General features: G+C 43.2%; 7 protein-coding genes across 10 annotated transcripts; 4 read left to right on the top strand and 3 right to left on the bottom strand.

The window, feature by feature from the left end:
- Positions 1 to 7,036: 7,036 nt before the first annotated feature.
- Positions 7,037 to 10,293, bottom strand: atf4b (activating transcription factor 4b). 2 transcript variants are annotated; one of them, XM_083650203.1, is made up of 4 exons: positions 10,146 to 10,293; positions 8,785 to 9,252; positions 7,804 to 8,639; positions 7,037 to 7,693 (listed from the first exon to the last, which is right to left on the bottom strand). In XM_083650203.1, exons 2-4 carry the CDS (start codon positions 9,146 to 9,148, stop codon positions 7,481 to 7,483), a joined length of 1,413 nt encoding a protein of 470 aa, XP_083506329.1. In that variant the 5' UTR covers positions 9,149 to 9,252; positions 10,146 to 10,293; the 3' UTR covers positions 7,037 to 7,480. The 2 variants fall into 2 exon arrangements, with proteins under 2 accessions (XP_083506329.1, XP_083506330.1); XM_083650204.1 differs by having other exon boundaries at positions 8,869 to 9,252.
- Positions 10,294 to 34,955: 24,662 nt separating this feature from the next.
- LOC310788531 (uncharacterized protein) lies at positions 34,956 to 47,470 on the bottom strand (the record flags this gene model as incomplete). The annotated part of the gene is made up of 13 exons (XM_083650069.1): positions 47,377 to 47,470; positions 45,141 to 45,251; positions 44,235 to 44,375; positions 43,886 to 44,050; positions 43,509 to 43,613; positions 43,172 to 43,285; positions 42,539 to 42,637; positions 41,754 to 41,888; positions 40,922 to 41,080; positions 40,650 to 40,763; positions 40,291 to 40,330; positions 39,770 to 39,824; positions 34,956 to 35,706 (listed from the first exon to the last, which is right to left on the bottom strand). The coding sequence occupies exons 1-13, from the start codon at positions 47,380 to 47,382 to the stop codon at positions 34,956 to 34,958; spliced, it is 1,995 nt and encodes a 664-aa protein (XP_083506195.1). The 5' UTR covers positions 47,383 to 47,470.
- A 6,944-nt stretch (positions 47,471 to 54,414) lies between these two features.
- On the top strand, positions 54,415 to 64,487 carry napsa (napsin A aspartic peptidase). Its single transcript, XM_083650207.1, has 9 exons — positions 54,415 to 54,596; positions 55,383 to 55,548; positions 56,460 to 56,583; positions 57,283 to 57,401; positions 58,527 to 58,726; positions 59,443 to 59,565; positions 61,067 to 61,211; positions 61,554 to 61,652; positions 62,777 to 64,487. Exons 1-9 carry the CDS (start codon positions 54,529 to 54,531, stop codon positions 62,936 to 62,938), a joined length of 1,206 nt encoding a protein of 401 aa, XP_083506333.1. The 5' UTR covers positions 54,415 to 54,528; the 3' UTR covers positions 62,939 to 64,487.
- Positions 64,488 to 64,650: 163 nt separating this feature from the next.
- On the bottom strand, positions 64,651 to 72,677 carry mief1 (mitochondrial elongation factor 1). The gene is made up of 5 exons (XM_083648565.1): positions 72,549 to 72,677; positions 71,701 to 71,854; positions 71,229 to 71,409; positions 69,806 to 70,068; positions 64,651 to 69,627 (listed from the first exon to the last, which is right to left on the bottom strand). Exons 2-5 carry the CDS (start codon positions 71,845 to 71,847, stop codon positions 68,788 to 68,790), a joined length of 1,431 nt encoding a protein of 476 aa, XP_083504691.1. The 5' UTR covers positions 71,848 to 71,854; positions 72,549 to 72,677; the 3' UTR covers positions 64,651 to 68,787.
- An 18,578-nt stretch (positions 72,678 to 91,255) lies between these two features.
- On the top strand, positions 91,256 to 93,050 carry LOC310787617 (3-mercaptopyruvate sulfurtransferase-like; the record flags this gene model as incomplete). The annotated part of the gene is made up of 2 exons (XM_083649095.1): positions 91,256 to 91,844; positions 92,755 to 93,050. The coding sequence occupies 2 exons, from the start codon at positions 91,256 to 91,258 to the stop codon at positions 93,048 to 93,050; spliced, it is 885 nt and encodes a 294-aa protein (XP_083505221.1).
- Positions 93,051 to 94,473: 1,423 nt separating this feature from the next.
- On the top strand, positions 94,474 to 98,757 carry mpst (mercaptopyruvate sulfurtransferase). The gene is made up of 2 exons (XM_083649094.1): positions 94,474 to 95,082; positions 97,382 to 98,757. The coding sequence occupies exons 1-2, from the start codon at positions 94,494 to 94,496 to the stop codon at positions 97,678 to 97,680; spliced, it is 888 nt and encodes a 295-aa protein (XP_083505220.1). The 5' UTR covers positions 94,474 to 94,493; the 3' UTR covers positions 97,681 to 98,757.
- A 1,753-nt stretch (positions 98,758 to 100,510) lies between these two features.
- On the top strand, positions 100,511 to 112,840 carry LOC310787162 (SUMO-conjugating enzyme UBC9-like). Of its 3 annotated transcripts, none has more exons than XM_083648523.1 (7): positions 100,511 to 100,560; positions 101,141 to 101,226; positions 101,430 to 101,513; positions 103,779 to 103,851; positions 106,951 to 107,060; positions 108,416 to 108,495; positions 111,105 to 112,840. In XM_083648523.1, the coding sequence occupies exons 2-7, from the start codon at positions 101,161 to 101,163 to the stop codon at positions 111,166 to 111,168; spliced, it is 477 nt and encodes a 158-aa protein (XP_083504649.1). In that variant the 5' UTR covers positions 100,511 to 100,560; positions 101,141 to 101,160; the 3' UTR covers positions 111,169 to 112,840. The 3 variants fall into 3 exon arrangements, with proteins under 3 accessions (XP_083504649.1, XP_083504648.1, XP_083504647.1); XM_083648522.1 differs by having other exon boundaries at positions 100,525 to 100,822; XM_083648521.1 differs by having other exon boundaries at positions 100,525 to 100,826.
- Positions 112,841 to 116,049: the final 3,209 nt, after the last annotated feature.

Here is a 116,049-nt window from a genome sequence, read left to right as displayed (position 1 = left end):
AGACAAGAGGACAATGTTATTACGATCGGTCAGATTTGCCAACATGACTCGTGTCATGCAGGTTTGGGACGTCGGCTGTGTGAAAGACTGGACAAGTCAGGGAGGAACGTCACTCACTGTGTATTTGTTGTGCCATGGATTTTGTCTGGATTTAAAGAGCATGGTGCAGGTTAGACACCACTTTGCATTAGTGGGACTTTTATGTCGCAATTAGGATTCTCTTTTGTTTTTTGTTTTTCCTATCCATCAACCATCTAGACTGGTTTTTGTGAAGCATCTGGCACGGCGCACATAAAAACCCGCAAATCTAGCAATATCACCTGTGGTGATTTTAATACACAATAATCAATAAATGTTCCCTCGGATCATTACGTCCGTCTGTCGAGAGGCGGCTCGCTGCAGTGCATCTCCTCCACTCTGCAGCTAAAACTCCTCCCCTCAGTCTGGAGCTAAAATCTCCTCTCCTACCGAGCTTCAGCGAATGCCACTTGTGTCCGTCTCCGACGATAAAGTTATCTGCCTGATAACTACCGTATTCTATAATACTATTCTGCAGCCGGGTTACATTAGCTGAGATGGTCGGTCCGCTGTGCGGTCTGATGGACCTCCAAAATTATATTTGCAAATAGCCGATTGCATATTGGGGGTCAACTAGTTACAGTACGTTTGACTACTGAAACTATTAAAAACTTCATCAAGTATTAACCATAGATAGAGAGCCCAAACTAAACAGAAAGTACAAGAAAACTCTGCTCCGCAATTTCCCCACTAAATGCAACAGAGTTTTCTTTTCTCCACCGAAATGCATTCTGGGTCTGGGCAGTGTTGAATTATTGTACCAGAGGGTCAAAATCCTATTGGTTTTGGTGGTAATTTATCATACAAATACGATAATTGTCGTACCGCTGATTCTGCATGCTGTAGCCTATTGACTGTATATTATTATTATTACAGTAAGTACAGTAGCCCGAGTGACATCACAGGTGTTATCGGCCCAGATGGCTGGGGGCATGTTTAAATTTTGTGTTTTTTTTTTAGGTATTTTCATAAGAATCTTGTGTCCTAACTGTAAATTCAGTAATTGTTTTGACCTGCACCACGCTCTTTAACAAGGTTGTCTTCTCCTTGTGGGTCACATCTCCTCCCGATTTTTATTGTCTAGCTCGCGTTCAGTTTGAATCAATGGGAGACAAACAGACATGGCTTGAGTGAAAGCGACGCATTGAAAAAGAACAGCCGACATGCTGTACGTACACCCAACCCACACATGTACAATGTAACAGATGATGATGATGCACACTGGAATGCTTACACGCTACAAGGTAGGACAACCTTCAGTTTGTCATAAAAATACACCATCAGATGCCAAACTAAAATTATGATCTTCTACTATGGTTGCTCGATTATGGCAAAAATCATAACCATGATTATTTTTGACTGATATTGAGATCACGATTATTTAACGTGATTACACATTGACTTTGGCAACATCGTGCATTTATTGAACTTGGAAAAACTTCTTCAAACTTCAAATATAATTGAACTGGAAAAACAAAGAAATAAATGAAAATTAAAGTAAAACTCAATAAAATAGATAGATAAATAAATAAATAGGCTAACTAAAATAAATAATGCACAAAAAAATACTTGTTTTATCTCGATTATCTTGTTTTCATAAATTATGGGAAGCCAAAATTGGAATTGCAATTAAAATTTGAATAACTAATTGCACAGCCCTATCTTCTACATGAGTGATATTGAGTTGTCTTGTCATTAGCATTCCCTTAGCCCCAGCTCACTGACTTCACAGTGAAGTCGGGCCCTTCGGGGCTAATTCAGACACATTTACAGAAACGCTGATCAGTGCGAAACTGCAGACGTGAGTCACATACGAATTGAAATTGAACATACTGTGAGATGTTGCTTCTTGAGCCAATGACGATCAGTGTTTGCACTTTCCGTGTGAACCAATGGGTTCCATTGTGCAGGATATAATCAATCTAGCCAATAAAATTAATTGAATCCATTTGAAGGGGTAATTATAGTAATTCAACCTGCGTCTGGCACGCCATCCATGTCCAAGAAGTGCTTTAAAATCAGTATGGAAAACCTGTGTGGATTCCACATCCCTCAAACCGCACTGTCTATCACGGCTTGGGCTGGCTCTGCTGCTTTCTTTTCTGTTGTCAACTTGTCATGCATCCAGTGTAGGAATGCACCATATTGGATTTTTTTCCCCCGATATGCCGATATTTTCCAACTCTTTTGATTGATTGCCGATACCGGCATATGCGCGCATTTTCTTTCACACCTAATTTCAGAGAACTTTCAAGTCTCTCTTGTAGTGGAATGAACACATGATTATGCCCACTGGAGACGCAGGCATAAATACAATACTTTTCAAAATGTACACATTCACTGAGCGAAATAAGAAAAATACTTCACCTTAGCTTATGTAAAACGTGGCTTTTTTTTTTTTTTTTATGTAACATTTTCTTTCAAACAAAACTGTAAGTATTGGTAAAGTAGTTAGCATTTAGTCAAGCATCGAGCATTTGGGCATAATTAAAGTCATTTTATCAGCCTGTATATCGGCAGAAATGTTTGTTTCGGGCCGATGCCGATATTTCACTTTAAAGCTTGCCAACGGCGTGCCGATATCATGGTACATCTCTGATCCAACGCGGTTATCATCAATACGGTCGATTCAGCAATGTGCCTCTGCAGCGAGTGGAACTGGGGGTACGGCCCCGCGGCGGGGGGGGGCAGCATCCCGTAGCTGTCGCATGCTCCTGAAACAAGACGTATCCTCACGACTCGCCCGAGCTCCAAGAGGGCTTTTACTACTTACTACTTACTACCTGTTCACCTTTTCTATCTACACCATTGTGAGATCAGCTCCTGTCCTCCTCAATCAATCATGATGTTTTGACAAAGAGAAATATATATATCTATATCTTCAACTACTCCCAGAGGCATGCTGAGAGAGAGCGCATGCACCTAAGATAAACGAGTGCCTATACAGTTGGCAAGCTCACTTCTGGAATTTCTGGTGTGACATCATCACATCCCCCACCTTACCATACTATACCTTACTAACTGCGAAGGAGGAAAAAAAATGAAAATTCATGCCTAGTACTGTTCAGATTGGCACAATAGTATAGCACCTTATACTATATGTGACCAATAGCACTGCCATGCGCTAATAGGAAAGTAAAAGACACATTTTATACAATAGATGTAGCCAGTAGAAGGAACTGCGTCCACTGCTTCTCTCCGGACTCTGTGCTCCATATTAGTGACGTAGGCGACAGTTACCGCAGCAGCACTTACTATAACAAGCATGACTTCACAACTCGCTATGAGGAGGTTTCCAGCCTTCATCCAGAGTCTTGAGTTCCACTTTCAAGTTCCGCTCCACCTGTGAATACATTGTATAAGCCGTGTATATTTACAGTGTCAAAAATTGTTACATTGTATTGTGGGAGCATTTTGCACTGTGTAAGTTTCGCCAGTTTACTGTAGCCAAAGTGACTTCCTGTGTGTGTGTGTGTGTGTGTGTGTGTGTGTGTGTGTGTGTGTGTGTGTGTGTGTGTGTGTGTGTGTGTGTGTGTGTGTGTGTGGTCCTAAATGGTGATTGCATCATTCGTGAAAACAACTTTGCTCATCCTTGGACAGTTACAATAAAAGATATGGATATATTGTTGTCTATTCTTGGCTTTCATACTAATGGCATCTCTGTGTCACTGTGTGTGTGTGTGTGTGTGTGTGTGTGTGTGTGTGTGTGTGTGTGTGTGTATTTGCGTGTGTGTGAGTGACAGACTGCAGTAGGCTATGACCCTGGGTGATGTACATAAGTAGGCTGACAAAGACGTTCTGTACCCCAAGTTGTGCCAGCCTTTTTTGTTTTCACTTTTAGGGAACCATGTTTCAGATGACATGTTAACTAACATTATTGTGTTTATATTTTATTTTATTTTTATATTTAACACAAGATAGACAGGAGAGTATGCCAAGAAGTCATAAGAGAGTACTGTCTAATCTTACAGTTTTAGTAAAGAATCATACTTTGTTTTGTTTTTCACCCTGATGTAGCAGCGAGAATGATGGGCAATTAGTCAGATGTTATTGTACATTCATTAATACATTAATGGATTTATTCAGTGAAATAAAGAAATAGTTTGATGATTGAAATGTTATGTTGATACAATGTTCATTAAAAAAGTAGCTTGAGATTGCAAGATACTACAGATGCTTTACTAACTACATGTGAATGCCAGAGAGGGCTGTGATTCAGGGCTGCAGGCATAAGCTGTAAAAAAGAGGTCACCCTTGCAGGCCCAGGTGCAGCTGCACCCCCCTGGCCTGCACCCCTGGGACTTCCACCTGCGCCTATGGAAGAAGAAATGTTGCAGCATCATCACTAGGTGGCACTGCACCATTACGTACAGCTTTTAGTTTGTAACCCTGGAGATGTTTTCTGCCTTCATAACCAAATGGCAGGAACTGTGTGGGCAAATTGAGACAAAATGATAATAGTTAAAGTCCCTGCTAGTCATGACCTTTGACCTTTAAAACCCCTTTTCACGGGGGCCATTTTGTGTCGAAAAGGCAGGTTAAACAGGTGCAAGCAAAACACAAACGAGGGTTTCAAATTTTCCATCATTGGAAGTCGGAAAAGCTCATTAGTGTTTTGCTTGCACCTGCCTTTTCGCCACAACATGGACCCCCGTGAAAACAGCCTATTTAGGGACACGTGACGCTGCCTCGCTTCACAGAGAATACTATCATATAAACGGTGGCATTAGTTGCACTTTGTAATACGTTTTGGTTGTGCGGAATATGATGTTCTAATCTCGGCCATCTGACATCATTGTTTTCAGGAGGCCATGTTTCACCCCAATTAAATGCATCTCTGCACCATCCTGGTTTGGCACACCTCCAACTACAGTATCGATTTTTCCTGAGCTATCTGGCACCAAAGCCTGGGCCAATTACCGTGTGCTGTGCACCTATGGGGCCAATTGTAGGTTCAATGAGTTGCTGTTGACATTGTTAGCATTCAAGCCATGCCTGGGTCAGCACTATTCTCACACACAGACACACACACACACACACACACACTCACACACACTCAAATACACACACACTTCTTTCTTACAGCTTCAGTTCGCCAACCGTCAGGATGATATGAACAGCTGAGAAAATCTTTTTCTCATCCCAAAATGGATCCACACTTGAGCGGGGGAAATGGCGTCTGTGATTTCACATGAGGGTCACTTGATGTAATACTGGTGTGTGCGCAGCAGCACGCCGTTGGTTATCTTCTTCAGCTCGTTTGCAGTGTGAAAGAGGCTCCACACACACCAACATGAGGCTCCACTGGCTCATTGTGCTACAGGACAGGGCTGGGGACAAAGGCCTATTCTCTCTGTGGGACGGGTGGCATTCTGAACAGGCTGAAAACACTGTGACTTGTCACTCATCCGAGTAGACCAGCAACATCCTGATTTGGACATCACACACACATACATAGGAACATAGATGGCAATTATCTGTAGTGCAGTATACCAGTGGTTCACCAACTGGAGTACTGGAGGTACTACAGGGGGTACTTGAGAGAAAGAAGGGGGGGGGGGGGGGGGATCTATGAATAACTCATGAAAACAAATGCAACATTAAAATAAATCTGCTCGGGAGGCACTCATTAAAACTCTTTCACTCACTTTCTTATTTTGTAACGTTATATTTTTGAAAAGGTGGGTTATCATTAATTTATTGCATTATTATGTCATAGTAAATTTTATCTTGCTGTTTTCTAAACATAATGTTGTAGTCAGGTAAAGGGGGTACAGTTGTGCAGTATAATACAATTGACCTTAATTCAAATGTTCTGTTCATTTGGTCTCAACTCAAATTTGACCCTAGTCTATAATTACTGTAAGGAGGAAGACTCGGGGAGGGAAAGGGGGGGTGTAATTCCCCTCTAGTCAAAATGTTGACTCCCACAACCATTTAGTGAGGTAAATAAAACATGCTTAAGGACTTACACAGATAAGACTAATCTTTAGAGTTCCTCCTGGTCACAAATGGCACCGCATCAACTCTTTCCTGTATAGCATGATAGCGCCGCAATTACTTTTAGTCATACTGATATTGTATGATGTGTCCATGTGGTATAACTGCTACTTGTGTCATGTATTAACCCATTGATACCTGATGCAGCATTTGCGTGTATATCCCTCATTTGTGTGCGTATCCCTTTAAGACCGCAAACCGTGTTAAAGGGATACACAACTGTACATAACTGTACATAACCATGCCTTTGGAAGAGTGACTTTATTGCCGATGTGGTCTCTGTTGAAAATGGCAAGTGTTGAGACGAAGTGCCATCGATCTGTGGCTCGTCTAGTAGCCACTTTCATTCTCTATATATCATGCAGTGTATTTGTTAGTAGGCATAATGACCTCACATGCCAGCTCTGTGTATAGAGAGCCAAAGTGAAACATCACTTCCTGCTTCTGCACTGTACCAGAGATTTTCATCCGCCATTTATTTCCCCACAGACATTTCGTAAAAGGCTTATGAAAATAGTTGCACTTGTTCAAACCAAACGGTTCAGATATATTTAGAAAACGGGAGAAAACGCATAACATTATTTTCACTAGGACCAAAACGTTGCGGGTTTAAAGAAAATATTTTTTCAATGTTTATTTTAGTTTTGGTCCGAGTGAAATGTTCTATGGTCTCTGCCGATTCTAAATATAGCTGAACCGTTTGGTTTGACCTAAAACTTACTATTTTTATAAGCATTTTACGAAATGTCTATGGGAAAATAAATTGCGAAAGAAAATCTCTGGTACAGTGCTGAAGCAGGAAGTGTCGTTCACTTTGCCTCTCTATGCAATGCCAATACATTTGAGCCTCTATTTTGAACAGTTATTTATGACCAGACATAAGTGATTTGACCCAGCAAGTAGAATCCATGTCCAGAGCAAAAGACTTGTGAGCTTGACTTGCACAAACACCGGGTGAAGTTGAAGCCTCTTTATTAAGATAGTTCTGAGGAGAATGCTCAGATTTATTTACAGATGACACTAAATACATAAAAAACACAATGTCAAAATCTAACAAAGTCACTGAGGTCCAAGATCTTAGGTATTGACAGCAACATAGTTAATGGAATAACACACAAGTTAACATACTGAATGGAAAATACTTTAGCTTATCATGTCGTATAAGTACACTAAACAAGTAGACACAATATTAAATATTTCATACCCATAACTACTCGTGGGTAACTAGAACTATTTAAAAAAAAAAAAAGGAGAGAGATACTTTAGGTAAAGTCAAACATGAGTTTCACTGGATTTTGGGCATCTCTAGGACATGCATTGTGGTATTACATTACACACTCAATCCAATAGTTATTTGGGTGAACTAAACACTGAGCCCACTTTCGCGAAACCACACTAACCACTAGAGGTCAGCGCCGAGGCCTTTCTTCAACCTGCCCACGCGGACCTCCTCCATGAGCTCTTTGAGGTACTGGATCTCCCTGGCCATGGACTCCGCCTTCTCGTTCAGCTCCATGTTCTTCCTCTCCAGGTCGCCGTACTCCGTGCCCAGCGCCTCCTGCTCCGCCCTCTTCTTCTGCCGGTAACGCGTGGCTGCCGTCTTGTTCTGCTCCATCTGAAGAAGAAGAAGAAGAAGAAGATTTAATTGATATAGCGCCTTTCTAGATATACTCAAAGTGCTTCACATATCAGGGGAGGGGGGAGCTCAACTCAATCGCCACCCACCTTCTTTTGCTTCTTATCCCTTGGAGCCTTGGCAGTCGCCCTTCCGTTCCCCCCTCCCCCTGCACCCCTGGAGGACTTGACTTTGACACCGGAGGTACTGGGAAACTCGGAGGACGGGCCGGCTCTGGACGCAGGGTCGGGGTAGGGTCTGCTTCGTGACGGAGCGCAGGCGGGAGGAGGGGCGGAGTGGACAATCTTTTGCGTGGTGGTGGTGGTGGTTACGGTGGTGGTGGTGACCCCGACTTCGTCTTTGGGGGCCAGGAGGAGGACGATGCGGGTGGGGGAAAGGGAGAGGACGATCCTGGGACCCGGCGGCGCCACAGTAGCTACCACCGGCTTCACCTCGCGCTCGGGCACACACTCGGAGACGTCCACCTCGCTGCCCAGGTCTAGGGTGTAGGCGGGAGAGGGGGGAGAGTAGACCGAGGGGGAGGAAGGGGCGGGGGACACGGGCTCAGACTTGATCTCCAGCTCCTCTTGAGGCTCCGGGACACACGGGGGAGGGGAGGGGACTTGTGGGGGGACCGTGAGAGGACTGTCTATGTGGGACACTGGCTCAACAGCTGGGACGGGGGAAAGCTCCGTGGAGAGTGTGGAACGGGAAGGAGTGGAGACAGCTGGAAGAGGAGGAGCAGGGAGACTCGAGAGTGCGGGAGTGGGGACAGCGGGGAGGGGGAGGCAGTCGAGCTCCATGGGGCAGTCTAAGGAGGCGAGGAGGTCTTCTGGAGCGCTGGGAGACTCCTCGTCCGGACTGCAGGAGCCGATCAGAGAGTCCAGGTCAAACTCGCTCAGGTCCACCCTCTCAGTCATCCAGTCCATGTCGCCAAACGCAACCTCTGTAGGAGTAAATGAGGTATGATATTTGAATGAAGGGATGGTGATTGATTTGACTGCTGTGTAAATAAGCAATACATATTTAAATATGGCAGTGACAGGGAACTGAATTACTGAGTGTCAAGTTTGCTTAGTGCGGCACATCACCTTTGCCAACATCTGCAAGTGTTTGGGTGCGTCCCAGCTGGTCAGGGGGGCCCAACCAGGGGAAGGAGAGCATGGCCGACTCACTTCCTGCTTTGTCCCCTTGGAGCAGCAGGGTCGGCGGGGAGGGAGGAGGGGAGTAGAAGGGTGGAGGAGAAGACGAAGAAGACGGCGGTGAGGAGGAGAAGGACGATGAAGGAGACACGCCCCCCTCCGAGTCGGAGGCTCCTCCTCTGCCGTGTAGTTCTTCTTGGTCAGCGTGGAAAAGCGCGGAGCCCATGGTGTCAGCCATGGGAGAGGAAGGCCCCCAAAGAAGGGCCTCCATGTCTTCCAGGCCAAACTGTGAGCTTGTCATCATCATGGTCATAGTGGCTGTTGTTGGTCACAAACAAGGTGCGCGACGATACTAGGAAGGCGTCGGATTCTTTTATGCTGTCGACTGCAGCAGAGGTGAGGTTTTCCACGAAGGACCTGAAGGAGGAAAAAGACAAGAACACATCAGATTATTATTATTTTAACCACACTGTTGAAAAAATATTACATTCACAAATATTAATATCAAACGGATTTTGGATGGCGACTTCTGCAACTGTTGACATAACTGGGAGTCATTTAGGCTATTTTTTTTATTGATTGATATTGAAGTGTTATGTGGAATAAAAGCCTTTTGGAAAAAGCTTATAGGGGAGAATAATTCTCATCTGGAAAGCAGACGTTTTAGCACAACACTGCCCCCATCACTGCAATGCACCTGCACCACACCACGTGTTCTAGCCCCGCTTCAGTCTCATGACTCTGACGTCAATGTCTGTTACCAAAGCAACCGGGATGAGGAAGTCAGACGCCCCCCCCCTCCCCTCCCCTCCCCTCCCCTCCCCTCCCCTCCCCTCTCCTCTCTCTCTCTCTCCTCTACAAAACACACACTTTTGTTCCTAATAATCCCCTCCTCCACAAAGCCGCCATTTTGACACAAAGGAGACTAACCATTTTCTGACTGCCACGTTGGCACTTTAAGTCATTCGTGAAAAACATGAACGTTACAATTCGATACAAATGTAGGAAATTCCGTCTATTACGAGGATATTACACCACGTAACGAAGCATACGGTGCTAAACGCAACATGTAGGTTAACATGTGCATGCTGTCACGTGATCTAACGTTAAAATGTTAATCATGTAGTTGATGTTTTTAATCTAGCCATTCTATTCGACTATAATGATTCGGTTAATACAAAGGTCCACACAAGTAACGTTAACGTTACAGAAATGTCAAGTAAAGCTCGGGGTAGGCTGGTAGAGGCCTGCGGCTTTCATAAGCCCAGCAGCTGTCAATGACATTTGTATCAAAGAATATGTCTACTTACGTCATTTTTCTGAATAAGAAGTGGCTCAGTGCACTGGCTGGATGCACTGTTTGGTTGGCGGCTGCTGATCGCGGCACACTTTACACGGCCATGTCGCCCAAAGAGCGCTGTTGTAATATTATGCTGCTGATGAGTTTACTTTGGTGATCCTTGGGAAGGAAAATGGCGCAGGCAAGGGCGCGGTGCTAATATAGAGCTCAGGCGAGGGCCTAGCGTATCCTTCCGCGTCACCCATGTACATATCACTCCGCCAGTGTTTGCGTTCCAGTTCCAGCCAGCCCATGGCCCCAAAATGTCACGACTATTGTGTTTTGATGGTTTTGCTACATTATCGTGACACAATGAGGTTATGTAGTATTTTCTCCCGCTTGAAGAAGGTATATTATAATAGTGATTGCTTTTCACTCATTTGGCTTAGTGGGCAATGTTTGTCTGTCTGTTTAAATTTCTGTCCCACTGAACATGTCATAGGCATTGTGACATCACTGATGATGTAATAGGCATTGTGACATCAGTGATGTCATCAGTGACGTCATTACTGACAAAAATCATTGTATGACATCACTAATGATGTCATAGTCACTGACGATGTCATAGACATTGTGACATCATCAGTGATGTCATAAATAGGCATTGCGACAACATCAGTGATGTCATTTATAATCTTATATAAGCCAGTCCACTGATGATGTCACAATGTCTATGACTAGCCACTGATGTCATAGCCATTGTGACATCATCAGTGATGTCATAGGCATTGCGACATCTTTAGTGACAGTGATGTCATCAGTGATGCGAAGTTGCGCAATTGTACACTGCTCATGCCAATGGAACAGCCGAGCTGCGGGCGAGCCTAGGGTTTTGGCCCCAAAGGGGCCGATACCCTAGTAAAGTTATAATATTACTGAGTCAGTAATCGGTCCAAACATTTTCAAATTGTAAAAAAGTTTATTACACAAATCTTTATTAAACGTTCAAGTATATACGGTACATGATAATATATAATTTATAATACAACATTGACTTTCTTTTCTCTCTCCTCTCTCTCTCTCACACACACACACACACACACACACAAGACACACACGAGACACACACACACACACACACACACACACACACACACACAAGACACACACGAGACACACACACACACACACACACACACACACACACACAAGACACACACGAGACACACACACACACACACACACACACACACACACACACACGCCTACCTATACACAGGTCTTAAAATCGACGGAACATTTCCCACTTTTGATTCAGTTGATCGAGCTCCTCCTGCAGACTTTCAGCCAGCAGGCGAACTCTGCTCGAGAACTCGCTCGCCTTCTTCAGCTTCTGACCGTCTCTGTCTGAAAAGTACTGATCCATTTCCCTAGAGAAGGCCTGCAGCAGTCTCTCGGATGACATGCCACCCGTGGTGGGTGCTCTAGATTTGCCCACTGTGTTGTAGGTGTCATCCCTGAACACGGCCTGTGACAGCTGGGCCGTCCTGAGCGCCTCCGGCCGGGCTTCGCCTGCCCTCTGTAAGCGGGCCAGATCGTGCCTCCTCAGCTCATCCATCCCGGCCTGGATGAACGCCAGACAGAGCTCCACGTCGACGACACTCACCGTGTAGTCCTGTACTATCTTCTCCACTCTCTTCCTGTCCACGGTCTTCTTGTTGGCGATGGCCACTTGTGCGCCCTTACCCACAGCGGAAGCCACCATACCGGCGCCGACGGCCGTGGCGATTAGCGAGGCCCCCATGGTCACGGGGGCCAAGGCGATGCCCGCCACCACAGCCGCGATGCCAATGGTCTTCTTCTTCCTCTGCAGCTTGTCCAGGCTGTGGGAGATGGCGGTGAGCTCGGAGATGTGGCCCCGCAGTGCGTCGTTGCGTTTGATCAGGAGGAGGGTGAAGAGACGCAGGGCCTTCTCCACACGCATGGCTCTCTGGTTGAACTCTCTGCGTGGAGAAAAGTGACAGATCAGCTCGAGCAAAAGTCTTTTTTTCTCCATAATATTCACCAGCCACGACAATGGGTGGCTGGTATAGAGCTTGCAGAGTTGTCGTCACGCATTGTTCTCAGCATAGAGGTTGTCAGCCATGTATGTGGATAACGAGAAGTCCACTAATGTCTCCGCTTACATGGCGCTCCTCCTTTCCCAACATGCAACACTGCGTGACGCAACTCCGCAAGCTCTATGTGTCTGTGTGTTTGTGTGTGTGTGTGTGTGCGTGCATGCGTGCGTGCGTGCGTGTGCGTGTGTGTGTGTGTGTGTGTGTGTACGCGCATGTGTGTGTCTCATCACAAATGAGATGCTTGACATGACCATCACAATTTCACAATCTCTCCATCCAAAATGTATTTGCACTTCACAATGCCATTTCTACATTGTGGTTACTTGTGTATACAGAACACCAGGGTCTAATATAGAAACATTCAATGATAGTTTAGAACGTTTAATGGATGGTATAAATGAAAGTAAAACATTGATAATGTGTGGAGATTTTAATATTGACCTTTTGAATGTATCTAAACACAAAACGACATCAGACTTTCTGGATGCTTTGTATAGAAGAGGGCTTTACCCATTAATCACCAAGCCCAGCAGAATTACCTCGAGCTGTGCAACTTTAATTGATAACATCTTTATAAATGTAATGGACAATAATGTTAAATGTGGGCTAGTAATAAATTATATAAGTGACCATCTACCTGTATTTGTAACATATGAATATCATAGAAAGAAAAAGAATGAGGAGATTGTTCATAAATATCCTCGTGTAAGAACTGATGCAGCAATAAACAAGTTCAAGGATGAACTTTTAAAGGAGCAGTGGAGAGGGGTTTATGCAAATGCTCATGATGTTAACTCAGCATATGAGTCTTTCTTAAAGGAATACATAGCCTTGTATGATAAACATTGCCCATTAAAATTAAGCAAACAGCATAAAGGCAATTTCAGTAAAAAGCTATGGATTACAAAGGGCTTACAAAATGCATGTAAAAAGAAAAACAAACTATACAGAGATTTCATTAAATTCAGAACAAAGTCTGCTGAAAAGCAATATAAGGTTTATAAAAATAAGTTAATTATTATAATGAGACAAGCAAAGAAAGATTATTATAATAAAATGCTGGAAGATAATAAAAACAATATCAAAGGTACCTGGAAAATTTTAAATAAGGTCATAGGTAACAAGGCAGTGTCAACGGATTTGCCCAGTCATTTCATTAATGACAATCAGATAGTTATAAAAGATATGAAGGAAGTGGCAAATTAATTTATCTCTTTTTTTGTAAATGTTGGACCCAACCTTGCAAATTCCATTGAAAAACATGATGGGCAAACAGGAAGTGTCTGGAATGGGGAAAGTACAGTCTTACAGTCCATGTTTCTGGGTGATGTCATCTGATGTGTGTGAAAATGATGTTAGAGCTGTGGTAACGAAGTGTAAAAATAAGACATCCACTGACAGCGATGGGATTGATATGACTATTGTGAAAAAAACTATTGATGGTGTAATCAAACCCTTATGCTTTATTTTCAACCTTTATTTTCAAACAGGTGTTTTTCCAGATAACATGAAAGTAGCTAAAGTTATTCCACTTTTCAAAGCAGGAGAAAAACACAGTCTCACAAACTACAGACCAGTGTCCTTGCTTTCCCAATTTTCCAAACTGCTTGAAAAACTCTTTGTACTGAAACTTGATGCTTTTCTAGAAAAGAACAACTTGCTGAGTGAGAGTCAGTATGGTTTTACGAATCATTCCACAGCTCTAGCATTAATGAATATAATAGAAGAAATCACAACAGCAACAGAGAACAAAAAATACACAATAGGGGTTTTTATTGATTTGAAGAAAGCATTTGACAGCATAGACCACACTATTTTAATTTCTAAGTTACACACGTATGGGGTAAGAGGGGTAGTTATAGATTGGTTAAGCAGTTATTTGGACAACAGACAACAATATGTAAAGTTTGCTGGCAATACATCTGAAAGTTTGAAGATTGTATGTGGAGTCCCACAGGGCTCGGTCTTGGGGCCAATACTTTTTATTTTATATATCAATGATATTTGTAATGTATCCAAATTGTTGCAATTTGTCTTATTTGCAGACGATACACATTTTTTTTGTACAGGAGATGACCTGCCGTCGTTGGCAGAGAATATTGAAAATGAAATAGTCAAGCTCAAAAAATGGTTTGACATAAACAAATTATCCTTCAATCTGAAAAAAACTAAGTTTATGGTTTTTGCCAATAAAAAAAAGATGAAAATGTTGTATTGTCCATAAATGGAGTACAAATTGAAAAAGTATCTGAATTTAGGTTTTTGGGTGTTATAATGGATGATAAATTAAGTTGGAAATCTCATAGCATATGTAAAAACAAAATTGTCCAGAAATATTGCTGTTTTGAACAAGGCAAAGTATGTGTTAAACTATAAGGCAATGCGGATTTTGTATTTTTCAATTATTTTGCCTTATTTTGTTTATGGTGTGGAGGTGTGGCGCAACACATATATGAGTAATATAAATCCACTATTTATTTTACACAAAAGAGCAGTAAGAATCATTCATAATGTGGACTCAAGAGAACATACCAACAGACTGTTTATCAAATCCGGAATAATCAAACTTAGAGATTTAGTTGAATCACAAACATTATTGGTTTTGTTTAGAGGAAAGAATCGAGCTTTGCCAGTTAACTTGCAGAAATTGTTTGTTTTTGTTTCTCTAGAGGAGGACCACAGAAGGAAATATAATTTTAGACATCAACTTGCACGGACCACCTTAAAACAGATGTGTATTTCAGTTACAGGTATTAAACTTTGGACGAATGATTTAAAGAGTTGTAGGGGTATTCTCCAGTTTAAAAAGATTTATAGGAAAAGAATAATTAACCAATATGAAGTATCTGGATGATTTTCTTATTTTGTTTGTTCTCATGTGACATGATTGTGTCAGTCACAAGATTGCTTTATTCATTAGAATTTTGTTTCTCCGAGGCCATGATGTAGCATCTATTTCAAATGACTGCTTATCAAAATAGGCAGACCATCTATGTTTTGTTTTTTTTACAAATGTTTTGAGAAAGGGGCAGGTATAATAAGTTTTTCTTCATCCTGCTCCTTTCTGGCCAAACCTGTAACCTGTTAACAAGATGTATTGTATGTTTCTTGTAATGTGTTTGGTCAGAACAAATAAAAAGTAAAGTAAATGAAACATTGTTGCTTCCATTCTAGCTGCAAGCCACTTCAATTGCTAGAGTCATGACTCAAAGACATAGTTCTGTATTTTCATTGAACTTGTATTTATTACATTGTAACATGGTTTGTATTTTCATTGAACTTGTAACATGGTTTGTAAGTCTGATGCCACTGAGATGATGCCACTGCAGAGACCAACTACTACCAATTGCATGCTGGTTCATCTGTATGTTAACTGGGTGCCAGTTCTTACCTGGTTTCATCCTCTATCCTCAGGGCAAACAGCGATGGAGTCATGTCATCAGAGTCTGCAGCAACGCCAACAGAGAGATGGGTTAGTAAGATAGTGTCAGGCTGGTCATGTTCTTTCACACTGATTTGTGGTTTGTAGTAGTATGAGGAAGTTTGCAGACGACATAGCAATCAGTAGTGAGAGCAGGGAGCAGGTGGAAGAAAATCTAGAGAAGTGGAGACATGCGCTGGAGAGAAGAGGGATGAAAATAAGTAGAAGTAAGACAGAGTATATGTGTGTGAACGGGAGGGAAGATGGAGGGGGGGTGAAGATGCAGGGAGTAGAGGTACCAAAAGTGGAGGAGTTTAGATACTTGGGGTCAACCGTGCAGAGTAGTGGGGTCTGTGGCAAGGAGGTAAAGAAGAGAGTGCAGGCGGGGTGGTGTGGGTGGAGAAGGATGACTGGGGTGATCTGTGACAGAAGGGTACCAGCGAGAGTGAAGGGAAAGGTCTACAGCAGGGTAGTGAGACCAGCCATGCTGTACGGTCTAGAGACGGTGGCACTGACAAACAGGCAGGTGGCAGAGCTGGAGGTGGCAGAGATGAAGATGTTACGCTTCTCTCTGGGAGTGACAAGGCTGGACAAGATAAAGAACGATTACATCCGAGGAACCGCCCATGTCACGCAGTTTGGACAGAAAGTGAGAGAGGCAAGACTGAGATGGTATGGACATGTGCGGAGGAGGGAGGTGGGGTACATCGGGAGGATGCTGGAGATGGAGCCGCCAGGAAAGAGGAGGAGGGGAAGGCCCAAGAGGAGGTTCATGGACGCAGTGAAAGAGGACATGCAGGCAGCGGGCGTGACGGAGGACGATGCAGAGGACAGAAACCGATGGAAACAGATGATCCGCTGTGGCGACCCCTGACGGGAACAGCCGAAAGAAGAAGAAGAAGAAGTAGTATGAGGAAGTCTATGAGACTAAATAATGGTACTTCTCTCATTGTTTAGCTTGCTAGCTTTTCAGTCTGTTTTCCTTTCCAATTTCTTCCCTCTGTTTTCACATGTAGTTATGGAAGGGTGATCGTTTATTTGTCTTTCAAACCCCATTATGTGCTCCAGATTGCATTAGGGGATGCACAATATTGGATTTTCTTTTCGGCCAATATCCAATATTACCGATATTTTCAAACTCTTTTGGCAGATTGCCAATACCGATATATGCATGGATTTCCCCAGATCCCCCCACCCCCCCATCCCCACCACCACCACCTAATGTCAGAGAACATCAAGTCTCTCCTGTAGTGGAATAAACACATTATTATGTCTACTCTTATGGTGATGTCCCACTGACAGATGTCAGATATAAATACAATTATTTTCAACATGTACACATTCACTGAGCAAAATAAGAAAACTACTTCAACTTATGGAAAACATGCCATGTCAGCATTCAGCCAAGCATCAAGCATTTGAGCATAATTAAAATGTCATTTTATCGGCCTGACCAAATTCAATGTGTAAAAAATAATAATTAGACAAATACTTTTTAACAGCATTGTATTTCAGTGCCACAGACAACACAAAACAACACAAGTACAAATCTCAAAGACATGGAATACTATACAATACATTTTCATACTCACATCTCACTGTGTTCAGCCATCTCAGCAGGCTATCGATGTCCTGGGGGGGGGGGGGGGGGGGGCACATATTATTTTGTTATTGAAAAGAGGGGAAAAATACTGTTTTAAATGATATTGACTCAATACCACATTCTACCTTTTATTTAGCTGTGGGCAGAGTCTTAAAAATTGGTTTACTGTTTGTCTCAAAATGTGCAATAATAAATAACTAGTTCAGAGAGGGAGATGGAAAAAATATATAATCTCCAAAACAAATATTTGTATTTCATTTTGCTTTCAGCTAGGTGGTGCTGTATCAATTATGGAGAAAAGTGAAACCAATCAATCCAATATACTCCAATCCCTTTGACAGGCTAAAGTCAGGCTTTACCTCTGCATCATCTGTGCTAGACTGGTGTGGAGGGAAGCGTGGTCCAACAGGAGGCCTCCCTCGCATCTCATGTCTGCAGCCAGATCTGTCTATTGGCCTGAACTGAAACAAGACAACATCAAAAGCTCATTTTAAATGACATAATTGTAACTAATAGTCCTGTGGTTCTCAACGTGGGGTCGGGGACCATCAGGGGTCACTGAGGGGGTCGCAGCGGGTCCCCAGCAAGTCAACATGTTATGTGTGTGCTCCACTCTTACCGTCCTGTCATCACTCTGTGGCAGAACCTCCAGATAGATGTGATCCTCTATCTCCATGTAGGGCGGGTCTGTGTGGGGGGGTCTCGTCGCTGAGGGCGGAGGTGGGTCTGTGTGGGGGGGTCTCGTCGCTGAGGGCGGGGGTGGGGGGGTGAACGAGGGCGGGGGCGGGTGTTGCCGTCGCGCTGGTGCACCGAAGGGCTGTTATAGATGAAGAAAAGCAATTTGTTAGAGATGCAATAGCTATTCCTCAGAGGTTGCTCCTGTAATCAAAATATCTAATATCTGATTCCATAAGGTATACTACTCACTGAATTAAAAAAAAAAAAAAAAAAAAAATGGACACATTGGAAACATTGGACACATGGACACATACTGCATCATCATTTCAAAAACCTCCCAGCATGTGTTCATCAAAAGATTAGAAAATGACGATAGGCTACTCTACTGTTTGGATCAGAATGAGTTTTTGTTTGGCAGCATGCATTGATAGACCATGTTATTTTAAACAGCAGCAATGCTCAACAAGGAACAAATACAATGTGCAAGGATACAACTTTTGCAAGAGCCCCAAAGTAGGAGTATAGAATTTTGCATTAGGACTTTTGCAATTTGAAACTCTGCTATGAAAAGGAGTCAAAGCAAACGTAAAACTAAAAACAAAATCTTAGATCAGGCAAAATTATAGTAATGTTAAGGGATTAGAAAGGGAACACATATTCCCTCGAATCCATTAACATTACTATAATTTTGCCTGATCTAAGATTTTGTTTTTAGTTGAGTTGAGTTGAGTTGATTTGAGTTGAGTTGAGTTGAGTTGAGTTGAGTTTAGCACCTTGCTGCTCAGACCGTCATCAGGTGCATCAGAATGCGAGCGCGTGCTGGAGGACGAGCTGCAGCTGGAAACGGAGCATCTTTGGGAAACAGCAGGGGGCCTTCTGTCTTCATACACCACAAAGTAGGGACTCCCCTGGAGAGTCAGGTACAGAGAGGTTAACTGACATGAACAGAAGATACTAAAACATATAAGTCAGGTACAGAGAGGTTAATTGACATGAACAGAAGATAGGCCTACTAAAACATATAAGTCGGGTACAGAGAGGTTAACTGACATGAACAGAAGATAGGCCTACTAAAACATATAAGTCGGGTACAGAGAGGTTAACTGACATGAACAGAAGATAGACCTACTAAAACATATAAGTTGGGTACAGAGAGGTTAACTGACATGAACAGAAGATACTAAAACATATCATACAACAAAGCAAAATATGTGAAATATTGAATAAGTAAAAAATAGCTGGCCATGGAAACATGTTGGTGAGAGCCTTTCTTTCTTTCTTTCTTTCTTTTTCTTTCTTTCTTTTATACTTTATTAATTTTTCAATAAACAGACAATACAAAACTATACAGCCCCCCCCCCCCCCCACACACACACACACACACACACACACACACACACACACACACACACACACACACACACACACGCACACACACACACACACACACACACACACACTTTGTCTCTTTGTTTCTTCCTAGATAAAATCAGTGCTTCACCTTGACTGAAATGTGTTAAATGCAGAAGACAAAGGTGTGAGCTGTTAAATATGTCTTGTTCCATCACATGAGCACGACATCACGCACTCTGTCTCTTGTTGCTGTTTTGACAGGCGTCCATGCACAGCTCCTTATCTCTACCATAGATCTCAGCTCACCTGTGCTTTTCATACCTGTGGAGGCGAGGTTGCAAACCCCGAGGGCGAGCGAGAGAGGGTGTGTGTCGGGGACGGTCCCAGCGGGCGAGGAGGGCGGGGCGGAGGTGTGGAGGCCTGTAAATCATGACGACTGCTCAGTGAGGCTGAACACAATTGAAACCTATTCATAGATTTTTATTTTTTTTAATATTTCACTTTTCAAGCTTTTTGGTATACACATGGGACCTTAGGAGGGGAGCATGTTATTCCCCGGGCCATCCCAAAGTCTTATAAGACTTAAGGTGCTGACCTGTTTGAGGATCGAGCTTGGGCTAGCAGAATCTGAATATTTTTATGTGGTGTCGTTTATTCTATTTTTTTTTTACTACTATATTGTTTTTAACCTCTATTCTCATCTTTTTTATCTTGTTATGTTGACGTCCTTTGTAAATTAGGTTTTAAATACCTGCTCAAATTAAGTTAATTATTATCATTAGCCACATTCCTCCCTATAGCCTACTAGAATGTATAAACCTACATGGCCCTAAGCTCCAAACTAAACCCTAATCAAATCAGAGGAGTTTCACAGAAAATAAGTGAAATGATCAGTAGCTCCACTATGCGTTCTCAATGCATGACGTCCAGCGGGTGATTTACCGTTCCACCTGGGCTCCTGCCATCATAACTCTCATTGACTGGACTGGAGGCTGGAGACTGTTGGATGGAATGAGGCATGGGACTCCTAGATGCAAGACTCCCCTCAGTGGAGCCCTGTCAACACAGAGACAACAACCATACATGAAAGAAAAGTCATGTAAAGTAATTTGATCTTGATCAGGATTGCTACATTAAGTTTTCACTTCCTCTCAGAAACTAATACACCTTCAGTACCAACATTTGATCTCAGGGAAATATTCTCAATCTACTCAAAGGTCTCAGGTGCTGTTGTACAAAAAGCATATGAAATATGAATATGAAATACGGCAGCCGTTACCTGAGGTTTTCCTCCCACCGGAGTTCTGTTATAATAGCCGTAAGGTCGTTCAGGCCGGGGAGGAGGAGCAGGAGATGGTGTTCTGTCACCATTAACAGCCACAGACTGAGGACACATGAAAAAGAAGAGAGGATCGTTTCTCCAGCTGTCACCACAATAGATCAAGTCAAGTCAAGTCAAGTTTATTTGTATAGCCCTAATTCACAAGCATGTCTCAGAGGACTTCACAGAAAATATGTCTAGCTAAATCTAGCTGACACAACAGTAACAATTACAGTAGTAATAATAACACATTGAACAATCATATGATAGAGAACGGCAGAGAGAAAGGGAGAAAAGGGCGGTGGAATGTGGGGGAGGAGAGAACAGGGAGAGGAGGAGATGTCATGCTTTAGAATAGAATGGGTGCCATGCTTTAGAATAGAATGGGTGGAATGCTTTAGGGTAGAATGGGTGCCATGCTTTAGAATAGTGGGGGAGGAGAGATCAAGAACGGGAGGAGGTGGGGAGGGAGCGGGGGGGGGGAGCAGGGGGAATGTGAGAGAGGAGAGAGCAGGAAAAGTGAGGAGGTGGGGAGGGAATGAGAAATGTGGGGGAGGAGAGAGCAGGGAAGGGGAGGAGGTGGGGAAGGAGCAGGGGAAGGGGGAAAGAGGAGAGAGCAGGAAAACGGAGGAGGGAGGGAGAGCGGGGGGATCCTCTTGGTTCATTCAATCACAACACACACAGTTGTGAAAAGTTGGAAACCTATGGAGGGGAGTTTCATTTCAAAATGTTCTAAATCCATTTGGAGAAATTGTGCAACCCGAAGGCTTAAGTCACTGCTCTGTTGGTGACAACATGACTGTGTTGTGAGCATATTGTAAAATGACTCATAACTTGACTCATATGACTCATCACTTTATCAAATGGAGATTGCGTACTTTCACTGCGGGTTCAGTATCTAAACTGAGATAATCATGGCTTCCATTGGATGCTGTCGTGGGGCTGCTGGAGGCAGGGCCGGCCCTAGCCATCTGGGGGCCCTAAGCAGGATATAGAATAGGGGCCCCCTCCCAGGGGCGGGTGTTTGGGGGCATCTGTGCTGGAAGTACTTTTAAGTAGGGGGTGGTGTAAGGAGGGGACTCTCGGTGCTGCCCGCAAGGGCAGTGCCAAAGAAAATTTGACATTTTTTGGACTTTTAGCCATATTTAGAGGAATATTTAAAACAAACAAACGTGACGATGATGATGCTCGTTTGTAGCCCTATCAGTGTCAAGCAAGCGTGTAGAACATAGACATATATAAGGCTAGATGGCTTAAGGCGGAGTCACCAGCGTCGTTGAAGCGCCGCCATCTTGCTACGGCAGGCTTTCTGGTACGTTCTCTGGTAGCTGTTGGAGGGTGCACAGACAAAAATACTCATAACTTGCTGAAATCTTGACGGATTTACAAACGGTTTGGTTTATTACAAGCATATTCCGTTCCCGAGATATGGCAACAACAACAAAAAAACACTAAAAACACTATATTTTTGATGGGCTCCAAATTACACCAAAATTATACCGAAGCATCTATGCCATGAGAGGGATTCAGGCACAAAGTTTCATGCAGTTTCATCCATTTCCCTAGGAGTTATGATCATCTGATGTGATAATACTAACCCAACAACAGATGCTCATAGCTCCTAGCAAAATGGATGAAACTGCATGAAACTAGGTGCGTGAATTCATCTCATGATGATGATGCTTCAGTTTAAGTTTGGTGTAATTTGGAGCCAAAAATAATAATAAAATGTTAGCGTTTTTTTAACCCATAGATATATATAAAGCTGTGGTGCCGTAGCAAGATGGCCACCATGCGACGACGTCGCTCTCCATTGACCGGCAGCGCGGGTAAGCCATCTAGCCTTTATATATGTCTATGGTGTAGAACCCAGCAGCCATAGGGGTTGCCAGGTCAGTTAAACCAGGGGTTCCCAACCTTTTTTGTGCCAAGGACCGGGAGATACATGCAGGACCGGTTGTCAATTGTAATGGTTTTAGTTACATATATATTTACTCACCAGTACCCTATACTACGAAGCTATCTTAACAGACCCGCGATCTGTCACTTTGATCTGGTTTGACTGAACAGGATCAAAGCTATCTAGTTTAAGGATACTACGACGCTGGTTTTCTACTCGATAACTGAAGCTGGGATCTGCCTGTGCCAATCACATTATGAACAGCTGAGTTGATCCACGCCCACACCCATTTCCACACCCATTTCCTCGTTCAATGAAAGAGCAGCGTGATCAGAGTTTTAGCGGATATTTAATGTATCCGCGATTTAATGTCAGAATGAAAATCTGCTGAAGGGCTGTCTAAAGCTGCAGCTTGTATTCACATCAGTCATTTGATTTACTTTGATCAGCGATTTCTGTCTCCTACAGCAGCAACAAATGTAAATGTGTAATCTCAGTCTATACATTCCCACAATCTGTAAACCTATTTAGACCATAGATTTAGAAACGCATGCTCAATGAATAATGATCTCTATCACTCATTATGTGTGTGGTTGCACTGATCGAATAATTCATATATAAAATAGCCTAGTATAAAGCCTAATAGCCTAATATAAAAGAGAAAACTGCTGAACTGAATTGAGACGATGCAGGCATAGTTTTCATTGATAAAAACTAGCCTATTTTTGCTCATAATTTTGGCATACAGCCTACAGGACACAGTTCCAGCTGAAACATGCAAGAGTAGCCTGCATATTTAGTATTGGGGCTATCCCATATTTATCCCATATCTATATTATATGTAGGCTATAGGCTTTTCTGGCATGTAGGAGAATATCACCCTCACTCCATTTGAGGCTCCGTCCGTGTATGATATGCGCTGCGTGATTAATAGTGATCATATTTCTCCACGCATCGTTCAGCTGTTAAGACATAAAGTGGTAAGTAGGCTTAATTTAATTATGTAGCCTACAGAGCCACGAATGTTTTTCTTGTTCTATTCTCAGTTGACTGCAATCTATTTTTCATATGGCGATCTTATATGAATGGTGAGTGACTCCAGAGAGCCGATTATATGGGTCTGTCATGGATTTTGATCTTATCCTCTGAAGCTAACCTGGTCGGGACCAGGTTAGCTTTGCAGCGTGAGTTGCCATGGTGATTAGAAGTTAACTTGCTTTATAGTACGGCTAAACCAGGTTCAAACTCAAACTTACTCGGATAAGGCATTAATCTAGCTACGTAGTACAGGCTACTGGTGGCGACAAAAGGTAAATAACAGCCTTTTGTGTTGTACTGTATGTAGCCTACAGTATTTATGTTTTTGTTTAAACTACAAACATAAATAAACGTCAACCTATGTTTTAACTACCAAACACAGCCTATAATATTATAGCCTATGTTTATTTAAAAAAAAAAAAAAAAAAAAAATTTGAGGGGGCCCCTGGCAAATCCCGGGGCTCTAGGCAGCCGCTTAGTTGGCATATAGGGCGGGCCGGCCCTGGCTGGAGGTCACACGTTTGGTCTTCGGGGGACTGGGAGGAGGACGCACAGGACGAGGGGTTTTATAGTCTGCTGGGTAGTAGCAGTTATGTGTGGATCTCTGATGAAAAAAACAAATACACAGAAAATTACTACAACGTTTAATTAATATCATTGCCAAAGTTGCAAAACCCTGTCAAATAAAAGGGAAAAAGTCTCAAATTGTTTTTTAACACTGATTATGGCAACTGCAACAGTTATAGCAACAATAAAGTAAAATAGCAAACTAATTGCTTTACTGACCTCTGCATTGATGGCATTGCTACTGTCGTCTGCAGGCTGGGCTGTAGTGGCAGAGTTACACAGTGTGTGTGGATGTGATTTTGTCCTGGGAAGAGGTGTAGGCCTCACTTCAGCCTCTGACTGGCTTCCCATGACAATAGGCTGACAAAGAAGCATGAATTAATCAACATTTGTCATAATGCATGAGGACTGCTAGTAACTATATCACCTTCCAAAAGACAGTAGGGCCGGGCATCAAAATGACATCAATATTGTGATATGAGAAGAGATACAGTAGGTCTTAGATTTTGGAGATTGTAATATTGTGATATGGCATAACAGTTGTCTTTTCCTGGTTTTAAAGGCTGCATTCTGAACTTACCAGACTGCTTTAGCTGTTGTATCATTTGCCTTTACACACTTAATAAAATTATATTCACATTACTGATGATCACCACTCCCATTGTGTAAATATTTTGTGGAAGCACCAATAGTCATTCCTACAATATTGTTGCAATGTCAATATCGAGGTATTTGGTAAAACAAAATATTGTCTTTTATTTTGTCCATATCGCCAAGGCCTACATCACACATGTGGCTTTGACTGAACATTTAGCCCACTTTGGAGAAAATACAGAGATATAGATAGTGATCATGTATCACCACCATTCAGCCTAAAAATACAAGATATGAGCTTTGGTCCATAACACCCAGCCCTAAAAGACAATGACACCAACTGTTACACTAGATGTAGCTAGAGCGAAAATTCTTTAAGAGAGACCTTAATGTCATTCATTCACTCACTTTTCATTCTTTCACTCTCAGGATATAACTAGCTCTCATACCCACTTCTTAATCAACCTGCATTTTCCTGTTCTAGGAGAAACCCTTTAGTTGTCACTGGCTCTCATTCATCCCTCCTGTCCTCATTCACATCTTTCCCTGTCAGGAGAAAACCTTTTAATGTCACGCCCACTCATTGATCAATTATGTCATCAATCACCCCTTTTCCCGCTTCTATCTAGCGTCACTGTTTGTGGGAGGTATCGTTCATTTTAGGCCAATCAGAGTAAGACACCTTTTCCCATTCAGCCTATCACCATCAAGCTGTCAAAGCTAAAAGCTCTCCGCTTTCTCTGTGTGATCTGTTGCTTTTCAGTACGTTCCTGCGACCCGCCTCCACCCCATTCTCCTCCAGTCCTCTGAGATCTCAGATTCAGAAGCTTCGCCACCAAGACCAAGACCTCATCTGTCACCACCACCAGGTCTAGACTCCACGGGGGGGATCTTCATTCCTATTCCTGGCTGATCTACCCCTGCTGATCATGACGTCATAATCAAGATGACGTCATGATGGAGTCTAATCGCCAAAACTATATCTCTGTGCCTTCAGGCTCATGTATCTAATCATCTAATAAATCATTGTCATTCTAGAAATGTGTCTCTCTGGTTGAATTACATTTGGGGAGCTATTTTTACACCTCTACCACAAATTCCCCTAACGATTGACCAAGGAAATAAGAGCTTAAATAACAGCAGAGATCAACCGGAAATCCTCCACCCATTTCTTCAGATCGTCATTTGTTACTGTAAGACATACAAGATACAAAGATCCTAATCATCCAGTTTTTACCTGGGCTGTGTCTGGGTCTTGGTAGGCAGGCTCTGGTGAGGGGGAAGGCAGCTCACAGGAGGCAGTGATGGTGGACTTAGCCAGGTATTTTGTCCTGGGAGGTTTGGCTGGCTGTGGAGGCCAATGAGTACAGAAACTGACTTATTATCAGCATCATTATCAGGGTAAGAGCAACTTCTGTGCCAAGCCAGACAAGCAACTGTCAACTGTCAATCAACTGCTATAATGTATCACTTTACCACCATACCACCATTAATAACAGTAATGTATCCTGTATTTTTGCCATTTTGATTGTGTTGTTCCATTATGTTGTACTTTGCATCTTTTGGCACTGGTTATCTAGGGATATGTTTTTTCTAAAATATATATTTTATTTTCAAATTTTTGCATAACAATAAACAAACAAGACAAACAAAAGGAAAAAAACAAAAACAAAACAAAAAACAAAACAAAAAAACACATTTTTGACAATTAGTATTGTAACATGGTACTACCAGCCCTATATGTGCCCATGTGCTTATACAATATGCATTGGGTCCTATGAAAGGGGTCCATGGAAAACCATCCAGGTAAGCAGTCTATCACTCGTAAACTCAGTCACTAGTCATTCTTGACTTCGTCAAAGTAAGACAAGAAGGGGTCCCAGATATTTGAGAACCTTCTGAGCGAGTTGGCTCTCAGGAACCTCAGCCTCTCCATCTGTATAACAGAGATCATGTCCATCAGCCACACCTGAAAAGAAGGCGAAGAGGAGGACTTCCATTCCTTTAAAATCAGTCTTTTAGCAACAGTTGTCCCCAGTGTCAGAGATTGCTGCACAGCTGTAGGGAAGTTCAGAGAGGACTCCGAGCAGCCAAATATGGCGAGTTCTGCCTCTGGCTGCAGGGTTACTTTGTAGGCCTTAGAGTACCAGTCAAATATTTTGGCCCAGAATGCCGTTAGTGAGGGGCAGAACCAAAAGGCATGAGATAGTGTGCCCTCTGACACCTGACACCTGTCACACAGTGGAGAGACAGAAGGGAAGATCTTGTGTAATTTATACTTTGAGTAATGAAGACGGTGAGCAACTTTAAATTGGATCAGCTGGTGCCTGCTATTAACTGAGCAGAGTTGCACCACAGACAGACTCCTTTCCCATATAATGTCAGATAAATCAATACCAAGTTCCCCCTGCCACGCTTCTCTCAGTAGAGGCTGTGTTGCGGTTGTCTATCTAGGGATATGTAACATGTAACTTCTATGGTTATGATCTACCCATAGGGAGAGTCACATAAACAATCCTCCTCATTGACAAATCAGTTTCTGTGATCCCTTCAACTCCAAAGTACTGAATGTGCACATAGGCTACAGGGGTGTAGTTCTACTTATGGACCTCATGCACAAGAAGCCACTGAGGGCCCCGCCTCCACTTTTCTCTCATCCCCATACAAACACTATTCCATCTGTGACAAAGATCTATATGGAAAATGACGTGGTGAACTCCCACTTCAGCAGAATGTGTTTGGTGCTTGGTTCAAACAAAAAAGTTGAATGGGAATGAGTGGCACTCATCTTACATGCAGTATGCCAGCATTCCAGACGCTATCATACCATAACAAAGAGTGACATGCTGCCCCAATAATGATTGAGAAGACGTAAGATGAGTGCTGTTTTTTTTTCCTGATAAACTTTTATCTCTATGATCCACAACTCAAACACAACTCACTCTTTTCCATAAAACCCATCATTTAAATTTGAATGATCCTGATCGTGTGAATTGGCTGCATGTCATAGGCATACTTTTACCTGAAATCTATATTTTAAAATGTTGTAAGGATAAAAAAAAATCCCATCTCCACAGGATAAACCTATCCTTGCTCCAGTTTGTCTCATGTACCAAAACAAGAAATTTGCTGTATCATATTTTTGAGAACGTTGTAATTTGTTTTCAAACCATATAGCGTGAAATGACAAATAACATAAATGTATATAAACTATTGGCCATGCTCAGAATCAGCTCCCCACTGCAATAAATGATCTTCCATCTTTCAGAGAAGTAAACACGTGCATGCCAACACTCCCTGAGCCACGTTGTTGTTAATCATGTTTTTCATGATGAGTTGATGACAGACAATGTACTCAGCTCATCGCAACTGGCTTCTTTCCCTGTCTCACTCATTTACAGTGTTGGACAAGTTACTTTAAAAATGTAATATACTACATATTACTAGTTACTTTCATTCACTGATTCTTGAGAGTTGGGACAAAACAGTTTTTTTTTTTTATCCACCCTATATTCATTAGAGTTATATATTTCTGTAGAGAAAAGTCTTAGCTATTTAACCATGTAAAGGAACAGGTTCTAAATAAAAACAATCTTTTTACAAATAAACATGTTTCCCTTTAGAACTTGATTTGTGTCAACTCCGTCAGACACACTAAAAAGTATACAATTTTAATTCTCCCAGTCCAACAAGAATCTAAAGTTCTGAAGTATGTTGTAATAATGCTTAGTTACTCTGATATGTAATACAATATGTAAACTTAAGTTGTGATTTCACACTATTCCGAAACCCAGATTTATAAAAATCTGCATTTTTCAAACTTTGTTTTTAATTTTAATATTATAAAAACAATTTCCTTAAATAAATAAGACATAAGAGGATGTAGATCAGATGCTCCTTTATTACATAAACAACATAAACTGAAGAAAGAATAAACATTTTTTTCAAAAATTAACCAAAACATACATCTGACGGTGTTGACAAAGAACTGACGGTGTTGACGAAAAACTGACGGTGTTGACAAAAAATGTGTGTGCATTACTAATTAACAAACAAATGGGTTTTTAAACAGATAGAGGTGACAATAGATGAAGAACTTGAACAAAAATGTAATTATAATAAACATACTGTAAATTACACCATTTCCAACTATTATAAATGTCAAAAAACAGCAGTAGCGAGCACACACTCCAAAATAAAGTAAATCAAGGTGCAGGGCCAAGGTAGAAACATAAAATGGAGAAAAGGCCAGCACTCTAGAATGTCCTTTATGCGTTTAATAGGTTGAGCAGGTGTTGTGGAACGCTGATGAAGGCTACCTGCTGAAACGCGTACGTTGTGGCTGTGCGGTACTCAACCTATTAAACGCACAAAGGACATTCTAGAGTGCTGGCCTTTTCTCCATTTTACAACTATTATAAATGACACTGTTTCCAACTATTATAAATAACACTATTTCCAACTATCAAAAGAACAATGATCTCCTTTCCCTCCTCTCCCCCTGTGTTCATCTACCTCTCTACCACCTCCTCCTCCTCCTCCACTTCCTCCTCTACTCTTCCTCTCCTCTTGTCTTCCTCTCCTCTCCTCCACACCCTCCGTCTCCACCTCTTAGCCTGTGTGGGTCCTCTGGTGCCTTTCTGGTGTGGGTCCTGTGACTAACTGGAAAGATAAATGAAAAGTGTCAGACAGATTACAATTCAATACTATAATATATATAATATAATATAATATAATAGTTGTTCATTTGCTTGGTCTTCATTGTGATTTTATTTTTTAAAGTGGCATGCATGTGTGGGTGGGGGAGGGGTGTGTGTGTGTATGGGGAGTGAGAGAGAGTGGGTGTGTGTCAATTAGCTTATTTAAGATTTCATTTTTGTCTAACCTGCACTCATGCCTTGAGCAACAGGTGTCGGACATGCTCACGCTCTATGAAGTCCATCACATCAGGGGCTATGCTGTAGATCTCTTGTGTTCGTGATTGGACTGGTGATGCATTTCCCATTAGCTTCACTATGATGTCTTCAACTGGGCAGAAACAGACACCCTTCCTGCCAAGCTTAGGTCGAACCTTTGCAGTTGGACCATGGGGATGCAGAAACTCCACTTTCACGTCTTGATGCTCAGGACCTTTCTGAGGCTCCTCATCCAACTCCTCCTCATCTTCCATCTCCATATCCTCTTCCATCTCCCCTTCCGTATCTTTCCAGCTCCTCCATTAGGGCTGCACAATTAATCGTATTTTCATCGTCATCGCAATATGAACATGCACATAAACACATCGCAAAGACTGCCTGAAACACAATGAATAACAAAAATGGTTTTATTTACATGCGTCATGCATTCCCACTCAGCATCTGATCATTTTGTCTTGAGTTGTAAATCCAGCGTACACCTTTCCCTTGCAACAGTGCGCTCCGCCCCTCTGCCAAAGCCCAAACACGCTGTGTGTAGTTTCAGCTAGAGTCAGTGTGTATTTAATTTCTTTATTCAGTGGGCACAGGCTATGTTTGGGGTCTATGTTAGCATTATTAAAGCAGAAAGACATAGGAACTGTATAGCTAATATGCATACTTTAATATTTGTTTATTTATCGCAAGTCATATCGTCATTGCTATATTGAATAATGTTATCGCACATCGCAGATTTTCCTCATATCGTGCAGGCCTATCCGCCATCAACATGGCCAAAGGTCTTTTCTTCCTTGCCGTCCTTGTATCACTTTGCTGTTCCTCTGGGTAGCCATGGAAATAGAAGGTAGCTGAGCTGAAGCACTGGCAAACCAACATCTCGCTGCAAAAGCAGGATAGTTGTCTGTGGTGGATCCTGTTCTCATGTGCGATGACCTGGTGTATTTGTCATGTTGAGGGAACCTGTTTGAGAGGTTGCATGAGAAGTGTATCTTCCAAACTAATTGAAAACTGTCATCCAGTTTGTTTGACTTCACAACAGCAGCATTAGTTTTTTTTTCCTTCTTCCTTCTTCCTTTCTCTTCTCTTCTTTCACCTTGTCTTTCCTTCTCTTGCATGTCATGTTTGCTCTCTGGGTCACCGTTTATTTTTTCTCTTCTCTTTCGTTGGTACTCTCTATTTCTTCTCCTTTGCTCCTCAACTGACAATTTCTGTCTGGCCATGCTTTCCTACAATACAAATTGAAGGAATGAAAAATGTATTAGAATAAGACTATGGAATCAGATTTCAATTTACTTGACACGATTCATTGATAGATTGGATTGATTGATTGATTGATTGATTGATTGATTGATTGATTGATTGATTGATTGATTGATTGATTGATTGATTGATGTAACATCTTAAAGGTGCAGTTGGTGACATCTAGTGATGAAAATGAACGTAATGGATTTTGCAGAAATTTAATATAGGCTAATATTCACAAGCATGTTCCAGTATAATTCCATGAAAATAAGAAATGTTGAATTTTCCTGACATTAGAGTTAGCCCATAGAAGTGGGTCCCTCTACAGAGGCCACCATTCAATGTAATATTCATTTTCACAACCAGTAGTTGCAAAAATCTACACACTGGCTTTTTTTATTATAAGTGCTGGGAAAGTTACACAATAATAAGCAGACCACAGCCTGCCCATGCTCTACAAGTCAGAAGTGTAGGTTATACAGTATGGTTAAATCATGTAATACATGCTATATAATGTACATTTATGTGTAAATAAAACCCTGAAATAACATTTTAATCCTTTACTATGTTCACAAATAATATTATATTAGCACATTAAGAGGTTATAGGTGGATTTGTCAACTCCATCAGCTTACACGTCAACTCTGTCAGACGTAGAACCTGACAGAGTTGATGTCTGACTGAGTTGACGTAAGGGCATGTATTTTCCCTCCAAAACATGTATTGTACACAGCAGCAAGCTGGTTTTTCATCAGTTGCTAGCTGTCTCAATAACCTCACTAAAATACTTAAATTCAATCCACTATGGTTTAAAAAAAACGTATCATAACGGAGAGATGGTGTTGACATGGTCCAGCTGTGACCATAGGAATATTGACATTGTTTGTCTAAAATATCAAAACATGTAAAACTTACCAGAGCATGTTTGGTAGTGTTGCATTCAGCACAGGTGGGGAGATGAAAAGGGGTCCTCAGGGATATAGCTGACCATGCTATTCCCTGATTTAATAAGGTTTACGAAAAAGTCTGACGGAGTTGACAGAAACTGAGGGCACAACTTTGATAGGGAGATTTTTATGGAAAATATTGTTTGACATTCATTTCATGCATTGTTTTATATATTTATACCCCTTCTTTTTTTATTTTATATATATGTATTCACAATTATAGAGTTTCTTGTAGTTTTTTTGGGCTGGTCAATATTGTGACCTCTTGCTGAGGACAAGTACAATAACATGGGTCTTCTAACCACAGACCATACATTTAAACAAATTACCTCAAAAAAGATACAAATGTGTGCTAAAGAAATAACATAGGTATACATAGTTCCTTTAGATTTAACTTTGTAGGAATAGAAATCATGATGAATTTCTGGATTTTTAATATAAATTAGACTTTTCTATGTAGGACATGTTTTGTCCCGACTCTCAAGAATCAGTGACTTATTAAACTACTTTTGCATTACTTTTACCAAAACAACAGCAGCAGCAGAATGACATCGTTGCCCCAGAACCATCCCGAAAAAATAATTTCAACCGCCATGAAGTCAGTGTAAACAATCCAAAATTCTAATCATTATTATTTTCCTTTGTTATTGTCATCTATAGTGGTTATTTGCATAAAAACACAAAGTTTGATTAGGATTGATTGTGCAAGTCTGTAGGCTACATCACGGCTGTGTTACGGCTCAGAGGACAACAATCATGAGCTGACATACATCTTATTTGTCTCAAGCAGTATATTCTCTCATTATGCATATTTTTATTGCTCTTATTTAGGAGGGAAAAATTAATGGTTCCGAATTGATCCTAAATTAACACAATACTGAGCTATAGGCTATTTCTTCAGAAACAAAGGAAAGTTGGTGTGTTAAGTAACAGATCTTTCCTATGGAGCTCCAAACCGTACAAGAGAACGCTTATTGTGTGTAACTGCATACTGTACAGTGGTCCAGATTAAAAAATAGGCCTAGCTGCTCCTCCTACTAAACCATTTATTAATTATTTGACTATTAATTTATGATGGAAAAGAGTTGATTCTTGGCCTTACCGTCATGTTCCAGTCCAAAAGTTGTTATCAATCCACTCAATGTCACTATTATTCCATTTGATTTTGGGCTGTAGATCCAGTGAGAAAAGCAGCTCTCTCTCCCATGCGTTTACATGCTTGCGCTCCCTAAGATGGCAGGGGGATGTGTGTGTGTGTGTGTGTGTGTGTGTGTGTGTGTGTGTGTGTGTGTCTGTGTGTCATCCACTCTTAAAGAGGACACGCAGGTGTGGGATTTCCCTCTTCATTCAAAAATGTGAGGGTGGATCCTTTTTCCTCTGCAACTTACGTAGACAGGTGAGCAAGGAGGCAGACAGACAGACAGACACACTGTGAATGCCCATATGCCCACACACACACACACACACACACACACACACACACACAGACACACACACACACACACACACACACACACACACACACACACACACACACACACACACACACACACACACACACACTCTCATATCAAAACAAGAAGAAAACATTAACTAGAATGATTGAGAAATATGCTTGATAGAGAAAGTGGTGTTCAGGAGATGATCACAACCACAATGGACAGGTTGTAAGAAAAATGACCCACAGTCCAGTTTAGATACTGTAGATGTTTATTTTGTGTAGTTCATATTGTATATCTCTCTGTGTATGTATATATGTACTGGTATGTTTGTGTGTGGTTCTGCAATACAATACAAGGGGAAAAAATTAAGGAATACAACAATCAATAAACAAATTTTTTGGGACTAAGTATGGTTGAGGATGGGTTGTGTTAACAGCTGTTTTTGTTTTTTATTTTTCTGACCCTGTATTTTATTCATTCATTCATTCATTCATTCATTCATTCATTCATTCATTCATTCATTCATTCATTCATTCATTTATTTTTAAACACTGGGTGGATATTTGGGTTGTAAATAATTTGGGATAGATGTTTAGAATAGATAGATGTTTATATATTTAATTTGGGTTGTAAAAACATTGGGGATATTAGTCTGACTCTGAATATTTATATTTGGGTGTAAATAGATTTATGAAGCTGTTTAAAAGTGATTTAATTGTTAATTGAGAAAGGGGTAGGACTATAAGTTTTACTTCTGCCTACTCCTTTTCGGACGATGTTTCCTTGTTTTTGTTTACTTTTGTTTTTATTTCATGTTTGAAATAAATAAATTCATTCATTCAGAATAATCACTTCAATCAAATTCCATTCAAATATCCATAGTGGACATTGCTGCAGCAGGTATTCGAGGAATGATATTGAACTGTAACTCCTGACTACAAAAGATACTATTTAGACTATAACAATCTAGAATCACAGCTAATACTACACGTTACAGATAACTGGCAATCACTACAGCAGACATATCCAAACACAGCTTGGTAATGATTTGAATTGTATACAAACTAGGCTTCACGGCCTTGCTCCTATGACATCACTGATGACCACTGCGTGTCGCTGCTTCACCTGCTCTATGACATCGTAATTAGGGCAATCACCTAAGAAATCCAGCTCCGTCAGGTCACCCACACAGCCCAGGGGCGGAGGCCATCGTCTCAGTCTGGTTCCTCCCGATTCTACCTGCTTATACTCTCATCACTTATATAGCCTCACACTCATGACATCACTATAGCCATTGTGACATCATCAGTGATGTCATAGGCATTGCGACATCTTTAGTGACAGTGATGTCATCAGTGATGCGAAGTTGCGCAATTATGCCCTAGTAATCGGTCCAAACATAACATTTTCAAATTGTAAAAAAGTTTATTACACAAATCTTTATTAAACGTTCAAGTACTGTATATACATGATAATATATAATTTATAATACAACATTGACTTTCTTTTCTCTCTCTCTCTCTCTCTCACACACACACACACACACACACACGAGACACACACACACACACACACACACACACACACACACACACACACACACACACACACACACACACACACACACACACACACACACACACACACACACACACACACACACACACACACACACATACACACGCCTACCTATACACAGGTCTTAAAATCGACGGAACATTTCCCACTTTTGATTCAGTTGATCGAGCTCCTCCTGCAGACTTTCAGCCAGCAGGCGAACTCTGCTCGAGAACTCGCTCGCCTTCTTCAGCTTCTGACCGTCTCTGTCTGAAAAGTACTGATCCATTTCCCTAGAGAAGGCCTGCAGCAGTCTCTCGGATGACATGCCACCCGTGGTGGGTGCTCTAGATTTGCCCACTGTGTTGTAGGTGTCATCCCTGAACACGGCCTGTGACAGCTGGGCCGTCCTGAGCGCCTCCGGCCGGGCTTCGCCTGCCCTCTGTAAGCGGGTCAGATCGTGCCTCCTCAGCTCATCCATCCCGGCCTGGATGAACGCCAGACAGAGCTCCACGTCGACGACACTCACCGTGTAGTCCTGTACTATCTTCTCCACTCTCTTCCTGTCCACGGTCTTCTTGTTGGCGATGGCCACTTGTGCGCCCATGCCCCCGGCGGAAGCCACCATACCGGCGCCGATGGCCGTGGCGATCAGCGAGGCCCCCATGGTCACGGGGGCCAAGGCGATGCCCACCACAGCCGCCACCCCGCCCACGGCGCCCGTGGTGCCCCCGGCGATGCCCATGGTCTTGTTCTTCCTCTGCAGCTTGTCCAGGCTGTAGGAGATGGCGGTGAGCTCGGAGATGTGGCCCCGCAGCGTGTCGTTGCGTTTGATCAGGAGGAGGGTGAAGAGACGCAGGGCCTTCTCCACACGCATGGCTCTCTGGTTGAACTCTCTGTGTGGAGAAAAGTGACAGATCAGCTTGAGCAAAAGTATTTTTCACCATAATATTCACCAGCCACGACAGTGAGTGGCTGGTATAGAGCTTGCAGAGTTGTCGTCACGCATTGTTCTCAGCATAGAGGTTGTCAGCCATGTATGTGGATAATGAGAAGTCCACTAATGTCTCCGCTTACATGGCGCTCCTCCTTTCCCAACATGCAACACTGCGTGACGCAACTCCACGAGCTCTATGTCTGTGTGTGTGTCTGTGTGTGTGTGTGTGTGTGTGTGTGTGTGTGTGTGTGTGTGTACGCGCATGCGTGTGCGTGCGTCTCATCCTTTTTATTTAGCTCAGTGGTCTCATCACAAATGAGATGCTTGGCATGACCATCACAATTTCACAATCTCTCCATCCAAAATGTATTTGCACTTCGCAATGCCATTTCTACATTTAGTCCAGTTCCTTGTGTAATTTCGTTCAAATTTTCGGGGGATTAGGAAAACTATACATTTTTGGAAACTTCAGAAAATAACAAATCAGAAAATCCATGATTCCATTTGCACAGAAGCCAATATGGCGTCCATCCTCCATTTTGAAAAATGGCGACCTTTGAATACTCGTTTTTCAATATCTCGACTTGTAGATTACATAGGATCATGATTCCAGTGGCTAAATCTACATTTTTAGGGTCAGGAAAACCAATGGTACTAATTATAAATCAGTACAAATGATCAATGGCACAGATTTGGGTCATCATCCTTGATTTCAGGAAAAAATAAACATTTTCATATTTGATTTTCTGCTATTTTGACTTCTATATTACATAGGATCATGATTCCAGAGGCATTTTTAGGGTCAGGCAATCCAATGGTTGCAATTAGAAATCAGGGTGCTTATTAGAAATCAGTACAACTGATCAATACCACAGATTTAGGTCACTTTTTAATATGAAAAACTGAGACAAAGACAGATGATTCCTCTCATTGACAAAAGATTGGGTCATTTATTTGAAAGCTGTAGACCAGTGTATTGATTGATTGCCATCCACTAGTGCAATTTTGCATCTAGGATTATCATCTTGATTGGAGCCCAGAGTTTCGGAGTCAGTTGGAGCTTCAGCTGTAGCTTGTGATTCATCCTGATCTGCTGTTTCTTTTTTTGACAGCTTTTCTAGAAGGTGGATCAACTTTGCCTTGTCAATGCATGGCAGTATATAGTGGATGGCATGGTTCTTGTCCAGAAGTTGACAAAGAAACCAGCAACAGTAGTGACAGTAAGACACCTAAGTGAATGGTTCTACGGCAGACTGATGTCTCTAACCAGAAATTATGATGAGGTGATTCTGGTATTTGATACCTACAAGGCAGATTCTTTGAAGCACGTCACAAGGGAGAAGAGAAGACAAGGAAAGGATCCAATCCAATACCAAATCAGAGATGGCACAAACATCAAGAACATTCCAATGAGTCGATTACTTTCTCATGAACAAACAAAGGCTGATCTGACATCAAAGACCATTGAGTACAGCAAAGACTCCCCCACGCTTGCCATTGCTTCTGCTGCAGGACACACAAAGAGTAACAGTCAATTGCACTTTGAAAGCAATAACCATGAAGAAACAGACACTTTGTTGATCCATCATGCAGTTCTGGCGTCACATCGCAACCCCTCTGATACACAGCTCATGCTCTTCTCCAGACACAGATGTGCTCCTGCTGGTTGTTGCAATGCAAACTATGAAATCCTGCTGAAAAACACTTGTGTTTCAATGGCATCTGGGATTTTGGAAGTGGCACGAATATGGAAAGCTCTGTGTGCAGATCGAGCCAAAGCTTTGCCGGCATTTCATGCCTTTACAGGAGCAGACAACACTGGAAGATTTTCGAGGATAGGCAAATCTACCTGGTGGAACAGCTACCTCAAAGCTGGTGATGATGTCCTCGATGCTCTGAAGATGCTTTCTCAAACCAGTGAAGTGACAGAGGATCTGCTCTCTACATTAGCTAGGTTTGTATGCAGGGTATACTTACCGAAGGGGATCAAAATTGAAAACATCCCTGAGCTGAGATGGCATCTTTTCTGCAAACACATGGCAGAAGGGGACAAACTTCCACCCACACTTGGTGCTCTCAAGCAGCATGTCCTAAAGGCCTAAACATGGTCGTCCGTCAGAGCCTCGCCCCGCCCTCCCCGTAGGACGGCAGGTGGAGCGCCGTCCTACGGGAAAGGGGCGCCGTCGGCTGACGGGGGCTGCTCGAAAATGTGACTTCACGGCGACGATACGTGCGTGACGTCAGCTGCAGGAGAGTTGTGACTGGCCGTTGCCTTGGCTCATCATCGTAAAGTCGCCTTTCAAAGCATGACGTTAGATTATAACGAACTAGTTGTGTGGCTTAGCCTTCCCAAATGTTGAGGGTCGTTTTTTAGAATTTAATACATAGAATTGGGAACGTTACATTCAATTTCATTCAGATTGCCTGGCACACAATCTCCGCCATTTTCACACGGAGCTTCCACAGGAGGTGGGAGGGCGTAGTGGCGTCCTAGCATGTAGGGCTAGCTGGCGCCGCCAGACGGCGAGACGGCTCCAATTCGAGGCGGACGGACGACCATGTCCAAGCCAGAGTGTGGAGTCAGGCACATATTGCTCAGCAGGAGTTCCTTGACCCACTAAACAATGGCTACTACAAGGATGAGGATGGCCAGCTTAAGTCCCTCCCAGCACCAGAGGCAATCATTGAGATGGTCAGATGTCATTGTAAAGCAGACTGCTCTTCACATAGGTGTTCATGCAGATCAGTAGAGCGACCCTGCACGGAGCTTTGTCAGTGTAGTGCTGACTGCCAGAATGACGAAGACTGTCAAGATATTACATTTGCTAGTGACAGCGATGACGATAGTGAGGATGATGGAGATGTATAGACTGGAGTCAAATCAGTGAAAGTGGTAAGGTCTGTCTGTGGGTTTTATAAATAGTGAACCCACAAAGTATTAACAAGAGCTTATGACTAAATAATTACATACCGGTAATTGGATCCATTTGACCAGATAATTTTTTTTGTTCCATTTTCTGAAAAATAAATGTTTTAAGGTTTCCATCGACAGCAATGATAACCAGTTTTACTTGGTAGTTAAAGTTAATATTCAGATTCAGATTCAGTTTAATGTTGTATTTGTAGCCACCAATTTGGATGTTCTTCAATAGAATGGAATATATCTTATACTTTCAAATATATGGAGATGTGTACACTGGTCTACAGCTTTCAAATAAATGACCCAATCTTTTGTCAATGAAAGGAATCATCTGTCTCTGTCTCAGTTTTTCATATTAAAAAGTGACCTAAATCTGTGGTATTGATCAGTTGTACTGATTTCTAATAAGCACCCTGATTTCTAATTAGCACCATTGGATTGCCTGACCCTAAAAATGTAGATTTAGCCTCTGGAATCATGATCCTATGTAATATAGTAATATATAAGTCAAAATAGCGGAAAATCAAATATGAAAATGTTTATTTTTTCCTGAAATCAAGGATGATGACCCAAATCTGTGCCATTGATCATTTGTACTGATTTATAATTAGTACCATTGGTTTTCTTGACCCTAAAAATGTAGATTTAGCCACTGGAATCATGATCCTATGTAATCTACAAGTCGAGATATTGAAAAACGAGTATTCAAAGGGCGCCATTTTTCAAAATGGAGGATGGACGCCATATTGGCTTCTGTGCAAATGGAATCATGGATTTTCTGATTTGTTATTTTCTGAAGTTTCCAAAAATGTATAGTTTTCCTAATCCCCCGAAAATTTGAACAAACCTATTTTTTTGACATAGTGAACTGGACTAATTGTTGCTTCCATTCTAGCTGCAAGCCACTGCAATTGCTAGAGTCATGACTCAAAGACATAGTTCTGTATTTTCACTGAACTTGTATTTATTACATTGTAACATGGTTTGTATTTTCATTGAAACTGGGTTGTAGAGATTGTACAACTCCACCCCATAGAATGGGGACATTTTGAAGCAATTCCTTTCCATTGAATGAGGTGATTCATAGTAGACCAGCTCTTACCTGGTTTCATCCTCTATCCTCAGGCCATACAGCGATGGAGTCATGTCATCAGAGTCTGCAGCAACGCCAACAGAGAGATGGGTTAGTTAGATAGTGTACAGGCTGGTCATGTTCTTTCACACTGATTTGTGGTTTGTAGTAGTATGAGGAAGTCTTTGAGACTAAATAATGGTACTTCTCTCATTGTTTAGCTTGCTAGCTTTTCAGTCTGTTTTCCTTTCCAATTTCTTCCCTCTGTTTTCACATGTAGTCATGGAAGGGTGATCGTTTATTTGTCTTTCAAACCCCATTATTTGCTCCAGATTGCATTAGGGGATGCACAATATTCGATTTTTTTTGCCAATATCCAATATTACCGATACTTTCACACTTTTTTGGCCGATTGCCAATACAGATATATGCATGGATTTCCCTAGCAAATCTGTGTAATAATTAGAAAAATACTTTTTAACACCATTGTATTTCAATGCCACAGACAACACAAAACAACACAATACTATACAATACATTTTCAAACTCACATCTCACTGTGTTCAGCCATCTCAGCAGGCTATCGATGTCCTGGGGGGGGGCACATATTATTTTGTTATTGAAAAGAGGGGGAAAATACTATTTTAAATGATTTTGACTCAATACCACATTCTACCTTTTATTTAGCTGTGGGCAGAGTCTTAAAAATTGGTTTACTGTTTGTCTCAAAATGTGCAATAATAAATAACTAGTTCAGAGAGGGAGATGGAAAAAATATATAATCTCCAAAACAAATATTTGTATTTCATTTTGCTTGCAGCTAGGTGGTGCTGTATGAATTATGGAGAAAAGTGAAACCAATCAATCCAATATACTCCAATCCCTTTGACAGGCTAAAGTCAGGCTTTACCTCTGCATCATCTGTGCTAGACTGGTGTGGAGGGAAGCCGTTGTGGTAGCATGGTCCAACAGGAGGCCTCCCTCGCGTCTCATGTCTGCAGCCAGATCTGTCTATTGGCCTGAACTGAAACAAGACAACATCAAAAGCTCATTTTAAATGACATAATTGTAACTAATAGTCCTGTGGTTCTCAACGTGGGGTCGGGGACCATCAAGGGTCACTGAGGGGGTCGCAGCGGGTCCCCAGCAAGTCAACATGTTATATGTGTGCTCCACTCTTACCGTCCTGTCATCACTCTGTGGCAGAACCTCCAGATAGATGTGATCCTCTATCTCCATGTAGGGCGGGTCTGTGTGGGGGGGTCTCGTCGCTGAGGGCGGGGGTGGGGGGGTGAACGAGGGCGGGGGCGGGTGTTGCCGTCGCGCTGGTGCACCGAAGGGCTGTTATAGATGAAGAAAAGCAATTTGTTAGAGATGCAATAGCTATTCCTCAGAGGTTGCTCCTGTAATCAAAATATCTAATATCTGATTCCATAAGGTATACTCACTGAATAATAATAAATAAAAAAATAATGGACACATTCAGTCTTTCTTTTGTGTCTTTCTTTCATCATGATTGACACCACTGCATTCATTTTACCTTTGACAGATAGTATATTAGGATTTGGATGTCATAGGAAAGCATACTGCATCATCATTTCAAAAACCTCCCAGCTGTGTTCATCAAAAGATTAGAAAATGACGATAGGCTACTCTACTGTTTGGATCAGAATGAGTTTTTGTTTGGCAACATGCATTGATAGACCATGTTATTTTAAACAGCAGCAATGCTCAACAAGGAACAAATACAATGTGCTGATGCGAGGATACAACTTTTGCAAGAGCCCCAAAGTATGTGTATTGAATTTTTTATTAGGACTTTTGCAATTTGAAAGTCTGCTATGAAAAGGAGTCAAAGCAAACGTAAAACTAAAAACAAAATCTTAGATCAGGCGAACGGAACACATATCCCCTCTAATCCCTTAACATTACTATCATTTTGCCTGATCTAAGATTTTGTTTTTAGTTGAGTTGAGTTGAGTTGAGTTGAGTTGAGTTGAGTTGAGTTTAGCACCTTGCTGCTCAGACCGTCATCAGGTGCATCAGAATGCGAGCGCGTGCTGGAGGACGAGCTGCAGCTGGAAACGGAGCATCTTTGGGAAACAGCAGGGGGCCTTCTGTCTTCATACACCACAAAGTAGGGACTCCCCTGGAGAGTCAGGTACAGAGAGGTTAACTGACATGAACAGAAGATACTAAAACATATCATACAACAAAGCAAAATATGTGAAATATTGAATAAGTAAAAAATAGCTGGCCATGGAAACATGTTGGTGTACCCCGTAGAGAGCCAGCCTTTCTTTCTTTCTTTCTTTCTTTCTTTCTTTCTTTCTTTCTTTCTTTCTTTCTTTCTTTCTTTCTTTCTTTCTTTCTTTCTTTCTTCTTTCTTTCTTTCTTTCTTTCTTTCTTTCTTTCTTTCTTTCTTTCTTTCTTTCTTTCTTTCTTTCATTCTTTCTTTCTTTCTTTCTTTCTTTTTTTCTTTCTTTTACACTTTATTCATTTTTCAATAAACAGACAATACAAAACTATACAAACAGACATAAAACAATCAAAAAGTATACCCCCCCCCCCCCCCCACACACACACACACTTCACTCTTTGTTTCTTCCTAGATAAAATCAGTGACCTTGACTGAAATGTGTTAAATGCAGAGGACAAAGGTGTGAGCTGTTAAATATGTCTTTTTCCATGACATGAGCACGACATCAAGCACTCTGTCTCTTGTTGCTGTTTTGACAGGTGTCCATGCACAGCTCCTTATCTCTACCATAGATCTCAGCTCACCTGTGCTTTTCATACCTGTGGAGGCGAGGTTGCAAACCCCGAGGGCGAGCGAGAGAGGGTGTGTGTCGGGGACGGTCCCAGCGGGCGAGGAGGGCGGGGCGGAGGGGTGGAGGCCTGTAAATCATGACGACTGCTCAGTGAGGCTGAACACAATTGAAACCTATTTATAGAAATATATATATATTTTTTTTTTTCTCTCACTTTTCAAGCTTTTTGGTATACACATGGGACCTTAGGAGGGGAGCACGTTATTCCCCGGGCCGTCCCAAAGTCTTATAAGACTTAAGGTGCTGACCTGTTTGAGGATCGAGCTTGGGCTAGCAGAATCAGTATATTTTTATGTGGTGTCGTTTATTCTATTTTTTTTTTACTACTATATTGTTTTTAACCTCTATTCTCATCTTTTTTATCTTGTTATTTGATTGTTGACGTCCTTTGTAAATTAGGTTTTAAATAAGTGCTCAAATTAAGTTAATTATTATTATTAGCCACATTCCTCCCTATAGCCTACTAGAATGTATAAACCTACATGGCCCTAAGCTCCAAACTAAACCCTAATCAAATCAGAGGAGTTTCACAGAAAATAAGTGAAATTATCAGTAGCTCCACTATGCGTTCTCAATGCATGACGTCCAGTGGGTGATTTACCGTTCCACCTGGGCTCCTGCCATCGTAACTCTCATTGACTGGACTGGAGGCTGGAGACTGTTGGATGGAGTGAGGCATGGGACTCCTAGATGCAAGACTCCCCTCAGTGGAGCCCTGTCAACACAGAGACAACAACCATACATGAAAGAAAAGTCCACATCTTGATCAGGATTGCTACATTAAGTTTTCACTTCCTCTCAGAAACTAATACACCTTCAGTAGAGACATCTCAGACAACGTTTGATCTCAGGGACATATTCTCAATCTACTCAAAGGTCTCAGGTGCTGTTGTACAAAAAGTATATGAAATATGAATATGAAATACGGCAGCCCTTACCTGAGGTTTTCCTCCCACCGGAGTTCTGTTATAATAGCCGTAAGGTCGTTCAGGCCGGGGAGGAGGAGCAGGAGATGGTGTTCTGTCACCATTAACAGCCACAGACTGAGGACACATGAGAAAGAAGAGAGGATCGTTTCTTCAGGTGTCGCCACTATAGATCCTCTTGGTTCATTCAATCAACAACACACACAGTTGTGAAAAGTTGGAAACCTATGGAGGGGAGTTTCATTTCAAAATGTTCTAAATCCATTTGGAGAAATTGTGCAACCCGAAGTCACTGCTCTGTGGTGACAACATGACTGTGTTGTGAGCATATTGTAAAATCATAACTTGACTCATATGACTCATCACTTTATCAAATGGAGATTGCATACTTTCACTGCAGGTTCAGTATCTAAACTGAGATAATCATGGCTTCCATTGGATGCTGTAGTGGGGCTGCTGGAGGTCACACGTTTGCTCTTCGGGGGACTGGGAGGAGGACGCACAGGACGAGGGGTTTTATAGTCTGCTGGGTAGTAGCAGTTATGTGTGGATCTCTGATGAAAAAAAACAAATACACAGAAAATTACTACAACGTTTAATTAATATCATTACCAAAGTTGCAAAACCCTGTCAAATAAAAGGGGAAAAAGGCTCAACTTGTTTTTTAACACTGATTATGGCAACTGCAACAGTTATAGCAACAATAAAGTAAAATAGCAAACTAATTGCTTGACTGACCTCTGCATTGATGGCATTGCTACTGTCGTCTGCAGGCTGGGCTGTAGTGGCAGAGTTACACAGTGTGTGTGGATGTGATTTTGTCCTGGGAAGAGGTGTAGGCCTCACTTCAGCCTCTGACTGGCTTCCCATGACAACAGGCTGACAAAGAAGCATGAATGAATCAACATGTGTCATAATGCATGAGGACTGCTAGTAACTATATCACCTTCCAAAAGACAGTAGGGCCGGGCATCAAAATGACATCAATATTGTGATATGAGAAGAGATACAGTAGGTCTTTGATTTTGGAGGTTGTAATATCGTGATATGGCATAACAGTTGTCTTTTCCTGGTTTTAAAGGCTGCATTCTGAACTTACCAGACTGCTTTAGCTGTTGTATCATTTGCCTTTACACACTTAATAAAATTATATTCACATTACTGATGATCACCACTCCCATTGTGTAAATATTTTGTGGAAGCACCAATAGTCATTCCTACAATATTGTTGCAATGTCAATATCGAGGTATTTGGTAAAACAAAATATTGTCTTTTATTTTGTCCATATCGCCAAGGCCTACATCACACATGTGGCTTTCACTGAACATTTAGCCCACTTTGTAGAAAATACAGAGATATAGATAGTGATCATGTATCACCACCATTCAGCCTAAAAATACAAGATATGAGTTTTGGTCCATAACACCCAGCCCTAAAAGACAATGACACCAACTGTTACACTAGTTACATTTGGGGAGCTATTTTTACACCTCTACCACAAATTCCCCTAACGATTGACCAAGGAGATAAGAGCTTTAAATAACAGCAGAGATCAACCGGAAATCCTCCAACCATTTCTTCAGATCGTCATTTGTTACTGTAAGTCATACAAGATAGAAAGATCCTAATCATCCAGTTTTTACCTGGGCTGTGTCTGGCTCTTGGTAGGTAGGCTCTGGTGAGGGGGAAGGCAGCTCACAGGAGGCAGTGATGGTGGACTTAGCCAGGTATTTTGTCCTGGGAGGTTTGCTTGGCTGTGGAGGCCAATGAGTACAGAAACTGACTTATTATCAGCATCATTATCAGGGTAAGAGCAACTTCTGTGCCAAGCCAGACAAGCAACTGTCAACTGTCAATCAACTGCTATAATGTATCACTTTACCACCATTAATAACAGTAATGTATCCTGCAGGCTGCAGGATGTGCTATTTTTGCCATTTTGATTGTGTTGTTCCATTATGTTGTACTTTGCATCTTTTGGCACTGGTTATCTAGGGATATGTAACATGTAACTTCTATGGTTATGATCTACCCATAGGGAGAGTCACATAAACAATCCTCCTCATTGACAAATCAGTTTCTGTGATCCCTTCAACTCCAAAGTACTGAATGTGCCCACATAGGCTACAGGGGTGTAGTTCTACTTATGGACCTCATGCACAAGAAGCCACTGAGGGCCCCGCCTCCACTTTTCTCTCATCCCCATACAAACACTATTCCATCTGTGACAAAGACCTGTATAGAAAATGACGTGGTGAACTCCCACTTCAGCAGAATGTGTTTGGTGCTTGGTTCAAACAAAAAAGTCGAATGGGAATGAGTGGCACTCATCTCATTATGTCAGCATTCCAGACGCTATCATATCAAAACATCCAGAGTGATATGCTGCCCAAATAATGATCGAGAAGACGTAAGATGAGTGCTGTTTTTTTTTCCTGATAAACTTTTCGATCCACAACTCAAACACAATTCACATTCTTTTCCATAAAACCCATAATTTAAATTTGAATTATCCTGATCGTGTGAATCGGCTGTCCTAGGCATACTTTTACCTGAAATCTATATTTTAAAATGTTCTATTGGATAATTTTTTTCCCCATCTCCACAGGATAACCTAGCCATTGTAGCCAATATCCTTAGTCCAGTTTGTCTCATATACCACAACAAGAAATTTGCTGTATCATATTTTTGAGAACGTTGTAATTTGTTTTCAAACCATATAGCGTGAAATTACAAATAACATAAATGTATATAAACTATTGGCCATGCTCAGAATCAGCTCCCCACTGCAATAAATGATCTTCCATCTTTCAGAGAAGTAAACACGTGCATGCCAACACTCCCTGAGCCACGTTGTTGTTAATCATGTTTTTCATGATGAGTTGATGACAGACAATGTACTCAGCTCATTGCAACTGGCTTCTTTCTGCCTGTCTCACTCATTTACATACAGTACATTATAGAGACAGTCCGCATGTCTGGGAACGCCCATACAGGCTCTAGGAACGCCCACAATAGATGCTGGGTTAGCCTGGGGGTGGGGTCAGGGTGGGGTAAATTCCCCCGTTCTATCCATTCAGCAAAGTTAGAATTTAGCTGATAGCCCAGTCCAGGCAGACACGATCGGGGATTTAACCACCGCAGTAAACGCACATCTGAGCAGACGTCTTGTGTTCTGCTCTAGAACCCCCAAACCTGTAGTTTAGAGCCGCAGCACCGTCTTTTGGTGAGTCAGCCCATGAGATATATGGGCGGTTTTACCCCACTCACGCGCCAGCCGTTTAACATTTTGTGGGCGTTCCCAGACATGCGGACTGTCTCTATAGGTACAGTAGATTGACAGGTGTTTGTGCAGTGCCCGCCTCACTACAACACATTTTAAGCATGCCATGTGCTACTGTGGTCACATGGTCATGTCACTGGTTTAGCCAGTTGCACGTCTCTCTCTCTCTGGACTCCTCCATTGTCTCTCAACTATTCTGATTGTGCAAGTCTGTAGGCTACATCATGGCTGTGTTATGGCTCAGAGGACAACAATCATGAGCTGACATACATCTTATTTGTCTCAAGCAGTTGTATATTCTCTCATATGCATCTTTGTATTGCTCTTATTTAGAAGGAAAAAATTAATGGTTCCGAATTGATCCTAAATTAACACAATACTGAGCTATAGGCTATTTCTTCAGAAACAAAGAAAAGTTGGTGTGTTAAGTAACAGATCTTTCCTATGGAGCTCCAAACCGTACAAGAGAACGCTTATTGTGTGTAACTGCATACTGTACAGTGGTCCAGATTAAAAATAGGCCTAGCTGCTCCTCCTACTAAACCATTTATTTGACTATTAATTTATGATGGAAAAGAGTTGATTCTTGGCCTTACCGTCATGTTCCAGTCCAAAAGTTGTTATCAATCCACTCAATGTCACTATTATTCCATTTGATTTTGGGCTGTAGATCCAGTGAGAAAAGCAGCTCTCTCTCCCATGCGTTTACATGCTTGCGCTCCCGGTTAGATGGCAGGGGGATGTGTGTGTGTGTCTGTGTGTCATCCACTCTTAAAGAGGACACGCAGGTGTGGGATTTCCCTCTTCTTTCAAAAATGTGAGGGTGGATCCTTTTTCCTCTGCAACTTACGTAGACAGGTGAGCAAGGAGGCAGACAGACAGACAGACACACTGTGAATGCCCATATGCCCACACACACACACACACACACACACACACACACACACACACACACACACACACACACACACACACACACACACACACACACACACACACACACACACACACTCTCATATCAAAACAAGAAGAAAACATTAACTAGAATGATTGAGAAATATGCTTGATAGAGAAAGGGGTGTTCAGGAGACGATCACAACCACAATGGACAGGTTGTAAGAAAAATGACCCACAGTCCAGTCTAGATAGATGTTTATTTTTTGTAGTTCATATGTCTCTCTCTCTGTGTATGTATGTTTGTGTGTGGTTCTGCAATACAATACAAGGGGAAAAGGTTAAGGAATACAACAATCAATAAACAATTTTTTGGGGACTAAGGTATATGGTTGAGGATGGGTTGTGTTAACGGCTGTTTTTTGTTTTTTAAATGTATTTTATTAATACATTTATTAATTCATTCATTCATTAATTCATTAATTAATTAATTAATTCATTCATTCATTCATTTGTAAACACTGGGTGGATATTTGGGTTGTAAATAATTTGGGATAGATGTTTAGAATAGATAGATGTTTATGTATTTAATTTGGGTTGTAAAAACATTGGGGATATTAGTCTGACTCTGAATATTTATATTTGGGTGTAAATAGATTTATGAAGCTGTTTAAAAGTGATTTAATCGTTAATTGAGAAAGGGGTAGGACTATAAGTTTTACTTCTGCTTGAGAAAGGGGTAGGACTATAAGTTTTACTTCTGCCTACTCCTTTTCGGACGATGTTTCCTTGTTTTTGTTTACTTTTGTTTTTATTTCATGTTTGATATAAATAAATTCATTCATTCAGAATAATCACTTCAATCAAATTCCATTCAAATATCCATAGTGGACATTGCTGCAGCAGGTATTCGAGGAATGATATTGAACTGTAACTCCTGACTACAAAAGATACTATTTAGACTATAACAATCTAGAATCACAGCTAATACTACACGTTACAGATAACTGGCAATCACTACAGCAGACATATCCAAACACAGCTTGGTAATGATTTGAATTGTATACAAACTAGGCTTCACGGCCTTGCTCCTATGACATTATCACTGAACTCACATCATCAGTGTGTGTGTGTGTGTGTGTGTGTGTGTGTGTGCGTGCGTGCGTGCGTGCATGTGTGTGTGTGTGTGTGTGTGTGTGTGTGTGTGTTGACATCACTTTTGGTGACATCACATCATTAGCTAATTAGTTTAATTAAAAGATCTGGCTCTGTCAGGTCACCCGCACTGGTGCCCTTTACACCCCCTGAAAGTTTCAGCCCGATCGCACTTGAAACCGCGTAGCTGTGGCCGGACACAGAATTGAAACATACAAACATAAATATCGCCCACATACTAAATTGTATATATACGGTAGCCTATATAATGAAACTAAATATTTAATACAGTATGTGAATTTCCAAAAGGCCCTTTGAAATGTTATATTTTAAGGTTCACACATCACAAGCAATCGATGCGTCCACCTGCTTGACATGTATTATCTCCCCTGAATTACATTTTGTATGATTTTATCATCATTTTGAACTTTGACACAGTGAACTTGGAATTTTCCTTTTAGTTTTCTCGTGTGTTGAATACAAAAAGCAAACCAGTAGCATTATGTTAAGTGTCTATATGGTCTGATTGATGAGTGTTTGTTTTTTGTGTAGGTCTTTCTATATGTCAGTGTTTGTTTTTTGTGTAGGTCTTTCTATATGTCAATTTGTTTTTTGTGTAGGTCTTTCTATATGTCAGTTTGTTTTTTGTGTAGGTCTTTCTATATGTCAGTGTTTGTTTTTTTGTGTAGGTCTTTCTATATGTCAGTGTTTGTTTTTTGTGTAGGTCTTTCTATATGTCAATGTTTGTTTTTTGTGTAGGTCTTTCTATATGTCACAGTGTTTGTTTTTTGTGTAGGTCTTTCTATATGTCAATGTTTGTTTTTTGTGTAGGTCTTTCTATATGTCAGTTTGTTTTTTGTGTAGGTCTTTCTATATGTCAATGTTTGTTTTTTGTGTAGGTCTTTCTATATGTCAGTTTGTTTTTTGTGTAGGTCTTTCTATATGTCAATGTTTGTTTTTTGTGTAGGTCTTTCTATATGTCAGTTTGTTTTTTGTGTAGGTCTTTCTATATGTCAGTTTGTTTTTTGTGTAGGTCTTTCTATATGTCAGTGTTTTTTTTTGTGTAGGTCTTTCTATATGTCAGTTTGTTTTTTGTGTAGGTCTTTCTATATGTCAGTGTTTGTTTTTTTGTGTAGGTCTTTCTATATGTCAGTGTTTGTTTTTTTGTGTAGGTCTTTCTATATGTCAGTGTTTGTTTTTTTGTGTAGGTCTTTCTATATGTCAGTGTTAGTTTTTTTGTGTAGGTCTTTCTATATGTCAGTGTTTGTTTTTTGTGTAGGTCTTTCTATATGTCAGTGTTTGTTTTTTTGTGTAGGTCTTTCTATATGTCAGTGTTTTTTTTTGTGTGTAGGTCTTTCTATATGTCAGTTTGTTTTTGTGTAGGTCTTTCTATATGTCAGTTTGTTTTTTGTGTAGGTCTTTCTATATGTCAGTGTTTGTTTTTTGTGTAGGTCTTTCTATATGTCAGTTTGTTTTTTTGTGTAGGTCTTTCTATATGTCAGTGTTTGTTTTTTGTGTAGGTCTTTCTATATGTCAGTGTTTGTTTTTTTGTGTAGGTCTTTCTATATGTCAGTGTTTGTTTTTTTGTGTAGGTCTTTCTATATGTCAGTGTTTGTTTTTTTGTGTAGGTCTTTCTATATGTCAGTGTTTTTTTTTTGTAGGTCTTTCTATATGTCAGTTTGTTTTTGTGTAGGTCTTTCTATATCTCAGTTTGTTTTTTGTGTAGGTCTTTCTATATGTCAGAGTGTTTGTTTTTTGTGTAGGTCTTTCTATATGTCAGAGTGTTTGTTTTTTGTGTAGGTCTTTCTATATGTCAGTTTGTTTTTTGTGTAGGTCTTTCTATATGTCAGTGTTTTTTTGTGTGTAGGTCTTTCTATATGTCAGTGTTTGTTTTTTTGTGTAGGTCTTTCTATATGTCAGTGTTAGTTTTTTGTGTAGGTCTTTCTATATGTCAGTGTTTGTTTTTTTGTGTAGGTCTTTCTATATGTCAGTGTTTGTTTTTTTGTGTAGGTCTTTCTATATGTCAGTGTTTGTTTTTTGTGTAGGTCTTTCTATATGTCAGTGTTTGTTTTTTGTGTAGGTATTTCTATATGTCAGTGTTATTTTTTGTGTGTAGGTCTTTCTATATGTCAGTGTTTGTTTTTTGTGTAGGTCTTTCTATATGTCAGTGTTTGTTTTTTGTGTAGGTCTTTCTATATGTCAGTTTGTTTTTTGTGTAGGTCTTTCTATATGTCAGTTTTGTTTTTTGTGTAGGTCTTTCTATATGTCAGTGTTTGTTTTTTGTGTAGGTCTTTCTATATGTCAGTGTTTGTTTTTTTGTGTAGGTCTTTCTATATGTCAGTGTTTGTTTTTTTGTGTAGGTCTTTCTATATGTCAGTGTTTGTTTTTTTGTGTAGGTCTTTCTATATGTCAGTGTTGTTTTTTTTGTGTAGGTCTTTCTATATGTCAGTTTGTTTTTGTGTAGGTCTTTCTATATGTCAGTTTGTTTTTTGTGTAGGTCTTTCTATATGTCAGTTTGTTTTTTGTGTAGGTCTTTCTATATGTCAGAGTGTTTGTTTTTTGTGTAGGTCTTTCTATATGTCAGTTTGTTTTTTGTGTAGGTCTTTCTATATGTCAGTGTTTTTTTGTGTGTAGGTCTTTCTATATGTCAGTGTTTGTTTTTTTGTGTAGGTCTTTCTATATGTCAGTGTTTGTTTTTTGTGTAGGTCTTTCTATATGTCAGTGTTTGTTTTTTTGTGTAGGTCTTTCTATATGTCAGTGTTTGTTTTTTTGTGTAGGTCTTTCTATATGTCAGTGTTAGTTTTTTGTGTAGGTCTTTCTATATGTCAGTGTTTGTTTTTTTGTGTAGGTCTTTCTATATGTCAGTTTGTTTTTTGTGTAGGTATTTCTATATGTCAGTGTTATTTTGTGTGTGTAGGTCTTTCTATATGTCAGTGTTTGTTTTTTGTGTAGGTCTTTCTATATGTCAGTGTTTGTTTTTTGTGTAGGTCTTTCTATATGTCAGTTTGTTTTTTGTGTAGGTCTTTCTATATGTCAGTTTTGTTTTTTGTGTAGGTCTTTCTATATGTCAGTTTGTTTTTTGTGTAGGTCTTTCTATATGTCAGTTTTGTTTTTTGTGTAGGTCTTTCTATATGTCACAGTGTTTGTTTTTTGTGTAGGTCTTTCTATATGTCAGTGTTTGTTTTTTGTGTAGGTCTTTCTATATGTCACAGTGTTTGTTTTTTGTGTAGGTCTTTCTATGTCACAGTGTTTGTTTTTTGTGTAGGTCTTTCTATATGTCAGTGTTTGTTTTTTGTGTAGGTCTTTCTATATGTCAGTTTGTTTTTTGTGTAGGTCTTTCTATATGTCAGTTAGTTTTTTGTGTAGGTCTTTCTATATGTCAGAGTGTTTGTTTTTTGTGTAGGTCTTTCTATATGTCAGAGTGTTTGTTTTTTGTGTAGGTCTTTCTATATGTCAGAGTGTTTGTTTTGCTCTTGTTGTCTTGGGGATTTCATCTGCAGCCTGCTCAACAGGTCAAGTGAGCCTCTGTTTTGCAATCTTGGCTAAGATGCAATTCATTCTTCGTCACCGGCCACCCTCTCACGAAGAGACACTTTTTTTGAATGGTGGTTTGTGTGAGTCATGATGGATTCTTCCTTAATGTGGTTTTTGATTGTAGCTCTTCATTCTGTCATCTCCTGCTGAGGCGTGCTGGAAAAACTCATTCCAGCGTGTTGTTGTGTAATCTTTTGGTTTGCAAGATTAAGTGCATTGGGACATTACCATAGGTGACATTTACACTGGGGGGGTGGGGGGGGGGCATGTCCCCCCCCACACACACTTTTTGATATGGCCGATTTTGTCCCCATGACTTTTTAGAAGCATATGATTTGTTAAACATGTTCTGGAAAAATAGCTTGCTAAATGTTAACAAACAAATTAGAACGCTTTGAGGAAGGTTTATTTGCAAAATAAGAAAACATACAATGCAATATAAGTGTAGAAGAAGCAAATGCACATTGTCCAAAAAGGTAATGTTATTCCTTCAGTTGTTTCTTACTTTGTCATATAGGGCAGTGATATTGGATATATAGTTCTGCTGACTGACATGCACTGCTGCTTTCTACAGTAGATGTGATGTTGGCATTGTTTGATTGACATGGTGTTGCAGTCGTGCATGTGATGCATAAGGATGACTGTACTTGTGCGATAGACGTTGTGCGTTTATGCACAGCATTTTTCTATTGTCGACTGTTGACTCTGCAGTAGCCTAGCCTGGCTATGCCCTTTGGGTGCACCGTTATGTAGTTTTCTCTCTCTCCAAGCAGTTTCAGGAGAGGCTCAGTGAATGGAAGTGGGGGGAAATTACATTAGTTATTGTGTGATTTGGTTAAAGATAGTTCAAAGATACAGTACAGTTTTGGGGAAATGTATTGTTTTTCCCACCTTCCCAGAGTCAGAAACTAATAAATGCCATCAGACAATCTATTGGTGTAGTCTGAAGTATGTCAAACAGCAATATCAATATCTTGGCTTGAGTGTATCAAATAACATAATCATAATCCAATAGGCCTCCAGGAATTGAGTGAGGGGGGCTGCCTTTTTCCAAGTTTTGTCTGGGGGGAGGCCCACAGTCTCAGACTTTGAAAATCCCAGCTATAAACCGACCCCCCCCCCCAATTACATTGCATATGAAATCACATATGAAGGGGGGTGTTTAGTCTCCCATCTGAAATAAATGAAGACTGCACTGCACAGGCAGAGTTGTGAGTTTCGTGCCACAGTGTTAGTAAGGCGTAATCTATTGAAAGTGTATCTCACCTAACTGGTGACACAGCACAGAGTTGATTCATTCAACTCAAACTCCCACAATGTTGTTGTTTGAGCTTGATATGTTGAAGACAGTTTTTTTTTTTTATCATGATTATTTTTTATTTATTTATGAGCCCTTATGTCCCAGTGACCCATCACTTATCAGCACAAAGTGATGCCCTTGGACATGCATATTCATTCATTCATTCAATAATTAATTAATTCATTCATTCATTCATTCATCAGGCATCCCAAATGTATGCATTTCTGCAATTACAATGCAAACTTTGAACAGCAATAGGTCAAGGTAAAGTTACTGTAACAGCATCTGTAAGGTTACTGAAAAGACTAGAGTGAAAGCCAGCCTGAATGCCTAGGGCTTGTCAGAATTGATTCTCTGGGGAAAGGTGTTTAACAAACTAATATTTAAAGTTTGCTTTATATTGTAATGAAACTCTTTATCAGCTCAGTTTCCAAACAATTCCTCAATGCTAGCATGTGTCTTATCACTCTGCAGTCATGCATTACAACTCGTGACCCCTCAGGGACCTGGTGCACTGGCTTATTATGGATCCCACTCAAACTGCTTTTCTTGTTAAGACCCGCCCTGCTCTGCCTCACGTTCTGCCTCTGAATGCCCTACGCTGCCTATGATTGGCTTAACCTGATATTCAGGCGACGGCCACTCTCTTCGACCAATAAGAGCATCTTGCTCGTGGTTTTCCTCCAATCACGAAGCCACACAGCGGAGAAAACCGAGTAAATACGGAAATTACCGAAACGCATTCGCGGATGTAATGAATAGTGCGTCAGTTTGAAATAGTGGTCTGCGGTCTGCACGCCCATTAACAAGTATCAAGTGGACGAAAACGACAGTAAATGATTCTTGGCTCTACGAGGAGGAGAAAATGACACGACTGGAGATATTGTATGTGATTGCCGCGCTGTTAGTAACACACAGTGCCGCTATCATAAGGTAACGTGAAATATATTTTGTTTGATAGCTGACTTTATGCACCTTTGAGTTAACGATATAGCTAAACATTGCATTTCAGAGTACATTGGTAGCAGTGTTGGTGGTATGCGTGTTTAGGCATTCCTTGTACGGGCGCTTGTTTAGGTTTGTTTCTGTTGACTTCTTGTCCTTTCTTCACCCAGGAACATTCATGATTAGCCCCACGTGCTTCCACTTTATGTGTTTATGTTCACCGCGAATGGCGTACTATAAATTCTGTTGAAACAGCCCGACGGTTTAGACACAGAAAGTTTGATGCGAACATTGTGTACCAGCCTACCAGGAAGCAGCGAGCGGGCAGCCTTGTTTCAACTTTCACACCTTTTGCAGCGGGTACTTGTGGGTGCAAGAAGACAGATCCGGTGCCTCTCAACGTGGGCTCCGGGGACCACCAGGGCTCGTTGAGGGAGTTCCAGCCGGTCCACAGCAAATTGATGAACTGTTAAAGTTCAGCGTTATTTCAGTTACAAGAAATTAACACAATTGGAGAATGTAGATTAAAGAATGTTCTGATCATAGTTTTTCTGTTATCTCTCCACCTTCAATACAGATAGTCATTGGATTCTGGGCTGGCCAAAAACCATATAGGCTATATAACAATCAAAGATTCTCAGATTTGGGTCCCGAGAGACAAAATCCCATCAAATGCGCGTCCGTGGCCCTAATGTGGATTAAATTAGGGGTCCTTGATACTGTATGAAGAAAGGTTGTCTTCTCCAAGCTTCATGCACCATTTCCCCCCGGCAGAGTTCCCCTTCACAAGACCAGGAGCGTCCGCCGCCTGATGAGCGACAATGGGATGAGCGTGGAGCAGCTGCGGGCCTTCGCTAAGACCAGCGGTGCACCCGACACAGATCCCCCCATTACACCAGCTCCAAAAGTGCCTATCGAGAGACTGACCAACTTTATGGATGTATGTATACCTGCTGTTGATCATCATCACCAAGAATTGTCTACTCACACACCCGCTATGTCAGTTGAAACGCCACTGAAGTTTGTAGGAGCAAACATAGATCCAGAGCCCCGTAGGTCCATCTCAAGTTAACAGGGCCACCTGTTAACTGATCAAAATGTCCATCAGATTCCTCCAAACAGCAGAAGGAGCCAAACAATTGCATTGTGGGCCCAAAAGTCCCAATGTTGACCTCTTTAATTCACCCCGTTTCCTTAATTGACCTCAGTCACTCTGTTTGGACATGCCAACAGTCACTACAGTATAGACGGTTTTAACTTGACAACAAAAACATTCTAAATTGAACCCCCGCTCACTTCCTGTTGCAGTGTTTGCTATGGACATAAAAGAAAAAAAAACATTCAAGTGCAGGACTGACCATTCTGTGAAAACCGTCTATACAGCTGAGCAGCGAAAACAAAAGTAACGATGTCGAGTGAATATTTCTGCAGTTTGCCGAATGCTGAGAAAAAGGAAGTGCTGTGGGGTTGCGCTCTGGTGAAAACCGTCTATAAGCAGACTCTTCTAGCCAGAGGGCTATAGGCTGAGCAGCCAAAGCATTGTCAGAGAAAGTATATTAATGATAATGAGGTAAATATCGAACTTATGGACCCAAACGTTTGGCTACAAAACACTGTTTCGACTGATATGGGGGAGAGTTAGTAGGTGACTATTTTCATCTTGGGGTGAACTTCTTCACATTTTATTGTTGGCTCTCAGAGTCACAATACATTACGCCAAATGACGTAATGTAATGTAATGTAATGTAATGTAACAATATCTTAATACGATCAAATAATCCAGGCGCAGTCTTGCTGGCGGCTTCGTAGTAGAACCCATAATGGTTTCTGCTCATCAATCTGTCCCCTCAGGCCCAGTACTATGGGCTGATCAGCATCGGCACCCCTCCCCAGGACTTCACTGTGCTGTTTGACACCGGCTCCTCCAACCTCTGGGTCCCCTCCATCCACTGCTCCTTCCTGGACATCGCCTGCTGTGAGTTTGCATTTTGGAGACTTGACTCATTCGACATTAATTTTGTGTTGGCGTGCGAGAGAGAGCTGCTTCCTGGTTGACATTCCTAAACTGTAATTGGAAGGAGCAAAGTAACACAAAGTGACTGACAGGGACAGACGGGTACAAAGAGTGTGATCAAGAGAATTATATATTGTGTCCCAGATAGAAGCCAAGCCCTGGTTGTTAAATCTGTCACCAGAAGTCATTGCTGTCACACTGCAGTCACATGCCATGTGACAGGGTTCCCACGGGTCCTTGAAATCCTTGAAAGTTTGTGAGTTTGAGGGAAAAAATCTAGTAGGTTTTGAACGTTTTTGAAATTTGACATGAAATAGACATGGGTCATCGAAAGTGCTTGGATTGTGCAAGAGTAGAAATTCAAAATGATTGATTGATTGATTGATTGATTATTACCTACCTGCCCCGAGAAAGTGTGAAGGTCACGTGTATGAATGATTCAAGTTGAATGACGCTTCTCCACCCCCCCCCCCCCCCCCCCCCCACCAATTTTCTGTTTTCTCAACTCTGTGTTGTAACAGTAATTAACCTAGATCCATGTCTCAAACTATGCCAATGCTTAAATATATATATACTGTATATATGTGTGTATATATATATATATATATATACACGTCTACACATTTTAATTTTGCCTTCTGTTGTAACTTCCCTTCTCAGGGCTTCACCACCGTTACAACTCTAAGAAGTCCAGCACCTATGTCCAGAACGGCACCATGTTCTCCATCCAGTATGGCAGAGGCAGCCTGTCCGGCTTCATCAGTGGGGACACTGTCTCTGTGAGTCGGATAAACTCTCTCTCTCTCTCTCTCTCTCTCCCCCTCTCTCTCTCTCAGTGGGGACACTGTCTCTGTGAGTTGGAGAAACTCGCTCACTCACTCGCTCTTTGTTCAGCTGCATTCCACTCTGGTGGGCAAATAGGCAGCATTGAGTAGCTACTACTCGCCTCCTGCCTCAAAGACATCGCAGCCTGGATGTCCGCACACCATCTCAAATTGAACATTGATAAAACTGAGCTCCTCTTCCTCCCGGCTAAAGACTGTCCTCTCAGTGACCTCTCTATCTCCATTGAAAACACGACCGTACTGCCCTCTCAAACGGTTAAAAACCTCGGCGTAATCCTTGATAACCAGCTATCTAACTCAGCCTTCATCGCAGCCACTGCCCGCGCCTGTAGATTTTCACTCTATAACATCCGTAGGATTCGGTCCTGTCTCTCAGTAGAGGCAACTCAACTCCTGGTCCAGGCATTGGTTCTCTCCCGCATGGATTACTGCAATGTTCTGTTGGCCGGGTTACCTGCATCTGCTATCCGACCTCTTCAACTAATTCAAAACTCTGCAGCCCGTCTGGTGTATAACCTGCCCAAATTCTCTCACGTCACTCACCTCCTCCATAAACTCCATTGGCTTCCCATCCTTTCACGCATCAGATTCAAGTCTCTGGTACTGGCTTACAGGGCACTCCACCGGTCAGCCCCTATATATTTACAGTCCATGATTAAGCTACAACCATTACATAGCTCTCTCCGTACCTCCACCCGTCCTGTCCGTCTAGCCCCTCCATCAATCTGCGGACCTGGGGGTCAACCTCAGCCTCGGACGGTTCACGCCTCTTGCGTCGTCCCTTAAAAAGTGATAATGTACACCTCGTCGTGCATTAACCCTTACATAATGCACTTCAATAACACGACTAAGATCGCAATACTCCACATGTCTTAATTTGACTCTTGACTCTGACTATGACCTTATTCCGGTTAAGGTAATCAGAAAATGCTGTTTACATGGCAGAGTATTGTCTTAATCGGGTTCATATCAGTAATATTAATATTGCAGTCTATGTAAACATACCGTAGTCATTATTGTCTGTAATGCGTCTTCGTCCTTCTCCCCCGCCGCGTGCAGGTGGCAGGTCTGCCGATCCCCGGCCAGCAGTTTGGCGAGGCGGTGAAGCAGCCCGGCATCACGTTTGCGGTGGCGCGCTTCGACGGCGTCTTGGGCATGGGCTACCCCACCATCTCCGTCGCCAACGTCACCCCGGTGTTTGACACGGCCATGGCTGCCAAGCTGCTGCCCCAGAACATCTTCTCCTTCTACATCAGCAGGTGCGTCAGACGAGAGACTGTGTTCAGTCAAGAAAATGACATTTGAATAATATCCAGAACAGAACATGTCTTGAATAATAGACCCTTCTCACGGGGGCCATTTTGGGTCGAAAAGGCAGGGTAAACACAGGTGCAAGCAAAACACTAATGAGGGTTTCCAACTTCCATGATTGGAATTTGGAAAGCCTCATTAGTGTTTTGCTTGCACCTGTGTTTACCCTGTCTTTTCGACCCAAAATGGCCCCCGTGAGAAGGGTCTATTGTGGTGTCTTTGGAAGGTTTAAACTCCACACTCCACGCACGTTATCAAACTTGGTCTTAGCTTCCTTGATTATTTCACTTGTACACGGAACCACTGTCATATGCCTTTGAATGGTTGTTGATAATAGCACCATTTACTATCTTTACATTTTTCAGCCCAAGTGTTTTTAACTTGTCCTGACACATTTCAGTTGTTTGAACGGTTTACTTCCTGCTGCCTCGAGGTTTTGCAAAGACTCTGATGTTCTTTTAAAAGGTTGTTGTGCAAACCGCTGCATTAGCCAAAGGAAACTATTATCTGCAACGGTTGACTTCCCATTGCGAGGTCTCTGGTGCAGAATTTTGGTTTCACAGTTTTCTCAGCTGTAACATGAGTTGGCACTATTCTTTCAGTTTTCTTCTACACAGTGACTGTAGCTTCTCTCCATCCATCCATCCTCCGTCCTGTCTTTCAGGGACCCGACGTCAGCGGTAGGAGGAGAGCTGGTGTTGGGTGGGGTCGACAGCCAGTACTACACCGGAGACCTGCACTACGTCGATGTCACGCGCAAGGCCTACTGGCAGATTAAGCTGAGCGGGTGAGACAGAATCTGGTGTGGCTCCACTCCACTACGTTCACACCATACGCCGAAGCAACGCTCAACCTAAGCTCAACCCACAAGTTTCATTTCGGCGTCCTTGTTAACAGGCGAAGCCGTTCACACCAGCTGCGTGCATGCCTTGCTCAAGGCACGCTCACGGCGTGGTCAAACGATCGTTCAGGATTCAGTCCTATTTTCCGAGCGTGACGCGTGAAGCTGCCAGGCATGAATTCAATGGAAGTTGTGGGCGGGCAAGGCGCTGAGGAAAAGAGAGGGCTTCTGGTGTGACCGGTTAAGCGTGAGCTCAACTTCAGCGTGAGCTCAATTTCACTTCTGCTTATGTTTTTTTTTATCCCCCCACCCCGATTTTTTTATCCCATTTTTATCCCCCCTTAGTGGTAATTTTAATGTATTTATCCTGGTTGCTGCTCCAACCTCTGCCGATCTGGGGAGAGACGAAAACTGGCTCCATGCTTCCTCCGAGAGTTCTGAGCGGTTCTGCTTATGTTAAGCGCCAGGTGTGGACAAAGGCTTATTGCGAAGTGGAACAGTGCAGTCTGGCTTTAATGATGCCCTTTCTGTTCAGCTTTTTCTCATGTGAATTTATTCCTGCTTATTTCCATAGCAAGTGGCTTCTTGAATATGTACATGTAGGTTCCAATTGAAATGAAGCTTTTAAATGTGCAAAAAGAGGAATTTGGCATTTAAAATGATTGGATAAGTAGCCTACTCACAGTGAAGAAAAGCTGAAGTGTATCAGCACACGGTGGAAACATATTGAGTCATGGTTCAGTCCCAATAGGATTCAGTAGCACAACACACTAAAATGGGGAAGCACAAGCAGGGTCAAAACCAGCGTGTGTTTAGGCTGCCTATAAATACTTACTACTAGGCTACATTCTAAATGAAGAAAGATCAATGTAAATAAAACCGGCTAGCTGCCGGATTCAGTTAATCACCCATCGATCGGTGATCACTGATGCATTTGTCCTATTGCCCAACCATAGTATGAATCTGACCATGTGTTCACTGAGCAACAACCATAGTATGAATCTAACCATGTATTCACTGAGCCATGTGTTCACTGAGCAACAACCATAGTATGAATCTAACCATGTGTTCACAGAGTCAAGTGTTCACTGAGCAACAACCATAGTATGAATCTAACCATATGTTCACTGAGCAACACCATCAACAAATCACTGAAAGTCCGTTCATTCCCTATGGAGCTGAGCTGAACCACCAGGCTTGGCTCTTTCTCTTCATTTGTGATTACGGTAAGCAAAAAACAACATGGTTTTCCTGTTTCAATCTTTGTAGCTGCACCAGACAGCTACATAGAGTACACCACAAAGACTCGTCAACCAAGTTGTTTGCAGTATAAACTCAACATGAGATGCATGTCTCTTAAGACATTGGCCACCTGCCTGGCTGCCACATCGCCCTGTGATGGAGATGAAATGATGAATGTTCTCTCTCTCTCTTCCTTCCTGCACAGAGTTGAGGTGGGCAACCAGCTGACTCTGTGTAAAGCCGGCTGCCAGGCGATCGTGGACACGGGAACGTCCCTCATCGTAGGGCCAGTGGAGGAGATCCGAGCGCTGCACAAAGCCATCGGAGCTCTGCCGCTGCTCATGGGAGAGGTAGAGTCACGCTGATGATGCACTGCCACAACTGTAGAGTAGCAAATCACTAGAGAGCTGCCAGAGTCACCTGAGGAGAGGTGCTCCTTGTTAAGGAGGAAGATATGGAGGTGATGCTTCAATCTGTCTGTGACTTATGACAACTTTATGGCCATTGTCATGTTAAGCATTTTGGATAAAAGCATCTTCTAGCTTATGTTCTGCCTAGACGTACTCTAATATTGCACCACCTTCAACAGCTGCCCAACTACTTTTGTAGTAAATGTAACGCAGAATAAAGAATAAATAGTTTGGTTTTGTCTTTGAGAGATAATTTCAGCTTTATTCTCTTCTTCCTCCTAGTACCTGATTGATTGCAAGAAGATTCCAACTCTCCCCGTCGTCTCCTTCAACATAGGAGGGAAGATGTTTAACCTGACTGGAGAGGACTATGTCATGAAGGTAGATACACTTAAGGCTGATTCCTGGGCGCTCGTCATTTTTGACAAGTGTCATCCGACAGAAAATAAAGAGTCGCACAAAGTTTTAATTTATGCTTCAGTGAAAGGTTTCAGTCATCTCCATAGTAACCGCGTCCCGGCCCCTCCCGAGTCCCGACCCCCGCCTACCAGCTACGGTGTCTCTCCCCTCGTCTCCACTGTGAGGAGGAACCCGGTGTCCCCCGGCTGTTAGTTTCCAATACCCTTCTGTAACATTTTCACCTTCCTCTGAGTCCAAATCAGTCCAAACATCTCGCCCGCGTCCTAAAGGCAAAAATTAACCCCGGGCCCTTTATCTGTATCTCTCCGCCTGGGTTTGGAAGACCACGGCTCGCTCCTCTTTTTCTAGAATCACTCCGCTCCGCCCACACCGAGCCCTGTTGGTTCTCAGCTCCTGGCCCGGGCAGGCTGGCTATCAGACACACCGCTACACTGACGGAACTCTCTCTCGAACCAATCACATTGCGAGACAAAATATGACTGTGTCCGTGACATAACAACGTTCTCCAGGTACGCGACATGAAAGAAAAGTGTCAACACTTTTCCGTCACAGACGTCCTATCTGTTGAGAGACAGCTTCAAAAGTGTCAAGCAATGAAGCATACATTGGGCTTCAGGGTCCAGAAAATAGAGCTTTCAGTGGGATGACATCACTTTTAATTCGCTCAACAATTTCTTTCAATGCTCTCCTTTCAATGCTCTGGAAAAATCCACCCTTGATTGATATCAATTTGTGATGTTCAGTGCATTATTTTGTGATGCTGTAACATACGTTTTGGTGTACCCACTTTCCCTCAAACTGCCAGTTAGTGGTTTCCTACATTTCCCAGAATGCCTTTTGACAACTGGCTGACAAGCGAGTTTTCACTTAACACCAACAATAAAATCTAAATCGGTGGGGAAATCAATGTTTCTTCAACAGTGTATAAAGTGCTATTTAGGGTGGATTCTTGCATGTACAATTTTTCACTTAAACTATGCATTTTACAATTTATTTATACACCATAGTTGATTTCCAGTGGCTTTGTTAGGTTGAAAGTATTTGCTTTTGCTGAAACTGAAAGCTGACTGTTGAATCTGCTGCAGGAGACTCAGATGGGCTCGTCCATCTGTCTGTCGGGCTTCATGGCCATGGACATCCGTCCTCCCGCAGGGCCCCTGTGGATCCTGGGGGACGTGTTCATCGGGAGGTACTACACCGTGTTCGACAGGGACGCTGATCGCGTGGGCTTTGCCCCCGCCAAGTAAAGACGCAAGCCGTGACTTTAGGGATGCACGATATTGGATTTTTTTTGTGTGCCAATATCCGATATTTTCGATATTGCCAATATTTTACAACTCTTTGCCGATACTGATATATGTGCAAAAAACAAATCTCATGAAGTAATGTCAGAGAACATCAAGTTTCTCCTGTACTGGAACACATTCCTATGCCTATACTTATTGTGATGGCTCACTGGTAGATGCAGACATATATAAATACAATGCTTTTCAAAATGTACACATTCACTGGGCAAAATAGGAAAACTATGTCAAGCATCAAGCATTGGCCATAATTAAATTGTCATTTTATCGGCCTGTCATATCAGCAGAAATGTGCATTTCGGGCCGATGCTGATATTTCATTTTAAAGCCTTATCGAGCGATACCGATGCTATGCCGATATATCGTGCATCCCTACTTGAGTTCCTTGAGTTGAGTCATTTCCTTTCTTGTGTGGCAACATGAGCTGAAAGCAAAACTAAATTCAGCCTGCAGCCTTGCATCATTGTGTTCCCTGCAGTCAAAAAGCATTTCTTGATTCACATTCTCTCTGGAGTGCTGTAATGTCGCATTCATGTGCTCCTCGGATATATCGGATTTACCGTATTTATGAGTTGCGAGCACATGAACGTGGCCCTTCAATGTCGTATTTACCTACATGAGTTTCCGACGTTGTGACGTGGCATGAGGATTCGGGACTAGAACAATGGCGTCCTTGGCACCAATTGACTGTAAAAAGTTATATATTTCGTTATTCTGTTCATAGTAGCTATCATTTATTTGTAGTATTTGCAATGTCGTAATTACCACGTCACCCCTGGTAAATCCGATATATCCGAGGAGCACATGAATGCGGCATAAGGCCCAGTCGCTGCCTAACAGCATGTCTCATAACACGTGATAACTGGGTGCACGCTCTTACATGGGTCATTGTTTCCAATATGGAAGCTGTGATGCACATTCATTTTCACACCCTGAATAGAATATAGATACCGTACATACATTCTCACACTCTGAATATAATATATATAGATACATTCTCACACTGAATATAATATAGATACATACATTCTCACACTCTGAATAGAATATAGATACATTCTCACACTCTGAATAGAATATAGATACATTTCACCAAAGAACAAATTTCAAAGGGACAACTTCACTCAGTTCCTTCCTTGCTCTTGTCTGTTTAGCTGCTTTTTGATTTTGAGCTTTCACATTTCAGTAGCATTTTTATGTATTTTTTGCTATTTAAATTTAGATTTTGTGTCATTTAGAAACTTGCTGTGTTGGTTTTTATTTAATTTTTTCATTTTGATTTGTGATAGTTCCATTGCATTCCTGGCAACAGAACCACACTTCCAGTTTGTAACAATAACCACATTTCCAAACATACTGTGTCACTACAGCTGCTTTTGGACACTGAAGTTATCTCGGGTTGATTTTAACATGCCAGGGTGAATTTAACTAGAGTCTTATGGACAATGGAATAAAACTAAACATTACATCAAATAAACTTTTGATTGTGAAACTGTGTGGTGTTTTTCTGAAATGTCTGAAGATTTATTTGATGGGTAGGTTTATTTCTCCGAGAATGACATATCTGCTGCCTTGTAGCATGAAGGAATCATTGTTCTATTTTTCTTGGGTGTATTTATGAGAAATGGGAAGTGATGACCAGAGAGAAAGTCAGCTGTTACATTTATTGGAATATACAAAGTGCTGTGTGTGTACCTTCAGTTCCAGAGCTGAACTAAAAAAATAAACATAATTATATCAAAAAGAAACGCACATACATAGCATGCAAATAAGCAGGTGGCTAGGCTGACCTCCACAAGCTAGAGGTAGTGATCTACTTTGGGCTTCTTTTGTCTTTAGAATAAATTATGAACATAATGACACAAAGTGGCACAGTGACCCTTCCTTCACTACAGCACAGGATTCATTGTAGCATAAGCCGGGTCTGCAAGCGAAATAAGACACTTAATATGCACAAACAACCTCTAGCTCTACAAAGCTGAACAGTCACGTGACCTGTCTTTACCCGGAAGAGAGTTCCCCATTCATTTCTCCAGACTTTCCAGCTCGAAATGAAATGTGTTATGGTCACTCACGATTCAGCAGGTCGCTGGTTGGCTTGGTCCCAGCCATAAAACTCGTTTATATAAGGATTTCTCAAAATGTCTATGGAGAAATGAGTGGGGAACTCTCTTCCGGGGCAAGAAATGTCATGTGACTGTTCAGCTCTATTGCAGATTGACTTGAGGATACATCAACACTTACTAGTACCAGTACATCCAGAACAAAGCACTTAACCAAGCACACAAAGTGGAATTTTACATGTATTGAATCGCTGCAAACATAAATACTCTCTTCTTCTTCTGGTTACAAATGTACAATGAATACAAAAATATTAACCTGTTTCTCCATATTTTTTGGATGCTGAATATTTTTTAACTGCAGAACCGAACCATGGACAACCCAAAAGCCTGCTTATTGTACACACACACACGCACACACACACACACTGCTCCATAGCTCTACACTTCCCTGTTATAAGGAGGATATCTGACACCAAAAAGTTATTATTTTGGAAAGCATTTGCGTAATAATTCTGTGGTGATGAACGCTCGGCTGCCGACAGTCTGGCAGCTACTGCTGAATCTACTCCACCTGTCACTAAGTGACTAAGAATGGACCTGACATGACTGAATGTGGAGAGATGCTAACCTTCATGAAGCTTCTGAACTCCTTCTGATGGTGGCCAGCTAAACTGGGATATGGGTCACTAATTGATAAAGCCTTACAGAGTAGCAGTGCAGATCCAGGAACCATTGCTATCAAAGCGGCTGTTACCAGGGTTCCCACACCTCCTTAAACCTCCAATTCAAGGACTTTCCAGGCGCAAGTCCCTCAAAGTCAAGGACCCAACAACACGGCATAGTTTGTGACACGGATTCACTTTCTCGAGGCAGGTGGCACGTGAAACAAGAATGCACAGATGACAGGCGACACACATGCAGCCAGCGGAATGTTGCCTATTTACTAACCTTAAGTAATTAAAAAAAAAACTTCCATTTCTATTCTTGCACAAAATAGATAAATTCAAGCACTTTCAATGACCCATGTCTATTCGTCTATTTTCAAACACTTTCAAGGACACATGGGAACCCTGCTGTTGGAGATAATTGAGGACCACTGACCATCTCCCTCAAGCAGATCAGAGACCTAAAACAAGAGATCAGCACACTAACCTATGAATTGAGAGCTGACATGTATTGTATTGGAAGAGTATAATCCATTTATAGTGCCAGTACTGGCCCACAATACCCTTCTGACATGACCTGCTAGGCCTCTAAACCCTGTCTGGCTCCCTACCAAGACAGACTGGACCAGATTAGCACCTCTAAATCAATGAGAGTTGACCATATACTTGCTTTACAAACTCTACAGTGCGAACAGGCTGCAAGCTAACTGAAACCAGGCCAGAAGCTGCTTGAGGAGTTAATACCGACAATATTGAGCCAACTGACAAATCAAAACATCACACAGACTCCCCCAGAGGGGCACCTGCCCTGTGTGTCTACAACAGTGTGATGGTGGTAATGAATTCCCAATAAATAATGCAGGGGGGAAAGTAGCTGAGATGTTTGCTTTTCCTCCAGGCTCCAGCCAAAGATCCCAATACCAAGTGACTGTTAGTGTAACTGTTATCAAACCCATTTATGGAACAGTGTCGATATGAAGGCAGTCAACAAAAACATGGCTTTAGCAGCTCAAATCGAGGATCTGAATTGGAATTCAGCTTATATTTTGGGCTACAAAACATTCTATTGTTTCTGCTACCTCATGCCAAGACAGCACATGACTGGTTTTTATCATGTCTGATCACCAGCCATAAGCCAGTAGGCAATGGCAATCCTCATCTTTGCTGCAAAGCTATAGAACACTGACTACTGCTAAATAAAGTATCTCGCTGAAACCACATCAGACCTGCATGCCAAACCAACACGTGAGACTGGAGTGGAGAGGGATGCCAAACCAACATGTGAGACTGGGGAGGGATGCAAAACCAATATGTGAGACTGGGGAGGGATGCAAAACCAACATGTGAGACTGGAGAGGGATGCAAAACCAATATGTGAGACTGGAGAGGGATGCCAAACCAACATGTGAGACTGGAGAGGGATGCCAAACCAACACGTGAGACTGGAGAGGGATGCAAAACCAATATGTGAGACTGGAAAGGGATGCAATACCAATATGTGAGACTGGAGAGGGATGCCAAACCAACACGGGTGACTGGAGAGGGATGCAATACCAATATGTGAGACTGGAGAGGGATGCCAAACCAACATGTGAGACTGGAGAGGGATGCCAAACCAACACGTGAGACTGGAGAGGGATGCCAAACCAACATGTGAGACTGGAGAGGGATGCCAAACCAACACGTGAGACTGGAGAGGGATGCAATACCAATATGTGAGACTGGAGAGGGATGCAATACCAATATGTGAGACTGGAGAGGGATGCAATACCAATATGTGAGACTGGAAAGGGATGCCAAACCAACACGGGTGACTGGAGAGGGATGCCAAACCAACATGTGAGACTGGAGAGAAGCATTTTTCGTTCACACCAACCATAACTATGAAAAGACACATGGTAGGGTGGTATTGTTCACAACATTATTTTTGCTCATCTGCAACAAATCAGAAACATAACGCAGATCCTTACAAATGGTAGCAGCATGTATATTCAACAATTTGCTATCAGATTCATGGACACATTCAAATCTGCATACAACTCCAGTGTATATTCACCTGACCATGACTCATGCAAGCTGCAAACATACTAAAAATAACAAAAAAAAAAAAATCTTCCTCAGTCCTTCATTTATCAAGCCCAATAGTTTTTTGTTCCACTGTCCACTGTCCTGGAAACATGTAAAGCACAAATCTTGAACAGTGATTATTTTCATGAAGATTTCTGGAGAAAAAGAAGGAAAAGAAACATGTTTTTATCGTTAAGAGTCTAACAAATGAGCCATAATATACTGTATACTGAGTTAGCTTTTCTCTTCAACTCAAGAATGTAGAGTCCTTCAGGCTGATCAACAATTTATTAGCTTTGGGGTTGGCATACACACAGTCGGCAATACATTCTACCCCTTGACACAAGGTAGCGATAAGCACTCAGCAGAAGAACCAATCCCATGTCAGTATAGGGTAAAGACCATAACCACAATACCCTTCTACTACATCAGACATCAGTCTGGCCAGCTGAAATGCTCCAAGCAACACGCCTAAGATTGCCAAGGACCTTCTATTTAAAATAGACCCCAAATTCCATTCACGCATAATTTAGCGTTATATATCTTAACTCAAATTCGATATCCCCTTCCCTGTTCAGATATCAACCGACGTAGAATTCAGTCCATCCACTCCAGTGCACTAGGCGCTACAAACAGCATGCCTCCTGTTGCTCCATTACCTTTTCCATCGGAGGTGAATATGACACGGACGGTCAGACCTGCACATATGGCTTACATTACATTTCAAGAAGGAAAGAATTATGTTCTGCTGGACACTAAGCAACTGCTACTGTGTGACTGACACTTCCTCACAGACATGTTGTATGTGGATAGAAAAGTAAAAAGAGAGCTTGATTCGGAAAACGAGAAGATGACTCCATGCAGCTGTGGTTTTTACGGGAACCTTGTGATGACTCTGCGTCACCACTGCCCACGGCAACAGTGGCGGCCATTTTGAGCGACACGTTGCGGTGTGGTGTGGAGTTTGGTCACACGCGCAGCCTGTGGTTCCTGTCCGTCACGAGTTCGGTTCCTGCGCCACGGCAGTTCTAAGCAGCCCCTCGGGATCCGAGAGTGCACAGTAGAGGGTGTAACCGAGCTCGTCCACCTCCTGCTCGGTCAGCTCGCAGAACAGGTTGACTTTGGGGCTGAGGGCGCAGGGCAGCCTCCCGGCCTCTAGGTGTCCCACTAGCCCTCGCAGCAGCTGAAGGAAGCGGTCGGCCAGCGCCTCCCGGGTCCAGTCGCCTTCTTTTTCGCTCAGCAGCAAGATGGCGTTGGAGAGCTGGCTGGCGTTGAGCCGGTTGAGGGCGGGGTTGAGCTTGCACACGGCCTTGGCCACCTTCAGGCAGGCGCACCGGCAGCCCCCGTCCTCCTGGTCCAGGGCCCGGAGCCGCGCCGTCTCCGACACGCGGAAGCTCTGCCGCCACAGGTTCTCGTGGCGCTCGGCGGCCAGCCGGTGAGGTTTGGCGATCAGCGAGGTGCCGTCCTCCATCACCAGCAACGGCAGGAAGTCCACGTAGAGCTTGCGGTCCGTCTCATACTGCACCTCCAGGGTCAGCGTTTCCGACGGGACCACGGGACGGATGATGTAGTCGAGGACGCTCCCTATAGCCGGCCAGTTGATGGAACCGGCCACCAGCTTATCGAAGACCTCCAGCACTGACTTGGGGGAGAGGTAGCCTCCGACCAGGCAGCGGTCCCAGTAGCTGCTGCTCCGGGGGAAATATTCTAGGTTCTCCCTGCGGATGAGCCAGAAGCCTGGGACGTTCATGATAGTGTCCTCCCCGGGAACGGACGACCACAGGTTCTTCTCCAAAATCATAGGCACCATCAGCTGGGCGTGGTCTGCAGTCACCACCTAGGAGCATCAGAGAGAGAGAAAAAAATAACAAATGGACAGGGAAAATGAGAAATGAGTAAAAGAACATTTGAGTGACGACTGTTTTCATGTTTCAACTCAACGATCCAAAACACAATTGTTTTGATATCAAAACACTCCATCCTCCTGGTTCCACGTTTTCCATCCATTACAGTACCTGCAGGTCGTCGTACAGACTGCCACTCAGGTACATCTCTCTGAGCGGCATGTCGGGCAGTTTGGCGTGCAGGAAGATCCGGAGCTCTGCGCAGATGTCCAGCGCCGCTCTCCTGGCCGTGGCCTGCTCCTCAGAGGGGATGTTCACGTTCTCCTGGTAGAACTCCCACAGGCGCTCCTGCAGGGACAGTCGCATCCGGGCCCGCAGCATGTCTGTTTGAGGGGCGCTCAGGCCGGCCCGACCCACAGCCCGCCGCATACAGTCTGAGGAGAGGGAAGCCAGTGAGAGTTGAGAGGAGTTGCGTGAGAAATATATGAATCAAGTCTTGTTATGGAAACTCGTTGCATCCCTCGAGAAACAGATTTTGTGGTCTTCCAACCACTCCATCCATTTCAGCTAATGACTTTTGCAGGAGGCAAAGGGCTAAGGTTACAAAGAGATGGGGAGGAGGGTCAGTCTAGAAATACGCATTTAAGGGGGTTCTACAATGTTTTGGGGTTCAAATTAGGGCTGCACAATATATCGTTTCAGCATTGTCATCGCAATGTGCGCATGCGCAATAGTCAGTCACATGGCAGGACGTGCGATGCCGAGTAACTCAAACACGTCATGCTACACATGTTTGCTGCTTGATACAAATGGAGAACTCGCACCGTTCTCATTTACCATGACTAATCTACAAGAGAAGTCCGCCTGATAGAACGTCACTTATTCCAATTTAAGCCGGGTTTGTTAGCGTGTGTTACCTTTCTAGCCTTCACGGCTCCAAACCGTAGTTGGGAAACCTCTGGTGTTGTGCTAGTCTATTTTAGCTTAGCCTGGTTCGTAGCTGCTAACAAGCTTTTTACTCAAGAGTCCGGACCAACTCTGCATTGGAGAACTGGCACCTCACTCTGGCTGCGGCTAAAAACACACTTACTTCCTACTAAGTCACCCACGCAGGTTACCCACTAGGCCACCTTCTTAAAGGAGCAAGGCTTGATAGAGCTATTCAACTAATTTGGTGAAAATTCCTGTATTTATTTTTCCACATCGCAATATATATCACCATGTCGGTTTTTTCCAATATCGTTCAGCCCTAGTTCAAATATGATTCAAAACAACAAGACAACGAAAAGTGCGCTAAATCTTTACCTCAATCATAAATTATCTACTACCTGAAATCAAACACTATTTTGGGGGTCTGGACGAAATATGTATGACTAACTACAAATCGAAAGAGTTAACACCCACTGTAGAGGAAGAACAATAATCTGTGAAATAGGTTGTCTGTCAAAAGATTTACAAAAGAACACACACAAAACAAAGAGTTAGAAACAACAGCAGGCAAACAGTATGAAAACTTACGAATGTGTGATTATAACTTAGGATCAGATTAGACAGGCTTGGTGTATTGCCTTGTGGGGCAAATGGTTCTCCTCACCTGGTTCGAAGGAGTGCGAGGACGTGGGCAGTGACTGCAGTGACCTGCTAACTGTGGACTTCATGTCATGGTTCAGTACCCGCGGTGACCCGCCCATCCAGCTAGGCTCCTCCCAGCTCCTCTTGCCGCCCGGCTCCATCTTGGTGGGGCTGGTGGGAGCGCTCATGGCACGGTCGTACATCTGTGCAACAAAGAACCGTCAGCACAAGCCTGTTTTAAGCCTCATTCACAACTTCACCTTCGACACCTTCAACCAACTGTGCTGGAAAGCTCCCTGAAGTCAATGTACCTAACTGTGTCTAAAACAAGGCTTTGCTGAATATGTTCAATGTTCTCAGTCAAACTGCCCTGGGTAAAAAGGAAAAGTGCATTACAACAATCGATTCAAAAGTAGCTCAACACGTCTATCGTCTACCTAATAACAGATGCACACAGAGAAAAATGCAGGTAAGAGAAATCTCTTCTGGCTTACTCTTTTGACCGCTAGTGTTGCAATGCCAAGCATGGCCGCTCCCCCTACCCCGAGCACAAGCTTGGCATTGGAAAGGACGAAGTCGATGGCTGTGCCGATGCCATTGTCGTCTTTCTTCCCCTTACGGTCCCCATTCACCCCTGCCATCGCTTCTCTGAAGAGAGACGAGATACATATGGAGGAGGAGACAAGGAAGGATATGGACAGAGAGACGGTGGAGACAGAGAAAAAAGAAATTGAGAAGTGATTTTTCTACAAATGATATTTGCTCAGTTACTTAACAGAACTCAGAGGTTAGGAGATAGTACTTCTATGTCAGGTAAACAGACTCTCTAGTATGGTGATTCTCAAACTTTTTCACATCAAAGACCCTTCAACCGACACAAATTAGACCACAGACCCCCATTTGGTAAGATTTTGTTCCAGGATCCCCCATCTGATGAGTTTTTTTGTTGTTGCTTTTAGATGTTTTACTATATAAATGTATGAAACCCATGACCAAAAAAGTCATACATTCTGATTCTGTCACTGTGTTACTTATGGATGGAGTTATAGTGAAAATAAATAATTCCCCTTTGTACTGTGGCACCCCTCTCAAGGATCCCTGGGGGTGCCCAGACCCCACTTTGAGAATCACTGCTCTAATACGCTCTAGTACACCCACAATGCACACACATCACACAATCTCTTCATCAGCATGTTGTTACAAGTGACCCTTGAGCTTTGCCCGGTAGTAACAAACTACACCAACCAACATCCCCCTACAAAGAACGAGACAATGTTGGAGGAGTTCTAGACATTTGCATTTTGCACAGTTGACATACTCAAGAGTATTTCCTTAGACCCACCTGAGAGAGATACCAGTCTTTTCTGCTCCAGATGTTTGAACCACTTCACGCCCTACATCAGCCCGCCCAGTCGGCTGCTGAGGAAGAACTGGCCCCGCTTCAGCGCGTCCTCCTTGTCCCCGGGCGCTGTCAGGGCCTGGTTGCGGCGGAACTCGCGGGCCACGGCACGGCGGTAGTAGTTGCGGTCTGTGTACTGAAGGTGGCGCCCTGCACGGAGCAACGCTCGGTACAGCTCCAGCACCGCACTGCGAGACCAGCCGCCCATCAGGGACCCACGCATGGGGAGGGGGGGGGACACCCTGGAACCTGGGGAGAGGATAGCGGACAGGTTAGTTGTAGAGGGAACCAAAGTCTGTAGATCACAAGATTGCATCACGATTTGTGGAAGTGAACAACTCATAGGCTGACATGAAGGACACCACATTCAATTCAAGGACTAAAAATTGCATGTTTTGGGGTATGACAAACACGACATTGGTCAAAAGTAGACATCATAGACGAAGTAGATAGAGGCCTATATTTTTTTACTCAAGATATTGTGAAATATCCTGGTGAAAGCATTAATTTTAAAACTGCTGCTGTATCAATACAAATCGCCATCTTGACAGGGTTTTCCTCATGATGTGAAGTGGTGATCCTAGGACAGAGAGAGCTACCTTTCAAGGCTGTCCATTCATTTTCAAGAACTTGGGCCTTACTTTACTTTTCTCAAATCTACAAACAACTATTCACAGACTTTCAACGCCAGTGGGAATGCAGCTGTTTAAAAGACCAAGGGTGCACATTTGTACCAAAAAGTCTGGAACTGGGATGGATGAATGAGTGGACAAACAGAGAGAACAATGCTTTGGTGTTGAAGAGATAAACTATCAACTATACTATCAACACACTTTCTGCTTTGCAATCATCAGAAGTTCGTCACCAGACAGCCACTTACACTTTAGTGATTGCCCCTTTCGGAACTGTTTTTTTCGGGCATATGACGTGAGCATCTCCCCTCCCTCTTCCCTGGAGATGATCACGTCATATGCCCGAAAAACAGTTACCAAAGGGGCTATAATATAGTGATAGCCATGGCCCCAAACCCACCCCTTGTTTTATCCATAAGCGACCTCTTCCAGTCCCATTTTATCCGTTTAGTTTAAGCCCACGCTGAGATAATAACATGGGACAAATGATAATACATCTCATGTTAACAAAACATCATCATCACCAGGACAGTTTCAGCTCGTTGACAGTGCAGCTACCGTTAGCAAGCAAGCACGATTTGACAGCTTGAACAAACGTCGCGGCTCACTAACGTAGCGTTAGCTCCCTGTTTTCCCACATCTCTGTGAGCAGGGCCACTACGTAACAGACGACACATGGCTGAAATAAACTACCAAGGCTCAACAGTCTTTAGAAAATGGCTGGCTCAATGGAAAGTCAAAAATCACTTGATTAGCTTGTTAGCCTAGCGTGCTAATTAGCATCTAGGCTCGGCAAGCACTGACCTTACATTTAGCCAGCTTCATCAGCACATATGCTCACAACAACGAGCAGGGGGTTACGGTGGACTTGAAAACACAAGTCCAAACTACAAAGAAATAAGGATAAACTTACGTTTTAGAAACTAGAGGAAAGATTTGTCCTTAAAAAAAGAGACACAATTCCCCTCACGCCGGGGTCAGATTCGACAACAACGACAAACCGGAAACAAATGATTGACGTTCTTCTTGTTCGTTGGATTTTTACGGCCGTTGGCAAATATATTTTGGTGCATTACCGCCACCAGCTGGACAGGAGTATGAGCAAAAACCATATCAAATCCTGTCCATCACATCAAAACATTTGTCTCCCAATGATCATCCAGATATTTCTTTAAAATTCCTGAAATATTTGCATACCTTTTTGTAAAAAATAAAATAAAAAAGTATCTATATTGAGCTTTTGGCTTCTGCCTTATTGAGATCAATTATATATGCCTACTGATTTCCATTTATTGGTTATGTTGGTTAACTGTAAAGACAGAGAGGAATCCATAACACTTGGAGACTAATCGAGAAGACACAATATGCCTTCAATTGTTTCCCTATCTCTATTATTTTTTACTGGGTTAAGTCTATGACTGGATACGGCTAAAGCCATAGTCAGCAAAAAACAAGAGCTGGACTAAATCATTTTCCTGAAATTCCCATACAGTATCTGAGGCATCTTTTTCCCACGCACATTCAAAACTTTTCATCAGTAGTTCTCAAAATGACTAGAGAGTTGGGATTCAAGGGGTGTAGGACTAGTCAGTGGCTATGGGTGGTGTTTGGGGGAGGGGCTGAGAGAAAAAAAGTGCTGTGGTCTAAAAAGCTTTGTGCTTGTTGCCATAGAAACTGATGAACCGGAGGTTTGACATTAGGACTACAACTATGTGTGTATTTTATCACATAAATGTCCCTTTGCTCATGAACAAAAAGGTTTGGTCGCCTTCCCACTGCTAATAGTGCCAAATTAAATTGAACCAGTTAATTAATTGAAAATAAAAAGTTCTCATCCATTTTTAGTGCCAAATAAAGGCATGTATTCTAACATAACAGCTTTTGAAAAGAAAGAAAGAAAGAAAGAAAGAAAGAAAGAAAGAAAGAAAGAAAGAAAGAAAGAAAGAAAGAAAGAAAGAAAGAAAGAAAGAAAAAGAAAGAGAGAGCTGAGCTATATCCTTGACTAAATGGATCACATTCACTTCACTTTCATTCTAATGAAATCTTACAAATCTAATGATGAGGGAGCGATGTCTGATGCAAATGATAGAAAGCGCCTGCTTAAGATACTCGTCGGTCACATGCTGGAATAAAATGTCAAGTGCATTTAACAGAGCAGCTGACTTCCAGGCAGCAGTCTCTGAGTTTCATTAATGTGCATTTCACTGATAAAATAGCAGGAGATGAAACAATGGGTCCCATGTGGGCTAATTGACTAATTGGGCTGATAATAGTTCCAATAAGTCGACCATATAGACTTTACTCTACTGTAACCACACAAATCTAATCAGGAGGGAGACGTGCCCAGCACCAGTAAAAGCATAATGAGCAGAGTGGTCACAGTCACAAGGTTAAAAAGGTCACTTCATGTGGTTTATGAAGAGGACGAAGCAACAGAGAAAACCTCAGACTGACTGTGGTAACGTCAATGTGAAAAAATCCTCAGTGGGATAAACAAGACCCAAGTCAGGTGGTCTAGATGCAGTAATGAATGAGGTACATCAAGTGTGCAATGCATCTCTAAATGAACCAACATCATGTTCAGAATGAAAGAAGTCTTTTGACTGTCTGCAAGCGGTCCGAGATTTTTCACGATTATATTTCAGATATGTTAGCCCAGAGATAACAAAATGACTATACATCAAATCCAAAATTCACAGAATTTACTGTCAAAGTTTGCACACAGAACATACAGTTTACAAACAGCCAATTACATGCCTGCTTGGAATGTCTGGGGCATTTTAAATATAATAACATTAACTCAAATGGTAGAGTACAACATTAATAGATGACATGACTCATTCATGAAGTTTCAAGTCCCACTGGTGTTTGTGGAAGAAACAATGGAATGGAATAAAGATGTTATGAGTCTGAATTTCACAGATAACACAAATCAAAACAACATAACACAACATAGATAACACAAACACAAAAAGTATCCTTCTTCATTTTTCCTAATGATGTTTTCATGGGAGTTTTCCCTTGTTCTCATTGAGGGCCTAAGTCAATTCTGACTTTATGGTTTATGATTGTGACTTGACCAGCCAACCAATAAAACTCCACCAGTCACTTTGTCTGGTATAACATGTTGTTATATTCTATTTATATATATAATTAAAAAAAAAAGGCTGGTAAGACACACTCAAGGTGATTGGTCAGGAGAACACATGTGGACTGTTCGCCAAAATCCTCACATTATGAAGGAATCAGTGCTTCCAGCTCCACACATGAAGTCACAGAATGTACTTTCGGGTCTTTACGGGCTTACTCACTATGGTGAGTGATAATACTGACTGGTCAAGAACATCATGAAACATCATCTCATTCTGACAGAGCACTTTTACTGCTCAGTGCTCATATAAGGAATGTAATGCTGTTCACGTGAAGATTGCAGAACTGCCAACGATTTTATTCCCACACAATTATTCAGCACGTTTGCAACACAGCTGGGTTGGGTTCTCCTCCAGGAGCGAGAGAGAGAGAGAGAGGAGAGGGGGGAGAGGGGAAATTGAATTCCTTAATTGGAATCACTCGCTCCATATTATAAGACAGAGACCCTTGTTTCTGTAGTGCAACCACACTTTCTTTCCACTGACTGTCCCTCCATCTTACGGACTGGCCAGATCGTGGAGAGTTTTCCATACTGAGGTAAGCTGAAACTCTCTTTAAAATTGTTGTTAACAAAATGTCTTCACCTAAATTATTCTATAATGAACATGAATTAAATACAGACAAGACCATGTAATGTCATGTGTATCAGCACTCACACTATGATCTTGGGTTTGTTGATAAAGGTTATAACATATTACCTATTATAAGATAAAGAGTAAAGGAATTGAATAACTTAGGGAAGTAACTAATGTGGAAGTATCAACTAAATTAAAGACAAAACAAAGGAAATAACCATAACATAATTACCGTATATGAGTCATATAGGCCTAATCAGATTTGAATTTTAACACGTCTCATTCATGTTGGACACGCTCCCTCTATAGTCTGATCATTTCAGGTCTAGTTTGTCTCTGTTCCATAACAAAAAGTATTAGGGCAGTCTTCTGCTTTGTAAATGACTACGACCGCCATTCTTTGAATAGAATATTGTCCAACCAATGCTTGAAAAGTGTCCTCAGCCTCAGATCTGTATAATCTGAAATCTATTGTAACTCACATTTCCTTTTATGATCAAAATGTTTATTAGTTTGTCAATTAGGTAGATTTAATACAAAACATACACATATTACATCAGTGAGGAGTGAAGAGAAGATAAGCGAGACGATAACAAAACACTAACGAAATAACCATGCATCGAAATTCAGGGCAAATATAAAAGAGAAAATTATGTAAATATAATATATAACAGACCAATTTACATGAAATGTATGTGTACGTATGTTCATATAAAAAAAAACAGACCATCTACCTAATATCCGCACACACAAATGGTATTCCTGTTGACAGTTTTATGTAAACACACCATTGGACTCAGCACATACCATAGCATTACGCACACGTCACCCACACAAAGTAGATGGATAAAGGAGTGCATTGGCCTTTAGCTCTTATAGGTACTAGTTTTCTAAGCAGCAGTCTTATCTCTGACCCTTCCACTGGAAAAGTCTGACCTGCTCCCATAGATCATAAGCTACTGGGTAATACCAGAACATAAATTAAAGTGGAATAGGGAACTCACATTTCTGATTGATGTTTTGGTAAGGGTAATTTAGATCATTCTTTGGAGAATAGTTATGTCATGAACATCTGGGAAGTCCTCAAACTCAAATTGTTCAGGAGTCGGCTACCGTCTCTTCTCTTTAGATCATAGACAAGGTTCTTTCTGTTGATGCTGGGTTGGTTTTCCTTTCAAGGTTTCTTCTAGCCAATTTTTATTTCATGTTATCTGTTAATAGATTCATTCGAATAGATAATGTCAGCTTCCCCATGGTGTAAAACTGCATGATACAATCATTCTTTATAGAAAACTGCCATTCACATACAGCAAGCATAAAAATACATTACTTTATTTATTTATTTTTACATCCACAGACAGTTTCCTTCTACTTTAGTATCTGAGCTAGTGGAATCTAGTTCTGCATATCACAAGATCAGGATCACTGCAGACAGGCAGCATTGTGTGGACTTGAACTGATGGGGCAAATCGGCAGAGATCTAATTTCCCAACACAGCGACATATTCCCATGACAACCAGCGACGCAAAATACCAGACTATTCCTCTTTCAGGATGTGTGTGTGTGTGTGTGTGTGTGTGTGTGTGTGTGTGTGTGTGTGTGTGTGTGTCTTAATTGAGGTAGAGAAGTAACTGGTTTCACGTGTGAGGGGGGCTATAAGTCATTACTGAGGTCAGTGTAGCTGCTGAGTGCAGGGGGTATTGTCTTACTCAGGATCCACCAAGTGCACTTTGGATGCATTCCAGTCATGTTTGTCAGATGAATACACAGAGAGACCTGTGTTTGTCTCTTCTGCCCCTTCAGCTTCTATGCAGAAATGCACTAATTGCCTTACTGGCCTTACTATATTGTGAAAAAGGTTGGACATCATGTGGAGAAAAAGTAGACATAAGGAGATGAGGTCGGGTTGGTGATGTTCAGATGTTGCACACTGAGATGATATACACTGTAGTGTGTGTGTGTGTGTGTGTGTGTGTGTGTGTGTGTGTGTGTGTGTGTGTGTGTGTGTGTGTGTGTGTGTGTGTGTGTGTGTGCGTGCGCGTGCGCGGCTGCGCGCGCGCGTGCGTGCTTAAAGGTATAGTTGTGATTTTGGAACCCTAGCCCTATTGCTACTTGTCAATGATGATGTTGATTGATAGAGTCCTCTCCTTTCTCAGCACAATCCATGTTGAGCCTCAGATTAGCTCCAGTTAGCCACAAACCAATACAAGGTCAATGGAGGTACTGAAATGTACTTTGTGTGCACTGTGAGCCTCACTGAAATGTACTTTGTGTGCACTGTGGAGGACATTTCACTGAGCCTCAGTCAGCTTGAACAGACAGTGAGTGAACATACTTTATCTGTAGGCTATCTGTTGTCAATGCAATCATTGCTATTCAAATGTTCAACAGCTTCAGATGCTTTTGAGATTTTGACTGATGGATCATGTATTGGCTGCATTGAGCATAACTCAACCTATTAGGACTCGACAGAGTCCTTGTCCTGAATTGTCTGTCCTGTCGTTCAAAACGTCAATAGACCCTTTTCACGGCAGCCATTTTGTCTCTCAAAGGCAGGATAAACACAGGTGTACCAAAATATGAATTAGTGTTTCCAACTTCCAGTCCATTTATGTGCTCCAGTGCTGGGGCCCTAGTTGGGTGCACCTGTGTTTACCCTGCCTTTTAGACACAAAATGGTGGCTGTGAAAAGGGTCTATTGTCTTGTGAGAGAGTCACGTGCAGATGGGGAAGCTGGAGCAGTTACATTCATGAACAGCACAAGGTGAATTAATAGCATGTGACCTCTCCCTCGTGCTCTGTCTCATTTACTATCTAATACTTACCCCCCCCCCCCCCCCCCTCTAATCAACAGGATGGCCCTTCTGGATTACCCTATCCCAGAGCTGGATGTCACCTTGCAGGAAGTGGGCCGTGTTCTCCAGCTCACCCTGAACCCCGACCTTTACCCCGAGTTCAAAAACACGCTGGGCCAGCAGAGGGAGCTCCTCCAGGAGGCCCAGCAGAAACTGGTGGCCAGCGCCTCGGGCCGGGAGAACTGGGTGACCGAGCAGTTCAAGAGCCGGCTGCTCTCCTGTGCCGACCCCCTGCCCACCTCCACAGCCCTGCCTGCCGTCCTGCCCCCCTCCAGGGCAAAGACGTGCAGTCAGCTGGAGAGGGCCTCCGCTCTGCTCTGGGCAGTGGCCAAGCTGCACAGCGAGCCCTCGCTGGTGGAGGGGAACGTGCCGACAGAGCGCACGCAGCAGTCAGAGGTATTCGCCGCCAGCCGCATTCCTGGAAGAAATCAAGATGAGATCAAGGTGAGGGCACAACTAGAGAGCTGATTCATATAGCATTAGCCACATAGTTTTCAATTATTCATTTAGCCATCCATCTAATATCTAGCATCTTGATTTTCTAGGTCTACCCGGATAGCCTCCACGCCATCATCACCTGTGTTGGAGGTGTGTTCCCTGTTAACATACTGTGCCGTCCCAGTGCTGGGGGTCCAATTTCTGCTCTACCGTTCCCTGACATCTACAAGCAGGTGGCTCAGGTGATGAGCCAGCCCAGCATAGGCAAAAAGGACGAGCCCCCAGCCATCTGCGGCCTCTCTGCCCTGGAGCGCAAGGCCTGGGCTGCCCTCAGGGAAGAGATCCTGCAGCAAGGAGGCACCGCGGCCACATCGCTGGAGCTGATGGAGAGCGCCGTGCTGGCTCTCTCTCTGGAGGACTGCGACCCACCCTCTGAACTGGCTGATATCCTGAATGCAGTAAGGCTGGGAGGAGGAGACAAGCCCAGTCTGAGATACTACGACAAGGTATGGTTATGGGATAGGATCTGGATAAAGATTGCAGAACAAATTCAAATCAAGATTTCTCCCCCTCTTTTTTTTTATTTTGTTTAATTAAAGGCCTTTCTTGAAACGGAAAGATCAAGAGACACAACGGTATCATGAGAATCATGTAATGCTGCTTTGATAGAAAGAATTGTATTCCTTCCTGTTAGTGAACTGATGAAAATATGGTAGTGAGATTGTTTGGATTTCCTCATTAAAGAGCTCTTATCTAAGCACAAGTAATACAGATTGACCTAAATTCTTCCATTCAATAAGCCAATCTTTACCATTTTAAACCCTTCTCTGTATTTCCGAGCAGCGTCCCTTTTTCTATTTTGCAATGAATGCAACTGTTACATCATGTAACATCATGTAACAATGTACTGAATCCGGCACCAGTCCATGTAACTTACACGGATTGGTGTAGGATTCAGTACATTGAACAGAGGAAGGTCTGCCCATTCATCCTCTCGTAGACTGTCAAATTAGCCAAAACCTACACACTTGGGTGTGACAACAATATCCCATGATTCAGTGTTTACATATGATAAAAGGCATCATGTCAGCCTCTCAATATAGTCACCTGACATATTTGGTTGTATTTTTGTGGGTTTGACTTAAAGTGATCCTTTAACTGCAACCTCAGTTGATTAAATGATCACATTCACATTTGAATGATAATGTTTGTGTTGGCTCAAAAGCACAGTTCACACATCAGCCAGTTAGGACAACAAGCCTAAAAAGGACATTTGGAAGCTGAGATAGTAATATTAAAAAAGGTATATAATATGAAAAAGTGAAGATAAAGGAAACACATTCAAGTAAACATTTCAGCACATAAAGCTATTATCAGTGCATTTTCAGTGATGATAAGTGGTTTCAGGAACCAGCGATTTACAAAAGAGAATTAACACGTACGCTTTTGTTTTTCTATTGTCTTGACAGGTGGTGAACGTGGTGGTGTTCAAGGACAGCACAGCTGGGATGGTGTTTGAGCACAGTGCCGTGGACGGGATGGTGGCTGGACTTGTGTCTGAGTGTGTGTACCATCTGTCTGAGACTGTTAACCTAAACCATACTGACACGGGCAGCAGCGATGGGTCGGTCACCGTAGATGGGGCTAATTCTGTTTCCCCAACTTCCCTCAAATTCCCTTTGCAAGGAATGACTAACCCCAACCCCAGCCCTTCCCTGAAAGCAACTCATCCAATTATCACCTTTGAGGTGTCCTCTTTCCCCGATGTCTTTTCTACGATCCGAGGGCAGAGAGGCCTGTATGATGCTTGGGTCAACTTCTCCTTGCAGCTTTCCTTAAGGCAGACTCTTGGAGAATCCGCCGTGAATCACATCCTTGTCACACCCACCCATATGCGCCATTACAAACATGGCCGTTGCGATCCTACATACTCTCTTACCATGCGTGCCGGCCAGTTAGTAGGTGCTTTAGCATCCTGCATTGGCCCAGATAACACACCCCGATGCACTACCGACCTCCTACGCTTGTTCCATGAGGCCTTTCTGGAGCATAAGAACATCATCAAGAATACCAAAAAAGGTCAGGGCGTCGGTCCCCACCTAGCTGCCCTGCGCTGGTCCATGCCGCCTGACAACCCGCTGAAGAAGTTCCTTGAGCCCTTTGGGTGTCCGTCTGTGTACCTCACGGGTAAAGATCTGATGGAGGGCGTGGAGTGTGCAGTGGGAAATGTCTACGCTACAGATCAGCTGGCTGTAACCTACCTAGGGAGGAGAGACAGGGTCCGCGTGGTGCTTAATGGGAAAGGGAGCTTTGCGCTGGCACTGGAGAAGCTTCAAGAAAGCCTGGTGGTCAACCTGAAGCTGGTGATGGTCCTCACTCTTAGGTATGCCATCGCATGCCAGATGGGAGCCATGGAGTGTCTACTCCAACAGGGTCAAGTGTTGCAAATGAATGAAGAGATCTACCACTCTCCAGGAGGCCCAAGAACAGGCTCTGACTCTGCCTCTGGCATGAGTCCAGACTATACCCTGGTGATCCACGGTGGGGCTGGAGAAGAGATGATGTTGAACACAAAAGTGGTGGATGTTATTGAGTTTGCCCTACAGACAGCGTTGACGCTTGGAGCGCAGGTGCTCCAACAGGGTGGCAGCGGTCTGGATGCAGTTCAGAGGTCAGTGGAGGCGCTGGAGGACTGCTTCCTCTTCAATGCCGGTAAAGGCTCTGTGTTCAACAAAGAGGGCAAAAATGAGATGGAGGCAACCATAGTAGATGGCAATGCAATGAACTCGGGCTCCGTCGCTTGTGTGAAGAGCGTGAAGAACCCAATCAAAGCAGCCAGGTGTGTCATGGAGAAAAGCTCACACTCACTCATTGTGGGGGATGGGGCTGAAGAGTTTTTTCAGGGTTTGGAGTCGAAGGAAAAACCCATGAGGCCTGAGTACTTCCACACTGATGTACGTCACAGACAGTTAGCCGCGACGCTCAGCGTTGGAAATACTTCCAAAAACAATCACCCCCAGACAGTCGGGGCTGTAGCTTTGGATCGCTGGCGCAAGTTGGCCGCTGCGACATCTACGGGTGGGCTAGTAGGGAAGCTGAAAGGGCGAGTTGGGGATACAGCAGTAGTAGGAGCAGGAATATATGCTGATGACACACTAGCTGTTACCTGCTCTGGGGATGGAGATGTATTTCTGAGGCACACGGTTGCACAGAAAGTTGCCAGTCTGTACCGTCACAAAGGCTATAGCCTGAGGCAGGCATGTAGAGAAGTGATGACAGAACATCTGAAAGGCAGCTGTGCGGGAATCATTGCTGTGGATGCTAAAGGCGATGCCGTCATCGAAACCAATGCTGGCGTGATGTTTGTGGCCTCTATGATTAGTGGCATTTCACGAGTAGAAGTCCTCAGACCCATGAAGAGCTTCTCTAATGTGATCTGGGAGACTGATGAGCTGGTTGCCTATCTACATTCCAACCCCTGGACCCCCGGGGCAACCATTCTGACTAGAAAAACTCTTAGCGGGCCAAACAGCATCTTCCAATTGGCGATACCTGATTTCATGTCTATGCTACAAGGAGCACGGGCTGTGTCAAGCCTGCTATGTGATCGACTGGGAGTGCAGCGCTGTGCCTTGGTTTTCAATCCAACCCCCGGTCAGGCAGCCCAAATCAGACTGCTGCCACTTCATGGCTTAGAGCCCAACTGGCAGCCCCATATCGGCGAAGAAGAGGAATTCCAGGCTTATGATGCTGGCTACTGCACCTCGAAAAGCGGTCCTCGTTGGGATGATGAAGTGCTAGACCAGGTACAGGCCAAGATTAGAAACAAATTGCCGACCCCAAATGCACCCTCTTGCTATGACTTCTTAGGAGACCGTTCTCATGATGACCTGTTTTCTCGTATCGTACGTGGAGAGGAGCAACAGTGGAGACTGTGGGAGGACAGTGACCATGTTGCGTTCCTCACACCATACCCAAACACTCCTGGACTAACTGTCTTGGTGCCACGCAAACCACAATCCAGTGACATCTTCAAAATGGAGGAAGCAGACTACAATGCATTGATCCTAGCCACTTGCAAAGTAGCCCGGCTACTGGAAGAGGGGATGGCAGCTCGAGGTGTTGCACTGATCTTTGAGGGCTTTGAAATTGATTATGCTCATGCCAAGCTGATCCCTCTGGTACCTTCACCAGATGGCACCAAGCCTGCTGAACTGCAACCAGAAGACTTCCAAAGCTACCCTGGATATGTGTCATCTCTGGATGGCCCTGCTGCCCAACCGGAGGCCCTTAAAAAGATCCACTCTACAATCACCCAATGCAGGCCTCCACGTTCATGGGAAGACCCTCAGACCCACTCCACATTTGCCATCAAGAGCCAATGGTACCGCAACCTGTTCCAGATTCAAAATACTCTTTTCCACAGCACGGTGGAATATTTCCACAATACCTGCCAGTATTCCTATGCTCTGACCCCTCTCACCACTGACACCATCTCCTCCCCAATGGGCCTGGGATCCGACTCGGAGCCAGTTTTTGTTAACATGCTGGGCCAGGACGTCTACCTGGCCGACTCAATGCAGTTTGTATTAGAATACTTCCTCCGCTTCCAGGAGAACCTGCCGGGCACGTACTACATATCTCCTAGCTTCAGAGGGGAGGATCCTGATGCCACACACTTGAACCAGTTCTACCATGTGGAGTGTGAACTACTGGGTGACATGGACAAAGCCATTCGCATAGCAGAGGGGTACATGGCTCATCTCACCAAATCCATGGTGAAGAAACATGCTGATATAATCCTCAAGACTGCTGGGACCCTAACACATGTCACAGACATGCTGAGTAAGCTGGATGGGAAAACCCAACTGGCAAGAGTCACTCTAGACCAGGCCATTCCTATGATGCCCTCTGCTGACTGCCTAGAATGGGTACAGGATGGCCAGCCCCAGTTTGGCAGAAAACTAACCCGTAAAGGGGAGCGGGTCTTGATAGAGAAATATGGTGGAGCTGTGTGGCTGACTGAGATGGACCACCTAGGAGTTCCCTTCTACCAGGCCTATGTGGAGGGCACAGGGCAGTGCAAGGGCAAAGCTGCTGACCTTCTCCTGGGGCTCGGGGAGACTGTGGGCCTTGGTGAACGCCATTCCACCCCTGAGATGGTACAGGAGGCTCTCAGACATCATGCTGTGCCAGAGGAGTCCTACAAGTGGTACATTAACATGCGGCAGGTAATACCACTCCTCACCAGTGGATGGGGCATGGGGACGGAGCGCTACCTGTGTTGGCTGCTTCAACACGATGACATCAGAGACATGCACATCATACCCAGGATGAAGGCAAGGAAATACATGCCCTGAACAGCACTACTGCAGGTATTTCTAGCCATCTGGTCATGATATGGTACTGGTACATATTATAATATGGCCACAATGAACTATATCTGTCTATTGTGGTTCCAGCAAAGTGAGTACATGGGAATAGTGTGAAGATATCTTAAGGTAACTATGTATCTTAATTTCTTGGTGTATGAATAATTGAATAAGTGATATCGATAATACATAAGTAATGGAGAAGGAAGGCCAACACAAAGGAGCATATTTCCTCAAATGACTAATTCTTAAACAATTTATCATGGTTTCTATTGTTCAAGTAAATTCTTTGTATTATCCCTCAGTTAAATCTTTTGGTTTGCTTTATTTCTATTTCATTATTTCATTTTTATCCTAGTACATGGTTTTTTGTTTGTCTGTTTGTTTTTTGGTCAAATTCATGTGGATACAGATAGATATAGATTAAGGTATCATTGATAGTTTTGTTGAAATAGTACTTTTTTTTCTCCACACAGTGAGACATCAAAGTAGTAGCCAGTAACAACTGAGAACTGAGATATTGATATGCTTTCATCATTCACACCAGTTATTTTAATCATATTATTTTTTAGCTCACTATCCTGTAAAATATTGTGTGAAAACTAGCAATGTAAGGTGGACCAAAGCAGATGCAATCCATTGTATAATTGACCATGAGATTGATTTGTGAGGTATGTAATTACTCTATGAACAGTCAACAGAAAATGTTACTATTTGTTGTGCATATACTTTTTCACATATTGATTACAATATCCAATAGATACAGCTTGTTTTAAAAGTAATCTCTTTTACTATCCCATTGCAACTACTATTGTGATTTTGACAAGATGTCTTTAAACCTTGTAAAATAGTTTTTGTACTTTTCCCTTTCATTATCCAAATTAAACTGTTACTAAGTCATATCTAGTTTCATTCTTAATAGCTTCTGCAGAATAACAAAGAACATGGAGGTCTGATTCATTCAACAAACTTGAATTGCTTTCTAAAAATAAACAAACTGTATGATTGTTCTATGGTCACAGGCATACTGTGGGCCCTATGGTGATGACCACTGCACTCTGCAATCACTGCTTAGTGGTTACTAGTAATTATGGTGATTTCTGCTAAATGCCTAAAATCATGAATCATAAATGTCCCCCACCCCCCATCACCCAAGTGACTGTAGATTTAAATTATTTAATAATTGTTATGTGTGTGTGTGTGTGTGTGTGTGCGCGTGCGCGTGTGTGTGTATATATATACATATTGTGAAGTCTGAGCCCAAGCCAACACGCAGACACAGTTTGCAAAGGTTTAAGACACCTGGCGTCGTTTTATTCAGAGTCAAATAAGGGTTTTCCAAAGTCAATAAATCATAGCATCATCCCAAGCTGGGGCTTTCAACAAACAGAATTCAGTCAGGAGCTTCAGTCGCTCTCCTATATTGCCTAGAATAGAGAGAGAAAGGCCACAGTAAGTATTATGCATTAAACATAAAGCAACCATGCGATAGGAGAGAGAATAGTGGAGTATTAGCTTACCGCCCGATGGGAGAGGTCCTTCACACTGGAGAGCCAGCTACACAGTGGGAGAGAGCTCTAAATACCAAACACATTTGATTGGGCATTCAGTGCAGCTGCCATCAGCTCATCAGGCAGCGCACAGGTGCCAACACATCAAATTGGATGAGCACAGAATTTGGGACATACCTCCAATCGATGACCAGGCCAAGGCGGGGCTGGGCTCTCCCTCCACTGTGTACGCTGGCCCTATGTGCACTCTCACCTGATCGGGGGTATAGAGGTGAGACTCCACATATCCTCCCCCTAAGCTCCTTGCTCGGGCTGGGAGCTTTTGTTTCCTCCTCATAGAGGCGAGACATGGCATCTGCGTGCCGTATTTCCTTCCCTGGGCGGTGCTCAACCTTAAACTTATAGTTCTGTAGTTCAATGAACCAACGAGTGACCCTGTCATTGCGGTCCTTGTTGGTGGCCATCCACTTGAGGGGCGCATGGTCGGTCACCAGAGTAAACTGCCTGCCCCACAGGTAGTAACGGAGGTGACGGATGGCCCACTTCACGGCGAGGCATTCCTTTTCAACTGTTGAGTAGTTTTTCTCGTGTTTCAGTAACTTTCTGCTGATGAATGTCACTGGGTGCTCATCTCCCTCTATCATCTGGGCCAGGACGGCTCCAACCCCGGTTCCGGATGCATCAGTGTGCAGGATGAATGGTCGCGCAAAGTCAGGGGCCACCAAAACTGGCTCCTCACACAGAGCTTGCTTCAGGGTCTGGAAGGCGGCCTCCGTCTGGCTGGTCCAGTGGACATGGTGGGGCATTGTGACCAGGTCAGTCACAAGCGTGACGAGAGGGCCAACCAGATCCAGGAGATCTCCAGGGAGAGCCAGCAGCTGAGGGCCATGATACAGAACCTCCGGGACGTGTGCAACAAAGAGACGGCGAAGGCACAGGCTCTGTACGACAACGTGTCCACTGCCCTGGATGATCTCCACCGCAGGATACACACTCAACTGCTCGACCTGAAGAAAGGAATGGTGAAGATGTCGGCCAACATTTAGTTTGCATTGGTTTGTTTATTGCGTGTGTTTTTTTTTTACTAGTAAAATTGTTAACGCTCTGCTGATTTTCAACCGGCTTTGTTTGGTGAGGACAGCCCCGGGAGGGCGTGGTGCCCTGTCATCTTTGTTAATTTTCTCCAATAGTTCTTTAACTGCATTCTGTAGGTCTGCTTGGCTCCTTAGGAGCGCGGTTAGAGCTTGAGTATGCTCCATTTTTTTTTTATTTTTTTTTTAAAGGTTGGCGTGGGTCAGACTGCCCGCATTCTCCACCAATTGTGATGTCTGAGCCCAAGCCAACACGCAGACAGTTTGCAAAGGTTTAAGACACCTGGCGTCGTTTTATTCAGAGTCAAATAAGGGTTTTCCAAAGTCAATAAATCATAGCATCATCCCAAGCTGGGGCTTTCAACAAACAGAATTCAGTCAGGAGCTTCAGTCGCTCTCCTATATTGCCTAGAATAGAGAGAGAAAGGCCACAGTAAGTATTATGCATTAAACATAAAGCAACCATGCGATAGGAGAGAGAATAGTGGAGTATTAGCTTACCGCCCGATGGGAGAGGTCCTTCACACTGGAGAGCCAGCTACACAGTGGGAGAGAGCTCTAAATACCAAACACATTTGATTGGGCATTCAGTGCAGCTGCCATCAGCTCATCAGGCAGCGCACAGGTGCCAACACATCAAATTGGATGAGCACAGAATTTGGGACATACCTCCAATCGATGACCAGGCCAAGGCGGGGCTGGGCTCTCCCTCCACTGTGTACGCTGGCCCTATGTGCACTCTCACCTGATCGGGGGTATAGAGGTAAGACTCCACAATATATATATAGAGAGAGAGAGAGAGAGAGAGAGAGAGATAGAGATCGATAGATCGATAGATTGATAGGTAGATCGAGATATATATATACAGTATATATATATATATATCCCTTCAGTTCTATATGAGGTCTTCAGAGGTCAAGATCTTCAGAATGAATGCCATCAGCTCTAAACTAAATTAAATGGCTGACATTCCATTGGTCATTTTCTTTCAGTTACTGCTGCTCAGCCTCCATGAGCTCACATTCTGCAGTCATACTCGTGAGCCAGTCTCTGGCTGGGTAATGAGTGCCCCGTGATAAAGCGCACGTTCTGACTCACAGGGATGGGCGACCAGGTGCCATGGAGGGCCAAGAGGATGCAGGATTCCATCCCAACCAAAGACTACAGCAGGTGATTTCACCCATATCACTCATTAGTCAAACTTCCAGAGAGGAGAAATTAATCTGTGAATCACCTGCTGTATGACTGGCTGGATAATAAAAGCCTGCATACTCGCACTTCATGGCACATCCGTTTATCGTTACAGCATTGTCATTTCCATAGTATAAGAGTATAGGGGGTACAGGGTGCCCTGTGCACATTATAACAGTATATGGGTGCAGGGTGCCCTGTAGCCTGGGTAAACCCATCCCCCACGTGACCTGCTCTCAGACCTGTTCTCAGTCACTATGTGAGTGGGAACTCACATAGTGACTGGGAACTGAGAGAGCAGGTCACGTGGGGGCTGGGTTTACCTAGGCTAGGTGCCCTGTGCACAGCCGTGCTGCTAATCTAGGGTGCAGCTAGAGCAGGAACAACAGCATTCAGGAACAAGTCATTGTCATTTCCATAGTGCCCTCCTGCAATGCTCTCTCTGTCCCCCATATACATGTATATAGGAAGGCATCATGAAAATCACAAAGTGTAAGAATAAGCTGTTCCAAGCATTCTTGATGCTACAGATTTGCTGCAGTCTCTGTGTAGCATGAGTAGACTACAGCTGCTTCAGGCACATGCAGAGGGGGGGTGGGGGGGCAGAGGGGGGGTGGGGGTCAGAGGGGGCTCGAGCCTTTTTGTCATCCTTGTCTTTTCATATTCCTCGCGGACGCCGGCGTCCGCAGCCGACATGACTTTCTTTCAAAGCCTGTAGGCTCACAAAGGTAGAGTGAATTATCATATAAATCTAGAAGACCTAAGAGGCATCCATTGGCAGCAACCATGTCATATGCTATGCTAGCTTGCTAGCTAAATGACGCTGGTGAGGGAAAAACTAGCATGGATATTTTCAAAGGGGTCCCTTGAGCTCTCACCTCAAGATGTCTGAATGATAATGGGTTCTATAATGGATAGTATACCCATTAGTCTCCCCTTTGCAGACATGCTCACTTTATGCTAATTCCATGCCGTTTTTTAGCAAAATGTATAAACGTGTTATTTCACCTATTCTATTTGAATAGTTCTGCATAGTGGGGTCCCTAAACGGTCTTAGAATTGCATAAGCTGAGACTCCTGCAGATTCAATGAAGCCAATTGTATTCATGTGTGATGATGTTAGTCCCCATAGTAGCCATTTCATTGTAGTGAGACCATTTTTCAAAACTTGACCTCACTGTATAAAATTACCTCTGACCTCTAGGATAATCACAGCCTCATGAAACTTTACAACCACAAAGTAGGGGGCAGTGTTGAGGGTGTATGGCTTTCCTATGGTCTGTCACGTCTGTGTAACTGTGTTAGTGGGCGGCAACAAGTTGTAGGTCACACTGTCACAACTAACCTCGCATCACCAGGCTCTTCTCGGCGCCTGACCTCCGTTCACAAGTGACCCTGCCTGGTTCCGGCCTAGAGCCCGCCCTAGACAAGAAGTAACAGCGGAAATAGATCGTTAACTTGACTACAATTAGACACAACAACACGAATCAGAAAATAAAACGGCAAACAACAACCGGGGAACATAGGGATGACCCCCAACAGTTGAAGCATCTCTGCTGCCTGTGCTGTGCTGGGAAAGACATGGACATTGATCATAAGATTTCACATGGCGAGTACTCCATTGTCTTTGGCTCTCCAGAAACCTTCCTCGGCAGTTACTAGAAATGTGCCAACGCTACTATACAACTTGTGTTGTTGTTATTTACCTCGCCGCGTCAAGCTAACGGCAACAAATACGTTTTTTGGCGCACTTATTTCCGGTTCCTTACGCCCCCATGAAAAAAAGCGGGGTGAAAGGTGCCCAGACCATGGCCCACTAGGTCACAACAATAAAAATGGCAACGCAAACTCGGGCCCTAGTCACTGCAAATTGGCTTGCAAACTTGGTGAAAAACAATCGTGTTGGTCCCAGTCTGCGGGTCCTGGACACATCATGGTATCTGCCGATGATGAAACGAGACGGTAAGAAGGAGTTTGCACAGACTCACATACCGGGAGCGTCGTTCTTTGACATTGATGAGTGTTCGGACAGGACCTCGCAGTTCGACCACATGCTGCCAACCGAGCGCTTCTTCGCAGACTACGTGGGGAACCTGGGCATCGGGAATGACACCCACGTAGTTGTGTACGATGCCAGTGATTTCGGTGCGTTTTCGTGCACAAGGGTTTGGTGGATGTTCCGGTTGTTTGGCCACCCTCAGGTGTCGGTGCTGGACGGGGGCTTCAGGAACTGGGTCAGAGAGGGTCATCCCGTCACAGGGGCCTACACCAAGCCTGAGCGGGCCCACTTCACCGCCACCATAAACGCCTCCTGGGTCAAGTCGTTTGAAGACGTCACAGAGAACATCTCAGCTCAGAAGTTCCAGGTGGTGGATGTGAGGCCATATGCCCGGTTCCGAGGTAGAGAACCAGAACCAAGAGAGAGTAAGTAGGTCAATCGGATAGATATGCGTTAGAGCAGTGGTTCTGATGGGGACCACCACCAGGGGTCCTTGAGTGTGTTCCAGGGGCAGGGGGTCCCCAGCAAATGTATGAGTAGACTTCAGCATTAGTTAATTCACCACAAGTTAACCTAAAGGATGTAGAAGATCATGATGTTGATCTTAGTTGCAGTTTTCTCTCTACTTACACAGTAGGCTACAGATAGTCATGGAATTCTGGACAAAACCATATCTGCTAAAATAAATACAATAAAAAATTGAAAATATCACATGCGTCAGAGACAAAATTTCATCAAATGGGGCTCCATGGCTCTAATCATGAGAAACACTGTTAGAGCATATTAATAATGCTGAATGGAAAAGTAGGATTTGGGGCGCTTTTCATGAAATACACTGGTGAGATGTAGATTGGAATACACGGGTGAGGTGGATTGGAATACACTGGTGACTTGAGGTGTAGATTGGAATACACTGGTGAGGTGTAGATTGGAATACACTGGTGAGGTGTAGATTGTGCAGAAGGAGCTCCAATTCAATATGAGAAAGATGTCCCTCCCTAATACTAATAGGCTACAGTGTACATTTCTAGCCACCAATTATCACAGCAAAACTTAGAAATACTATGCAGTCAGCAAATCTAATAGTAATACCCCAATACTTTTTATAGTTGTTTAGTTCAAAACAAGGTCATTGATGCTATCCAATATCTCATAATTAATCTCATACCTGATACAAATGAATGGAACTTTGCAGTGATGTCAGTTAAAATGTTATCCAGTTGCTAAACCAGACTTGAAACAATATCAGTTCAATCATACGTTAGCATATTACTTTCAGCGTGCTACTAGTTTGTGCAGAAATGCAACATCATTGGTTCCCCTCTGATCCTGCAGGCGTCCAGCCGGGCCACATCCCCGGCTCCAAATGCATGCCTTTCCTCAAGTTCCTGGATGAGAAGGGCATGATGCTCTCCACAGAGGAGCTCCACAAGTTCTTCCACAAGTCACAAGTGGACCTGAAGAGGCCCATCTGCGGGTCGTGTGGCTCCGGTGTGACCGCCTGTCACATGGTGCTGGCGGCCCACCTGTGCGGCTATCCTGGGGCGTCGGTGTACGATGGGTCCTGGTATGAGTGGTACACCAAGGCCCCGCCGGAGCACGTGGTCTCTGACGCCAAAAGCAAGCTCTGATGAGGAGGAAGGAGAGGATTTGACAATGATTCATTTACTGTACAAGTCGGCATTAAGAAAGATTCATTTTGTTTGGTAACATTATGTATGGAGATTATATTTCCCTCCAATGTATGCCGTGTTAAAACACAAGCCTTTTGGAGCAAGGATAGAATATTCAAATGTGAAAACACAGCTCAGACTATTTGCTTTCTATTTCTTTCACAACATATTTGTTACGAGTGTTCAACTTAATTTCATTGTTGATTTTTTTTTGTTCAAGACTGCCTACCTCATCAATATCTGATTTCAGCAATGTTTGTACAGTTAATTATGTGCCTTTGTATAATAGCCTATTCATCACAGACTTAACATCATAATATGCAAAATAATTTGTGCACAATGTGCAGTCATGTGACATTGGCTCTTTCTGCTGTAGATAAATACAATTCATACTTTCATTGTTGTTTCTTGTAGTTGAAACATGTTAAAGATCTGCCCATTGTCAGTCCTAATTTCAGCAGAAATGAAGTACTGTACTGGGACAAATTGTTGTAGGCTATCACAAGGCCAGACTACATTTCTTAATTTCACCTATGACCTCTTCAAACATCATACTGTCGTTATGTGAAGGGGAAAAAAATCCAATGACAAACATTTTATGTGGCTCATTTTAGATTACAATGACTTGTTTACTTATGAGCAATTTCCTCCAGCTCATCTGAGACCAGCAGTTTCATTACACTAGCTGCCATTTCTTTGTGATGTTATTTAATGTGTAAGCAAAGACATATAATAGTTGCAAGCAGAGTCTGCTCTGCCTCTTATATCTTTCAGAGATGCATTCCTGCTTGTAACAGAAGTCGTTCACTGTCCCAAGCTGGTATCAGAGAAAATGTGTTCATAGGGCACACCCTGCTGGTGCTTTACTGGATGTGCAGTTTGGAGAGAAGTGCCTCTACTCTACTAGTACTACTTTGTTAGTCCAGTTTTGTAAATGCAAACATGTTGTAGGACATAGTGTAAAATAAATTCAATATTAAATGCACTGAATATATCCACAGTACACAATCTAATGTATTTGTGTCTATAATTAATTACTATTGTAGCCTAAAAGTGATTTCAAATGGGGGGGGGGGGGGTCCCCCACATAAGCATTCAAAAGTAAAGCAATAGCAAATGAAAAGCTGCAATTTCATCATATTGATTTATTTGAACTTTTTTTTTTTTTTATTGTATAAAGAGATTTAAGGAAGAGGACAACTGCATACCAGCTGCTGCCCCATTGAAAACAACCTATTTCCAATGCAGATGCATAATGCACGTGTATTAGCCTACTTTTGACAGTGTGGTGTGCAGGCATAATGTGTAGCCTACTGTTACTGTAGCCTATTACCCAACTCCGTTGATCATTTCCTAAGAACTTCCTACTCAGTCAGGAGGACCAGTATATTATGAACCGTCATGGCGGCGCTAGCCCGGTCCGTGGTGTCAGGCAAGTGGCTGGCAGATGCCGTCAGAAGTAACCTGGTCGGTCCGCAGCTCCGTGTGCTCGACACCTCCTGGTACCTGCCGAAGCTGAAGCGGGATGCGGCAGCGGAGTTTGCCCAGAAGCACATACCGGGCGCGGCCTTCTTCGACATTGACGAATGCTCCGACAAGACCTCCGCGTTCGACCACATGCTGCCGAGCGCCAGTCACTTCGCGCAGTACGTGGGGAACCTGGGCATAGGGAACGACACGCACGTCGTGGTGTACGATACCAGTGACTTCGGGGCGTACAGCGCGCCCCGCGTCTGGTGGATGTTTCGGCTGTTTGGGCATGATTCGGTGTCGGTGCTGGACGGCGGGATGAGGAACTGGCTGGCCGACGGTCACCCGGTGTCCGCAGAGTACTCCAAGCCCGAGCGCAGGGAGTTCAAGGCGAGCGTCAACCCGTCCTGGGCCAAGACCTACGAGGATGTGGTGGAGAACATCAGCACCAAGCAGGTCCAGGTGGTGGATGCCAGGTCTGCGGGCAGGTTCAGAGGCACCGAGCCAGAGCCGAGAGACGGTGAGTAGGCTATGTCAACAAGACGCCATGTATTCACCTTATTGTTATATAAGTGCACCAAGGTCAAAATTGCTTGCAAATAATGTGAATTTCATAACTTGGGCTATTACTACTGTGCTATTAATAATGACAGGGGTTGTTAACCTTTGAGTGCCAAAGTCACGCCCTCTTTCGGGTTCCTTTACAGTTGAGTTACCTAAGCAAAAATGGTAATAAGTGACATAATCCAAGAGATTACACAAACTCTATAATATAGGCATATTCTGATTAATTTCAGAGTACAGATGAGGGGAAAAAAGTAAATTTTCAGATTTTCATACAAACAAATTGCCACTATTTAAATGGGTTTCTGTCTAGTATGATGTTTCACAAGTAGCCGATCTGGGAACAAAAACATATTTTTAGATAACGTAGGCCAGTGTGTAGTGTCCTCTAGAGAGAGAGTGGCGTCAGTGGAGGACCAAAATGCGAGACTCATTAGCCAATGAACAGTCAGGAATGGGTCTCGCGCTACTTTTGAATGCTTCTTCTTCTTCTTCTTCTGGCGTTTGTTCTTAGACTTTCAGCTCCGTTGAATCGAGCCAGACCACTGTGTCATCGTCCAGGTCAATTAAGCCATGATCACCGTTTGGTGGCCGGTGTTTTGGGCAGCCATTCATTATGTGCTCCGCAGTCTGTGATGGGTCCCCACATTCACACTGGGCGCTGTCCGCGAGGCCCCACCTCAGCATGTCTGCCCCGAAACGCCCCACGCCTGTCCTTAGGCGGTTTCGGGGCAGGTGCTGGCCAGGAACGTCCGTGGGGTCCTTGATGTAGCGGTGGAGCCTAGATGGTTCGGCTGACGTCCACTGGTCCCTCCATCTTTTGAATGCTAAAATAAAGCTGATAATGTACAATTTGATTCAAGGGAAAACAAAATCAGAGTACAACACAAACTGTCCATTTTGCTGCAACTCGACAGTGCTGCTTAATCCAGAACCTTACTTCCTGGAACTCTTGAGAGTAACTGGTCTATTGGAGTGAATGGAGATGTTGGGACTCTTCTATCTATATGGCTCTGGGCCAGTGGTTCTCAACGTGGCGTCCAGTGACCACCAGGGGTCTTTGAGGGGGTTCCATAGGTCCCCAGTAGGGCTGTCACGATACACTCAGTTCACGATACGATACGATACACGATATTGGGTTCACGATAACGATACGATATTTTAACAATATTTTTTTGCGATCGATTTGCAAGTTGAGGGGGCATCCTCCACGCTAATTTGAGTCATTTCACCATTTTCATCCTCCGTGTCTGTAACGTCCCTCGTCTGTTCAAACAAAGCAATGAAAAGGAGAGCGAGCATCCAATCAGATGCAGATCAGTGCCACCATGTTCAGCTTCTTTTTCTCGCGATATGAGATTTCATCTCAACGATACATATTGTCACGTTTTGATATCGCAATATATCGTGGGACGATATATTGTGACATCCCTAGTCCCCAGCCAACTTGTGAATTATAAACTTATTTCATTTCCAATAAGTTAACACTTTATTATGTAAAAATGATGCGGAAAACGTGCTTCTACGTCAAAGCCCTCGGCGCATGCTGCATTTGTTTTGTTTAAAAAATATTAGGGGTGCTCCAAAAAATCGATTCTGAAAGGATCGCGATTCTTAATGCCACGATTCCTGGATCGATTCCAAACTCCCAAGAAAGAATCGATTCTTAAAATTGTAAAAAAAAAAAAAAAAAAAAAAAAAAAAAATTTTTTACAGTGCACCTGAACGCAACATGGAAGATACCGGCTGAATAAGTGTCCAAATGTTCATGTCATTTGTGTACTGTACTGCCACGGTGCCACCACATCTTGCAACTCTGGTTAATGTATTCCCCCCAAAACCTATAAATCCTTCTCAAAGTCTACAGATCCCCCCCAGCCTATAAATCCATCTTATCTGAAGAACATAAGGGGGGAATTCCCCCCTAGTTTGCAAAATGAATTTAGGCCCTGACTGTAATACAGAAGTTCAATTTGAAGTTCAGCATTAATACATTTGTCATTTTTTGTCTTATATTTACCTTTGTGTGTTATTGCAATATAAAACTACATAATTGAGAATCGATTCTCGATTCTGGAATCGAGAATCGTTGGAATCGAGAATCAATTCTGGAATCGGATCGTGACCCCAGGAATCGGAATCGGATCGGATCGTGGCTTAGCCGGATCGGAGCACCCCTAAAAAATATGCCATTACAATCAGTGCTACCAAACCCTGATAATGATATTCTGCCTCTCACTCTGTATTCCGCTCAGACACACTGCCTGGCCATTTCCCCGGTGCCATCAGCATGCCGTTCACCTCTTTCATGGACGCCTCCGGGAAAGAGCTGGGACTGAAGGAGCTGTCCAGACTGTTCCAGGAGGCGGGCGTAGACCTGGAACGCCCGCTCTGGGCCAGCTGTGGGTCGGGCGTCACGGCGTGTCACGTGGTCCTGGCCGCCCACCTGCTGGGGCACCCTGGGGTGTGCGTGTATGACGGCTCGTGGGGCGAGTGGTTCAAGAGGGCGTCTCCGGAGCTCATCGTCTCAGAGGGCAAGGGGAAGCAAGGGTGAATTATGGAAGAGGACGGTAGTGGGTGTAATGTTACCTTTAAAGCAGCTACGAGCAAGATTTTCGATTGTTATTAAACAGTCTAAATTTAATATCAATGCATCACATCTTACCTCTAATAGTAGACGAGACCAACGCAGAGTAGTCTCGCTTGAACCCCGAGTGAATCGGCCAGTGTTAGTCTGTCTGTGGCCAGGGAAGATCAGGAAGTGAAATGAAACGGTTTGCAGCAACCACTTCGGCCATAACCACAAAATAACTTCCAAAAAACCTGTTAGAATGTAACGAGAGATGTTCGCGAGAGTATGCATGGCGTTCTCCTTGTTTATGGTATGTTTCTAGGCAGCGCGAACGGGGGAAGGCAGGCAGCTGCGTTTCACTGGTTTATCCGTCCGCCGGTAGGCAGAGAGAGAGAGAGAGCCCCCTGGTGACGCGAGTTTAGACAGACACAGACGTAATAATCATCAAGAGAGCAATCTCCGATTCACACGGCTTTGGTCTCAGCTACTATTATAGGTAAGATGTGATGCATCAATATTGTAATTACGGTATACTGTTTAATAACAATCGAAAATCTTGCTCGTAGCTGCTTTAAGTGAGGATATTTGTGAAAATTTAGTGATTATAAAATTAGCTTGAAAGCACCTTACAAAATCCACATAATTGTACAAATAGTGAGAAGATACTAATGAGGAGATAGTGATGATGACTATGACCCCCACAGAAGCTTGATGAAACCTACAAAGTCAACAGTGATCAGTTTCTACAGCTATAGCACATAAAAATGTTGCTGAAATTTGCCTCTACATTATACAAACTCCATAACAGGTTACATATCTATAGTTTCGGAAGGTTTCCATCCTAAGTGAGTTGGGCAATGATGGGCTTTGCAGTTTCACATCATCCCAACTGTTGTGACGTGTTTACTGAGACGGTGCTGCTCGGCTGCTACACTACCCCAGGGCAGGTTTAAAATGTGCTTCACCTGTGTTACGACAGGTGACATTTAGTTGTTGAACAAGTGCACTTTTTTTGATTAGATGTATAATGCATTATTTTCAAATGTTACAATAAAAAATATCTACATGAGGTCTGTTTCCTTATTCTCCGTCCATTGCTTATAGTCAAATACATCAGACCCCTTCTCTTTGAAAACTATAAATGAACCTCTCCCTTATTCGGTAACCAGAAATATGTAGCGTTGCATATGGCAATAGCACAGTATGTAAGGTCCAAATTCCCTCAGTCAATACATTAGGTCTTTAAATGTGGTGAAATATGATAGCCAGGGAATATTAATCTACAGCTGTTTCCCTCTCAATTTATGAGATTAGGTGATTGATGCTCCTCACTGCTACAGGTGTATAAAAACTGGTGTAACTTTTAACCTTTAATATGCCACTGCTGCCTAAGTTCCACCTAAGCAAATTCTTGAGTGTAAGGTGAAGTTCTGGCAGAAAAATAGTCCTAAACTGCAGCTTGTGTTCTTCCTGGCAATAATGAGCTATAACATTTGACAGACAGGAGAAAATCCAGGCTGCTGACGCAGACCAAATCAAAACCGGTTTAATCCGGTTCCTGTGCTAGATTTGGGGTGTCTGGCAACATGCCCGATTTCCAAATCGCACTGTTTTTCTATTTTAGCCTTTGTAACCCCACGTTGCTGCTTTGTAAAACTATTATCTATGCAACTGAAAGAATTAATTAATTAATTAAAATTGACTAATAAAGGGTCCCATTTTGAGTGTGGCTTAATGTTAGAAGGCTGGTAGTGAAAGCTGTGCACTAATATTTCTGCATCCAACCAACATTAATCTCCACATTTTTTAAATGTCAAACATAGGACTCTGAACTATCGTTTCTGTGGTCGACCTGGGCCGTTACTTTGTTCCCTTCACGGTAGAAGAGAACATACTTGAAAGCGCATGAATGGGTTGATGCTAGATTGGAGCGGCCGGAGGGACCAAACCCTACCTCTGACCCTAACACCAACCAACCATCACTCCGCATGCCGAAACCCAACCAATCATCAACGCCTCGTGTCCCTCCGGCCCATCCATTTTAGCATTCTAGCACGCCACAACAAAGATGGCCAACAACGCATGACGCGTTATTATGGATCCGACTAGAGTTTTGGGCAGAACACGCCCTGCGCCCGCCTACGCAGCATTCAAGCGCCGGGATTGGCCTGGATCGAGCCAATACGCCCCAGTCACATTTTTGACAGCTGCAGGCTCACTCGTCACCTGTGTGTGTGTGTGTGTGTGTGTGTGTGTGTGTGTGTGTGTGTGTGTGTGTGTGTGTGTGTGTGTGTGTGTGTGTGTGTGTGTGTGTGTGTGTGTGTGTGCGTGCGCGTGCGCTTGTTTGTTTGTGTGTGTGTGCGCTTGTTTGTGTGTGTGTGTGTGTGTGTGTGTGTGTGTGTGTGTGTGTGTGTGTGTGTGTGTGTGTGCGCGTGCGTGTGTGTGCGTGCGTGTGTGTGTGTGTGTGTGTGTGTGTGTGTGTGTGTGCGTGTGTGTGTGCGTGCGTGTGTGTGTGTGTGTGTGTGTGTGTGCGTGTGTGTGTGGGTGCGTGTGTGTGTGGGTGCGCTTGTTTGTGTGTGCGTGTGTGTGTGTGTGTGTGTGTGGGGGGGGGGGGGGGGGGGGGGGTTGAACAAAATAAGGCTCGCTCCTCGGCTGGCCAATCCCGGCGTTTGACTGCTGCGTAGGCGGGCGCAGGGCGTGTTCTGCCCCAAACTCCAGTGGGATCCATAATAACGCATAGAGGACTCTTAAAATTTTTGTCCTGCAAACTGCCTGAAGGTCCCCACGAAATAAACAAATTGGGGTCCTTTCTTGCGATATGCTAGCAGTCGAAGCGGGGTCGCATTGTTTTGTATAAGTGTGGTAAATTCTACAACATACACATCAGCATATGTAGATTTGCGTTTTAAATGAATGTTGCTAAGATAGCCGTTTCGAGTGTTTGGTTACATACGCTCTAACTGGCCAAATAAGTTTGTTGTTGAACAAGGGTGTGTTTTTCGGTCGGTTCACGACCAACAGCTAGAAACGTTAGCGAAGCAAACCAGCTAGGTAACGTTAGCCTAGCCCATAACCCATTCCCCAGCTAGCTAACGAACTATCAGTTAACCAAAAATAACTACCGGTAGGTAAGTTCGGTTGATGTAATTTAACGTCGAATCTTTCTTTTTAAACCTGTTATGTAACTTACTACGCTATGTTTCAGATTGGTTCTGTATGCTAACCATTGACTGTATGCTAACGTTAACCCAGAAACGATTTATTAATGTTATCGTTACGCTCTATTGTCCTAATCAACAGATTGGCTTACTGTCAATGATAACTAAGAGTTTACCAACAAATGTTTCGATTTTTAGCAACCAACATTCCGTCACATCATGAGAGAGGTGTGAACTAATTAATTCGCTAATTGCAAGTTTTGGTTTTGATTGTTTTTCCGCAGGGAGGCGTTGATGAGCAGCAATGTCTGGCATCGCTCTTAGCAGACTGTCCCAGGAGCGCAAAGCCTGGAGGAAAGACCACCCATTTGTAAGAAGCAGCCCTGTTTAATTCTTTTTATTTATTTTTATTCTCTTTTATTTTGCCTTGACTGATCATTTCTGCAAGATTCTCTCTTTGGCTCCTGTTAGCCTACTGAGATTCATTATTTTCTCATTGCCTAACCTTCATGAGTTTGTGTTTTTAACATTTTGGTTTACTGATGTTTTCTGTCTGTCTTGTCACCTGCACAGGGGTTTGTTGCCGTGCCTACTAAGAATCCTGATGGCACCATGAATTTGATGAACTGGGAGTGTGCCATCCCAGGGAAGAAAGGAGTAAGTCCTTTTCTGACATGTTGCTATTCAGAGTTGTTATTGCTTACTATTAATAATCTTACACTGTCACCTGATATTTATGTCTTCGGAGTGACATAAACTTCAGTGGTCTATTCAACACTTTAGGAATGCTCAGAATACTTTACAAAACCTTATAGGCTACTTCACCCCATTTCTTCAAGCCCTTCATAAAGAAACAAACTATTAGCATGATGTTACACAATCATTTACATACAGACCATAATAATCACTTGCATAGACGGACCATAAGTGCAGTTTACAGTAACAACCAATTCAAAACATCAACAGTACAACACTGGAAGAAGAATTTTGAACATAGGCAAACAGTTATCATACATGAAGTTAAGTTTATTTTTTTACCCGCGAGCTAAAAAACGAACTGCAATATTTAAAGCCTGTAACATGAAGGGCACTTCCAAGAGTTCATCATCTAATCAAACTGGCTCATGATGCTCGCAAAACAAAATCTTAGTGCATCATAAATTGAACAGCAAAATACAGAAAAGCTGATTTAATTTTCAGCTTGAAAAAAATGCATGAATAAAAGATTATTTTCTTCTCAATTAATCTAACGACTACTTTTTCGATTATTCGAATAATAATCTTAATGTGTTTATTTATTTATTTATATATATATATATATATATATATATATATATATATATATATATATATATATATATATATACCGTATATATATATGTGTGTGTGTGTATATATATATATATATAAAGTCGGTCTGAATGTTTTTATGAATATATATATAAAGTCGGTCTGAATGTTTTTATGATTTTTATAATTGTTTCTAACATTTTTATCATTGGTTCTAAATTTTTTATCATTGGTTTGATCATTTAATAAACTAAAAACTAAATCAAACGCTTTCTGTGTGGTTTTGCGGTAAAAGTGGCTCTCCTCTTGACTTTGACCGGCTAGTGTGGCTCTCATGGAGAAAGTAGTGATGATCACTGCACTATAATCTGGGTTTCCACATCTATCTATCTATCTATCTATCAATTTGGCAATTGGGCTCTGTTCTCTGTTTCAATTTTTGTCCCACTGATGACGTCATCAGTGATGTCATAAATCACTGATGATGTCATAAGTGATGTCATCAGTGATGTCACTTGAGTAATTGTGCATTGTGACATCACTGATGATGTCATCAGTGGCATCAGCAGCATTGTGACATAACTGATGATGTCATAAGACACTGATGATGTCATCAGTTACGTCATAAGACTGATGGATGTAAACTTAAGGGGCACACACACACACACACACACACACACCCGCCACATTGCCACCACTGAAGGTCCTTCCTGTGTGTGTGTGTGTGTGTGTGTGTGTGTGTGTGCGCGCGCGCGCATGTATGTTTCAAAAGGATTGCTGACAGATTAATGTTTAAACTAGAGTAATATGCGGTTAAGATCATCACTGGCAAATAAATGTTTTTTCATTAGTGTGGGGCAAGGAAAGTAATTGAAATTATTTAACTTACATTAATTAGATGCAGGGTTGCAAAGTCATGTAGTGAAAAAGGTGACAGATACCAGGGCAGACTATAAAACCACTCAGAAATCCTCCTATTTTAAGATGAAAAAGGTGACTGTCACCTAAAGGTGACTAGTTTACATCCCTGTAAGTGACTAACGTTATACTAACAAACACGTTCCACTTGTTGATAATCCTAATATGCGTGATCAAAAAGTGTGTTAAAACAGGACTGACTTGGTGCTGTCTGCTGCTCATCAACAGGATGCGCTCGGGTGTACATAACGTTACGTTTACATCATTTCCAATTTGCAGAGTCTAACGTTACAGAGCAGCACGTTGTTGGGTCTCGGTCTAAAATACTCCCACACTTTAGATGGTCATGGACCATGTTTTGTAGCTTGTCCTGTCCCTGTCGCTTGGGAGTTGGGAATAACAAATCCATGTGATAGACGGAGCCAACTTCACTTTCACTACCTAACATTATCGGCTTCCCTTAGCCGAGGACTACAATATGATTTCCAGTCGGACATTTTTTCAGAAATAAAAGCCATTCTACACAAGTCTAACGCAAACAGAAGCCATTCAAAACTTTTATTTTGAAACCTGATATTGGAACGGGGCAGCCCTACTGTGTTACATCTGTTGAGTCTACTCATCTTAGTCTAAAACAAAACAGTTTTGTTCATCCATGTTGATTTTCTCAGTGATTTCATTAATGCAATACGTATCTCCTTCTTCATTCATTAGACCTTGTGGGAGGGAGGCCTGTATAAACTCAGAATGCTGTTCAAAGATGACTACCCCTCCTCACCGCCCAAATGTGAGTACCACTTATCCACAGCTGTCCATTCACAATGGAAGAGGAAAAGCTCCAGTTGAATGAGAGTTTCGGCAGCAAAGTCACTAGACCTTGTTTAAGCGCAGTACACAAGCTCTAAGCTGTAAGCTATGAGAAAGTAGAGTTCTCAGCGGCCGACCCGAGTGAGTCGAACCCCGAGCCCGGCTCGCCCAAGATCATCACATACAATACTGAACTCAAGATCCTCCAAACCCGGGAAGACAAATAAAAAAATACACAAGTCGGTTATTGCCAGAGAAGATGGTGCAATTTACGTAGGTGGCGGCCCAAATCACATAGCACAACGGGGTACGAGAGGTAGAGGAGCGACCGAGCAAAAAGTGCGCGCCTCCCTTTGTGGCAAGCAGGAGAGCAAACAGTTTTTTGACCACAGTGAATAGTTTCCAAATGACTACCGTAGTTTCCAAATTATTTTGAAAGGCTAAACGGCAAAAAAGAATGAGATTGAAGCAGAGTATTTCATTCATGAAATGATTACATCTGTCATTGTTCAATACATTTTGACTTTTTAACATGGGCATTGGAAGCATCGACAAAGTGCGTGGGACAATTTAGAGGGGGGTCTGGGGGGCCTCCCCCCCCAAAGTAGTAGAATAGAGTACATTTCCTCTATTGTGTTGCCTTCTAACAGGTGGTTTGACACCTCTATCTGGCTATACTGGCACGAGAACAATTCTGGGTACATTTTGTGATTTCATACAGAGGAAGTGGTTGGCCCTTGCCTGCGTCCAGACCTTTGACTCCGCCTACTCCACCAAGTTGTGTTTTGGCTTCTTCTGGTCTGGCATCGTGACATGCAACATCGATTTCCTATGTTCGGATCACATATTTGAAGATATTAAAAAAGCTAAAAGTACAGAAATTAATTTGATGACTAATTCAGAGCCATCTTTAATAATAACAGGCCCGGTTTTACAGGGGTGCAAAAGCACGCATTGCACCCTTATTTTAATTGTCTGCATGCTCAGTTGAAAAGAGTGGTAAAAAAAAATATATATATATATTTTTTTTTAATGCTGCAGCTGCACACTTACTGTTCATTCTACTTGGAATGATGGTAAAATGCATTATTTTTAGTAAAATAACATGTCAAATTTCGACCTGTGCATGTGCACCCCTTCCTATAGGATGCATCCCTAGTCATCTTGTTCTGGAACCGGCCCTGAATAATAACCACCCATTGTTTATTTAAACTTGAGGATCTCTTTATGCTTGCGTGTAATTGCAATTTCGGAATGAATTTCTTTGTTATCAGTAAAGTTCAGAGCACTGTAGTCAAAGTGGCCCTATGCCTTCTCGCATTCACCTTCTACTACTATGAAGAGTCTCATTTACGACGTCTGAGACGGCAAAGCAGTCAAACAAAGCAAAAATGGCCTTTACACTCAGTACATTTCTAAGCCGACTCCACATTCACTTAGAAACCCCTCTAATAATAATACTTATTGTCAGAACGTCGAGGCTACAACTAAATATGTTGCTTTAGTTCCAAATTCGATCATTTATTCAAAAAGCATCTACATGTCATGATAGGCTGACATGGTGTGAATGAGTCTCAAGTACGTACATTAGTTTTAGGCAGTTGGACTGGATGTCTCTGATGCGTTATGACGCACGGGGACTTCTGGAGGAGCCACGAGGTGCCACGAGCAGCCGTCGTACTGTTCACTGCGTTCGAAGCCTGTCTGATCCCCTGAGTCAGAAAATGAGAATACAGAACTTGTCTGTTTTTTTTTATTCAAATCAAATGAATGTGAATGGGGCTTTTTTTGTATCACATATTTTTGATTGATTTTAAATTTCAAACTTGGTACATCTTCTTACAAGGATGAAATGGTTACATCACATATAACAACATTCCTCCCCTCCCCTCTCCCACCCACCCTCCTCTGAGCCATCATTACATAATAAAAACTATAGTGACATTTTCCAAACTGAAAACATAGATATAGAACATAAACTATTTGTATATGTATCCACATACATTCACATGATGTCAACCTTTACACGAGACAATACATTTAGTAGTTGTAGTTTGACAAAGAGTTGGACTCAGAGCCGGCAGCATGAACTGCTGCTGTGAAATGTTGCCTCTCCGAGTGCTGATGCCTGAACCGAGGCCACCGTGAAATGTCTCTTCTCTGCCTGGCTCTTGGTAAAATGCTCTAAAGCGAAAGTCCCCACCCTCATGTTACATCACATTACATTATGTCATTTAGCAGACACTTTTGTCCAAAGCGTGTGCTTTAATATCTGCCACGCCCATGCTTTGGAACTTTACAACTTCCTGGATTTTTTGGAAATGTTTGGATCAGGCGAGTCAGAAACAATCCTCTGCATCACCACTGGAAGCTAATAGACTACTTGCACAACTCCACTACTTCCTGAAATGAGTAGGGCATCTTGGTTTCCTGTCCTACACTATTGGATGAACTGATTAATCAGGTGTGCCTGATCACTGTTGTTGTGACTGCAGCAGTCAGGCACACCTGATTAATCAGTTCATCCAATAGTGTAGGACAGGAAACCAAGATGCCCTACTCATTTCAGGAAGTAGTGGAGTTGTGCAAGTAGTCTATTCTACATGAGTAATGAGAGCAGCAGAGCATGGTGCAGACAGCGCTGAGAGCTCACTGCTCACATGCAAAATGCAGATGAGCCTATTGTAAATGCATACACACACAGACTTTTTGTGCAGCCCAACCCGACCAATTAACATAAGTTGTCAGCCCAAACCCTGCCCTACCCGACGGGCTTTTTGGGCCCCGTCGGGCTCGAGCTGAAACTCAGAACTCTATGAGCCAAAAGCTATAAGCAATGAGTCTCTCGCAAGAGATGACAGTCAATGTCTATGAAATAGCTGCTTTTTTGTGTGACATGCAACAGATGTGTAAATGCACTTCTTCAAGTTCCTACATTTGATTCCCAAGGTTGTGGAAAAGCGGGAAAAGTTAGTTTTCAAGGCCAAGGAAAATGATCTCTTCAGTTTTACCATGCCAGTGTTACTTCAAATTTTGAAATCCTGTCTTTGTTTTTGTCCTGTATTTCATTTCCACTCAGGCAAGTTTGAGCCACCTATATTCCACCCCAACGTGTACCCATCAGGCACCGTGTGTCTGTCAATCCTGGAGGAAGACAAAGACTGGCGGCCTGCCATCACCATTAAACAGGTCTGAACTCCACACAAACACGCGTTATTTCGAATCCCACATAGGTTACGCAAAAACCACGCCCTGTGCCCGCCTACGCAGCAGTCAAGCGCCGGGATTGGCCAAGAGCAAGTCTTTTTTCTTCTTTTGACAGCTGCTGGAATCTCCCACACCACAAACACTGCAGCGCAGCCCAGCGATTTCATGAACCAACTGAATTGCTCTTGATAGCGGACATTGAAATTAATTATTAGTGTATTAACGCCAATGAAAACGTAACACAAGCTTTTAACACACAATCGATTTTTAAACATTTATGGTAGATGGTCTGGATTTGGGTAGTGGGTGTGGCTATGAGGATGCAGTTAGTGGGCGTGGCTATGAGGATGCGAGTAGTGGGCGTGGCTATGAGGATGCAGGTAGTGGGAGTGGCTATGAGGATGCGAGTAGTGGGCGTGGCTATGAGGATGCAGGTAGTGGGAGTGGCTATGAGGATGCAGGTAGTGGGCGTGGCTATGAGGATGCAGGTAGTGGGAGTGGCTATGAGGATGCAGGTAGTGGGCGTGGCTATGAGGATGCGGGTAGTGGGAGTGGCTATGAGGATGCAGGTAGTGGGCGTGGCTATGAGGATGCGGGTAGTGGGAGTGGCTATGATGATGCAGGTAGTGGGCGTGGCTATGAGCATGCGGGTAGTGGGCGTGGCTATGAGGATGCGGGTAGTGGGCGTGGCTATGAGGATGCAGGTAGTGGGCGTGGCTATGAGGATGCAGGTAGTGGGAGTGGCTATGAGGATGCAGGTAGTGGGCGTGGCTATGAGGATGCAGGTAGTGGGAGTGGCTATGAGGATGCAGGTAGTGGGCGTGGCTATGAGGATGCAGGTAGTGGGAGTGGCTATGAGGATGCAGGTAGTGGGCGTGGCTATGAGGATGCAGGTAGTGGGAGTGGCTATGAGGATGCAGGTAGTGGGCGTGGCTATGAGGATGCAGGTAGTGGGAGTGGCTATGAGGATGCAGGTAGTGGGCGTGGCTATGAGGATGCGGGTAGTGGGAGTGGCTATGAGGATGCGGATAGTGGGAGTGGCTATGAGGATGCGGGTAGTGGGAGTGGCTATGAGGATGCGGGTAGTGGGCGTGATGTCATAAGGCTGAATGGCCACATTACTGTGCCGTGAGCTTAAAGGTATTTGCACTTGTTTCTTAGCAGTAGTGGAATTGCTTCTTATATTTGTTTACTGTTAAGCTGTTTGCAATTATGCCTATTTGCCTTACGAATGCAGAACTTCATCGACTGAATGTAACACTTCCTGTATGCTGTCTGGGTCAGAGTGCTGTCTGGGCCAGAGTTCAGCTAAATGGAGAACTCTTGTGTGTTTTCAGATCCTGTTGGGTATCCAGGAGCTGCTGAACGAGCCCAACATTCAAGACCCAGCACAAGCAGAGGCTTACACAATCTACTGGTCAGTGTCTCTGGCTTCATGCTTTAACAGACTGTGAGCTGGAACACTCGTCAGCACGCAGGACAAAATAATAAAGCTGTTCACTGTTTTAAGTCGACAGTCAAAGTTAACATGTACATCCAGCCTTCATCAATGTCGCTGTGAATCCAAATGAAGGTAGTGTAGCTGAAACGACACGGCTGTTTTTGTTGTTGCACCGTGATTAAAGAGATTAGAGAATAGCAGCGCTCTTCTCCACAACTTGAACTGTTTTCTACTTGAGGCACCCGGACAGCTCTGCCCAAAAACCACCCAGAGAGCTCCGCCCCAAAAACCACCCAGAGAGCTCCGCCCCAAAAACCACCCAGAGAGCTCCGCCCCAAAAACCACCCAGAGAGCTCCGCCCCAAAAACCACCCAGAGAGCTCCGCCCCAAAAACCACCCAGAGAGCCCCGCCCCAAAAACCACCCAGAGAGTTCCGCCCCAAAAACCACCCAGAGAGCTCCGCCCCAAAAACCACCCAGAGAGCTCCGCCCCAAAAACCACCCAGAGAGCTCCGCCCCAAAAACCACCCAGAGAGCTCCGCCCCAAAAACCACCCAGAGAGCTCCGCCCCAAAAACCACCCAGAGAGCCCCGCCCCAAAAACCACCCAGAGAGTTCCGCCCCAAAAACCACCCAGAGAGCTCCGCCCCAAAAACCACCCAGAGAGCTCCGCCCAAAAACTCTAGCCACCAAGAGCACTGAAACACCAGAGCGCTCCACCCAAAAACGCTAGCTGCCTACAGTATGTACAGTATGTACGCAGTCTTTAGTGCTGCGTACATACTGTACACAGTCTTCTGAGGCCCGCTGTGTGATGCATGGTGTGAGACACCGGTACACCCGTGGATTTGTATAAATGCAGAAACCTGTGTGGAAAGTGGTGCACACTTTTCGTGTGTAGACATGGTTTATACATTTGGCTCGCGGTGCTGGGAAGAGGAGTGTTCCTAGAGCATCCTTACCATAGAGAATGAAGTGCAGAAAGGTGCTGTCACCTCAAAAACGCTTTCTGTTGACACAGCCCCTTATCCTGTATGAATACCTCATACATTTTGATGCCTCCGCCGGCGATAGCCAGGCCAGATGCATTATGGATTCGGGTTGTCCGTCCGTACGTACGTACGTCCGATCGTTCGTCACTGTGACCTCGCGAACGCCATTCCCAAGTTCGTTAACCCGATATCTTGGGAACGGCTTCACGGAATGTCTTCCAATTTGGCTCAAACGTCAACTTGGACGCAAGGATGAACTGATTAGATTCTGGTGATCAAAGGTCAAGGTCACTGTGACATCTCGAACACCATTTTCAAGCTAGTTAACACGATATCTCAGGAATGCCTCAAACGTCCACTTGGACTCAAGGATCAACTGATTAGATTTTGGTTTTCAAATTTTCAAGGTTACTGTGACATCACGACCGCTTGTTTCATGCTCGTTAATGTGATATCTCAGGAACGCCTTGATAAAATTTCTTCACATTTGGCTCAAACATCAAAGTCTGGACAGACATGCATGTCGGGGGGGTACGGTGGTGCAGTGGTAAGCGATGTCACCTCACAGCTCGAAGGTCCTGGGTTCGATTCCCACCTGGGACGCTGTGAACGCTGAAGGAATGCGTGCCCGTCCGCATGTCCTCGAGTGCTCACCGCCCGGGTGGGGTCGTCTAAAGGGCCTTTCTGTGTGGAGTTTGCATGTTCTCCCCGTACCTCCCGGGGGTTTCCTTCATATAGGAACCCCCTTCACCAAAACATGCAATATCCTGGTTGCTAATGTGGTTCCTCCTCTGGTCGTTAAGGGCGCCTGTTCAGAGGGAGGGGAACTGGTTGGAATAGCGTGAACCTCCCACGTGCTATGTCCTACCGGTGAAGCTTCCTCTGTCAGGTGAAAAGAAGCGGCTGGCTAACTGCCCATGTCTCGGAGGAAGCATGGAGCCAGTTTCGGCTCTCCCCAGAAGGGCAGAGGATGGAGCAGCAACCAGGATAAATAAATTAAATTAGCACTAATGGGGGATAAAAATGGGATAAAAAAATCGGGGAAAAAATATATATAAAAAAAAAAGAAGACATGCATGTCGACTGCTCGCTTTTTGGCGGAGGCATATGTCCGCGGTGCGGTCGTTCTAGTTATATTTATTACAAGAAATATTGCACGCTTTGCATGCTCATTTCTAGCCATGCACAGTTGGGCAATATTATACTAGTGAGATTATTTCAAGGTCATGAAGTGTCAGGCCAGTTCTCCTTTTCCAAGATAGTCCGTGTTGCACAGTTGATTTCACTACTGTTGACAAAATGTACTATTGTGAGTGGCTTTGGGGGAGAGCGTCTGCTAAGTGACGTAAAGCGTCTGCTAAGTGACGTAAAGCGTCTGCTAAGTGACGTAAAGCGTCTGCTAAGTGACGTAAAGCGTCTGCTAAGTGACGTAAAGCGCCTGCTAAGTGACGTAAAGCGTCTGCTAAGTGACGTAAAGCGTCTGCTAAGTGACGTAAAGCGTCTGCTAAGTGACTTAATGTCATATTTGCCACATTTGTTTCCAAGTAACATTAGCAGAGTGTGAAGTGTCTTTTGTCCCGTCTTTTGTCTTGCAGTCAGAACAGGACGGACTACGAGAAGCGGGTGAGGGCACAAGCCAAGAAGTTTGCCCCCACATAGAGCGGACAGCGAGCCTTTCTCCCGAACTGATATGGGTAATGAGCAGAGGGCGGGCAGGCAGCACCTGAAGGACCACTCCAATAAGAATCCCCTTTTTCATCCTTATTTTACCATTACACATGAAGTCAACCATCACACATGGGGTTAAGTCAACCACCACACATGGGGTTAAGTCGACCTGTGCCCAATGAGCTCATACTGTTACCCGTGTTCGAGAATTGAAAACTCTTCTGTAACCCATAATGTCTCATTTTCCCATGAGTGTTGCTCCGCTCACTCATGCCTTCATTCACGTGTCATGCTAATGTCTTGACAGAGCCATCTCAGGACCACTTGATTTGTATGGTGGAAGTCAGCTGTCACACTGCGACCACTCTGGCTCCGCCCCCATGTCATCTTCTCAAAAACCATTGGCTTCTTAGCATCTAGGGGGGTGGGGTGGGGGAGGGGTTTGGGCAGATCTAATGCAACGTGGTTAGAAGCAGCGTCAGCTTGCAGTCTCTTCTTTTTCTTTGGAGTTCTCATCGGTCCTTTCTGTAAAGGCTGGATAGGCTTTTCTCGAGTAAAGTGACCGATATTTTCATTGCATTCTACCCAGTGCAAATCCAATTTTGTGTTTTTCTATATTTAGACAAAAAAAAAGTAATATTCTGCCCCACACACCGTTGAACAAAAAAAAAATCTTTACCTTGCAGTTTTTAGCAATCCGTCAGCTCTAAAAGTATTCTAGCTACTAGTGCTTCATAACTTAAGGGACTTGGTATGAGTTCACTTCCTTCATTTCCTCTCTCCTTTCCCGTCACATATCCATCACGTCTGGGTTTTGCCAAAAACATCTTATCTCTAAAGAACACTTGTCGTTTCATCAAACCTAGTACAGATCAAATGCCATGACTGGTTCTGTGGGTGCTATTCGGTTCTGTAGGATCCAACTGGCGCTCGATCCACCAGAGAAGGGAACAACTCTGGAATGGAAATGGCGCAGTCGGATCGTGGGGTCTGGTTTCCCACCACCCTGCTTAGATCGTCCTTCGTTGCAGTGGAACTAAGAGTACGTTACTGATAAGATTCTTTTTGCAAATCCAGCTGAGATTGATCGGGGGGGAGAAATCTTTTGTCAGTTACAGCGATAAACGTAATGCACAACCCATACCAGTATACAGTCTGCTTCCCAACAGTCACACTTTTAACTGAGGGCCGGTTACATATTTAAAAATAACAAGCACCCTTGACGTTCCCTTATTTGGCTCTGTATCCATTGCGGTTTGTGGAGAACTGTTTCGAGATGATGTACATAGCGTAACATCTCCTTCATTCATTCACTCACCCAACAATGCTTACGGCACTAAAATATCGCTGGACAAAATGGGAAAAGCTCTTAAATCGCTGTAATTCCATTGGTAAGGCATCAGAAGCTGAAGGATCCTCATTGGAATGGCCTCTCAACCAGCAAGGAAGACCGATGAAAGTGCACTTGAGAATGACAGAAGGCCTGAGAGTTTTTTTTGCCTCTGAAGACATGAGTGCATGTACATAATATAAATACTGAAAATTGTGGAAGTTATGTTTTATATTGTTTTAGCCAGTTGACATTTGTGTGTGGTATTAAAACAAAGAACACAATAAATGTTATGAAATTGTGAAATAAAGTTGAATAAAAGGAGTAAAAGTGTTTGGCGTTTGGATTTCTGTGCATTACCCCTTCACATTTACAGTAGCCGGTGAGATTGGTATTTGGGGGGAAAAGGTTTTTCTGAGTGTTTGACAAGTTTGTGTTGCTGCGTGTCCTTTTTGTTTTCACTGCGTGCGACCAGCAGTTGTCAGTCGGACTCAGTCCGCTGACAAGTGATCACGGTTTTGCCCTAGGGGGCTGAAAGTTGCCATGGAGGTCAAGTCTGTGTGTGTTCAGAGGGGGGTGGTGGGATGAGTAGGGTGGGCTGCCCCTGCCACCCTGCATTTCAAAATCCCCCCCCCCACACACACACGTCGGAAATTTGCATGTTGCAGCTATCTCCGATACATTTAATATTTTAATTTATTTTGTATTTAAATCTATGAGTGAAGAAAGGGGGGGTTATGTAAAAATAATGAATCGTTTTGAGTATGCACAGGTAGATTATGATTGCCTGTACTGATATGGGTGTGTGTGTATATATATATATATATACACAACCAAACTCCCTGTATATATATATATATATATATAGGGATATATATATAGCATATATATATAGGGAGTTTGGTTGTGAATAGCAGATAACATTCCCATGTGTGACGCGTGCTCTCCTCAGCCATCAGTCACTCGCGCGCCACAGAGTTCCTTTCAGGATAATTGTGACATCAGTCTCCAGGCAGAAGCATCGGGGCTCCAGGCATCAAGCGTCCAGCTTACCTTTCAGGTAAACCCTCTGGAACAGGTAGGCTCTTCTCTGCATAGGGGACCTGCTACAGATAAGCCTGGGACTAAATCGGACACACAGGGGTTAAGTATGTTTGCTGTTCATAAGAGGGACATTGTAACTGTTGTATCTGTTGTATATCTTCACCCTGCAGTTTCAGATTCAATGCAGTAATTGGATATATCGAGGTTGCTTTGTGACAAAATGTCCAAAACGCTATGCATGCAGCAATTGTGGTTTCTCACACGTCAAGGCGTCGCCTAGCCTAAATGCTTATTTTTAAATGCAGGGACTTTTCTCTAGGGTGAAATCTGAGGTAATGTTAGTGGATGTGCTGCATGAAATGAAATGTGTTTAATGTAACACCTTTGTTTTGTTTGTTTGCCAGCTCTTGTTTCAGGTCTTGTGGTTAGTAGGCTATCTGCGCAGGATATGACCTCACTTGGCGAGAAAGAGACAAAACAGGTGTGTCCCTACTTAAGCATGTTTCATTCTGTTGTTTTTCAAAACTGACCAACTGTGTTACCATGGTTGGCATGCTGACAACGGGACTGGAGCTTTGTCTTGAATGTGTGTTGTAGGTGCGGAGGGTGGAAAGCCCCCAGGTGCCCACCCTCTTGCTGCCTCACAGCTATGAAGAAGAACCAGGAGCAGCCTTCTCCTCTCCCCACAGCAGCTATCACAGCCTGGGCCACTGTCTCCGAACCAACATGTTTCCAGGTCCATATGAACCAACATGTTTCCAGGTCCATATGAACCAACATGTTTCCAGGTCCATATGAACCAACATGTTTCCAGGTCCATATGAACCAACATGTTTCCAGGTCCATATGTCCACATCTAAATCTCTAGTTCCGCTTGAAACAAGCCGATGGATTCTGATGGAATGGAGGCGACACCCATTCAACCTTTGTCATGATCCTCTCTGGAGTGGTTGCCTACCTGGGTTGTTTAAAACGCACGCGAACTCTTTTTTCACTCTCCATGTTCTAAGACCATGTGCAAAGAAAGTCAATTCCTCAGGGTGGTTTCTTCTGTGCAAGCAAAATGCAGTTGAATTTCAATTTGTTTGTTTTTTCAAAATAATAATCTATTGGCATTATTGACTGCTTGTCTGTTGACTTCTTACAGGCAGTGTCCAAATGTAAAATGTAAATCGAGGGAATCCTCAGCAGCTGAAACTGATCCCCACTTGTTCTTGTGAATTATTCAGCATTGTGTGTGAATGTTGCCATGTGTACTGCTACAAGGTGTACCATGTAGCTACAAGGTGTACCATGTATGTAGTATACAAGGTGTACCATGTAGTATACAAGGTGTACCATGGAGCTACAAGGTGTACCATGGAGCTACAAGGTGTACCATGGAGCTACAAGGTGTACCATGTATGTAGTATACAAGGTGTACCATGTAGTATACAAGGTGTACCATGGAGCTACAAGGTGTACCATGTAGCTACAAGGTGTACCATGTATGTAGTATACAAGGTGTACCATGTAGTATACAAGGTGTACCATGGAGCTACAAGGTGTACCATGGAGCTACAAGGTGTACCATGGAGCTACAAGGTGTACCATGTAGTATACAAGGTGTACCATGTAGCTACAAGGTGTACCATGTAGCTACAAGGTGTACCATGGAGCTACAAGGTGTACCATGTAGCTACAAGGTGTACCATGGAGCTACACGGTGTACCATGTAGCTACAAGGCGTACCATGGAGCTACATGGTGTACCATGTAGCTACAAGGTGTACCATGGAGCTACACGGTGTACCATGGAGCTACAAGGTGTACCATGTAGTGTACAAGGTGTACCATGGAGCTACAAGGTGTACCATGTAGCTACAAGGCGTACCATGTAGCTACAAGGTGTACCATGTAGTATACAAGGTGTACCATGGAGCTACAAAGTGTACCATGTAGCTACAAGGTGTACCATGGAGCTACACGGTGTACCATGGAGCTACAAGGTGTACCATGTAGTGTACAAGGTGTACCATGGAGCTACACGGTGTACCATGTAGCTACAAGGCGTACCATGTAGCTACAAGGTGTACCATGTAGTATACAAGGTGTACTATGGAGCTACAAAGTGTACCATGTAGCTACAAGGTGTACCATGGAGCTACACGGTGTACCATGGAGCTACAAGGCGTACCATGTAGCTACAAGGTGTACCATGTAGTATACAAGGTGTACTATGGAGCTACACAGTGTACCATGTAGCTACAAGGTGTACCATGGAGCTACACGGTGTACCATGGAGCTACAAGGTGTACCATGTAGTGTACAAGGTGTACCATGGAGCTACACGGTGTACCATGTAGCTACAAGGCGTACCATGTAGCTACAAGGTGTACCATGTAGTATACAAGGTGTACCATGGAGCTACACAGTGTACCATGTAGCTACAAGGTGTACCATGGAGCTACACGGTGTACCATGTAGCTACAAGGTGTACCATGTAGCTACAAGGTGTAC

This window comes from Poromitra crassiceps, assembly GCF_964638095.1.
Source record: "Poromitra crassiceps genome assembly, chromosome: 13".
In the NCBI taxonomy this organism is placed as follows: domain Eukaryota; kingdom Metazoa; phylum Chordata; class Actinopteri; order Beryciformes; family Melamphaidae; genus Poromitra; species Poromitra crassiceps.
This window is presented reverse-complemented; position numbering and strand designations above follow the sequence as displayed.

Coding starts and splice junctions, on each gene's coding strand:
- LOC310787162 (XM_083648523.1), top strand. CDS start 101,161: ATGTCTGGCATCGCTCTTAGCAGACTGTCCCAGGAGCGCAAAGCCTGG. Junction 101,227..101,429: donor GGAGGAAAGACCACCCATTT/GTAAGAAGCAGC, acceptor TCACCTGCACAG/GGGTTTGTTGCCGTGCCTAC. Junction 107,061..108,415: donor CTGCCATCACCATTAAACAG/GTCTGAACTCCA, acceptor GTGTGTTTTCAG/ATCCTGTTGGGTATCCAGGA.
- mpst (XM_083649094.1), top strand. CDS start 94,494: ATGGCGGCGCTAGCCCGGTCCGTGGTGTCAGGCAAGTGGCTGGCAGAT. Junction 95,083..97,381: donor CGAGCCAGAGCCGAGAGACG/GTGAGTAGGCTA, acceptor TATTCCGCTCAG/ACACACTGCCTGGCCATTTC.
- napsa (XM_083650207.1), top strand. CDS start 54,529: ATGACACGACTGGAGATATTGTATGTGATTGCCGCGCTGTTAGTAACA. Junction 55,549..56,459: donor GACTGACCAACTTTATGGAT/GTATGTATACCT, acceptor CTGTCCCCTCAG/GCCCAGTACTATGGGCTGAT. Junction 59,566..61,066: donor TGGCAGATTAAGCTGAGCGG/GTGAGACAGAAT, acceptor CTTCCTGCACAG/AGTTGAGGTGGGCAACCAGC.
- mief1 (XM_083648565.1), bottom strand. CDS start 71,847: ATGGCAGGGGTGAATGGGGACCGTAAGGGGAAGAAAGACGACAATGGC. Junction 70,069..71,228: donor CTCGCACTCCTTCGAACCAG/GTGAGGAGAACC, acceptor CCCTCTCCTCAG/ACTGTATGCGGCGGGCTGTG. Junction 69,628..69,805: donor GTCTGTACGACGACCTGCAG/GTACTGTAATGG, acceptor TGATGCTCCTAG/GTGGTGACTGCAGACCACGC.
- atf4b (XM_083650203.1), bottom strand. CDS start 9,148: ATGACCATGATGATGACAAGCTCACAGTTTGGCCTGGAAGACATGGAG. Junction 8,640..8,784: donor ACTTGCAGATGTTGGCAAAG/GTGATGTGCCGC, acceptor TTACTCCTACAG/AGGTTGCGTTTGGCGACATG. Junction 7,694..7,803: donor GGGATAAGAAGCAAAAGAAG/GTGGGTGGCGAT, acceptor CTTCTTCTTCAG/ATGGAGCAGAACAAGACGGC.